The following is a 118,911-nucleotide window of genomic DNA, read 5'->3' as shown; positions in this document are numbered from 1 at the left end:
ATTAGGTTATGTCAACACTATAGTTTCAGTGGCTGTCTACAGTGTGTACATGGAACTGCAAGAATATAAATTAATTAACGCAAGCATCCAAAAAACCTCCTCCGTCGATGAGCATTCCCTCCAAGAGGTCTCGTCTCCCCACAAGTAGGAAACAATATTTATAAATCTACTTGACCTCAGACCCATCTACAACATTTGAAGCAGGGAAAACAGGTTTCACAAGAGTAAACTTTTTCTTCTGCTAGGAGGATTTATCCCAATATTTAATCATCGACTCCGATGCACGATGCATGTCTTTGATAACGGTTTCATGCAAATCTGTGTTTAATGAAAAGGCTGGGCTCAGGGTCCTCACAACGCTAAAAGGAAGAAATTCCCGACCCCCCCTTTTCCTTCTCCTAAATTCAAAAGATTCTTCAAATGGACACTTTGCATAAGTAACAAAAGCATAACTGACAAAAACAATTTAAAACCGCCTTGTCTTGTATTATTCAAAAACAATTATTGACTGTCAATTTTATCCAGATCAACTCCAGGAGTTGGCGTTGATGTCAAAGCAATAATGGATTTTGAAAATGCAGCCTGTGTTGAAAATTAATTTTAACCATGTTTTTCCACACCATTCATTAATCCAAGTAACGACAATCCAATGAGGCACTTCTGCCACACTCGGCTCCACTGGCCACTGCTCCTTTCCTGCGTTTCCAAAGCAGTGAGCAGAGGATAAGGTAAATCATCCAGCCTTGGGGCCCACTTTTTGGGATCAACTCTATCCATTCAGCACAGTTCTCCACCTCCTATGGGTGAAGGTGATAGCTGTCATGAATATTAGCCTCAGGCTATGGGAGATGGGAGCATTGTCTGGGGCTGGTACTGTGGTAAGTTACAGCCACCTCATCTCCTCATCCTATTAAATAAATGGGCTGCATGTACATATATGTTGTCAGTAGGCTGGAATCAAAAGGGCAGAATGGAAATATACTCTGCTGGTGGAGGAGGTGAAATGAAAGGTTGGGAGCTCTTTGACCCTCCATCAGTGTGTTTGCTATTCTTGTGAGCCACTTAGGACTTAGAGCAAAACATTAATTCCATAAAAAGGAGTTTATATCCATGCTTGAGGGATACTGTGGCGTTTCTTGCTAAACCATGATTAGTGTAGCAGTTGAGGGGAAAAAAGCAGTGGAAGTGACAAAGATAAAAACAAAAAAAGGTCACATTTATCAAACAGTGAATCAATAAGAGTAAGAGTAAAATAAAAACATTGCAGGGTTTAAAGTGTAGATAGGGCAAAGTAGCAGTGGTGTGTGTGGACTGTGTGTTTATGTGCTACCATGTGCAAAAACCATACAGTTTGTGCAGGCTCATGTTCATACATGAGTTTGTGATGTCATGTCCATGCATGGCTGCCAGTAGGGTGGGGTGACATGGCTGTTGGCCTACGTTTGTGTAGCTGTGAATTCTTCCTCCGGATCCAGTGACTAACAGCCTGTGGCTAAGACAGACTTTGTGTGCCCAGAAAACGCTAATCTGGATCGCACAGTCGTGAGACCACAGCATCAATGTTCCGTCATCCATTCAATTACTGTTCAGTGACTGAAAACACCAACAGCAGTGATTCAAAGGGTGAACTTGATTTGTAAAGTGCTTTAAAACTGGAATACATTCACCACTGATTTGTTTTGATTCACACGCAGGCCCTTCCTTCTGCATAAATTGATCACATCATATAAAATAATATACAAAGCAAAAAAAAGAAAAACCAATTTTGTTTGGTTTTATGTGACAGCTTCTTATCATATTGACTCAACTGTATTTTGTTAGCATATTTTACTGGAGCACGAGACACAGGTGCTGCCGATGAGCGCAGGTGCTGCCACTTCACTGACAACCCTCAGCCACGCCCACCTCCAGTGCAGGAGACCAAGGAACAAGGTAGGCAGGGCAGAGAATTTATTCAGGTCTATTTTCTGTAACAGGAAAATTGCTTTCACTGGCGTTGGTTTGTTTGTCTGCCTGTCTGTTAGCAACATAACTCAAGAAGTTACAGACTTTCTTGATGAAATCTTCAGGAAATGTTGGTAATGTCACCAGGAACAGATGATTAAATTCTGAGGGTGATCCAGAAGACATTCTGGATTATGGATCACTTTGAATTTTTTGTTAACACATACACACACACCAAGTTATATGTGTTATACAAGTGGCCAGTTAGGTAGAAATCAATCAAATAATCAGGGTCGAGGGAGGAATGGGCCTTTGTTCAACATGTAGATAGGTGTGCCTCATCCAAATACCTCTCGAGATTGCCTGAGGGCAAAGCGAAAATTAAAAAAAGAACTTCCGGTACTTGATGCATAAACACAATGTGTTTGGAAGTGCCCGTGATGGAAAATCTGCCTGTCCATGCGTTATGAAACATGTGATCCTTGCATCAGTGGGTCTCTCACTGTCTCCGTGGTGACGCCTCCAGACCCTGAGCCCGGTATTAGTGAGGTATTACTGTCCTGACCACACCTTTCCCATGGCAACTGGTAAAAATCCAATACACTAAGCTCCATCCAGATGACCATGTGATGTCCTTGGTAACACAATAGAAGCACTACGTAACGCTCAGGCAGCTATGAGCAGAAAATAGCAGCAATGTGTAAATTCTATTCAGAATCAACTTCTGTGGTTCATTTAACAGCCAGTGTTATTGCATTTGCCAATATGCACGGATACATAGTGAAGCACAGAATCAAATCAATAAAATCCACCCACTTTCATGTAATGTAGAGATGAGTTTACATGGTTATTCAAGCTGTTCTTTCAATTATGCACAGCCATCTACTCAGGATTTATTCATGTTTATTTTTAGATAAATTTTAAATCATAACATGATAATCAGATTATACATTGACGTTGACACAATTTTCCTTCTTTTTTTGCTGTCCCAGTCTTAGGGTTATTGTATGTGTGTGATTGTGTGTGTGTGTGTGTGTGTGTGTGTGTGAGAGAGAGAGAGAGAGAGTGTAACAATCTGCTTCCCTGAATGAGCCGTGTGGCAATTCCATAAAGTTTAATTATATGTTGCATTCTCTGTGGAAAATCCGAGATTAAACTAAATTAAATTGTGTTGGGTTGCATAAAATGTTTCTGTGTGGAGGCTATACACATGCTTGCACATAACATAACACACACTCTACACACACAAACATGCTTTTGTACAAAAACAGCTGGGAAGCATGGAGCTGTTGTTCGCAGCGATTCACTAACTGAAAACAGTTCTGCTAGTTGATGTTTTGATCATTATTGTATCAGGCTGTGTGGCTGCTGTTCACCTTGTCTGTTAGTGCTGAAAATGTTCAAGAGCAGTTATTTAATCAGTTTGTACATGCAAGTGTGTGTGTGCGTGTGTACTCACAAGCAGGTGTATGTCATAGACAAACTCTTTAAAATTGTTTTCTCTATGCTCTTCCTAAATCACTAAAGGCTACACTGCAGCATATGGATCACATGTGCAATTTGACAAAGGTACATGAAATATTTTGTTTAAGTTCTGGACAAATAATTAATGCCCAAAACAGCCCACTGTGAATAGTTTTCCTCAATATCAAGGTAAATAAAAACATACAAATCCATAAAAATTCCAAAAGGCACCATTCTTCTTTCTGATTGCTACGTTTTGTGATAAATATTGTATGGTTCTTTTCTTTTTTCAATTTGCATTTGTAGTTGTGCATGAAGTCTATAAATTATGGTTGCATATTTTGAGGGTATTTTGAGACCAAGCTTTGTTTGACAGAAGAACACGTGACTGTTTTGTGGTCGTCGCTGTTACACACGCCGTGACTGCGATGTTTCACCATTTACGATTACTTTTTTGGCTCTTGTATAACATGCGAACCGAAGCACCGCTGGGCTTGTTTATCTGAAGAAGTGAACACATACACATGCACGTGTAGCCCAGCGATGACGTGTAGCTTCATGATTATTATTTTTTTCGTTAGGCATACTATGTCATTTCTGATACAAACTATGCAAAAACAATTTCTGGTACTGCTGAATGTGTCCATGTCCTGAAGCGATGTGATGTAGCAAGGCATGAAAAAGAGACTCATCCTGCCCTTTGCCGAACAATGATTTTAGCGACTCTCAACAGGGGCAAAACGCTGCCCTGCAGGTAACGTTAGCGTGTTGGAATCTGCCATGGTCTGACATTGGTAGCTGACCTCCAACAAGTAGTTAACATTTGACTCATACAAGAGAAGACATCAAATCAATGTGGTCTTTAGCTTGAGGGTGACATATGGTTTGTTAGAATTGGTTTGTTATTGCCCCTGGTGGTCGGTATCTTTTAATACATCTACTCAGTTTTTGTGTCGTCAATTGAAATAAAAACATGTAGGTTGATCCATATTGATGAAATTCATCCAACAAGAGGAGAAGTGCATGTGAACCACAGGTAAGCAAGGGAAGAGGCATCAGGCAGCCTGACCTTCTTACCGACAAGTATGTCAGAATACTTTATTGTTCTCAGTGGGACGTCACATCAAGTACTGTGTACCATCATGTATACATAAACTATTTGATAAACTCCAAAATGTGCATATGTGACATATCCCTTTTTTTGTTTATGAATTTTGTCCCTTTTTGGACTAAATATGGCTCAGTGTGCATTCGTGTATTTCAAGATATCAAAACATTTTATGACCTTAATTTAGAAGTAGGCCAGCAATTATGTTTTGTTGCCATTGCAATAATTGACACATTTTCCATTTACCATTAATCTAATGGAAAGTATTTATAATAGAGATACACATAGATTAGAACAGTGAGTTTTTCCACCACACTGCTTGCTCTGTGTCCTCATTGCTTTTTATTTGCACTGAAACTCCTGTTTCTCCATTTTGAAGGTCTCTTTTTTTTCCAAGTTTCTCCAAATTTTTGCATACTTGGAATAGCATGACAGAACAGTAAATCACATAAGGCATTGTGTTCACGTTGCACGCGTGTAATTCCAGAGATGAGAATCAGTCCTGATGTGTTCCACGTGTTGAGTGTCTGGCCGTGAAAGTTCTCAGCCCGCTGACAGATTATAAATATCTCCTGGCAGGAGAAGGATGGTCATTCCTCTCAAATGAGTCAACAACATGATGCTTCCCAGAGAGCAAAATATGCAGATGTAGCTTGACTCGACGTTTGACTTAGAAATGATCTTAGAACAGACTTTATTTCTTGCTTATAATAATGTGATACATTTTTCAACAAAAAAAAAACTTTTATTTTTATGTCTCTTTTCTAACAAGCATTAACGTGTGGTGACACTCAATAAATGCAGCTTAATAAAACAAAACGTGGTTATTATTCGGATCCTAATTTGCTGTTACAACGCTACGCCTGCACAACTTTTAAATGAGTGATCATAAAGTAATAATAATATAGCTAACACAATGTTATCTATAACTTTTTGACACTAGTCTCCAAACGGCATTCAATAAATCCCCATAAAAATGCTTGGCATTTCAACATTGCTGTTCAGAAACATTCTACACCAAGTTTAGTTTTTTAAGATAAGATCGATGGGGGGGTTACTTTGAACACAAGGCCAAACAGAGAGAAGAAGTTGTGAAATTTAGTGAGCTTTCCGTGGATGTGTGCTTTGTTTGCACGGATAACTGAGTAATGATTGCTGGCTTTAAACAGGAAGCCTCAACAGGCTGTTGCATTTTCTCTTCTCCTGTTTGCGGTCTTTCTCCTGCCTCAACCTCTCTTGCTTTAGATCACTAGATGTTTTGGATATGCCATTAGTTCTTCTTTACATTGTCCTCCATTTATCATCCTCACAGATGCCCTCATTTGTCAACCATTCACCCTGAAACATTTTTGGCTCTTTTAACCTTTGACCTGAGACCTCTGACCTTGTTGACTGAAGTTTTTGAATGTAGAATCTCATGTGAGTATTTTGCTGTTGAGAGGAATGTGATCATAAGATGAAAGGTTTTCCTGTAACTACAGCGAAGAAACTTAAGAAAACTAGAAAACCACACAGAGAGTGCAGACCTCCGCCAAGCAGCTCATTCCCCTCCTAATTGGATTTACATCATCCACATGGTGATCTGGATCATCATTAAAAGGTTCTAAATTGTCCTTGTTCTCTTTATGCACCAACTGTGTTGATGTGTTTTAACTGATTTTTGAATCCAAAAATTGAGTTTTCAATGTAACATTTTTTCCTGACCTCCTTCTAGATCAGATCCAGAAGACATTTTTCATGATAGTACATATCTGACCCCTTAATGATTGTGATTGTTGGTGACTGAATTGAATGCACATTTTACAAGATATTATTTTTTGAAAAAGCCTCCATTATAAGGAAATGGGGGAAATCCTAATTGTTTTGTATCCAGACGGGTATCCGGATCACTCTCAATATTTAATGGGATCTAAGTTAGACCAAGACTCATCTGCAAAAAGAAATTCCATCAAGATCCATCCAGCAGTTTTTCTGTAATCCTGCTAACAAACAGACAAACGCTGTCAAAAACATAACCTCCTTGGCAGAGGTAATGAACACAAGAAAGAAATTGATAAAGTACGTAAAGTATTTGAGCCAAGACAACATAAAATCATGACTGAACTTGTTGATTGAGAGTGACTCAAGTTGAAATATGTGGAAGTTTGAAATGGTTTCTCTCCTTCTGCTCTGTTTATTGCCTACCTGAAGGCGGGGGTTTGTTTTCTTGAAGGGCCTTTGCTGCAGCTGTTTGGCGCGCCCACTGCTTGAAAGCTCAAAGAGCCAAAAGCACAAGTCTGTTGCTTCTGTAAAAACATGTATGAGTCCAACATATTTGCCTGTATCAGATTTTATATTTCATTATATGAATAATGCATGTGAATGAAGAGGTGTGTGAGTGAAAGCATGTGTTTGAGATTTTACCAGTCCTCTCCTCCAACTCTCTGGACATTCCACCCCCACACACAGTAAAGAAAGATACAGATCTGACAGGGGCTGTAAATTTCATGAAACCCAAAACTGGGACTGTGTAAAAAAGCTAAAAACGGTAAGGATGTGAAGGTTTGAATGAAGCTTCTATGTGAATGGCTGAAGGTTTTTACATTGACTTGTTTGAAACAAAGTTTTAAAGAGAGACAGTTGGTAAAGTTTTTAATAGGATTTGAAAGATGTACACACAAAAGCGTATGAAATAATTTGAATGTATGTAGCGCGTTGGTTTGTCTATGCTTTGCTCTTAGATGCCCTTCCTAACAACAAAGAGCTGCACATGGGAGAGTGGAGGATTTGACCTCTACTCAGTGTTTCTCTCTTGTCTTGCTGCTCTCTTCTGCTCTCGTTTTGTGTTTGTAAATTGATTTTTTTTCTCTTTTAAAAAATAAATAAATAACATTATTTAGCAATCAAAGTCTAAGTAATCCATTTTTGTCAAAGTCTCTGAAACTGGCTGTGACAAAATTACGACATTTTATTTGGAAACCAGTTCAGGCTCGGCATTGGACTAACAGTCTTCTTTCTTTCTTTCTTTCTTTCTTTCTGTACTGGCTTCCTGTGGCCAGGTTTATTTCAGTGACTAGTGACTACTGTGCAGCTGAGGTCAGGGAGAAGAGTCTGTCTTTGCTGGCAAGCTGCTTCTATGTGGGATGAGGCTCTGTTGGAATTACAGGGCTAGACTGCCCTTGATTATCCAGAACCATTCTGACTTGACACAGTCTGGGAAAATCCACTTGTCCAGTTGCCCTGGTCATTGGCACCAAAGAAGAATTAAATAATCCAGACAAATACTAAATTTAATCCTAATCTCTTTCGTAGAGTGGAAGATTACAATATATTCATTTAGTGCCAGACAAGAGAGGAATTTAGAAGATAAAATAAGATGGCTTTATTCCCATCAGCTGTTTGAATGTTTTAGGGAGATTTTGTTTTTTGAGTTTACTAAGCATTTAAAAAAGTATAATACTGTAACTATGCCAAGTAAAAACACCCTTGGTTACCATTTCTTTGTTGAGCTATTTGGATATATGCTCCGGATGTATGGCGTTCACTTATCAGAAAGGGCACCCAGTTAAGGCCATAAAGGGAAATAGGCCAGTGGCACCCACTGAGAGCTTAGATAACATATGGCGCATGAACAGTCAATAGCAAGGTGGTGTGTGGGTGTGTTTGTGGCCCAAAGAGGTCCTGCTGTGGATGATGATATATTGGTATTGCCGGTGAATAAGTACGCACTATTGACCCAAGGGGCCTATGGAGCGCCACGGGCTTTCACAGCACTCCACCATCAAAAAGACGAAAAATATTGACACAATCAGTCGATTAACCTTGCTGTAAAAGCATAAATTTAAGGGTTGGGGGGGGGGGGGGGAAACCAGAAATCAGTGTATTAAGTGGATTGCTCTGACATTTGTTCAGCACTGTCTACCCATCTTTACTGCAATAGAATTAAATACTTTGTTCTCAAGAGTTCACTGTCAACAGATACAGTCAAACTTAGTGTATTGATATTTTCTTTCTATAAGACGCACAGGCACGACCAGAGAACGATCCTCAGCAATGACAGAGTCCGTGTTCAAATTCTGTGTTAAATGGAAAACAATTTGTAGCAAGTGGTGTGAAATGTGACTTTTACCAGCAACATTCGTTTGTTTTTTCCATTTTATATGGACATGATTGGTTGCAAAGTCAAACAGGCAGCAGAGCAGAAGGCATTTGCGGCATGTACAATGTGTGCACAAAAAGGATAGGGAGGGAGCAGTGATGCAATGGTTTCTGTATTTCATCTTTTACCTCAGTTACATTCAGATAATATCATCCTTACCAATTACCCCGTGGTAACAAACCACGTGAGGGAAACTTTATTTTGTAATACACAGCTACAATTTTACTTGCACACACACACACATACACACAGTATTTTGCACTCAGTCACCCTTATCAGGGTTCACGGCCCTGCCTCACGTGTTATTCAAGGTCATAGTTGCCTCATCACTTGCTCTCCCTGAGACACTTGGAACACCTGTCCCTGCGCTATAAAGCATGCTAATACATGCACACACACACGATGGCCAACTTCCTGACCTTGCATGGACAGCATGAGCCATTGGAAAAGACCGGCCATAACCCCCTAGGACACAATAAAGCATATGCTGGCCCCTTATAGACCTTAACAGATGCAGCATAATGAAGTCGCCAGTTAGAGCAGACTGTTCAGCAACAAGAATCCAAGTCTCAGTTTCAAAACATGTTTTTATCAAGAACATCCCTTGGAAACAAGATGACGTTCCTTTGCTGTTGGGAGCTGGAGATAATTATGATAAGTGAATTAAACTATTTTCCTTATGTTGTGGTATTGGTGTTGTTGTACAACACGGCGTTTTCTTGCAATCTGCTTAAATGTGACAACACACAGTTGGCTGTGTTTCACACAAGGGATCATAAACACCTGGGCCTATAAACTGATGCGATTACATGTTAATGCAATCTGTATTACTGCATACAAATCCAAAACAACACAACACATTGAGAACACAATGGCTTTTCTCTACATGTGTTATCTGGGCACGTATAGTTGTATTTTTTCCTCTTGCGATCTGTTTGCACACGCACAACACCTACCTGCCAGAAAAACACAGAGCATTTGCCTGCTCTCAAAAACACACAAAACCCCACCCTGCCAAACCTAGCCAAAATCTCTAATCAAATACAAGAGTTTGTGTGTGTGTGTGTGTGTGTGTGTGTGTGTGTGTGTGTGTGTGTGTGTGTGTGTGTGTGTGTCTGTCTGGGAAGAGGGATATAATTGTCTGTCTCTCCCTTGCATCCTCCAAGTGCACTTTTCAAGGTGTAAGGGCTTGGTATCTCCATGGCAACAGCAAAGCAACTATGAGCAGCAGGATAGAGGAGATGGTGGGCAATGAAGATGGAGGCGAGGGGTGGTGAAAGGGGTAATGGGTGTTGTATTGGGGAGGGGGGGGTCCTTCGGTCACATAGAAATGGAGGCTGCATTGACTCAGAACCACTGACATCAACGTAGTCAACCATGGTGTGATATTCTCTAAAGGTGTGTGTGTGTGTGTGTGTGTTCCCACATAGCCCCTTGGCGATCTATGCACTGAGAGGCCAGGTGTGATCTGAATGATTGGTGAAAGATGACCTCTCACTCTCTAGCACACGCAGAGCTAGTCTAGTTTATACAGCAGGAACCTCCGGGTGTCACTGGTCCGTGTTTGGATCTGCGCCCCTCCATGCTGGCCCAGATATGTCTACCTCTGTAGGATGTTCTCGTCTCTCGCCCCTTTTCTGTTTTGACCTTTAACACCCAGTTCTCTCTCTTTTTCAAGCCTCTCTCCTCTCTCTGTCCGTTTTTTCCTTTTATCCAAATCCCATCACAGCCTCTGCAGGTGGAGCTAATTGTCAAGCTTCCACACAACTTTTCAAGTGGACAGTAAAAAACAGTTATGAGGTCATGTTATAATCAAGTGTCAGTGTAAGATGTGGGACAATCTTCCGATGAAAAGTAAAGGAGTGTGGAGGTCAGCAGAGAGGATGCGTTTTCCTTCAACACTGGTTTCATGTCTCATATTAGTTGCGGCCACTTAAATCATGTAATAACATCAGTTTTTCTGAGTTTAATGAAGTGGTTTTATTTGTTTATAGTAGTCAATTGAAATAAGCAAGCCAGTTATTTCCTGCAGCATTGGTGGCAGGGTAAGATGTTGGATTCATTTCTGAGCTGCTCTCCAGAGTTTCCAGTAAAAAAAAGTAATGTCAACTGAAATAAAGAATCCCTACAGTTTCACTTCATGGAAAAACCACTCCTGCTTCAGGCTGAAGCCAAACATCACAGAGTAAAAGACAATCGGTGTTGATGCGAGGTGAACCAATGGGCATACTGTGTGTGACATCAGCAGCAAACGTATGAAAGAACTCTTAATCCTGATAACTTCATTAAAAACATTTCAATAGACGATTCTAATTTAATAGATTGCATTAGAGACCTTTTGTGCTTTTTATATATTTTTTTAAACTTCAAGTTGGGTTCAAGTCAAACATATTAAACTCAAACATTATCTGCCAAATATGAAATTATCCGTTAAAGTTACATTACCCACTACTCACTAACCGTAAAGTAATTTTTTGTGCAGTTTGTTTTTTTTGCAGGGTTTGGAGGAACATGTCGTCTTCAGATGTCTCTTATTTTGAAATAATTTCAACAATGGTTACTAATATTACTTTGTATGTTTTTCTTTTGCTCGTGACTTAAAAAAAAAGAAGAGAAGAGAGAAAATAATATGGGAACAAACCTAAAAAAAAAAGAGGAAAAAGAGTATAACTGAATTGTGTCATGCTAGATTTACCTGCTCATCAGCTCTTACAATTATTAAAGACTTTGCGGGTCAAGGCTCGTAAATGATGTGAGAAATGAGCGCGCTGCAAGTCAGGGCAAGTGAGACTCCTCTTTATTCTTATGTATCTAAATTGGACCCCAGAGTCCTGCAAAACTGAGCGCGCTTCCGACGGTCGGCCACAAGGGGCGCTGCTGCTCAATCCAACCCGGGACGACTGATGGACGGATTCAAAGTTTATTCAAAGGCGTGCGTCGCTCCACGGATCCACGGATGGGATAGTTTAAATCGGAGTTTTGGATACCAAAAACGGGGTGCAAGTTTCAAAAATCACTTTCGGGTGCGCCAAAATCTGAAGGTGTGTCAAAAAAGCGTGCGCGTTAATTCCAGCGCATCTCAGACCGGTCGGTCCGCAGAACGGCCCGGCTGCAATCCTCTCACACGGGGGGGGTGCGTGTGAGCGCGCGCGCTCGTGCTTGTTTAGAGTTGTCACATCACTAAACCAAAGGGGGGGGGGGGGGGGGGCACAGAGAGCGAGGGGAGTTGGGAGAGGGAGAGAGAGAGAGAGAGAGAGAGAGACGCGCTCCGTCTCTGCCGGCGCGCTTGGCAGTCTAGTTGCGGGCTGCTGTGCTGTTGCTGTCGTGGCGTGGCTGGTCGCGCCAGGCGTGGAACTTCCCCACACTGGAGCCCGGAGTCCCGCTCTCTCACCTGCGCAGTTCGGAGCTGCCATGGGTCTCTCGCCTGGATTTCCTGTCCTGATTATTTTGCCGGCCTTTCTGCTGCACACCAGCGGCCTTTACATCGCCAGTAGCGTCGGTACGTAACAGTCCAACGTGGCCAGTGTTGATGTTGCTCCACGAATCTGCTGATCTCAGATCAGATGCGCTGCGAGGGGACTTTTACGCACTCACTGCTCAGCACAGCCCCCCCCCCCCCCCCCCCCCCCCCTTTGCTTGTGCTTTAATTATTGGCATGCTTTTTGCAGCTTTGCAAACAACATCATAGGACGCATTTGCAACTTCTGCGTGCGTGTCCTGCTGCGGCGCGTGTGTGTGTGTGCGTGCAGGTGTCTCCCCGAGTTCCCTCAGCGGAGCGAGCAGAGTGATTTGTTTTCTTCTCCGTGCAGAAGATTGTTACCTGAGGGTGTAACGGGGCATCGGCTGCACCGGGCTACTGTCGGAAAGTAGTCCGATTCTAACATAATCGGTTTCGGCCGCTGTCGTATCTATTGATCGGTCACAGGACGCCGGAGTCGGATGTCAGTTTATTGATCACGCTATTATCAAATCATTCCCTTAACATGGGGGCTGGGAAATATTAAGAGTGTGTAACCAGCAAACGTTCTGAATAATAATAATAATAATAATAATAATAATACCAGGGGATCTGACGATGGCATCGAGAGACCTTTGTGGCCTTGGCTCAGTGTGTGCGTGAGTGTCTCCGGCGCAGGGAGCATCTCGCAGGTTATCTGTTCATCATGTCTTGTCAATATTACATGTTGAACAACAGAGATAATAAAAACTGTGTCTCAATGCAACGCGTGCGTCTTCCACATAGTACGGATAGCCAAGATAATGACGATGAACGGCGATAGTAGAATAAATGATTTCAAAATTCATTCCAATTCACGTTCATGAGAAGCGCTTTGTGATAACGATTTCCTTCGAAAAATATATTTTTCTTTATTAAGACTAAATGACTTATTTATATTTATGTCCGTTTTCGTCGCGGTGATAGAGATATTTTTTCTGGAGCGTAACAAAAAAAAAAAAAGAGTGAGAAATCCGGAATTATCACCTTGATCTTGTGCTGGTTTTCCTGTTTATGGTGGAAGGACGCGGAAGGTGTCAGCAGCGCAGCGCGCACTGCTGAGGCTGCCGTTTCCGAACGCGCTCTGGGGTCGCCCCCGGGTTCATGGGTGGGGCCGTGTGTGTGTGCGCGCGCGTGTGTGTGTGTGCGTGTACGTGTAATAGGTTACTGCATGTATTTATTTTGTTTATTAATTAATGAGGCAGAATAAGAACTGAGGAATTCTGAGGCATGCCTAACATTTTCCCAACTCCTTATTTATCTTCCCATTTATTTTTTCCGTATTATTCACCCTCTTCCTGTGACTCCCCGTTTCTTCTGTGGTCTGTCTCTCATACCGTTCACATGACATGTCTTCACTCTCCTCGATCTCTAATACATATGCTTTCTCATTCTGACTCACAAATTTCACTTTCTCATTTGCTACATCCGCATTGTCTTCTCCCCTCACCCAATAATCCCCCTCTTGAACGGCGCTACTGTATCCTTGTTCCCCAGATTCCCTGCAGGATGTCCTGGGGGAGTATGGACTGGTGAGGCCGATCAGTGTGGATGCAGAGGGCCGCTTCCTGTCGCACACAGTTTCAGCTGGGCACATGGCAGGAGGGCAGCCCCGTAGGCGCCGGAGGAGAGATGTAGGAGTAGGCGATGATGAGTGGGAAGAACCAAAAGCAGGGCCCGTGGCCTCTTGGGAAAGTCTTTACTACAATGTCACCATCTTCGGCCGGGAATTCCACCTGCGCTTGCACCACAATGCAAGGCTGGTCGCCCCCGGAGCCAAGATTGAGTGGCATGACGACAGCGACAGCATTTGGCACTCTGAGCCAGTGCATGATGAATGCTTGTATGTGGGTGACATCACAGACACACCAGGAGCCACTGTGGCCATCAGCAACTGTGACGGCCTGGTAAGTGTATATGACGCGTGCTGATTGTGCTCTGCTGTTATCTTTCTGACTGCTGCGGGGTTCGCTGCACTCGCTGTCAATGTGTGTGTGAGTGCAGAATGACACGAAGGGCCTGACGATGCGTGCCTGATTTCTGTAAGGGGTTTGTGTTAAAAGGCAGATATTAAGATAAAAGTAAGAGCATTTTTGTGCTTCCCCCCCGCCCCGCCCCCTGTGGCTCAGAGGAGGTCATGAGGTCAAAGTAAAGATCTACACTGCTGTTCTTCCTGATGTCCTCTAAGGCCCGTCATGAGACAAGGCGTGAGCTACAAACCGGCAATCTGCAATTTGCAGACAGTCAGAAACTGCAAGTAAAACTATTAACCACTTGCAAATGTTCCAGGTTAAAATCTCCCACCAATAACACCTCGTGATGTGTATACAGACGTTCTCATCTTGTTTCAGATGCGTGTGTTCTTTTTGATTCACACAGCAGCGGACAGCCGTCCCTATAAGAGCAAAGAGTGTTTATTCCTGTTTATTGAGAGCACAGATGAGAAGATGCATTTGAGCATCAGAAAATAAATGATGGCAAGAATTCACACTGGGATACGTATATTCTGAGGCGTTATAAGGCTTGTACGATGATATGATGAGTGAGGAGGCTGTAATTGGGCAGGGGCACAAAGTTACGCTCCTGCAGACACACAAACTTGTAGGTAAAATTTCTGAAAAAAAGCAGGATTTCGCTCACCTATGAAAAATATCTGAGTAAAGCTTAATCCCTGTGTCCTCTGCTCCCTGTAGTTAACTCAAGCTGAAGTGCTTGAGCAATGCAGATGTTTCCCAGACAACTTCTGTCAGTGTAACCTCAGAATAATGCCTTTAGAATGATCTGCATAATTATATAACTAATTAACATAATGCATTAATACAGACGCGTCGGACAAGCAGCTGACACATCAGCAGCATTTGAATTGAAACTGCCACCCGTGACATGTTTTAGTTGCACAGCAGTTGCTTAAACAGCCTGAATTGTAGATGCTTTTAATAGAGCAGATGACAAATAGAGGAACAAGAAAGGAGATGGCAAACAGCTGGTGAATGGCTGTCAATGGCAAGTGAGAAAAGTAAGACATGGAGAGTGTGAAGAATGTGCAGAAGAACTGCTGAGATGAGAGGATGCAGAAAGATGGAGACCGCTGCTGAGGAAGACATCGAAGGGACAAGTGGAAGAAAAGCAGAGGAAAAAGCTTATAGCTACGATTGGAAAAGGTGAAGGATGTTTTACGATGAATGATGAGATTGGAGGGGAGGAGTTCCCTTCATGAGGAACCGTGTTCATTATTCAGCCAATCGCCACTGGAGCTGAGTGGCAGCAACTGGGTCTGTGTGGGGTTGAGGACACGGGGGGGACTGAGCAAACAGATGAGAGAGCAGCCAAGGAGCCAGGATGGTGCAGACCTGGCATGTCCACTAAAGCATCTTTGCTCAGAAAAGGGTTGTGAGTTTGCCCGCCATCATTATGTAATGAAGGCTATTTTCACCATGCGGTCTTGTGAAATGTTTGTGTTTTTTTTGCTGGCCCAGATGTTTGTATAATGCATAAAATGTCATTACTCTGCCAGTTCCAGGCCCCTTGTCGGGACACGTTGGATCTAAATCAAATTTGTTCCAAAAATGCGATTGATGTAAGCGCTGTTATTGGCTCTCCTTATTCTAAAAGTAAGCAAACATCCGTTTTAATAATCACATTAGCGATGTCCACTTACATTTAATTTGGTTATCCAAGCCCCAGAACATCTCTTGTCATTATTAATCACTTCTTACAACCTCCACAAGCATGTCAAGAAATTCAGCCAGGCTCTGTCACACTCTGCTTGAATCGGCTTTGTCAAGGCATGCAGAGCCTCGTAGGCCGGCCCTGCCTTGCTGCTTCCCTGCTGTGTCCACTTCCTCGGTGTTTCACAGACCCGGTTAGAGCCTTTGCCTTGCAACGCCCATTCACAGCCAGAAACCTCTTGCTGGCTTGTGATCCACGGCCTCTATCCATGAGCAAAACCAAAAAATTACAGCACAGAATCTGATCATCAATTAGTGCAGAAGAGAGAAATGAAATGAGGCAAAGGGTAAAGATTTAGGTAGAACATGTCTCTGAATGGACATATGACCTGTTGGAGGGAATTGGATTTCTGTGAACAGAAGCTGTGATCAGCTGGTCGGTTATTTGGATGGTTGAGAGGAGGCAACATATTGTACAGTATGAGAACTGGAAAATGGGCAGTGTGTTTTTATGCCCAGTGTACATGTGCTTTTTGTCCCAGATTGGTCCAGTGTAAAACGAAGGCTGTGGAGGCTGTTCCTGTGTGTGTGTGTGTGAGCGGGAAACTATATGAATCAAGCGAAAGATTAAAAGGTTTCCATTGTACGGTTTTCCAATGTGTTTGTAGAAACATGTGTTTGTGGTTGTGGATGGATACGGCTTCTGTGCGCCTTCGTAGACTCATCACTTAAGAAGAAGGAAAAGGAATGACATCTCAGAGAAATGGAAGTCTTAAGAAACATTGACATTGTGTTAATTTTAATTTGGAACTTGAATTTTTTTTAGGACTTGAGTAGAGCAGTAACAGTAAAATCACAATAACACTTGTGATTTTATTGACACATCAGAACACCGTCTGTTGAAAAAAAAAAGGCTTACTTATTGGCTTATCTGCAAAAAGTGAGTGATTTTTGATCTGTATTTATTATAAAATAGTTTTTTTTGTTGTTTGTTTTTAAATCCAACCATTACCGGTAATTGAACTGTAAACAGCTTTTCAGTATCAAGGTTATGGAAAGAAACGCCTGCTGAATTCAAATATGAAATAATTGTATTTACGTAATACTCCAGGATCCATGACAACAGATGAAACCTAGACAGTGTGGTTTTGAGACGTGCCTGACAGAGTATTTGTGCAGACAGACATGCAGACACGTCTTTGGATGTGCTGGATTGAGTTTGTGCACATGTGGGTGTGCGAGGTCAGGTGCATTCATGTGTGTGTGTCCTGTTGGATCTTATGTGGAATGCTGAAGGACGGCAGAGTTCCAGCATTCCCTCATCCTAGAGGAGACCTAGTTGCATTTAACTTTTTTTTTAAATCACAAAAAACTTCAGCAATAACAATAATTAGCTGAGTTGTGTGTGCGTGTGTGTGTGTGGGGGGGGGGGGGCTGTCACACTCAGTAAGACATGCCTTCCTTCCCTGTTTGGAAATGTATTTGTTTCCACCTTGTCATTTAGTGCCGCTTGTCTTTTTAAGCTTTTCTCTCGCTCTTGTAAGTTTCAATAAAATTCTGTACTGCTGTTTATGTTCTGTTAACATGCAGGCATTAAGATCCTCGTACACCTACCCATGATCGAACAAGGTGAAGCATTTTAATCCTTTAAGCATCCAAAAGCACAGACAGAAAGAGATTCTGTCGAGTGATTCGTATTACAGGAGACCAATTCTTAACTTTGAATGCTCAGCAGGCACCAATGTGACCCAGTAAAAGCTCATAAAATAAAACAGGCTAAAATGAGAAGGACATCGAGTAAAGCATTTTTTTTTTTTTTCCTAAAAAAGTCAAAGCATGATTTAACAGAAAGGAGCAAATACCATTCAAGTCACGCAGTGTCTTCAGTATCATCTTCAATCAGGATTCCAATGTCAAAGTCATGGTAGAAGTCATCTATTAATAATGATTGTTATCTGTTAATGAAGTTATCTGCATGTCGCAAAGTTTGCAACAGATATTGTGCATGTGTCACCCGTCATCTCTGGGCTTTGCCCCTAAAATCTATGTGGCTGCACATCTGGATATGACACAACAAAACATCTTAGCACATCCCCTGATGCAGATTTAACATCTTCTCATATAGACGCTGTGTGTGTGAGAGAATCACGCAGTCCATCTCCGTAACACGTGAACACACCTCGACTATGGTGAGGTGCTCAGAGACACAGCAGTGTAAAGTAAAAAAGTTTTACCGTCTTTACCTTGCAAGCATGACAAAACAAAACAAAAAAATCCTGTGCACACATTTCTCTTATTTCCTCCACATCTCACTTTTCTTGGCCAGCAGCAGTAGCACGAAGCAGGAGATCTCTCCTAATGATGGTGTTAAAAGAGTCGGGAAATGACAGAAAAAGAAAAAGGAAGTGACAGACAGATTTTTGCTCCCCGACACCCACAGATTGAGACCGCTGGTTAAAAAAAGAAAAAAAGAGAAAGCAGCGAGAGACAGTGTTCCTTTAGAGAACCGTCTTAGTCTGTTTTTGGCAGCAGCTCTGCGTCCAGGTTTTGATGAGGTAGGTGAGGGTCCAAAAACATGCAACTTAGGTGAATTGGCCACGCCAAATTGCCTGTATAGCATGAATGGTTGTTTGTCTTTCGCCCGTAGCCAGCTGTGATTGGCTCCAGCAGAACCTTGACCGGCAAAGAGGATGAGCAGCTGTAGAAGATGGATAGATAGATAGAAGGATGTGTATAAAATGATTAACAAGTTAATGCTGTCTCTTTTTCTGACTTCAAGCGGTTGCACTTGCACTAAACAGACACAAATCTGTGTCGCCAATGGGCTTAATCGTGTGAGAATGTGTTGACAGAGGGGCAGGCCAATCACAGTAATTGCCCCAGAACTAGAATAAATGCCAGCGACACAGACACTTGCGCCAGCCATGCTCATGGAATACACTCAGTCATTACCGCCGCATTAGGAGTCAATAGAGCAGGCAGCCCTAGGCTGAGCCAACTCATCCATCCATCCATCCATCCAGCCAGCGAGACAGTAAAGCTCGGTCAGGCGTGGCAGCTCGCTGGGCCCCGACAGTATGTTACTCCACCTCGGGTCACGCGATAAGCAGCTCTCAAATGTAATCAGCTCAAATTGAAACGACGACATTAATTACAGACTGGCGCACCACTGCTATTGACCCGGACCCTGACCAACTGCAGCGAGGGTGAGCGCAGGGGTGATGGTTGATGGAACGCCTGCAGGAGCCGCCCGCTGGATGCAGAAAGACCAGGCGGCTGAGCCTTGGTATGAATGAAGAGAGAGAGAGAGAGAGAGAAACATCTTCTCGGCATGTGATTGCAGGTTCCACCCTGCAGTGGAGCTCCACTCAAACACACAATTACTCAATCTAGAGCTATTATCCGATAGAGAGAGAAACGGAGGGAGAGAGGCAGACGGAGAGCAGGCCCATTTTGAGGAACATTATACAGAGCAAAGGAGAGCTTTTACCAGAGCTGTGATTACTGCCGCTCACTCAGTGCACTTAACCAGCCCCCTTGACTCTCTTCCCTCTCGCTCGCTGTCATTCACAGAGTGCTTGCTCAGAGCAAATGGCTTGTTTGAGTGGTTGAAATAACAGGAATCGTCCAACAAACTAAAGCAGCGGAACCCCAATAATTATAGGGAAACACCTCTGTGATGTCACAGCTCCGGCAGTTTACACTGATACTAAAACTGGCTCCAGCGATCTGAATGCTGCAGCAGTTTGAATGTGGGCTTTCCCTATTGTGTGATGTTGTTGGGATATTCCGGTCCAGATGATGCAGCAGGAATAAAACATGATCCCGAATGACCTTCTCAGCCATCCACGTTGCTGGCATGATACATCTGAACGACTGGACCAGTTGCAGCTGCACGTGATGCAAATGACTCTACCTCCATCGTGAATAATGTTAAGCATATTAATTCACTTTCATTCAAGACTTTGATGCGAACATGCATGCCATGATTATTATGTATCAGCAGATGGTCCAAAAAAAGCCAAAAAAGAGAAAGCCAAAAGAAGACAATTTGAGTAAATCATGTCTTGAATCAGAGTTCAGAGTGAGGCCAGTAAAATATGAAACGTTAACAACAACAACTGAAGAGTCAAAAGAAATAGAATAACTAAAAATAAACATACAATTTATCATGTCTTATTACTGACTATTTCTTCGTGCCTGCCAGACAGTCAATCATTCAGTCCCTCAGGCCACAGGAAACTGATCGATTCCCGCCACATCAGCATTTTTACGGCTAATAGGCCCCAGCAGCCTCTGTGGAATGACAGGACCCCCCCCCCACCCCACCAATGTTGCAGCATCTTAACAGCCCCCTCTGATCGCCCTGCTACGCCAACCAGGCTCTCGTCCTCTGTGGCTACGCTGTTTTTATTTCCAGCTGCTACACAGGTGTGTTTGTTCACATAAAGTTGTCCTCGAATAATTCTCACAAAGAAAATGAAGAGAGAGAGAGTGCGAGAAAGCATAGAGTGAGTGAGGGTAGGTGGAGAAAGAATCATCACTAACACAAAGAGGTGGGAGGGAGAGTGTGATGGAATCTTAATGGCCAGTCAGTAGGAATGGCGGCAGAGAATGGGGAGTGGCTCTCCTTCATTAGCATGGCTTCTCCTTATTATTTCCTCTTCCTGTCAGCTAAGGTCACTCAGACTGATCATGGATATTTTAAGCCAGAGTGAAGAACCAAACCCCTTACATTCTAAAAACATGCATGCATTTTGTGCTATCCTGATCTAATTAGTTCCATGTTCAGTTGTCTTGGTTTTTTTCTTCTTTTCTATTTTTGTCTTCATGCAACAGAGCCGTCCTGTGTGTCTGTCTGTCTGTCTGTCTGTCTGCCTGTGTACAATGACCGTGGTTGAAATGTTTTTTGCTCTGCGTTTGTAGCAAGAATCTGACCTCATCTTACTAAGGCTCTCGCTTTTCGTTTCCAGCAATAGAGGATTAATTACTTTATGCCCCCCCCCCCCAGTTTATTGTGTTCGGGGGCTTTTGCCAGTTCATGCAGACCTTGGGAATAATTAGTGTTCTAACATATGTAATATATTGTATAATAATTTATTGCATTCTAATAACAGACTGTGTGGGGGCTGGACTGAAGCAGCAGAAACAAAGAGACACATCGAGCACTTTGATCACTTTGACTGATCGTCTGCCAGCTGTGTACAAGGAAAGCTGAAGAAACTGCCTTACAATTATATAATCTGTTTACCAAGATGTATCGGAGACTTTCAGATGACCTTGTTATAGCTCTGTGTGAGATTCAGTTACTGTGCAGTTGGGCTTCAAGGCTGGACGAATACTCCCCCATCAACAGTCAGGGTGAAGCTGAGGCAATATGGCAAGTTTGATAATCTATACAATACTAATATTAATCAATCAAATATACTAATGAAGCCACTATTATGTTGAGATTAATATTAGCTTAATTAAGTTGAAATATGTTTCCAATGCATTTTAAAAATAAACAACATGCGACATATAGGTAGACAATTTTAGAGCTGATTATTGGTGACATTGTAAATACTCTGGTGATATTTCCGATATTTATCTGTGTTGAACACTTGCCTGCTTTGTCTTGGGGGATCAACTGTTAGGTCACGAGGGGAACTTGCAGAATAGATGAACCTCAGAATGCGGAGATGGAGACAGAGTGTCAGTTATATGTCTTTAGTCCAAAAAAGGGTCCTGATGAGGGATGGAACGTCCAATCAGAAAACACAAAATCACAGCCAAAAGAAAACTCGAGCACGCCGGGTGGAAATGTCCTAAGGAAAAAACAAAGTATGTACATATATATATGTATATACAGTATGTATGTGTATGTATATGCATATACATATGTAGCCAATAACAGTAGGTGCAATTGATTAAAAAAAAGAAATTGGTCCTGCACCCTTTATCTTAGTAAGGTATCAAATCCATTGCTGAGTTTGGAAGCAAATCTTTCTTTGTACTGATCCTTGTTGAAAATGCACTCTCAAATGAAGTCTTTTCCATTTTTGTGGGGGCATTTCTATCAAAATAAGGTTAATGCACTGGGTCGTCGCCTCATCAGATGGTGGGAGTCGATGAGGGCTTGTGTCATGCTTCGCTTTGACCCTCTTTGTGTTGCAGGAGTTGGTAATGGATTACTGTCTTTCATGGTGTACCTTCAGTTTTATGAGAATGTGAAAATACGTTGTTACTCCCCAACAGCTACATACGTAGACAGCTACCTCCGTGTTGTAGACACATTCAAGTACTTTAAATTTGATAGGTAATATTTAGTAATGGCAATATTACATGATCCATATTGTAAAACATGAGGAGGATGAGATACTGCTCATCCTTATAACTGTTCACGTAACACACACACACACACACACATCTCCTTTCACAGTGTGATTGACTGTCAATTGGAGCAGAAAGTCGAATGATTTCTTTCTTACATTCTAATCCTTGACCGCCTTCTATCACGCCCACTGGCACCAACACACCAGGGAGAAGTGACTCGCTGCCAGGTTGTGCTCTATCTCCACATGTCTAATCCTCTTTCTCCTTCTCTGTTCCATCGCGCCACTTCCACACACTCCGACACACAAAAGACTCTGCCACCACCACGACTACCGCCGTAGTCTGCAGTCTACACCTCCGCCCATGAAGTACTAATTGTGGCCAAAGCAAGGCGGCATGTAGGAAGGCTGCTGCGTTAGAGGCAGAGTTGATGAGGATATAATTCACACAAGACACACTGGAAAGGAAAGACAAAGGGATAGTCCCAACCAAGGAGATGTTCTTCTTTTTTTTTTGCCTTGTGCTATGCTCTTCCCCTCCTTTCTACCCTTCTGCAGCGACTCTGACTCTGATGCGTTGTGACAGGACCCTCTCCTCCGTCCTTTCTGCTGCCGTGTGACAGCATGAAGCCGCCACCTACCTCTGTCTCTTTCCTACACTGTCTCTTGTTTTTCCCTCACTGATTGGGACAAAAAAAAACAAAAAACAGCATCCCGAGACCAACTATGTCCTTTCTGTTCCTCTGTCTGGATGCATGGCGGTTTAGCCCACATAAGATATATAGGATGAAACAAGGCATGAACTATTAAACACATCCTGCTCATTGCATTCGATGATAGTTGCTCCTCCTTTCTTTCGAGACCAGGGTATCCTGTCCTTCTGTAGTTGTGCTGTGTGTGTGTGTGTGTTGGCTTATTTCCACACTGAGACTGAGGCTCTATTTGAAGGAATTGCTCCGTTTAGGTTCACTCACAATGGCCCCGCTGTCTAAACACTGTATAAGGCCAAGTACATTCTCCTTTTATCCAATTTCTTCCCAACACCAACAATATTTATTTATATGGTTGTGTTACTTTGGGGATAAAGGAACTGAATGCCCTCCCAAAGTGATGATGTGAGCCCCAGGGCCAGTTGTCAGAGTTGAAAGGACCCTTCCCAATGTTCACACGCCAATACACACAGACTAACGATAGTAAGGTCCAGCATACCAGTGGGTTTTCAATCAGTGACTGAGCTAGAGTTGATTGTTTGACAGAAGGAATTAGGCATCGATTGTATTGAATTTAGGTTTCCAAAACTAGGTGATTTATAAACGCTGCATTTAAGGATCAAAGGAGACAGAAAATAAAGACATATTTGAATCAAACTTGTTTATTCACCTGCAGAATCACCTGTCTTTGAGCATCCAAAGTAAGTGTTTCATAGTGTCATAGTATGATTCAACCCGATCAGCTGCAGACTGCCATGGGATCCGAGTGTTTCGTGGCATTCTGCATTACTCACATCGACTTACTTGTAATACTGTTACTATAGATTTGTCACTTCTGCTGGCGTCTCGCCATATCGGTGTAGTTGGAAATTAAAGTATGTCAAACTACAGGAGAAGGCAACAAAGCAATTACAGCTGGTTATGAGCAGAGACGTTTGCGTTGTTGAGCCACTTCGGAGTCTTGAGGAGGATTTGCTCGTGGAAGTTTGGAATCTTTGCAACAGTGATAGAATGGAATTTACTCAATCCTAAATTCTGATTTAATTCATAAGTGGACTCACTTTATTTTGGTTTATCTATAAATAATATGTCACAGCATCCTGTCAAAATGGTACTAATACTACTCATACTGACTTATTTAATTGTGAAATGATTTTCCCACTGACAATGCAAGATCGCTGTTGCCAAAAGTGTCCAATCAGTGACATTATCAACTTCATATTTACTCCTCTTTGGTTGCTTGTAAAAAAAAAAAAAAACGATTTGAAGATAAACTGGACCACAATTAAAGTGCCACAATGTCTAATTAGTTCACAATCTGGATCAAATGAACCAGTCTACAAGTGTATAAACACTTTTTAACACCTCTGAAAGTGTTAAATCAGGCGGTAAACAGCTATGTGTGGTGTGCGTCAGTTTGCGCCTGATGGCAGTGGAGAAAAATGTTCAGATTAGGTTGATGCTTGGGAACCAAGTGCCCCGTGCCCCATGATTTGCATATCTCTCCTCCTCTGTTCATCCATCTTTATCTTTCTTTTGCCCTCTCCACATCTTACTCCCGCTCTCTCACTGTAGTGCATAGAGGTCATAGCCCCAGCTGAGCCACAAGCTGTTGCTGCCTTACACTGACTACTCTACCTACTCATATATGACAAGCGAGCCCAGTTTATCGCTGTTTTCAAGCTCTGCAGGGCTAAGATGAACATTGATGGAGATTCATTCTTCAGTGGAAGTAGCTAAAGGATGGGGTGGAATTGAAAACATAACAACTTCTTTTTGTGCTTTGGTGGATATATGACATCTGATGTAGAGTAGTGTTCAGTAGCGTTTAGAACAAAGACTCACAGCGGACCCTCGATGCTCTCATTTTGTTCCATGATAGCTTCTTGAGGACTGTGAGTTTGAGCGAGGTTAGACTGTTGTACACTGAGAGTCAATTCAATTCAATTTTATTTCTATAGCGCCAGATCACAACAGAAAGTCATCTCAAGGCGCTTTACAGGATTAGCAGGGAAAGACAGAACCCAACTTGACCCACAAGAGCGAGCACTCTGGCAACGGAGGCAAGGGAAAACTTGCCTTTAACAGGCAGAAACCTTGGACAGAACCTAAGGCTCATAGTGGACAGCCATCTGTCTGGACCGGCTGGGTTAGCGAGGAAGGAAGAAGGAAGGAAGGAGAGAGAGAGAGTCAAAAACAAGGAGATGGATAGGGAAGTGATAGACAGAGAGGAGGAGCAGACAAAAACAAAATGTATAAAACTATAAATGCTAATACTTGCGATATGGTCAGCGAAGTACATCATAATACTTTTACAAACTTGCTGCTTGAGGCTTTTCACTGATTGAAAACTCACTGTAAATGTTGTACAATATTTATACATGATGGGTAAATGGACAAGTTGAAATGAAAGTGTCAGAATTTCTTTGCAAATGAAACGTCTTTGGATTTTCACCCAGTAATATAGTCTAATAATTATTTGTGGTGTGTCTCTCTTTGCTATTATGCCAACTTAAATGCTGTTGGACATTGCTGCCATCTTTTTGAGGCAGCTGTTTCTGAAGCATATCCTTCAGTGTCTTCAGGAGCAGGGTGGGGGTGAGGTGGGGTGCGGAGCGGGGGTGAGTAATTTGGTTAGGGGAGGTAACTATGAGATATGGGGGAGAGCAAAGCAGTCTTTTTGACACAGCCACTTGCTAGGGCTGTGCTGTGATGTATAATGGCAATTCTAGTGAGCTTGCAAAGAGCAGAACGGGCTGCAATGAACTGCACACACACACACACACACCAAATTGCACACAAATTGAACCTATGGGCTTTTCTTCCACCACATGAACTATGAAGCACCAGGGCTTCTGTGTTCTCAGGATTAAGGTGTCCACTTTATCACCGCAAACGTATTTCATGGCGAAAAATAATATCACCGCTCTGCAAAATTGTGTAGAATTCTTTTTTCCTTAAAGACCTCCAGTCATTCATGCGTCTTTCTGAATATGATAGCTTTAGTGGCTTTTGTCAAATCCCCACCCGGGGGGGGGGGGGGGGGGGAAGGCCAGAATGATGCAGATTTCCTCCGATGCGATTCTTGTCGGCTCTGCTTGCATTCCCCAGTAATTGAGGCCAATCGGGGAGTCTGGTGTTTCCCAGTTCGATGAAGTCTCTGTTTAGCTCAGACAGGGTGTGAATTACAATGTCTCACTGTACAGTATGTCTCTGGTCGGGAGGAAGACAGGTGTGTCAGCGCCTGTTTTAAAAGTGGAAGTTTTAGAATTAAAATCCCGTGAATGAGCCGGCATTAACTGGCACCCGGATGCATGCGGTGCGACACTGACTCCTGTATGCATTCACACGCTCCGCTCAGCCTCGAGCCTCGAATCCCCCGTGTTCTTGTGTATGCGCTTGTATATTTCATTGGCAGGGTATAATTTTAAACTCGTAATAATATTTGCCATATACTTTAGCGTAATTGCAGCATAACAAATCATGGGTGGGATGTTTTTGTCACGCCTCTGCTGTGGTTCAAGGCATTAAGTTTTTTGGGGTTTCCATATGTCTGTTCAGCTGTAAGTCCGTCTGTCCCTTTCTTGTGATCATGGAATTTCTTCATATTTGGCACGTGTATGGTATGGTAATATTATACATGCGTGTCTAATATGATGAAAATAACAAAGCAAAAACATTTTAGATCAAATAGGTCAAAGGTCAGTCTCATTCTAAAATCTTAATGTTCTGTTAATTATTTCAAACCGTAAGCTCAGAACAATAAACAACAACAGTAAAACATATAGTCCTTACCAATGGAAAATTTCAGCCACGTTACAGGTGTGTTTTACACCTTTGTACGATTTCTCGTTTCTGTCAGTGTATGTCATTTTACACTTTTGAGACAGAAATACTCAAAAACACATTCATGACAATAAATTGTGTTCAGAGATATAGAAAAATAGAATTGATTTATGTTTACAAACGGGATGAAATTGCTTCAGGATGAAATTCCCTCATAAATTCAAGGGAAGGTGAGTGTGTGTGTGTGTGTGTGTGTGTGTGTGTGTGTGTGTGTGTGTTTGGTGGTGGTGGTGGTGGGAGGGGGGTTAGAGGGGGAGGGGTTGGAACATCACCTTGAAGTTGCTTTCAAGATGCCTCCATGGAACCATTGGACTCTTGGTAACTGGCATACATTGAAGCTGCTGGCAGTCATTCGCTCTCCTCTCCCTATGGCACGCACACACACACACACACACACAGACACGGCAGAGAGTGAAGCTTGGAGCATGCCTGGGAATATTTTTTCTCAATTTGTCTTGTCAGTGCTGTGAATACACAGGTGCTGGCAGAGGTCCTCCTTCGTCATGGAAACGCCAATATTTAATCTCGGGCTTTTTAACCAATGAATTCAAGCCAGTCTTGTCGGCTAACTAACTCGCTGATTAATGCTTGAGCCCTGGTGTAACTGATGCATCTCGTGTGTATTTGATCAGACACACACATGTTGCATCGGAGCCAGGGAAAGGGACACACATCTGGAGTGATTAGATATATATCTTTTTTTAGGGTTTCTTTTCAGCTTTTCTTTGTTACTAAATATTTAATAAGCATCAGTTTGTTCATAGAAACCTTGAAGATAAGTTGCAATCTATTAGATATTGAAAATTAAAGGTCTATTATTAATTTCTTTCCATTCAATGGTTCCATTATCTGTTAATTGTGAATATCTCTGACCTGAAGATGCTGCTGTCAACAAGCTAACCACACCCTTCATCTACATTTCCACAGGCGGCTGCGACGGTATCCCCTGGCTACCGCTTGTAACCTTGGTGATACCGGCGGAGATATGCTGCAGTCAGTGGGCGTCGCCAGGGCGTGATATGAAAGCATAGCTTGAGCAGTGTGTGTGAGCGTGAGCGTATGCATGTTAATGTGTGCGCACACACACAGGGATCCAGGCTCTGCCACAGCCTTCGTTTTGACATATCCTTTGATGACAGCATTGGAATTTTAAAACACACACACACACACACAAACTTCAGAGAGGGGAAGGGTGGGTTGATGGGAAGCTGTGAGATATGAGCTTCTACGTTGAGGTACTGCATATATATATATATATCTTAATTGTGGAAGGCAGCAGCTCAAAATTGAAGTTTTAGTTGTTTATACTGTTTTAAATGTGGAGTGTTCACGTCTCTCGCTGTGGGCCGGTGGGGCCGCAGCCGCAGGACGTCTGCGTGTGATTTATTGTTGAGTAATTGCGCCTCATCATCAGTATTGCACCACTGAATATCCCCGACCTCTGCATCACGGTTACTGCAGTTCCTTTTGAGAATAAGCTAATCAATAAATAAATTAGCATTTTGAACCACGCAGTACAAAAATAATGCAACTGCACATGCAGCTTTAAATTTTAATTAAATATTCCTACCAGTTCATTACAAAGGTTTTTAAGGCTACTTTCCCAAACAATATGCACACAAGATGAACTTCTTCTTTTTCTTCATTTTGCTTATTTGTGCTCACTCTTCATACTTATTGTACTTATTTAACGTTCACAATCCCTCCCTGTGTTAAGTCAGGCTAATGCACAAAGAGCGTCACACACGTTGAAGGAGCACTCGCCAGCGATGTTCACTCATCTGTTCAACACACACACTGTCTGTCTTCCACCAAAGACCAGAGACAGACTCCCTTGGCCTCGCCTGCCTTCATCAACACATTAGCAATATGCTGCGTCCAGCGCTTTTCAGTACTACAATTTACGGACACCGTGCAGACAAGTCAATAACATATAGTTACCGATGAGAGAGACTAGATGACTGGCCAGTCGGTCTCCTCTCCTCTCCTCTTCTCTCCCTCCCACCCTTTCGTATAAAGAGGTCATTGCTGGCTGCAGTTCCCCTCAGGTCCGTCATAATCAAATATTTTACCTAATGAAGGGATTTAATTACTTGTTGCTCAGCACCGGAGGTGTCAAATTACTCCCACTTCTTTTTCATTGTCCCTGCACTTTATCTCCTTCCTGACATGCCATGTGTGAGCATTTTCTCCTGAGCAGCACGTTGAAGATGTGAGCGCGGGACCTGTGTACAAATGCCTTGTTAGTTGGCCACTTGAGACTGTGATGGCTGCATGGCTTGTTGGTAGTGACACCTGAACTATTCTGCAGCTCTTTAAAGTGTGAGTGTGCCACGAGTGCAGACACACCATGCTTTTATGTTTAAGACTACGATGAGTGTCGCCGTGCGCTGTTGTCTTTTCATGTGAGAAAGCCCAATTAATGTGACTTATTTATATTTTAACATATAGAAGGTGATGTGAGTCCAAATGAGAGAATGAAAATGTTTGCTTTTATACATACACATATGTTGACACATGTGCAATGTGTGTGTGCATGCATGTGTGGTTCTATGAGTTTGTGTTCGCTGGTGTAGGAGTGGTTCTGGGATGGCCCATTCAAGCGTAAAATGAACAGACTCGGAAGGGCTGTGTGAGTGTCCAGACCATTTAGAATTAACTGTGAATTAATAACCAGACAAGATCACAACACTGGGAAAAAAGGGGTGGGCGGCTGAGGGGGCGAGACAAAGAAGAACAACATAGAGAAGACAGAGGTGGAAATTTCTTGTAAAGACATTCACTGTGCACATCAGGGCACGTCAGGAAGTATTACAAAGAGAGGGCATCTATTCTGCCCTCAGCTTGTTGAAAAATATCATACCCCAACATACATCGTCAACTTCTACTGCACTCCTCAAATACACAGAGCACCATTGTGCTGTACGCTACACAATGATAATATATTTGTAATATGGGTATCGCATTAGTGCATTTTGTTTCATATGGTCAACCATCGATAACAGCTTCCGTTCTCAACCTTTGGGAATGCTGTTTATAGGGAGCATTACATTCATCCGCTGGAGGGAATGTGATTGGATGGAGCTCTAGATATATTTGCACGTCCACTTTCCACTGTTGCCCCAATTGTGGTCCCTATTCTCCATTAACTACAGTAGATGCAGCCCCCAAGGCCTGGTCCTGTTCTGTCACCCCCGTCTCTGCCTCCAGACCCAGTGAGGGTTAAGTGAGTGTTAAAGATTTTGAGGGAAATCTGGCAGTTTTCCAAGTTCCAGTTACTTTCCCAGCCCTGTTTAGGAATGATTAAATCATCAGTCTAAATCAAACTAATAAGGGTTGGAAGTTTGATAGACTTGGAGACTGTGTGTGTGCGTGTGTGTGCATGACATAAAAGGATGACATCACTAAACTGCACGCCAGACACACACCTAACCTCCTGACCCTGATGTAACCATAGTAACTGGAGTGGTTAACACTACGTTCATGTTGCATTCATTTCCTGGAAGAAATAGTGTTTTGTACTGGCTTTGAAAGGTTGCTTTCTTCTTCTGCGCGTTCAATTGCTGCTCATGAAAAACATTCAAAATCAACTACGCAACTGTGAAAGTGAAAACCGGTTCGTTTCTGTGTTTCTGTTCTGATCTAATGGTTTAATCTGACAGCAGTTCTGTATAACCTTAAAGTGCTCGAGAATATCAATAGCATTGCCGATACACTTTCCTTGACACACCTTGAAGCGTCTCCTCCACACGGGTCTCGTTGGATTCTAACTGATAGATGTTTTTGAACAGGCCGGTCGCTCTGACATATCTCTTGATACACGCTGTGCTCTTCTCTCCCTGCATTGCCCGCTGAGCGGTTATGGCTTCTATTCACTGGATGGCCTTCAACAAGGTTCCTGGCATAAAGATGATTTGACCTCTGATGTTGGTCTACATGTGTGTGTGTTTGTGTTTGTGCATGCAAAGATGTGACAAAGGGTTTCAAAGAAATTCAGCAAACCAGTGTTCTTGTCTGCACTACTGACCAGACCCCCAAGTTTTTCCTGCAGTAACATGAAGTTGACATCTCACCAAGGAAAAAAACATATATTTTTATGGTATTGATCTTTTTTTTTTTTAATAATGTCCAATCTGTTAAGCACTAAATAGTCCCTTCTTCAAATTCTCTGTGAAACTCCGGGCCTGATTTTATCGCCAGCTTTGCTGTGGATTTTACTTTTCTTTTGTTGAAACTTGCTGATGTTTCTGTCTGTGTCACATTTTCAGGGATATGCGTTTCAGATTTGATTTAATGTTTGCATCATCTCAATACAGTGTTGTAATTAGAAATAAAACATGTATTAATACATGATAAATGATTCACATATCAATACACGACTGAAAATTTAACAGCCCCCTTTAGGCATCCAGGAGGTGAATATTTGATACTAAAAAAGCCATCATTTCCCTCATGGAGAAACCCTCATGTTGCCTTTTTTTCCCACCAACAAAGACAAGAGGACTAAAATCCCTTAAATCCCTGCCAAACACACAGAAAGGACCCCATTGGCAGCTAATTTTCTGTCTCAGTATCCTGCTGTCTCTGCTGCAGTGCCAAGGGTGCCGATAGCCAGTCGGAGGCATTTGAAGTGCAACAAGCTGCTTCTATCCTTGTGCATGTCACAGATGGGGAACCTGAGCATGGCATGGGGAGAGAGAGCGAGAGTGTGTATCTTAGAGAAACTGGTCACGTGTAAGAGAAAAGAATGCACACATGGTTTTGATATTTATCTGTGTGCACTTTGAATTCTGCCACCTTTCCTGAAAATGAATAGACCAAGACGATCATTGATAGATTGACAAAAAGCTTTGGTATTAAAAAAATGCTTCTTTTTTTTAAAATTGGTATTACATGGCTGATTTTTCTCCTTCAGTCCCAGATGTCGTCAGTCAAGCTTTGTTTGCTGATATGACTTGTGACTAGGATTGCTCGTAGCAGCAGACAGACACTTCAGACATGCTGTATCTAGACGCTCACATAATAACCGCACTAATGGAGGCACACATGCACACGCACAGACAGACAGGAAAGATCAGAGATCAGATGAACACAGACGGTTCAGTGCAGACGGTTCCGCTCACATCTCTGTGGACCTCTGGGCCAGAAGGGGAGACATCAGGTAATTAAAAGGAAGAGAGAGAAAGAACAAGAGAGAGAAAGAGGCCAGCAGAGAGAAAGATGAGGGACGACATCATGTAGCTTTGCCTTAAAACCTATCTTGTTATTAGCAGTGCCTTCAGTAGCCACCATGTCACCAGAGCCCTTAAGTTCTGCCACAAAGCTCACCAACCAGGTAACATCCTTTTGTTTTTTTAAAATCAATCTTTCCATTTTGCATTTGAAGTATTGTTGCTCAGTGCACCTCCGTACAGTACAGTACTGCTGTGTGTGTGTGTGTGTGTGTGTGTGTGTGTGTTTGCTAGAGCATGCATTTATTCTGTTCAGTGGTTAAATATTAAGCTGGAACTTCCAGGTATGCCACCTCAAGCAGGAGTGGGAGGAGGTGAAGAAGTTCAATCACCGATGGTTGAAGGTTACAAAAAAAAAGAAACCAGTGGTGCAAAGAGAGAGTGACAGCTTCACAGCCAAAGATGAACTCAAGTGACAAGCTTTTTTTCCTCTTCCTTCAACTCCATCATCTGTCCGGTCTGAGAGTGAGAGGGACACTGAGCTGCGATCCTATAAGGAAAAAAAAATGTCTTCATTATTTATTTGCTTCATGACAGCTGTAAGAGAACCCCCCAACTTTGTAGCTCTGTCTAGCACCCCAAAAACATTCTGAGTTTGGATGATTGACTTTCACACACGTGCACACAGGAAAGAAGTGTGGCGCTCTCATTAAATCGTTACATGGGAACAAACTGCAGCACAGGTCTAACATAAGACAGGGGCCAAAATGAATATGCAAAACCAGAATTCACGCATGTACTTCATTCACGCATGTGCTGTTACCTCAGTGCAGCAAAGAGGCAGCGAGGTGGCCAAGCTGTGTTTGCCTCTCTGCTCCAGACGGGAATGAGTCTTTCGTTCTGTACGTCCGTGCAAATATTTCAGCAGGTCACGCACCTGCGCTAAGCCACAGCTACAGGCTAGCGCTAACATGTCATTGACCATTAGTACCAACACGCTGCTTTGGCGTCTCGGACATTGTAAAGCTGGGATAGGCTCCATGCAGGAACACCCGTGACCCGGAAGGCTGATTTAGTGGACAATGCCGAATGATATCCAGCCTCCTCCAGAACAACTGTTAGTGTGATGAACTGCTTATTCAGCTCCTTAAGTCTAGACTCATTAGAAGCTCTGGATCTCTTCACCTTGTCAGCAGATATTTTGGGAAATCGTCTGTCCTGATGGAGAGACAACCTCTCATCCTGCTAATATATCTGACTGCTCCCAACCGATGCTCAGCCTCTTCCAGAAGAGCCTTACGGCGTCTGCCTGCTTCTTCTCCTCTGGCTAAGGGCTTCATGGAAAGCGCTATCCTGATGCAGATCCCCCCCCCCCCCCCACAGTCTTTTATTCAGGTCCTTCATCCTGTCCAGATGGACTTGGAGGTCAGAGCTGTGGGGAGCCTGTTGCTCGAGGCTGGTCTTAACGTTCCACAGTGTTTCATTGAGGGTTGCCAGCCGTGACGTCTGACTCTTGACTTCCTCAAAGGAGCTTTCCTGTTTGGTCGGAGCTAACAGGGCTTTCAAACTACAGATGCCCTTTGCCATCTGCCCCTCCAGCGGGCTTCTCCTGGTCTCATTTTTATCATCACTGACTACCTGTGTGGAGATTTTCTGTTTGGACTCCTTTCCTCTTTCTCTTCTTCAACCTTGTTGAGGAAAACAACACCTCTACCTGCAGGATCTGTGTGGACTCTCCCAAGTGCACCTTCCAAGAGCCGGACTAAGCTATCTGTCAGCTCCCCACCTCAGTGGTACCTGCATGAGCTTGGAGCTACTTTCTTTCTTGCTGGTAAAACATCAGTGTTTTATCCTCTGTTCTTTGCCGTTAAGCTCTCTATCTGTGGCTTCCGTTTTCAGAGTGAGACGTGTGTCTGTAAGCTCGAAGTGTGTAGCTGCTTTGTTTTGACAAATTTATACCATTTTAGGCACATTCATTGTGCAGGCTCTGCTCTTTCCTTCATTTTTAAATGAAGGAAAAGATCTTGTAGAAACATGCTTATAATCCTCAAAGCGAGGTTTTGAGAGAAGAAAAAAAAAAGTGTTGCGTCATTGCTGTTAAAACATCAAATGACACCCAGCCCTGGACTTTTCTGTTCGTGAAAAGTGCAAATGTAAAAGTTGTAAAGGGTTTAAAAAAAGAGAAATCCAGGAAGACTGAGTCTCTTTGTGTTGGTTTTGGCTGTGGTTGGAGGTCATGATGCATTCAAGGTCTGTTACATAGGATTTAGTTGAACAAAACATACTACAAAATGAGCACACATATTTTTAACATTATATAAGACAACAACACATTGTCTGGATAAATGGAGAGGACAATGGGTTGAGTCTCTTTGTCAGCCTGAGTTCACTGTAGGCACATCTTATTGGTGTTCTCTGTGACTGACGCACGTGTGTGTGTGTGTGTGTGCAGGGGTGTTCACTGCGTGTGTGTGAGTCGGACCAAGTGGAAAGAATGGAGGGAGTTGATGTCTAAAACAGACTTTTTGAAGAATCGTGTGCCATACTCAGTGGAAGAAAGGAGAACGTGGAGAAGATAGAGAGGTGATGGAGACTGAGCGAACGTGTGACTGTCAGTGATGTCCTTTATATTATCTCTTTTTTGTTCGTGAATGGACTTCAGACACTTTCATTTAAAACCAAAGTTCTTGAAAGGGATTTAATTTGTGTCAAAATTCCTTGAATGTTTTGTTCAAATCTTCCATTGTGTCTCTCAAAAATGCTGCTTCTGTAGTTTTTTCAGTGCTGAATATGGCTAGAAATGCAGAAATGCGGAACTTCGCTTTGACTGCAGTCATTTCTGTGCTAGTAGCTGTGACGTTAATGTTAATGCATCTGCTGATTAAAGGTCACCATATTATACCCTTTCTCCACAAGTTGACATGGTAAACCATGGGCATGAGCGGGTGTTTGGCTTTAGTGTGGCCCTGCGACGGAGCTGGCGTCTCATCCACAAGGCGGATAAGCGGCTGTAGACGAGATGATTGAGGTCGTCAAGTCGACACCAAAATGGATGGCTTGGTCAGATGAGGCAGGCTGTGAAAACATCAGGAAGTCCATCCTCCGCAGATGATGCGATGGGCCACTTCCAGACTGTAAACTGAAGGGCTTTTTATTTCCATCCTTTTTAACCTCTTTCCAATGCCGAGTCAGTTCTGACATCCTGGAGCTACACTTCAGATGCTTACTGAAGACACGTCTGTCTGCATCTCTCTGGAATCGCATTTTCATTTTTCCTAAAATCAGCAGGTGACATTCCTTCAGGGAGTGCAGTCAGTGACAGCTTGACAAAGCTCACGGCAAAGGGGGCGGGGCTCGGTGAAGGGTCAATTATTCAGAGGGAAAATTAAATATAGAAGCTGTTCCTTCCCTCCATCCTTCATTGCTCGGTTCTTTCCTTCCTAACGCTTGCCGCACCCATTAGACTTTCCTCCTCCCTGTTACTATGACATTAGCTAGCTGTAGCGGTGTCAAGCTGGACTTGAGGGATGGGACTGAAGAGCTAAGTCTTGCTCTTTTCATTTAATTACTCCTCCCTCTCCTCCTTCTCTCCTTGCCTCATTCCCCTGTTTTTCACACTGCCTCACTCCCCCCTCCCCTTCTCTTTCCCCCCTCATCCTTATTCTTCTTTGTCCTTATGCTTCTTGTTTTCCTTCTTCCTGATTGTTTTGTCCTTTTCTACCTTACTCTACCTGTCTCCATGCATCTTTACTCTCTCTCCTGTGTTTTCTGTCTCTCCCTGTCTCTGTCAAATTGGGTAGGGGGAGACCAGAGGGACGTACCTTCACACCCACCAACCAGGAACATCTTTCATATGAAAAAGCAGGGTGTGGATCATGTGGATTCCTGCAAAACTCCACCCATTGGCCCCTTGCTTTTGCCTTGTTTGGTGTGAAGCTACTGACTGTATGTGCTACAGCTCACTGTGCACGCACGCACACGCACATGCACACACGCTGTGGTTCTGCGGTTTGTCTTTCCATGCGTTGGCCTAGGCTTGACCTTGATTACCACGGTGACGGTGAGGCTCCTCATTAGTGTTGGTCCGGAGGAAATTGTTGGGTAATGAGGGAGCAGCATTGTCCTATAAGGCACACAAACACATGTTCATATATTACGCACACACGCAGATGCCAATGCACCACTTTGCACACCTGCGCTTCTGCAAGATTTCATACAAAGTCCACATGCGCACAAAGATGCACAGACATGCATGCTCTCTCTGTCTTCACCTCTCTCTCTCTCACATACACACACACACACACACACACACGCACTCTCCTTCTGAGTACATCTCAGTATCTTGGCCCCCCACTCAGTTGTCTCGCCTCACCTTCTGTTTAGTGTTTTTTCTCTCCCACACACATTCTGCCTCTACCCCCCCCCCCCCCCCCCCCCCCCTGTCTTCCTCTCGCTGTTCTGCCCAGACCTCGCAGACCTCGCTGCCCACTGCGTTTCTATGGGCCTCGAACATCCCAGTGTCGCCCTCTGGTGGTAGCCCTCGCACGCCAGAATGAAATGCCTTGAAATCCTCATATGGATGACAGCTGGAAAAAATAAAAATCCCAGTAGAGATTTGATCTGTTTATTTTTATTGATTCAGGGTTGTGTCTGTCTCGAAAGTAAAAAATTATATTATAGGATATTTAATGTTTTCAATTTTACAAATCTTACTTTGAAATTTGATTTGCAATAGAGCATATATATGTGTGTATTAATAACGATCAATACCCTTCTCTATACTGCCATCAACAAATGAATGAAAGCACATTGTGTATCTGAAACCAGCTGCTTCAAAAAGAATCAAGAACTGACTGCTGTAAATTTACAGCCGAAAACTTTCTTTTTATACACAAGAGTAATTCTAGTCTTCATGAATACTGCATTTCTCTTTTTGTGTCTATAGACTCTCTCATGCAGATATTTCTACCATTAGAATTACGAGTTTAGGCGGACAACAAAGACTCTGTGGCCTCAGTTCTCTGACAACTTCATCATTTGCAATTCACAATATATTTAACCTGTTTTCCATTCATAACCATCAACGTGTACATAGCCGGCTCATTCGCATGATATATGCAAAGGAAGCGATAACTAAGCAATCTTCAGTTGTTATAATAAATTAATCCTAATAATATAAATAATAAATACAATAAAATTAGTCCTAATAACAATAACAATAAGAAGAGATTTCAGCTCTTAATCGTAGCACACTGATGTAATATCAGTGTATCATGATAGTACACTGATGTTCTATTATGATATCTAGGTTAAAATAAGAGGATAATATAAGACGGAGAATAGAGGTGGGTGCGTCATGAAATCTGTGGATTTAGAATATAATAAATGATACACATATATGCAAAGAAAACATGTTTTAGAGCAGAGAAAGATACGACTCATCACCATCTGAACAAGGATGAGATGAGCTTCAAGGAAAGACTTTTCAGCCACATTGACGATCATAGATGCCTAAAATCAGGCAAAGGTGCTAAAATAAGTGTCTGCTTGGAGCTTTTTAACATCTCAGCTATAGCCAAAGATGAGTTCTCTGTTGTGTGTTTCTAGTCACGCACACACATGCTGTCGACACACACCTCTCAACAACTAGAGGATGATATTGAGTTCAGCGCTCGTGTCAGCTTTCAGAGCACAGCGCCCTGCTCTCAGGCCTGTTATCCAGGATGGGCAGAATCCCACAGAAACGTTGGTTCTAGTTTAAAGAAAGGCTGCTTCTTAATGTTCTACCTCTGCAGCAGTTTGTATCACCTGGAAGGAAAGCTTTTTTGGTGTTAGATTATATAGCAGCAGAGCTGGAAGTGTCTGGGAAACATGGCTCTTAAATGTTGCTCTAAACATTTGTTATTTCATTGGTGGTTTCATTTGTTTTTTTTGTTTCACCCAGCTTTTCTTTCATGGGCAATCTGCAGGAAAACTGTAGTGTAGATGTAATTTGTCCATATCTGCATCGTGGCGGCGAAATTGTGTTTTGTTCACGTTTGAGCTGAATTTGTGATTTGAAACGTTAAATCCGTAACAGTAAAATCATGACAATAATATCCTTTGTTGTAATTTTTTTCTTTCTTCTTCTTCTTCTTCCTTTGTAAAATTATTGCTGAGGTCTCTTGAATTTCAGCGTATTGGGGTATAATTTGTGTGGCAAGAAATGCTACACAAGAGGCTTGTGTATGAACAGGGAAATCAAACAAAGAAGAGATGAGGTGCGAACGCGAGGCTTTTATTAGCTCTTGGTGCCCTATAGGGCACACAGCAACACTAAAAACTATAGGCTGACACATGGATTTGGATTTGGATTTTTAACACAAAGGAATGGAAGGAAGCCTCCAGTCACAGACTTTAACCGTCATATTTTTCATTCATCATTGAGCGAGAGAGGATTGGTTGTTATGAAATCACACCCATAAGTGTATCTGTCTGAGGTGTGAATATGCAAACAAGCTTCATGTGTGTATGTTCATGCTCTTTTCTTTGCCCACATGTGGGGTCAAAAGGCTGGGGAGTCGGAGGCAACTCCCAGTAACAGCAAATATTCAATTGGCTCTTGTTTGCCACCTGACACAATTTGATTGGCTGTCAGCTCCAGCAGCCAGAGCAGTGAGCAGGTATGGGAGGGTGCGCTGCTCTGTTGCTAGGTTACAGGTATGCCCAATAGATGTGGTGATAGGGAGATAGAGTAGAGATAAGGATGGGGATGGGTGTGGCTCTAAGCATGGACGTGTGTGTGTGTGTGTGTGTGTGTGTGTGTGTGTGTTTATAACTGCCAGCATCAGGGCGGGGTTTTTACTTCCACTTTCATGACTGAGGGTCAGGAGGGTGGGAAGAAGAGGGAGACAAAAGGGGAGGGACAACAAGAAAGAGATGCAGAGGGATTGCTTCAAAGTGAGAAGGCAAACAGGCCTATTATGTTTCAGCGCCGAGTCTTGTTCACACAGCAAACATAATTTATCCACATTCCAACATTCCAAACTGACAGCTTGTCCAAACAGCTGGAAGTAGTCTGGATATGGAGGATCTCGATGGAGCCGGAATGTTCTCGCTGTTGCATTTTGTTGTTTTTAAACAAAAAGGATTCTTTGGTTTAGTCCCAGATAACCTCAAAATGTCACGTTCCTCCATTTTCCTCTGATTTGTCCGGTGAACAGATGTAGTTACGCTCTTAACCATCCCAGCGGAGGGTTTGGGATTCATTAAACTGCTGTTGTATTAATCACAGACTTCTCTGGACAACAGTGTTTTGAGAACAGTTGTTCTGCTGCACTTAGATTGCAATCATAGAGCGGTCAGTTGCCACTAATCAGGGTCATTTATCAATGTGGATGACCACACACACACACACACACACGATGATCAATGGCTTGCCTAGGCTTGTAAAGGGGATTGATGGGTGCTTGGCTGGTGCTCTTTGCGTGTGTGTGTGTGTGTGTGTATGTGAGAGACAGCAAGGGCAAAGAGCACGAGGAAGCTACACATATTAACCTCCAGTTGATGTAAATGTGTGTCGGTCCTGTCATTGACTAGTGCTCGTTTGTCAGGACAATAAATCATAAATCATAAACCATTTCCACTGAACAGCTGTTCAACAATTTGATCTGAAAAAGGTCAAGGTTTCAAAAGTAGAGATAAAGAGAACTTATTTAAATAAACGTGGGCGTCAGACCCCCAGGAGCCTGTAACCGTATGTCTTCATGTGCGTCTGGTAGGGTTTCACCTTTAAAGGAACTGCTTTGTGTGAATGCAGGGCTCGTTATTTCAGGCTCCTCCGCTCATTCCACTTGTCTCGTTGCTTTCTGATTTACACAAAGTAAAATTTGGAGTTTCATTGCCGAGACAAACATTCCCTTTGGTGCCTTGCATTGCTCACAGGCTCTGCTTTGAGCTTCTTTTATGGCACTTTGGAATTGTTTGGGATGCTGTGACTGTAACACTACGCTTGTGCCACTCCTGCACCGTCCTCTGGGGCTGGACCAAGATTGATCTAGCGATATATCAGCTTTATGCTACAGAGCTTCTTGCTGTCGACAGAAAACTGCCTCCTTCTATAGAAAGCAATGGGCCCCGTGCTAATACCTGCACCACGCTGTGAAAAGACAACAGCAGAGATGCTGATGCTGATGCTGATTCTGTATGTTGCAAACATTCCTGTCTCCTAGACCAAAGATATTTGACTATTTGGAGTACTGGTAACCTCTGGCTGTTGAGAGAGAGAGAGAAAGAGAGGGTTAGACAAAAAGAGGAGTGAGATGGACAGCATGGAGAAGGAAGAATACCATCCATCTATCGAAGTGCTCCCGTTTGGCACGCACCACTCCTTCATCACAGGGAAGTCACATATTCAAATTCACAAATAGTTGCCGCATCACCTCTAATTTAATTTCATTTTGTGGGGAGGGAAGCTGTGAGATGGACATAAGGAGACCAGGAGGAGACCAGGAGATCAACGTTTGCATCCGCTTGCCTGCCATTCTGTAGAAGGAAGGAACAACTTTGCTTTATTTCAGTGCTGAACTGATTATGTAATCAATCTCCAATTTCTCTCTCCTATATTTTCCTCGCCATCTGTCTGTTGAGCCAAAGTTCCATTTTGTGGTCCCAAAATCAAACATTTTTTTTTGCTTCCACTGCTTTTCTTTTTCTTTTTCTCTTACTTCTACTGTTTTTAATTTCAACCTGTCACCTTCAATTGGTCTCATTTTTAACCTCTCACTCTCTTTCCCCATCGCTTCTCCCCGGCTGCTTGTCACACGTCTCATCGACTTTAACTCCTCTGCCCATTATGGTCTTCATTTCCTATCCTTCTTATTTCCCCTTCCACGATTCATAATCTCTGTTTGGACAGAAAACAGAGGGAGAAGGTGAAAGCCAGAACGGTATACAGAGGCATCCTCCTTTGCAAACTGTCTGCCTGGTTGGCAGCTTCTCAGTCTATCTGCCAGACTGCCAGCGCCTGTAAGTTTCTATCTGTGTCAATGCTTTCACCACCAACAAAAAATGTCCACAGCTCATCCAGTCCAGCCAACCAGGGCTGGCTCGCGATTATTCTTAGCCCGATTCAGTGTCTGTTTAAATAATACGCCTGTGAAACTGTGTGGCGTTTTCTCTTCGCCGTCTCCTTTTTCGGACACCCAAACGTGACGGTCCTGCCGTCACGTTCGCACAGTCAAAGTGCCTCCCACCACTTAGGGAAAGGGAAGACAGTGCAGAATGTCCTAAAGGAGGATGGGAAAATAATGGGATCTTATGAAGAAATTAAAAAGGGGAAGCAAAAGGAGCAACAATGTCAAAGAAAAGAAGAAAGCATTGACCAGAAGAAAAGCATTTGGCTGATATGATGGGATGATAAATGAGGGGAGAGTGCAAAGATGGAGGAACATTGGCAGGAACTCGTCAACTGAAGTCATGACTCTGGGTCCGACGGAAGGCATTTATCTAGATAATGGACTAAAGTTCCCAAGACCCTTCCTGTTTATTCTTTTCTCTTCCTCTCCCAGCATTTTTTACCGCATTTTTTCTTTTCTTTTGGGGGTTGCAGACAGTGTATGGACTGCAGCGCTGAAACCTAGAGTGACCCCTGCCCCTTGTATGTGTTAGAGAGAGCGAGAACATGCTGGGATCAAAAATATAGGTCACAAGTCAACAATTTAGAAATGAGGTGGGGCAAGCAGGGACAGAGGAATAAAGGTTTTATTCAGACTGACCGTTTTTAGGGGCCACTCTATGTAATGAGCGGCGCAGGGTGACGGGATGGAGCTGCTAAGTCCCGTGAGGCTCAAATCACACACCGGTCTAGAGGACAATATGCATGAGTTTTAAGCATGGCAGCTCCTCAGGACCCTGGAATGTTTACATTTCATTTGCTGCATTTTGTCTTTAAGCTTCTCTTTGAATCACTCTGCTTCATCCTGCCTTCATGAATTCCACAGAAACCTACATCTTAGCCCTGTTCATGAGCCAAACTCGGTTTATTTACAGCACGGCAGGGGAGAATAAAGGAATAATTTGCCACTGACGTGATTAAATAAAATGCTATTTGCAGTGTTGTGTTTCCTTAATCTCTCTCTTTCTCTCTGATGCGTGTCTAATTTTTCAAATCAGCCTGCGCTATTGTGCTAACCTGATTCTCTCATGACTCAAAGGGTGAATGAATCGACGGGTTACACAGCATGAGTCACAATCAAAGCTATATTTGTGAGTGGATGTGTGTGATTGTGTCTGTTCTGCCTGTGCATGCATCTGTGTGACCCTGCTACTGGGTTATGAATCAGATCAAACACACACACACACACACACACACACACACACACACACACACACCCTGGTAGTAGACTGAGCTGAAGGGCCTTGACTGGGTCAGACTTTGATCCTCACCACAACATCCGATTTCCAACATTGCTTTTCTGCTACTCCTCTGCCTCGCATGCCCCTCTGGACTCGAGTTACTCCATTCAGATACTGGAGCTCAGAATAGAGCTCAACGTTCCTTCAAAGACAGAGGATCGTCCTGTTGTAACCAGACTGTGTGTGTAGCATCCAAATACGGAACCTGCAGATGGACTGGGGGTCTCCTAGGGGGCGGCTGTGGTTTGTTAAAAAAAACACAACGGCTGCGTGTGAACATGGCCTCAGAATGTTGGCAACATATACAGTATATTGCCGTACATATATAACCATGCCTCAGCAGGAAGTTGTAAAACACAACTCAAAGCCATAATTGCCATTTTGCTGTTGTTAGCTATGCACGGTTATGACGTTTGTTGTTGAAGTGGTTACCATGACGTGGTTGCCGTCGCGTTTTAATGAGACGGTTGGTTAACTTACAGTTTGGTTACAGGAGGGTGGAACTCTAACCATCTAACATTCACTACTGGTTTTTAACATGACAAAATAATATACTGTAATGATAAAAGTCTCATCTGAGACATTGTGGATATGAAAATCCAGGAACAACACAGAATGGTAACTTAGTCATGGGTCTCCATAGGAAATGTAGATCATTCTGAGACGTCAGCACTTCTTCAGCACATTGGAATGGAAAGGATTTTTGTTTCAAGGTGTTGAAAATAACTATTTGAACATGTTGCAACTGTGAACAACAGAAGGATCACGCAAACAGCATCACCGTGAGCACTGTGGATTATTCTTTTTTTCGTTGGATCATTTTAGCATCATTAAGATTTAAAGAGGAAACTGTGAAAATCAAACAAGTATATATTTTTGTCTTTTTTTTTGCCACCACCGTGTTGTTTACTGTAAATAAAAGCGACATGAATTCAGAAAGTTGCACCTGAGATCTGTTTTCCCAGATGTGCAGATACTTCCTGTATGTGAAAATCTTTACAATCAATAATGATCATGATAAGATACAGACAGCATCTGTCCCAGATTTAAATGCCTCATGATGTGAGACCAGACTTAATAAAACATTTTGTCATGAATTTACTCTAATAAGACACGACCGAAGAAAGTGATTGATTCTGAGCTGTTGGTGTTAAACTTAAATTAATTACTGCACAGAAGACGTGGAGGAAAATAACAGTATCAGCTAAACAGCAATTAGACGCAATTAACTCCTGATTGCTCAGCGAAGAAGCACCGAGCCGTTGAACTAACTGGATCTGGCATCACACGGCTCAGATATGATGAAAATGTTTGCTTAGGTTTATTGTTTAAGTCTCAAACAGCAAGGACTGGGTACAATAAATGTCTGACCATCAATTAGGAATATTGGTGTATCATAGATATTGACCTTTTGAAAATTTGTGCATCTTTGATGCTTCATTCTCTTTGCCCCCCCCCCCCCCAAAGGACATGTCCAGTTCCTCAGCTGCCTCACGCCTTCCTCTCTCGCCAACCCCTCTCCCGCGCCATGCCGGCTCTGATCGATCCAACCACGTCTCCCAGTCCCACATGTCATCTCTGACACAGTGCCCCCCCCCCCAACTGCTTGTTATTCTGTAGTGGAAATGCATGCACCATCGCAGACCCATCAGAAGGCTGCCCTGTGGTTGGTGGGGAAATGGAGGGTTGAAAAGAGAGCGAGAGAGGTGGAGGAAGAAAAGGGGGAGGATAAGAGAGGCCAGGTCAGTGGCTTGCATGAGATCCTCCCAGGATCAAAGCATCAAAGAGAGAGGAGAGGACATGCTGAAGGGAAGAAAAGTCTGATTTTATTTCCACTTTTGTTAATATAAATTTCTTTTCAAATCAGCATCTGCGCAGTCAAACTCCTGTATTCCGTTCGTCCCGCTTTCAACTATGTGTACTTGTATTTAATAAAGTGTAGATTTCTAGAGAGGTTCTTTCATAAATGGAAACTGCTTTCATATTTGTAGTAGTCCGACTGTGTTGATGCAGCACTGTTCAATGGATGATGGAGGCATCCTGGATTGCAGGGTCGGGTTCACTTCATTCATGACTTCACTTTACAGGCGGGCCCCCGAGAGAGTCGATGGAATAATGCACATCAGTACACACTATATTATCCGTTTTCTTGTATTCGTGTCAGGTCAAATCAATCATGGTTTAAATGCTGCTCACTGTTTTCCTTAGACACTGTAAAGTTTATTCCCTTCAACCTGCTCACCATCCTGATCCTGTATCTGCGAAGGGAGGAAGCAGACGAGCACCGATTGTATCGATGTTTTCTCTCTTTCTTATTGTGTACTTCTCTCTTTCTTATTGTGAACTTCAAAGCATCTCTGTCCTCTCTATGTCCCCCCCCCCCCATGGCTTCCCTCTACAGCAGTGTGTTTCCTTGGCAATTACCAGTTGTCTTAAGCAGACAGATGGGACAAGCAAGAGTGATGGGCAATTTTCCCAGTGCCGGTTCTTTTCCTCACATGTGCATCTCTTCTTGCACACTTTTTTACTTCTCACATGCCCCCCCACCCCCCCAAATCCCAGCCCTGTGAGTTTGCATTTGTGCCTGATGTGTATTTCTGCTAGTGTGCGTGTGTGAGGTGGAATTGGGGAATTGCCTGACAAAATGCGTTATTCCACGGTAGGAATGGGACAGTTGCATTTCCTGATGTTGTGTTGGTGAATTTAGATTCCAGGTATCATTCTGGGAGGAGTAGCTGCTGTCCTTTCCTCCTCTCTTTCATGCAGATGTAGAGTACCTAAAAGAAACTGTTAAAGCTGTTAGGCCAGGAGAGAATGTGATGGAGTGATGGATGGAGAAAAGAAAGCCAAAACAAGGGAGGAGCAGAAGCAGAAGCAGGGTGGGGTGTGAGTGTACGAGGGGCTGACTCCTCTCCTGCATCCCTTCATGTCAACCATTTGTTTATTCTTCTCTTTCAGGCTGGTATGATCAGGATGGAGCAGGAGGAGTTTTTTATTGAGCCAGTTGAGCGAGGTGATGCTGTGACGGAAGAGGAGGGAAGAGGAGGACGGACGCACATCGTCTATCGTTCCTCGGCTGTGAAGAGAGCGCCCGTCAGCGGCACAGCGGCAGACTTCCGCTCCAGAGGTCAGTCTGTGGCTCCCCTTCCTGCACCTTCATACACCCTTCACTGGGCGCTTCCAGCAAACCCTTCAGTGCTGCATTTAACGCCGCCATCCTCAAAGTGGTGACCCGAAAACTAATGAGCATCATTCGGCTTTTTGATTCTAATTGTATGGAGCTTGATCTGATGCAGTCACCTGGAATAAACTGGCATCGTAAGCTATTCTTCCCCTTAACACAACTGAACTGTCATATCTAGCTGCTCTATGGAAAGACATGAGTGGCAGGGTGAGTACACGTCTGCTGTCAGGAGGACACACTCAGATGCGTCCTCCTGTTCCGGCGGTAGAAAGGAGCTGCATATGGAGACACACACACACACACACACACACACACACATTTGACTGTCCAAGTGTTACTCCCCGTATCTTTTATAGAAATGCATGCTTTAGCCGCCTCAGCAATTAACATCTGGCTCCAGAAGCTTTGGTTGCTAATTCCAGCCTCCATTTTTCCCTCATAGATGGATCATAATACTCCGAGGCAAAGCACATCAGTTCTGGGATTAGAGGAAACAATATAATCAAAAAGGTTTTAACACCCCCAGAGCTGAACATCACAGCACAAGCAACATTTATTTTCATCTTATGAATTCATTGGTTCATATTTTGCCTTCATCTGTATTCTTGTTTTACTCCAAATGTTATTTCTCCACAGTCAAATCAAAAAATTGGCTCCTTCATGGAGTAAAATGAGCAAAGCATTATTTAGTACACCTAATACATGCGGTGCGATTTTGGAAATGGTTTATTTCGTCTTTCTTTCTTTCTTTCTTTCTTACTCTAACATGTCTCATGTCTTCGCTGAAAGCCACACAACACTCTTCGTTCTTCAGCCTCCACCACTTTGTCCTCTGTTCTGAGCAGTTGACTCAATGTCTAATAATATACAGAGTTTCCATAGGAACACCCGGCGAGGACAGACTACATTAGAGTAGTCCTACTGATACCTGGCAGTACATTCACGAATGTATAGGCACACACACACACACACACACAGGCAACATATACACACGCTGAAAACACTTTGCTCTGATCATGCATGCATGGTTTACACAATTCTCCAATTCTCTTGATCATTCATTTGCATTTCTAAAGAATACACATGTACTACACACACACACACACACACACACACACATAAACAACATGTCTCACAGCTCTTGCCTTTGAATCCCTTTAAATTCTTCTTTCTAATGAATAGTGGGGTGCAGATCAATAGTGCAGCAGAGTCCAGCCCACAGTATGTGTGTGCGTGTGTGCGTGCAAGCACACATAATGGTATGGGCATGGGTTGTGTGGTCATCTGGCTTTGAGAGCTGGGATTTTCAAATCTGTGGACACAAGCTGACAGACAGATAGATAGATGGACGGATGGATAGATGGACGGATGGATAGATAGATAGATAGATAGATAGATAGATAGATCCCCTCTGATCTCCTGTTCAGACCAAATCAAATTCCTCGTATTCTCTTTCTCAGACAATAACTCCCCTGTTGTAGATCAGTCAGGAACATTAACAAATGAATTGTAATCAATCAATCATTTATGGAGATCACCTTCACCAAATGTAATTAATTCTCATCCTGTTATTGAATGACTCGTTTCCTCTCTAAAGATGGAGGCAAGGGGGTTATATTTGGCAAGGTAATAGAAGAGCTCAAGAAGAGAGTGAGCTGAAGAATGAGCAAGATTGATCTCTTTCTTGCACCATAAGCTGAGGAGGTGAATCAATGTCCTAAGTGGAGAGAGCAACCTTTATTATTAATGTGGCACTTTCATCAATTAATCAATGCGGTGAAGGGGAACGAAAGTTTGCAATTCATTTTTGCTGGGCGGTCCGAGCTCCATATTTCAGTCTGTCTTGTTCTCCACCCCTCACACATTAATTAAATCTTTTTTTATTTGTGTTTTGATCTGTTTCCGTTCTGCAGTCCCCCCTTACTCTGTCTCTGTACTTCTCTGGGTTTAGTTTTCACCTCCACGTTGTACTGAATCCTGCTGAAGAGGATCAGAAGGCCCTTTGTCTCATTAAATTTCCAATAATTCTCTGCAGTTTGCTGCCTGAACAAAATGCAAAGATCAATTTCAGTAAACCTTTTCTTCAAATTATTAGACGTCTTTCCAGCTTTTAATTCTGTTTGTAACACAATCTGCTCGTGCATGCTATGTTTTGGTAGCATGAAAGCTATTAGCTGTGCTCCCAATTTGCCCACAGTGATATTTTTGTGTTAGGAAAAGCAGCAGTCCTTTGCAGCTGACATATTTCCAGTAATTATTTTCCAATATCAGTGATGCTTTTTAGGCATAAAGGCTTCCCACAACATATGGAGTAAAGCCAGTGAATTAGCTGGTGGACTGATACTGGTCCGAGCACTGAGGCAGCCACAAAGGACCCCATGCATCTGCACAAAGTGACATCGTTACCACCCCCAGCATTGCTTTTCTGTGCTGTTCTTGTCTGTCTCGTCTTACTGTATTGTGCCTTACTGTTGAGGAATGATAAAGCTGCTGCCTTGTCCCACCAACACAATTCTATGTCAATTTCATCCTGAGCTGAGAAGAAGACGAAAAGGTTCATGCAGAGGCCATTGGTGCTTGCAGCTTAATGTCTGCCTCTCACATCCTGAAAATGAAGATGGTCCCATGAGAACCCACCTTCCCCATCCCTCACACTTACTGCCTCCTCTCTACTCTGTCTCTGCTGATGAGACGCAAACATGGTCCAACGGTGCTGCTGTGAAAAAATATATTTTAAACCAATTGCTTTGGACCTGCAATACCACAAGCTGTACATGCTGATGCATTATTCTGAAAGGAAAACAACACTTCATCCAACCTAGATCATATTTTCATTTCAGTCCATTCGTATTCAAACAAGCAGAGGGTGAAGTAATCCATCAGGTTAGCAAAAAAAATGTTCAGGCAGCCATCACCATCTACAAATGTCATAGTTCAAGTTTTCCAGCCCGGTTTTGCAGTCAAATTTGATGTTGCCATTAAATTGTTCCAATCCTTTCCGATTTTCCATTTCATTGTAATAAAAAAAATCACTCAAATGTCTTGAAACAATCCTAATTTAATTTTAAACTGACATAATTTCATCACCTGCCCTAGTTCCCTGAAGCAACACATTCCCCATTCCAAGAGAGTCTTCCCGGTTGGGAAGGGACTTTCTCAGCCCTTGTCCGCATGAAACATCTTTAGGCTGCTTTTGTAGCTCCGCTTAAAGCCAGCAGCTTTAGAAGACACTTCCAACATTTATATCCTGTTCAAACAAAGGCAATTTACCAAGGGTTGTTTGAGACTGAGCATTTTTAGCAAAGAAAAACCGAATGCTAAGCGGCAAATTCCACAAGCGTAAACACCACTGAACCATAGTGTGGATAAATGTGGGCTGTAAAGCTTATGATAGCAGGGCAAAATGTAAGTATAGGTTCTTTAGGAAAATCTTTTATTTGGACAGCCTTTAACTGAAGCTGACACAGAATCCAGTGGCCGAGCTACATTCACTGTCTTTTACCAATAACATTATCGAAATCCATTTTCCAAATGGAAATGTTTTTAAAATGTTGCTGCTTTGTGCGGCCTATCGCTTAAAATTATGACCAAGTGCATCGTCTTTGATTGCAGCTGACCATGAAACATTTGTTGTTGTTTGTTTTGACAATGATTAACAAGAAAACATTTACAGCATGGTCAAAAACTGCGCCGCTTTGCAACTCACCTAACCAGTGAAGAACTCCATTGCGACGCCGGTTGTGTTTCAGTACAATAGAGTAGCGACACCAGCCTCAGAGCCTCATGGTCTGCACTGCATATGGCCCATGTGTTTTCTGTTTGGAGTGGCTGTATGATTATATGGGCGTTTTGTCGGCCAGAAGGGAGCCACTTAGGGTCAGGAGTGTGCATTAAGGAATACATGCACAAGAATATATATATATATATATATATGTATGTAGGTCTAAAAATATTGCATGCACAAACACAAGCACGCACGCACACACACACACATACGCACATGCATACATATGAGCGCTGTCCCAGGTGTGCCTCTGTGAGGAAATTACAGTGTTAGGAGGGGAAGTATTCCAGCATCCAGCTGCTTCCGCTTTCCCTCTCTGCGGCCCCGTGCTCCATCCCTGAAGAGCACGACCGGCTTCTTACCACACTCAGCATTTGTGTGTGTGTGTGTGTGTCCTGCATGTACGTGTGTTTCCTTGTGCAGGTATGCCTTTGTCCATGTGTGCGTTCTCCCTCTGACTCCTCACCTGCTTGTCATCTCCCAGCAGGCCCTCCATTGAGCCGTCAGTCAGTGTGTCACAGCGCTGCCTTTAAACAGAGCAGGATTCTGGGGATAATAACAGGGTGCGGCCGATCTCTGCTCCAATCCGCAACCATCGCTGCTGCAATGACCCACACTGTGTGTGTGTGTGTGTGTTGGTGTCACACTGTCACACTTCTGTCTGCCAGACAAAGAGACAGTGATTGAGAAAAGTAACATTTTTCGGAGTATGTTCGGTATATGTTATGTATGTTATAGCCCTTGATGTTGAAATCCTGCAAAAATAGCAAAGAAATTGTCCGGAAACTTTACTGCAAATGAAGGGGGGGAGGGTAATGATTTTATGCTACGTGGGTTCAGATGATTAGCAAAGTGGTGGTTCCCAATCCCCTCAAGAGAAAATATGATTACTTGAGCAGAAAATACTGCAAGAAGAAACTAAATACCAACATGAGGAAATGTGAGGGTGTTTAGGTCACGTCTGTGGGCGGGTGTGCAGCGAGGAATTTATGTCCAGTCAAAGACATACAAGGCTTTAAACCACACATTCTTTCAGCTATTTAACCTTTAGCATTCTATTAGATAAAACCCTTCTCACCGTATGAGCAGTGCCACAAAGCAGCAGCTATAGCTGTGTGACTACAACGATATGCAACAGACCTCCCAGGAGGCGGCCACTGTTATGTAACCGGCCAACCTGAGGGACAGAAGCTCATGGAAGATAGCATGGCGTGTGACTTCCTTCCTCCCAGTACTGTCATAATGCCACAAGCACACTCCACACACATGCTCACACTCGCACATTCTGTGGCGCTCCAAAGAGAAGTGTGGGGGCCGCCGCCGCCATCATGGAATACGCTTCCTTTATGCGCTTGCTTGAGCGTAAAGATTTGACACATTTTATGCCGTTAAATCTTCTCCATAGCCGTGGTGAGAAAATCCACATATGTTTTCAGTTATTTTCTAATAAATGTGCTGTTGCACATGATCTTCTTTTTTAAGTGACGGGCTTGAGGGCTCCCAGTGCAGCTCCACCCAGCGTCACCCTGAAACATCTGCGTGGTGCATGCACGGCCTTTCAAATGAGACGTAATGGTTATGAGTAAGGACTCACTAAAACGCCATGTGGGTTAATGAAATAATGTGTGAGTGAAGAGGAGGTAATACTATGGCAGGTGATTCAGAGTTCAATGGCGCCCCTCGTGTAAACAAGGCTTTCATTGTTCGGGAAATGCAAATGCATTCACGGCTAGTTTCCTCCTTCGTTTTGTGTTGCTGTTTATGTGAAGTGTGTTCTTTCACTGTGTTATGCACATTGTCTGGGAATATATCCATATTGCTTTGATAAAACTATATGTGGTGACCATTGCACAGGAGCAGCAGAGCCAGTTCTCGTTGCACCGTGTTATATTCAGCCGTCGCTGGATTGACATACAAGTCAGTGCCTGTCATGATCTCATCCCTCGTGCTTTTCATCATCTCAGCGATGTTGGGATTGCAAGTAAAAAATGTGCATTCTTCATCTTGGATGTTTTAATTTTTTTTAACAAAGCTTTTACAGCTGCATTTATACTGAAACAAATGTAAGAGAAACCCTCATGAGCCAGAAACTACATTCATATTTAGTGTATTGTCAATAGATTTATGTCTGGAAAAAAAAAGATTAATGTATTTACATGAAATGTTTGTGTGCATTCACAATAACTGTGTGAAGCCAGCTCAATGTAATTATATGTATAATATTTTAATAGGAAATCCTTTGATCATCAGACGGCGCCTCGTGGCTGCTGCGTGATTAGCACAGTGATATGTTGCGTTTGGAACGTGTTGAGCTGCAGTTTATTTACCGCTTTGCAAGCCGGTGGAGTTTAATTGACTATAAATGTTTTGCTTCTCCATCTACAAAGACTATAATCCTGAACATGAGCGTTGAGGACAGATGCACTAAACTGTGACTAAGACAGCTGCAAGGTTTTTACACGGGGGGTGGGGGGGGGGGGGCGGATTTTGGAACAATTCCTTTTCATTACCTCGGTCGAGGCGGGGGGGGGGGTTATGTAAGTCTGCCTGTTAGCAAGATAACTCAAGAAGTTACCAACGGATCTTGACGATATTTTCAGGAAATGTTGGGAATGTTACCAGGAAAAGTTGGTTGAATTTCGTTGTTGAATATCTCGGTTGATTATTGACTGATGTTCATGGAATTTGACACAGTCATATAAGGTGGTGACTTCTTTCTCACCACCAGATTTCATCCGGATTCAAACCAGAATGAGGTCAGGAAAAAATATAAAATGTCAACATTGAAAACTCCATTTACAGATTCAAAAATCAGTAAAAAAAAATAAAAAATACACATCAACTCCGATTCACTTTTACTGTTCATGGTTGGTGTTTAAATATACCAAGAACAATTTAGAACCTTTTGATGATGATCCAGATCACCATGTGGACGGTGTAAATCTAATTCTCCGAGTGCGTGATATGTCCTGTAACGACTGCAGAGAAGAGAGGATGGAGATGGCGAGGAGAAAATAAGCATTCATCATTCAGCTTGCTGCACTCAATAGTCAAATTCAGATAGGTCATGCTGTGGTTGTCCAGACGCTGCTGATCCCTGACCTTTAATGGTGTTGGCTTGTGTGGAGCAATTACAGTAGCACAGCGGTCGTAAGGGGCAGACTGCAGGCTCTTTCTTTAAGCTATGATAACGTGATGATACTTTTGAATTGCCTCACAGTCGGTGTTCACTCCTTGTTTATCACAGCTGCAGCAGCAGGATCTAGTCACACGTCTGTGGCTGAGAGACCACCGGCTGCAGTCATTTATAGCACTATAATCAATTTCATTAGATTCACTTGTAATCCACATAATTTACTACACCACATTTTTTTTAAAATATTACTAAGATATTAAATATTTAAATCGGCATTGTATTTGAGTTCAAGAATGTGGTCGAATAAGGTTAAAGGTTCAAAATTGGCGGGGTCGTATGGCAAAACTTGAGTCTTGTCTGCTTCATCACGATTATCTTTCCCTGGGATTAACTGCATATTTTGACTTAATTAAACATAAAATATTATCCAAGAAGGCAGTAATTATAAAAAGAAGAATCCAAAGTGGAAAAAAAAAAGAATTTGGTGGAAGGAGGAAACCATCCAAGACCTTGCTATGAGGCAACAGCACTATCCACTGCGCCAGCATACTGGCCCAGTTTAATGACTGTAATATTCATTCAAACATGATATATAGTTAAAGTGTCGACCAAGTAATAAGGTCCAGCATTAAAATGAACCAACCTTCTCATTTGCTGCTGAATCATGATAGTGTTTCCATTTTTAATCTGTCGCTATGCATGATGATGATTTCTTATCCTCCTGAAAAGGAAACGTAATTGTTTACATTCCAGTCGGAAATAAATGGCAACACATTATTATCGTATCATTATTATTAAGTGTTTTATGCAAGTTCCTGTTGAGGAACGGTGGTGAGTAGCGAATGAGTGGGCGAGCAAGTGAGAAAGTTGTGCACGTGTGATGGCTCTGATCTCAGAAGCAGCGCACAGTGGATTAGCATGACGCTGACGTTATGCAAAAAAATGATTGTGCTGATTCACATGATTTATATTGTGGGCATGTCGTCCACGCCACAGCATCGAGGCTAATGACAAATGATCATCTATATGATTCTAAATATCACATTCACTGTTATTAACCTGAAGGGTGCGTACCATTGCGTGGACAGCACTAAACCTCTCACCTTGCCAGCAGTCGAGAACAGCATTTAACATTTTAATATTAACCAGCATGTTTTGGTCACAGAGACCTTTAGCCATGTGCTAAACAGCCCGGCTGCGCAGCGGAGCATGCGTGCTAACAACAGACGGAGTCAATTAAGAATGTCTCCTTGTTGTGTTGCTATAAAGTGTGATTACATTACACAAAACCTTGTAGTGTCAGTGTGGCAATGCTGATAATCTCATAATAACCACATGAAAAGCAACACAAATGTCAGCCTTTAATTTCCACAGTGGTTGACAGTGAGTGTGGAGGCCCTCTGCTTTTATGTAGCTGTAGTGTCATTCGTACTGGGACAATTACCCCCCCCCCCACACACACACACACGCACACGTATACACTGTGTGTCGCCCTGTAACGAAAGGGAAATGCATCGTCCTCCGCAGCAGATGTGCTGACGCCAGAGAGAAGTTTGTTTCCCTGGCGTATTACCCATGTTCCCCTGCTCCTCCTCCCTCTTCAGATCCCCCACCATGGCTCAGAAGTCTTGGAGATTACTGGAAAGATTCACAATCAAGCTGACAAACCTACGTCTGTGTGTGTTTGTTCTACTCCTATATCCTCCGTTTAAATCCTCCTCCCTTTTTATCCTTACTGTTCTTGGTCACTTTTTTGAACGTCCTCGTCTTCCATTTGACCTTAAACTGTTTATTTCATCAAGCTGGACATTAAAGGTTTTTCAGTGGGTGTTATGATTCCCATTAAAGAGCAAAATTGTTTTAAGTATTTTGGGAAACACATTCTTTTTTTTATTGCTGCAAGTTATATTAATAAAAGACAATTAAATGTAATCATATAATATGATGCGATATGTTAAATTAGTCTACCAAAAGAAAAAGAAAAAAGAGGGAGACGGCACACATTACATGTATCTCAGTTGTTTAATTTACACAAAAAGCAACAATTAATTGATGTTGAGGCCGTTATTCATTCAGCTATCTCTTAGCACAGCAGTTGCCAGGCAACTAGAGACTCCAGGAAGACACTGATCCCTATTCGTGTTAGTAAACCTAGGTATTGAAAAAAAAAAATGCTTAAAAGTATTAATAGATAGACAAATAAAATGAACTAATAAAATATTCACATGATTTAACCAATCTGAGACAAATATTAAAACTTTAATGACTTTCCTGTTGCTGACAGGCAACCGAGTCCCGCTGAGAACTACCAACCGTAAACATTAAAGTTTCTCATTTGATTAATTGAAATCTTTAAATCCTCTCTGGTCTCCTGCTTTAGTAATTTTGAGCCAGGTTTGAGATTGCAGCATGTTTGACTGTCTGCAGAATGACTCACTGGCTATAAAGTACGGGCCAAGTTCGGTTCTGGCTAGTCCACGTTTACTCCCACTAGGCCGCTCTGCATTTGAACTCTTGTCTGGCATCAGTATCACTAGAGCATAGTAAATGTTGTTGATTTCTCTTAAAACCCTGTGTAGGTTATATTTCATCAACTTGTTGAATGTTGTTTCTGGGCTGCGAGATGTTATAGTCACCAACAGAAAGGTTTTCACGTTAAGCAGCAACAGCTAGTTTTTAGGGGTAGCTATAGTAACATGGAGTCATCAACCTGTCCACGCTTCTCACTGCCTGAAGGGGGAGACCAAAAATATATGTTTCATGATTATATACATTATATATTATATATATATATTTACCTCCTCCCAGCAGGTTATGTTTTCGCCGCCATTGGTTTGTTTGATCGTTTTTCTGTAAGCAAGATAACTCAAAAGGTCCTGGGTGGATCTTGATTAAATGTTGGGAATCTTACCAGGAACAGTTGATTAAGTTTTGATAACGATCCACAAGAGATCCTGGATTCTAGATAACTTGGAAATGTTCGGTAGCTTTGCATTCAATGGAGCTTCAAAATGTCTTCCTCAATATCTCGGTTGATGATTGGCCGATTTTTATGGAGTTTCATACAGTCGTGTAATGTGGGGATCTCTAGCTCGCCACCGAATTTAATCCGGATTGGATCCGTCATGCGGAGGGTTGCTATGGTGACTGTTGCTGCAGGTTGATTTCTGCCCTGCGCAGCTGCGGAGGCATCGTTGAACTGAACGAGACGCACCTGTTACACATCTCACCTGATCAGCTCCTGCCTCTTTGGACCCGACTCTCAGTTCTCTGCCAGAACATCCTCTCTGTCTGTCAGTATGTTCAGGCTCTCCCGTTCTATGTGTCGTCCTGTAGTATCCCCAAGTTCTGTCTCTAATACCTGAGGAAACAGATCCAGTTGAAATTGGGGGACATTTTCACAACTACGCAATTTTGTTTTTGGACCCTTTTAGTAATATCTCTCTTATTACCTCCACAAAGGAGGTTCTGTTTTTGCTGGCCTTTACCAAGACTGTGGAATTAGTAGTGGACAACAAACGGATTTGTTGTATCTTCAAAAGCTATGGCTCTACATCCAGAAGAATCCGCCATTACTGAAAGTGATGCTTTTTATGAATAACTTTTAAACTAATAATGATATCAATGTGAATCTAATTCTGTGTTCATGGTTAAGGCATCTAAAAATATAGATAAAATAAATGTGTGGCCATTATTTCTGGTGTAAATCACAATATAGGAGGACTGAGGTGCTGGATTCTATTCTAACCTATTCTATTAAAGGTTTGTGTTATGTGTTGCCTTGCCTTGTTTAGTTTTTCTGTGTGTTACATAAGCTTCTGTTTGTTATCTCTGATGATGAAATAGTCAGAACAGGTTGAAGATGTTCCTCTTATTATGGAAATAAACAAGACAGAATGGTGAGAAATAAAAAGAGCGATGAAGAGATGGGAGGCAAACAGCCAGAACCCCTCGTCACTGCAGTTCAAACCTCAGAGGGTGGAATTCATGGCAGGACTATCTGTAACTTAGCTACTGTTAAAGCCATTAGAATGAGAAATACAGGAAACAATCAAAGTCTTCTTGAAATAACAGCTCGGTACGCTGCCATCGGGCTTTTTAGTAAAAAGAAAAATACAAGATTCCAGTCAGACACCAGGAAATACTGCCTTGCTTAAAGCACTAACACTGTTACCACCTCTCCATGGGGGGTGCTTTACTCTAACAACAGATAAACATGGCAATTACTAATATTTACGCAATCTGCTTAAAAAAACAAAAAAGCATTTAAAATCCTACTTATCACATTCAGGGAAATAAAAATAAGCTATAATTCTGATGAGAGCTAAGTTGACATTGTACTCTTTTTAGGCAGCTTTAGTGGGTCTGTGACGGCCATGCCTGTACTCTGTTGACACATCCACACAGTCTTATAAAGAGGACATCCCCCACTGCACCATGTTTTCTGTGTTTGTTATGAACTCTTGCAGGATATTAGTGGGTGTAACCAAATTTACCCAGAGCACCTGAAGAACGCTCAAAGTCGGACTGGTGGTTTCTCCTTTCCTTCCTGTGGCAGTGCTTTGTCTGGGCAGCCGGGACAGAGGATGCTAGTAACCTAGTGGTCGATGGTCAGTGGCGTTCGACATCTCCGGCAGGAAGAGATTTGTGTGCCCCTGCCTGATTGGTCAAGGCTTGAGGGTTCTTAACAAATCTAATTTATAAAAAAAAAATGTAGGGGACTTGTTTTTGTGTTTCTATGTCACTGACAGACAGACTGTCGTGTGTGTGTGTGTGTGTGCGTGTGTTTGTGTGTGTGTGTGTGTGCGCGCAGTATTGTGTCAGGTGTTTAGCACTGAGCTGATGGATAACAGATGACTGGCTGTTAAAGGCCACAGGATCAGCCTTGACTCACACAGAGATGTGCACAACCTCCTAAGAGCTGAAGCTGTCATGTTGTTCTTACGTTGTTCCTTGTCGCACCAATGCCCCCCCCCAGGCTGGCGAATAAAGAGCAGTGTGGTGTCAGGTTAGAGCATCATCCCTGTGTGATCAGAGTCATACATACAGTACCTTAGAGGAGCTGCATTCTTAGATCCTGCCAAATACTGAAACTCTCAGGACAGCAGACAGTGTTTTAATATTATTATTATTATTATTTTTAAACCATCAAATTGCATTGTGGTCTAAAGAGTTGAAGCCTGGGTCAATGGGTGTTTACGTTCCTGGTCATGTGTGGCTAAACGAGATAGAAGTTTAGAGTCCAGTGACCAAGAGTTGTAGCATTTATTCTACATGGTTCCGTTTTACCCAGCAATGGAGAAATGATGTCGTTATAAAGCACATTAGAAGAGGGGTGTGTTACGTAAATGTGTGCTTAATGTTGTCTTTTTAAGACAAAAAATAAATCATCTCTTGAAGCAAAAGGAAACGTCCTGTTTAGCAGCTCCGGTTTTGATCCCTTTGCCTGAAGCAAGGAAAGACACAAACTAATAATTATTCTTGTGTTGCTCTCTGTAAAGATGTAATCTTTTTTTTTATTATTTTCCAGAAGATTTTTGAAGCTCATTGACCTTCTTCTAGCGCCAAATATATATATATATATATATATAAAACATCTAGATACTATAAAGCACATAAATATATATAACTGTTGTATAATTTTGTTTCCCTAAGGACGGTAAACAGATGTTGATGTATTAAACTTTTTCAGGGCCCCTGAAGTATCACTTTTACGTCAGAGAGCAAAACTCACCTTGGAGTCACCTTGTGAAGATGTGGTTAGTAGCACTGCTCTCAAACCTTTCCTAAAAAGAGCAGCCAGTCATCTTTAACCTCTTTGCTGAGCTGGACATTTCAAGAAGGGAAAATAAGAATAACTCTTTATGATTTCACACTGAAGGATTGCATTGTTAACTGATAAGGAATCCAGTGCCGTTACGTGATAGCACAACTTGTGAACTATCTATCTATGAAACAATCGCTATATCAACTAGAGTATATCAACGGCTTTTTAATGAAACCCTTCCTCAGCTTATGCCACTCCTTGTGTTTTCCTTTTCGTCCTCCTGCTGCGCCACCCATTCTGTCCTGGAGTTGTGTGTGTGTGTAGGTGTGTGTGTATGTGTGTGTATGTGTGTGTGTGGATTCATTGGTTCCAAATGTTACCACAGGTTGTGTTATTGTTCTTCATCTGTCCATATAATATCATGTCATGTCACATCAGTGATCATGAGAATTTCTAAATATATATATATACATTCGCCCTGCGATGAACTGGCGGCTTGTCCAGGGTGTACCCTTCCGCTCGCCTGTTGACTGCTGGAATAGGTCCCAGGACGCCCCGCGACCTGGTAAAGGACCAAAGCGGTTCAGAAGATGGATGAATGATGTCCCACTCTGATTCGTATGACATCTTGATGACATCATGATTGCTTATATTTCACAGTAAAGTCTGAGGTCATGAGAATGACAATTTTGCTACCCAAGCCTGAGGCCATTTTCAAATCTGGCTCATCTGAAGCCAACTTTTCCCCATAGTTCAGTTGAGGATATGTGCATTGCTGATCGCACTGGATGCAGCACAGACCGACCTGGCTGAGGACGCTAAAGGAGTCTAATAGTATAATAACAGATGTGTGATTTTTTTGCTTGGCATCTGAAGATGAACCAGCCCCCAAATAATCCGTCTGCTGTTCGTGAAACCCGTTCAGAGAGAACAATCAATCAATCAGTCTGTATAAATCACATTTATGGGAATCAGCTGAGGCATTTTCTCTGATTTATGTCAGTTGCTGTTAAAACTGCTTCATTAACAATTATCAATTTCCTTCTGTCACCACCTGTCAGTCATTATTCATGAAATATGGCCACATTGCAGTTTAATATTAATAAATCTGATAATCAGTTGTTTGTTCATGAGCTCTTTTAGAAATAGAGCAACATAAATATACACAGCAAGAGCGTTAAAGTATGCTGACTGCATATTTCATCAGAACTAACTTCCGGACACGGGTCAGACTGTCCAGTCAGTGAGCAGAAATCCAACCAGACAACACTGTTAAAAGGGCTGTTGCTGCGGTCAGTTTGGCTCTGAAGGTTCTTTAAACTGCTGGGTTTTTTGCATTATACATTCACACAAACATGAGAATAATGTATTTAGTAAACATATTTTTTCAGAATAAGGTTTTTCCTACCTTTCACTCTTCAAATAAACACATCAATGACCAACGATTCATGGACATGTTATAATAACTTATTGTGTGTTTCTTATCACTCTGGTTTTATATAAAAAATATGTTTTACCAGTCATTCCTGGTGCTTGCTCTTTTGTCCTCTTTTCTGTGGTCCCTTATCAGCGAGAGAAAGAGAGAGAGAGAGAGAGAGAGATACTCTCATCCTCCCAGCATCAAGAACCTGAAAACCTCCTTTTCTTTTGTTGGGTGAGGATGAAGAAGACCTTCATGTTGAGTCTATCATTTTAGCTGACAAAAAACTGTTCAACTGTTAAAATACATTTCATCTCTGCAGTTGCCTATGAATAGTTTATATGAAATATTTGCACTCTCGTGTCATTTATTCATCACATCTTTAAAAAAGTGTCCTTAAGTTGTTGGTCAAAAAGAAAATTGTTGTTATTGCTGAATCAATCTGCGATTCATGAAGCCCATGTTGCATGGATTTTAAAGACGTAAACTGAAACTGAATTACAATCCAAAGAAACGCTGATTGTCTTTAGAAGTTCTCTCACTCGCCCTTTAGTTTGTTTTTCTTCTGTTCTTCCTTGTCTCTATTCACTTCAGTGTAATTCATCAGGGAAACTGGAATTTTGCAGGTTTGTTTTCCACATCGGCAATACACACTAGTACAGGCACCAATGTACAAAAAGCAAAAACAGAAAAACAGCAGTGAAAACAGTTACTTTTCCATCAGATTAAGGTATTTGGAGCAAATAATTGCCGCAACTACCTAATAACAACAGCGATTAGAAAAGCTAAATACAGACTAGACTTTGTGCTAAAAATATACAAGAGTACATGACTGTGTATTTATATATTGTTAAATACGGTAATTCTAAAATACAGTAAGAAACTGTAAAGGAAAAATAAAAATGCAGGACTTTACAAGTGAAGCTCCTTCCAGTCCATTTACAGTTTACTTTATGCAGGCAAGGTTTATAGTGCAATTTTAACTTAGCGACTATTTCTTCAAATTATATTTCTATTTACCAAGAAGCACAAATTGTGTTCTGTAATTTGCTGACTCATCATTATTAAAGGACACACAGCATCTGTCTCTCGCCTGCCATTACTATTCTGAGCAGGGGGACACCAAGTTCTCCATTACAACCAAGGAGATGTTGATATCCAATCATGCTTTTTGCTGGCCCCACAGTGTGTATGTGTGTGTGTGGATGTAGGTGTGTGTGCGTGTGTGTCAGTAAACTATCTTAATCCAGCTGTGTCATACTCCTCATGCATGTCTTAACTGAACAAATGCCCTTCTGTGTGGATAGTTCTGTGCATTTGTATGGACCATGCATTTTGTAGCAGTGTGTGTGTGTGTGTGTCTGACTGTGTGTTGCCTATCTATGTATAATTATTTTTCACGTGCTCACACCACATGTCTGCCCTTATTATCCACGCATACCCACTCCACTCTCTTTCTCCCACACAAAAACACCCTGACGTTAACCAACAATGGATTTATCACCGTATATTAACCTTTATTATTCTCGCTGGTAGGCAATTCAATATTATTTAATTTACTGACATTACAGTAATGTAATGTCAGTAATCCTTTTGAACTGACTTCCAGTGTAATAAGCCAGTGACAGGCAGAACAAATACTTGGCTCACATGTTGTGAGTAGGCACACTTCCATATGTGTGTGGACATGCCAACACACAGACACACACATACGTGCACACACAGTGGTATTCATCGAGTAATCAGTGCTGCAGCTATTATTAATGAGAAAGAACCAGGTCATCAATATTTAAGCGGTGTCACTGAGGCCATTGCCATGAGAGAGAGAGAGCTTGTGTCTGTGTGTGTGTGTGTGTGTGGTCTATTTATGTATGTGTGGCCACATATAGAAGAGGGGCAGAGGGACTATAAGGCAATTTCCTCAGGCAGCATAGTGAGACCTGCTCCATTACAATGGGATTGACAGAGATAGAGGCATATTACTCCCTTAAACAGAGACTGGAAGGAAGATAGAAAAGGAGAAATCTGATTTTCCTCCATGTCCTCTGGTTCCCATATTCCCTGTTTTTTCCACGTCTCTTTTCTCTCCTCTCCATCAGTTGTTTTTGTTCTGTGGAGGATGAAGAGGCTCAAATCAGAAATCTCATTGCACCACGCTGGATCAGATGGGCCCGGGAGCTTCCTGTGTTTGTGTGTGTGTCAGCGATATAAATACTGGGCATGCCCTGGTGACAGAACATAGATGAAAATACATCCTTTGTACTTGCTTGCTGTGATTAATAGCATATGAATTAATTAGTCAATGATTTGTTATAATTATATACCATTTTTGGTGAATGGTCAACGTTTGCTTCAAGTGTGTTTTTGTGATTGCACCTTGCTTGGTGTCGGTTGGTGACCTTTGTTGAACGTATTCCTTTAAAGTAATGTCTCTTTATGAAGTTACTGGAGACGCAGTAACACAATAGTGAATATGAGGCTATAAATTACTTCTAAACTTGTGTCTAAGATGGCCGATACATTTTATTGTTAGTTTGACCTAAAGTAAAATTCTCACCATTGCTCAAAGAGGCATAATTTAAAGGTGTAAACTGGAACTTTAGCAAGTTTTTTTGTGGTATTAATAATGGAGGTGCTTCAGCTGCCAGTGAAATAATTAATTCTGTGCCCGCGATCCTTTTGGGAACAAGATTCAGTCGTATAGTTTTATGTCCCATCTAAAGGGAGTGCAGAGGCTCACATGTGTATATCTGTAGTTTTGTATGCCTTATATTCATCCTGTTGTTGTTGAAATGTTGTAGGAGCACAGAGAGTAAATATGACTCATGGATGAGTTTGAAAACTTTCTTAGGATCCCAAGAAAGAGTCTCTTTGGTTGTTTTCTTATTGGCCATCTGCCTGTGTGTGCAGTGATTTAATTACCTGGGAGCTTCATTAGGATAGAGCCAGGGAGGGCATGCTGGTATCTCCCCTATCCTCCCTACCCGAGTATAACGTTACCTTTGTACGGAAGATTCCTCGTTGATTAGCCATATGGCTGAGAGGTGGGGGGGGGGGGGGGGAGTTGTAGCCTCGTCCTTGTGCCATCACAATCGGCACTGAGGAGATATGCGGAAGCTGGATGTGCACAGCTGTGTTGCATATGGGAAAGGGTTTGGTTTCCTCTAGTGCAGGGGTGTCAAACTCATTTTCTCAAAGGGCCACATTAGCATTATGTTTGCCCTCCAAAGGCCAAATGTGAACCGTAACGCAGTAAAAAATTTAACTAAATTCCGTAACATGCTGTTAAATAATAATTTATTTTGCTGTATTTAACTCTTTAGTCGTCACAGTAATTACAATAAAATATTCAGTTTTGATATCACTTTTTAAAAAGGTTGTAACTTAAATATTGTTATAGATAAAGCCATACTATAAATGAGAAAAATCATAAGTATGAACCAAAGTTTGTGATGGGAATAATTTAACACATCTAATAATGTGGAAAAGTTCCATTCAAATGCAATCATCACGCAGGAACAAAGATAATCGATACAAAATCAAAGCAAAACCAAAAAGCCACCACCTTGTCTTGTCATGGACATGCGCAAACCAAAAAAACCAACTGGTGGGCAAGATAAAGAACATTCCCCGACTCAATGCCGCGGAAAACACGTTACTTTCAGGATCAGCACTGGACAGCTCCATATATGCCGACTACCTATGGAGCTGTCCAGTGCTGATCCTGAGCGCCAGATGTAGCCGGCTACCTATGGAGCTGTCCAGGGCTGATCCTGAGCACCATATGTAGCCGGCGTCAACATGTCAGCACGTGCTGGAAAAAGCAAAAAAGTTCAAATGATTTTCAATAGTCACCGCCAGCAGATAATTAATTTCCTGACTGCAGTTGCTGAATTTTTCCGTTTGATCAGTTCACTACTTAAGTTACAAACATTGCATATTCCATTGTATAGTTGTAGAAATATATGGATAGATTATTGCTATTATTATAACATAAATCATTTCAATTGATCAGTTTAAGAAACCACACTACTCAATCGATCAATAATCAAACTTATTCAAGTAAATATTAAATAATAAAGAAAGAAAAATACCATCCAACACAAGTTATGGCATTAACTTTGTTCAAAACTCTTTTGTCATAGTTGAGGGGCAGAACTGGAGTCCAACCAACAAATGTGGGCTGTTAAGAACATGTGTGAGAGATGCAGAATTTTACAAAAACAAATGTCTGCACACAGCTCTCACGGGCCACAAAAACCGCATTGAAAGAATGTGTTACGTGTTAAGACTGCCAATTTAGTAGCACTGATGCACTGTAATTCTTTATTAATTCTCTCCAATCTGGCTAAAGTATTTGCAATTGAAAATGACTCCATCTGTGCATCTGCAGGCCAACTAGGCTGAAATTACTCTTGGTGGAATAGAATGCCAGTTTTCACGTGACAAAACATTTTGTTTTTATTCACCTTACATTATTACCTTTTTTTCAAGGAGACCATGTCTTTGCAGCAGGAGAGATTTTAGTTCAGTTCAGGTTTTCTGGACAGAAAAGGTTCTATAGTGTCACACTTTTAGATCCTAACTCACGTGGATATGAGTCATTATTAGACTTAATATATGCCAATTCATTATATTTTAATTGTATTGTTGTATTGTATTGTTCTTCTTTATCCATCCAGCTTTACGGGTCACGGGTGTTGCTAGAGGTGAGAGGCGGGGTACAGCCCGAATGTGTCGCCAGGGCATCACAGGGCCACACAGAGGCAAACAACCACTCATGAACTAACTCATACACTACGGACAATTTAGAGTAATCAATTCACCTAAACTGCATGTTTTTGGAGGTGGATGGAAACCGGAGAACCCGGAGAAAACCCACGCAGACACGGGGAGAGCATACAGACTCCACACAGATAGGATTCGAACCCGGTGCCTTCTTGCTGTGAGGTGACAGCTCTAACTGCGATGCCACCTTGTTCTTCTTTGAAATTTGATTAATTTGAATTACTTGTTTCCATGATTGCAAAAAAATGTTTGTTAAATATGCATGGCTTGCATGGATCAATTACATGATCACATTCGGAATGGATTTTTTTTTTTATTTTTTTTACCCAAAACATATTTCCTGATTTATGATCCCGGGGATTGTCTGTTTACAGTCACACCACAGACAAACAACTTCAGGTTTTGGTGCCAAAACAACCAAAACAAAGGAAAGCACACTAGTTTAGAAACACAACCTCACCACATGAAGCTTTCCCTGCTGATAAAAGGTTCATGTAGCTGCGTTAGGGATGGTTTATAGCTATGTGGCAGCCTGACTTATGTCTCTATCATTATCGTTTATGATGAGGCGTTATTGGGTAATAAATCCTCATCCTATGGCAGGCATGTCAGACTTGGCTCCACTGGCAAGCCTGAATATTTGCATACATATTGTCTCACACCTCTATAGAGACGTTCTCCTTGCCTCACTCATTGTCCATCAGTAGAGCTTCTAGAGCACATTTAAATGTATCTCGAAATGACAGAATCAGGGACACTTTCCAGTTGGTTGACAGTGTTGTAGACTGAGAGACATGGGTGAGCTTTGTCATGCGTTTACTAATCCTGTTGGAAAGCAGAGGTACAATATGCTTATATTTATACATATACATAAACTTAGAAAGAGGTTGTGACTATGGCACCTCGACTGCCACCTCATCTTGTTTAACACATTTGTCTGGCACCTCTATCTATTTCATTTAACACCAAGGTATATTTTAACACGTTGCTGGTCCTGTCAATATGTTTTATTTTGTGTTATTAAGCTGGCTGTCACTTGTATCTTTAATATAGAAAATGAATATGAAAAGGGAATCACCTAGTCAGATCTCTCTTTCCGCAGTCACATGTTCAATCCCAATGTCCAATTCACCCCCCTTTTTTATCTGCGCATCCTCTCTTTCTGTCCCCTCAGTCCTCAGGTTGACAGATGCTTGGCTGGCTGACTGCCGTAATAACTGTGATGCTGGTTGTCTCTGGTGACTGGCGTTGGCTGCTCTGTTACTTTTTCACAGCCAGGATAGGACAGGACAATTCCTGAGGCTATCAATGGCTGAAGGAAGGGGGAATGAGAACGTCAGCAGGGAGACTGAGAGGAACAGGACAGAGACAAGAATTTCATAATTCATTCATTTATTTATTCATTTATTAATGTATTTGTTTATTTATGTATCAGTTTATTTATTTCTTAATACATACGTTTGTTACATCTCAATCAAGACTATTGAATATGGTGTTCATCTCACAGAGGTCTAACAAACCATTCTTCAACCCACCGTAGCCCAGTGATGGGAATGGTAGAAAGCAGAGGAGAAAAATAGTAGGTAAACGAGAGGAAGAGGAGAACGTGGATTAGAGGCCCTCGCATCCTAGGGCATGTTCACTCGTGGCAAAACTGGTTTAATGAGAAGGAACTCTGGCAGGATTAACTTAAACTGGACTAAAAAAGATTTTCTGATGCTCGCATGTTTTGGTTTTCTGGGCCACAGCCTTTTCCGTTTGGGTGTCAACACTGTTTTCAGCCACAGCAGGCAGCTGTTGTCAGGAAAAAAGGTTTGATCGACCTCCTGCCCACTTTCTGCCAGCACCAAGCAGCACACAAAGAGGACACACTGCCTTGGAATATTTAGCCGGCTAAAGAAGCAAAGTTACATTCTTTGAATGAATACTAATGTGTCTCTCTGTATGGTATGCTGTTTTGGGGAATACTTTGTCATTGTTGTGTGTTTACTGCTTGTTGCACTGCCCCCAAGTGGTCAATCTGAGAATTTGAGTCACTGAACTCAAATTATTTTTAAGTTATTGCAACTTATTTCATGAAAGCTGTTGCAGAAAACTGTACCAAATCCTCCCTAAGACCTAGTAAAGAAATTTACATTTCCTGCAGTACATATTTGCTGAGGTCCTTGAACTCTTTCTGAGCATTTGTGTGAGAAACAGGGATGATGGGAACAGTATAAGAAGAGGATGAGGTTACAGAAGAAGGTGATGGGCAGGGAGATGATGCTGGTTTTTGGGGGAGAGGTGGCAGGGGGGCCACAAACCTTTCAAGCTGAAGGCTGTGTTCTGAGATTTACAGGTACTCCGGGAGCAAGACCTTGCACTTTGCTGTCAGCCTCTCTCTCTCTTTATCTTCCTCTTGATGCACCCGATGTTTTCCCAATACGACTGATCTATAGAGATACAAGTGGACAGGCAGCAGAGTTGGTATTAAGAGATGAAGATATAAAAAAATGTATCTTACGTTTGTATGCTGTAGTCTACTTCCTGTTCTTCCTTGTTTATCTTCACCGCTCTGTCACGGCTAGAGATTCTTTTCCACTTTGTTTTATGGTAGACTTTTGTAAATGTCTGGCATCCTAAGGTAGATAGAGACAGACACACTAAAGGACAGGCATGACAGGTGCTAAGACAGGCCACTTTCAATCAGTGTAGAATGTAGATGATTTAATTCAGCGCTTTGCGTTATGAATGTGTAGGTCACTTTCCATGCATTGTTAGCTTTATGAAGAAAAGGCTCAGTTTGACTAATGCAAAGTTCTGCTGTACAGCAGGACACAGGGGGAATAGCATAGCACCTCCCCAACAGCCAACAGCCCTGTGTGTTTCTGACAGACAGACAGTTATGTAAGAGGGCCGAGCTAAAGGTTGCCTTGTCTCATGAAACGCCAGAAATCCATCCAGACATACCAAGCAGTGGCGAGGATAGGTGGCCCTTTCGCCTGCTGATTAAAAAGGCTGGCTCAATATTAAAAATGGTCTCCAACTCCACTACAGTGAAATGGATGCAATTTAAAGCCTAAATATTCTCGATATTTGGCCACTCAAAAATCTCATTAGAAGAATAGAAATCCCAGTTAAACATAAGCAGTATTACCCTAAAGCTGCTCAATAAATCGGCAAGTCCTTGACGTTTGAATAAATATAATGCTCTTCAGGGAGTTGTACATTTAAAATTAGATTTCTAAATACTAAATAATTAATGGTGATACGATTATTGGGAAGCGTAGTTCACTATGTGCTCCACACTCCATAGCCGTTACGGCTGCCAAACTTACAGCTGGTTCAAGCACATTGCGTGGGATGGTTAGCATGGCGTGTTGCTACTTTCCCAGATGCTAACAGCGGTGTTAATGGTCCTATGACCTCTCGGTCATAGGACGACCCGCCCAGCCACCGTCGCCAGGTTTAAGTTTTACATTATGAATCTACAATTTCAAAATATTGTCAAGTTGATTGCATGTGTGTTCATTGGTTTGCAGAAATTGCTATTCATGAGGATCTGTGTGGAAGTGGAAGCCAATTTGCAGGCTTGGAAGCAAATATGGGAACTTGAGTGTAGCCTTGCACTTAAAACACAAACTCAGTGATTTGATACTCCAAATGCTTGAAAGTCGACCTATTATTAAGGTAATATTTGAGGAGCATCAGCTGAATATCATTCCCGCTCTTCCCATTATTATGTCTAAGGTGTACCTAGCCCATGCCTGCGAGCTGCAGCGATAGTAACATGCACCTGATGCATGCTGAGACATTTGATTTTAATAAGTTCACACAAGACCCAAGCAAAAGAATGTCCAAGTAAATGTTGATATAAAGAAGGTTGATGCACCAAATCAAACTTTATCAACCTCATGAAAACAGGTTTGTTGTGTGACAGTGAACTTAGGCGCAGAGGGACAGCTAATATGGGTATAATAGCAGCAGCTATGTCGTTAGATTGCTGCTTGCACTGTAGCTAATAGGGTTAACTGGATGACGTTGGCATTGACCATAGTTTAAATACATATTTGTCTGTTGTCGTAATACTTTCCATAGATAGCTATGATTTCTGTCTTGCTCTTCTGCCTTCTCTTTCTTTCACTTTCATCAGCAGGATCTGCCAGTTTGCCTGTAGGACACGCTCTCTTCTGATTTATTTTTCCGAGTGGTTGATTTTGTGTGATTCTGTCAAGCGCTCCTCTTGGCTGTCGGTCTCTAAAGACCCGGCATTTCCCATACTCTATTCATCACTGGAATTTGGCCCAATCCCAGTTCCTCCTCAGAAATGCTCATTTGTGCCTACACTAAGGAGATATTCCTATGAACGTCATGGTTGTTTCTAAAGTTAAAGTATCATTCATGTACTTCCTTTACTGGAAACTGTTGCCAGCTTTCATTTACATTGCATCTGTTTGCAAAGTCTTGTGGGATATTCTGCCGCTATCTACGCCACCTTTGACATATATAACAATCTATGACGAGAGAATGCTAATAAATTCTTGCAGCATACTAAATAGACCGAATGGTATGCAGCAGATTATAGCACGCTCAATGCAAACAGAAGAGAATTGGGGTTTGACATGGAATTTACACAAAACGCGTTTTTGAGTATCTGTGAATGGAGGTCTTTGAAACATATAAATTTACACGTATTTGAAGATCCACCTTGCGGAGACCAGACTGAACATATAGTAAGGTCAAAGCAAGTTGTTTTACATTGAAGCCCCTGAGTGTCGAGCAGAAGGCCACGCCACAGCTGACTACCCAACAGTCAACTTAACCCAAAGGCCGCTGTTCGGCAGCAAGATGTTGCTTGACCTGAATAATCGGCTCCATTCTTTCTCTCTTTTCTGACTTACAGTCTCTCCGTACTCTCCACGCCCACTGCCCACCCCTCTTCCTCACCTCCTATTTAGTGGGCAAGCATACATTCTTGACATTTTGCAAAGGTTGAACAACAAAGCACCTTTGTCTCCTAATAAGGCTGTACTCAATTCCCCACCTGAATGAGAAAACGGAGGGAGAGCGAGCTCTGTGTGGGAGGAAGCAGAGTGTCTATAGGGATACTGAAAGGAATGTGACAAAGGGATTAAATATAAGCAGGGAGCAATATATAAAGTTTCAATAGTGGGGACATAAATGGTTAGTAGGTACATTTGTGTTTGCATGCAGGCAGGAAAGAGGGAAAGATCATTATGATCTTATGATACGTTCCCCTGTATGCAAATCAAGTATGAAAACAGTTTGGTTTCAGAGGCTAATCTAAGTCTTTATATTAAGCTGTGAGAAACAGAGCAGCACATCCGGATGCTGCACCCACAGTCTCACACAGAGACTCAGATACATCTACAAGAGCGCGATATTCTCTGTCATGCAATAGCTTGAAGCGGAACTCACAAGACCCAAGGTCCTTCTGGTCTCTTCTCATCTCTCTCTCTCTCTCATCCATCACACCCCGCAGCTCTACCTCTCACCTCCCTCAATCTCTCTTGCACTTTATTCCTCCACAGTGTTCTTTGTAGAGAGAGAAAAAAACTTCCTCCAAAACAGCTGAGGTGAAAGAAAAATATATTTCTTGCACTTTGCAAGAAAGTACAGATCTAAGAAGGAGTTCAATGGAGAAGTCAAAGCAGACGGAGCTCGCCACCTGGTCAAGCCCTGACCAGCTTTTTTTAGTTTACCTCATGCTTCCTAGTCTGTCGGTGTCACTTTGAGTTATGTCTGCCTCGTTCCTTGCACTTACCCTACAGCTCTGGCCTCATATTATGCAACACTCCCTCCCCTCATTGTCTCAATTGGAGGTTTCTAGGCACTGTAAGACACAGACTTAAAAGTGAGAACATTTTTTTGCGTGCTTTGTCTCAACATTACTCAAGCAAAGGGTAAAAATATTTGGACGCATCTTAAAAAACAGATGTTTTGTCATTAGGTTTGTTGACGGTATCTTTAATGAGGGAAGCAAGGGTTGTTATTAATGTCTTAAATTCAGCTTCTCTTACTAACCAAGCAAAGGGATGTTTCGTGTGTGTGTGTGTGTGTGTGTGTGTGTGTGTGTGCAAACACGCTCCATCTTTGGAAACTGATATAGACGAATACCCAACCACACATGCTGGAGCAGATACGGGATCATATTCAGACTTCCATTCTGCTTGCGACTCAGGAGCCAATATTAGCCAAGCGGTCGTTGTATTACCCAGGAGCCCGTTGCCTTGGAAACATTGCAAAAGAGGGAGTGGGAAAGTGGGATGCCCCTTGCTGATTGGGAGACAAAGTGGCAGATCTCTCTTTTTCTCCCCTTATCTTCCCCTGCATCTCTCTCTCTCACATCCCTCTGCTCGACACGTTCTCAACCGTGTGTGTCAAAAATACTGACGCTCCAACTTTTCAACCAATGCCACATGTTGAATCAACTCACCGCCAAACACCTAAAAAAAACAAAGCTCCACCATGGAAAAAAAAATGCATTCCAGTTATTCAAGCCTAGATCCAAGTTTATATAGAATTATAGCTCCTGCTGAAGCAGGGATTTATCACCCAATTGGAAATGTTTGTCATGCAGCACACACACTTACACCTCTAGGAGTTGTGGGTCATTCATCTTTGGCTGTCGGAAGCCTTGACCAGAGTGGGGGATTATTGCGGTGGACACGTTCAACTTGTCATGACTTCCACAGCTTCCATGAGAGCAAGGCAGCAGTATGTCTACCAACCAGGAGAAGGGGGGGGGGGGGAGATAATGAGGGAAGACAGGGATTGATGGAAGACCCACCTTGACTATGGAGACAAGATAAATTATCTCCTGTATCCTCATTGATGACACAATTGGTTTAAACTTCTGTCATTCAAATAAGTGAGTAGGTTACAGCCTTTCCAATAGAAATGCCAACAATTTAGTTTATTTGCTCATTTCTGTATTATTTGTTTTAGTATGTAGTAGACAAGAAAAAAGGTGGGCAGCCTCTGTGTGAGGGAACTGACTCCATCCATGTGTTGTGCAAACACCATCTGCTGCTTTAACTCATCCTTAATTCCCATCAATAGTTTCTTTGAAAGCGAACGGAACACAGACACCATCAAAATACTCAATTAACTACACACATGCATATGAACATGAACGTATGGAACATATTTAAAAACATGAAATGCTGATGTCAGCTTCCTCCATCATTGGTGCATTTCACCGAAGATATCTATGTCTATAGACATAGAAGTTAGGAAGAAGTAGAGTTGCATCTGTTACAATTTTCTGCTGAAAACTAAAGAACTTTCTATATTTCAGCAAATAAATAAAATGCTTAGAATGTCCTTTTGTTGGGATGCAACACTCCTCCTCATGTGGAATTAGAAAAAAGAAAAAAAACAGAGAGGCAAAGATGAGAAGAGCAGATCTGTAAAATGCAAACACTTGCAGATCTAGTCAGTAAATACATAACAATATGACCTATAAATGTCAGGACACAGTTAATTGTGCTGGATAAACTTCCTTTCTAAACTTCCTTTGAGAACTGTTTCTTTGTCATAACAAAAGGAGATTATCAAGATGCACAGAGAATGCCTGAATCAACTGCAAAATGCTGGCTGGCCTGGTGCCGCTCGGACGTCTGAGCTGGTGATGGTTTTTCACCGATTGCATGTTCTTGTGTGTGTTGTCTCTCCAGGAGCTGATCTCGGCGGGCTGATGGACCTGGAGTCTCTATACCGTGGCGTGGAGCAGAGCATAAACCACACGCGAGCTGGCCGGACGCGCCGGCAGAGCCTGGACAGGGCGTACAACATCGAGGTGCTGCTGGGCGTTGATGACTCGGTGGTCCAGTTTCACGGGAAGGAAGGTGTCCAAAAGTACCTGCTCACACTCATGAACATAGTAAGTGTTGATGGTTGTCTCCGGGTTCTCGAGCTCCCTCCAACCTCCGTAAACATGCAGCTTAGGTGAATTGGTCACACCAAATTGTTTGTAGTTGTGAGCATGTGTTTTCCTGGTTTCCTGTAGCCAAGCGAGCTGGCGTCTCATCCGGGGTGTATCCCGCTTCTCACCCGTAGCCAGCCGGGATAGGCTCCAGCAGACCCATGAAACGGATAAGCAGCTGTAGACGAGATGATTACAATCATGAAAATGGATGGATGGAGGTTTTCTGAAATGGTATCACATACATTTACCCATGTACTTATAATGGAGGCATTTTCAAAAAATCATATCCTGTAAAATATGCATTCATTTCACTCTCCAAACATCCCAATCATAAAGGGGTCTGATATGCACTATCATACAAAATGTCTTCTGGATCTGATCCAGAATGAGGTCAGGAAAAGAATCTTACATTTTAACATTAAAACTCCATTAGTGAGGGTTGCTATGGTGACTGTTGCTGCAGGTTGATTTCTGCCCTGCGCAGCTGCGGAGGCATCGTTGAACTGAACGAGACACACCTGTTACACATCTCACCTGATCAGCTCCTGCCTCTTTGGACCTGACTCTCTGGACAGTTCTCTGCCAGAACATCCTCTCTGTCTGTCAGTATGTTCAGGCTCTCCAGTTCTGTGTGTCGTCCTGTAGTATCCCCAAGTTCTGTCTCTAATACCTGAGGAAACAGATCCAGTTGAAATCGGGGGACATTTTCACAGCAAAACTATTTTGTTTTTGCACCGTTTTAATCATACCTCAAAGGAGGTTCTGTTTTTGCTGCCTTTACCATGACACTGTGGAGTTAGTAGTGGACAAACGGATTTGTTGTATCTTCAAAAGCTACGGATCTAGATCAGGAAGAATCCGCCATTACTTGAAAGTGTGCTTTTTATGAATAACTTCTAAAACAATGATATCAATGTGAATCTAATTGTGTTTTAATGGTTAAGGATTGTAAAAATATAGATAAAATAAATGTAGGGCCATTATTTGGTGTAAATCACAATATAGGGGGGGATTGAGGTGCTGGACGGAGGTCTACGCTCTCCGAGTGCTTTCTAGATATTATTATTATTAAAGGTTGTGGGTGGTATCATAGCATATTTTTCTTTTACATTTAAATGAGCATTTTATACTCATTGCAGTGTGTTCTCTGTTATAAATACTGTTTTCCTGTTAGTTCAGCATCTCTTTCTTTTTTCCTTCTTTTTTTTCCGTTATCTTGAATACGGGATGATCGTCATCATCATCTTGATCGGAACTGTCTCGTCTTAGGCCGCTTATCCAAATCCAGTCACTGACCATGAGTGAGAGGTGGGGTACACGCAGGACAAGTCACCAGTTCATCGCAGGGCTACAGAAAAAGACAAATATTCACTCTCACACTCATACACTCCATGGACCATCAGGCTAACTGCATGTTTAGGAGGAAGCCGGAGAACCTGAAGAGAACCCACACAGACACAGGGAGAACGTACCGGTACAAACTCTGCACAAAACGCCCCAGGTTTAATCAAACTTAGAACTTTCTTGTTGTGAGGCAACAGCGCTGCCCACTGTGCCACCAGGGTGGCCAAAGATGTCACTGCTGCTAAAGAGCAAACATTAACTCGGCATATAAATGAGTTTTCTACAAAAGTTTAGTTGTGGCTGCGCCCACAGGAGCATCGAGGAATCAACTAAATGAAAACGATGAAGGACCTCAAATGGACCAATGAGACAGAAGAATCTGAGAATGCCCTCTCAGGATGGATATATTCCAATGCTACAAAACGAATGTGATTTTTACCTGCATCGCGCTCAAATTCCAAAATTATGAAAGATTACGATTTGTTTATTCTGGGTTGAACCTTTCTAATTTATGCAGCCAACCGTATCTACATCGTCCTGTTGGAAGACATCGTCTGTCACGTGATGAAACATCATCATGTTTATCCATCACACCAGATAGATACACCAAGTATTGAGCATCTTGTTTTTAAAAAGTAATTAAAAAAGGAGATAAAACTGTTCAATTTCAGGTGAAGTGGAGGTAAGTCACAGAGGGGCTGAGGATGAGAACCCCCCCCCCCCACCCCCACACACACACACACACACACATCCAGGGTATCAAGATTCAATTCCTTTTTGCATGTTCTCATCCAGCAATCAGCCACGGGTAATCCTTTCTATATCCGAATATGATGAGATTCCATTTGTTTGACTGTGTGTGTGTGGGGGGGGGGGTGGGGGGGGGGGGTATATGACTTCTGAAGGGGTTCAACATATCATTTCATCAGGCTTTGTGTAAAGTCATCAGTCATGGGTGTGTGAGACGAAGAGAGAAAAAAGAGAGCGAAGCAGCAGGCAGTACACTCCTGGCTACAACAACACTTAGTGAAGTACTCAAAGCTCCTAGTTGTTTTTGCTTGTGTGTGTGTGTGTTGGTGTCACATTGAACACAATGTACTTTAATCTTTGCAAATGAACCCTGTGGTGAGGGTGCTGTATTAAATGCTGCTAGTGTGTGTGTGTGTGTGTGGGTGTGCGTGCACCAGCTCCTCTTTGCGTTTGCCTGTATTGAGACCCGTTGCCGGAGGGACCAGCCCCTGACTGTTAAGCAGGTGCTGGCGTACAGCAACGAAACCCGCCACACCTCTTTGTCTCAGCTCGGCGCTGGAGAAATCACAAGAGCCGCAGTGCTCTCTGCCTCGCCTTTTTAGATAGGTGGCAGTACAGAGGAAGGAGATTCGCAGCACCCCTCTAATCTGTAGGGAAGCGATGGAGAGACAGAGGGAGAAGAAGTATTTTAAACAGGGCCTTCGGAATAAATTACCGACAGCCAGATAAACAGAAATAAATAAATAATGGCCGCCTCCCACGCGTGGCATCTTGGTGACTTTCTTCTTGAAAGTTTGCTTTGCTCACATCAGGATGGGTGTGCTCTCTCCCTCTCTCTCTGTCTTCCTCTCTCAGTTTATGTTATTTCTTTTGCTTCCTGTCTTTTCCGCACTCCCCCAGACTCTCAGCAGCACCGAGCTGCTTTATGCTGCGCTCTTTAACACAGTTACTCCTCCCTGACTGGGGTAGTAATAGAGCACATCCTCAGCAGTGTTAGGGAAACACTTTGAAAGTAGGATATGAGTAATGACGAGTTTATGAGAAGGCAGACACGAAGAATTTTGTAGGGGAGAGATTTGCTAATTTGTATTGCTACAGCAGCCCTCTACAGGAAGTCATACATGCTGTGCATGCGTATAAATTCAATATAAATCAGCAGGAAATGGCTGCGTCTTCATCTTCTGCCTCTTACCGGTGGTGTTGTTTACATGAAATGTTTGTTTGTGTGTGTTTTTGGGAGGTTTTTGCCGATATGATGAGCATTTCAAACAAGCTCTCAGACCACTCGGTTGTCGTTGAGGTTTGTTTTACCTGTTCATTGTGAGCACCTCTTCCCACTTCGGCTGGTTTCGGTTTTCCTGTATCTGTGTTTCTATCTGTCTGTTTGAACGTCTACCAAAGTGATTTAAATAAGGGTCAAGTTGTGTGTGTTGGAGGACGGGGGTGGTACTGCTGTCTGCAGGACATCAAAGCTCTCCCTCAGAAAACCACTAAATCCTGTCTGCAAAGTCTGCCTCCCACTCCTTTCCCATGTGTTTACCTCCCATCCCTGCTTGCATTTTTTTTCAGGATTGTAAATATCTAAGTACGGATAAAACCTCCAGGTTTAATTATTCTGTAAAAGTGTCAAGATATATCAATGGGTGCATGCAAATATATGCAAATCCACTGAAACATCATGCACATTGTAAAAGAACAATTACTTATTAACTATGGAGGGCATAGGGGGTACATGTAGAAGCCCATTCATCATTCCTGAAAATGACTCTTCCTGTGTTCTGATAATGAAACAGACATGTGGCCCAAACCAGCTAGAACCTTTTACTTCCTCGTCGTTTCACGACAGAAAACATTCAGAACATTTCATTTGAGACCATTTTTATGACTGAAGAGAGGAGACATTTGAATTCCAAGTTTAACAATTGGAGCATTTTTTTAATAACTGACACGATTAAAGAACTCATTCAAAAATGGTGTCGTAATTATGAAGCATTTTCAACAGTACCGGTAATATTAACAGTGATAAATCTAATTTCAATGGAAAGTATGGACTTATTGATATATGATATCAGTAACAGAAGTGGGTGGTGCATGTATGTACAGTCAATTCTACAAAGTAACTGCTATTTCAGTTGTTGTTTGACACAACTGAGATGATATACACACAAATAAATTATAGTGCACAGAAGAGAAGATTTCATTCATAAAAACTGGATAAAACAAATTATTATAATTACTTAAAATGTGAAACCCAGCAGCTTTTTTATTGATATTTCCATGAAAACAGCAACTCAAATGGAGTTATCTGTTCATACTAATACATTTTGGAAGTACTTAACTGATGCAGGGTATCCAAAAGTGGAAACTCAAGTTGTTTTTGCATGAGTTTGATTAAGACAAAAAAGAAAAGCACAAATCAGAAAAACCAGTCGGAGTGACTGTGGAATGACCAGTGCATTTGTTTAGTCCTAAGAGAGGCAGATAAAGTGCGTCAGACGGGCCGTGTGCTCGAGTACGCTCCTGAAAACAAGAATGATGGTGCAAAAATGTTGCTGTGTGCCAAAATGCCAAGTGGAGGCTATCCTGAGCTAAGATTCCTGCGTCGATCACCGTGCTGACAGATTTAGTGGCCGGCGGTGATCTGTCTGCCTACCTGTCGGTCTCACATATTAATGGAGACCTTTAGAAAGGTGCTGCAGTGTGTTAAGCACCACTCTCCATGAATATGAATATTCATCGTCAATGACAGAGGCGTGTGTGTTTAATGTTAATGATCCGTGTGCCTTGTCTTCAGTGTGTGATCAGCATCATTCTTTGTGAGCGCTGTCTGGAGGTGGTGACGATTGTGCAGACACGTCTTTACCAAAACTCCCGCAGGCAAAGAAAAGTCATGTTAATAAGCAGAAAGATTGAGGGGAAGCAGAGCTCGTCCGGGTAATAATAGGCATCGAGGTAGCTGCAGGTGTCACAGATATGCAAGGCGCGCTGTCAGAGCTCAAAATGCACTTTTTAAATGTTCCATGTATGCTGACAAGAAAATGTGGACAAGCTGTCCAAAGGCTTATCTAATGCCTGTAGCACTCCGGCCAGATTGTATTTGATGACTCAGTTTTGTCTCATCAGCAGCTGTGAGTAATGTTTTTAATGCAAATTTTAACATTGTTTTTAGACTAATTTAAATCTCAGTCGGCTTTGACTTTACGCCGTTACGAGCGTCTGCCTGCTACGCGTCCCTCGCTATAGCAAACCCAAAGAAATAAAATATGTCGATAAAACATGATGAAAAGCCCTCCTAATGTAGAGTTGTGTTGCAGTGGTCTAATGGGGACCCTTAAAATGAAGAGAGTGCCACTGGATTTCCTGATATTCTGATCAATCTCAGAATATTCTGAACATTTTGCTGATGAAATCTGTGCATGCGACACATTTGCCATATAATAAATTAAACTTTTAATGATAATTTTAAATGTGGTGGATTTCAGCTCACAACTGGCTTAGGAGGTTTTAGTGACAGTGATCTATATTGTTGTGCAGTATTTTGCTGTCAATGGCTTTAGCTGTAGTTTTTGTAATTCAATAAGCATGTTTGAGACTTAAGGCTTCTTCTAAAGAACCAATGCTGTGGTTCCCTTAAGCAAGGCACGTGGTTCGCAGATCAGTGGAAAGCTTCCAGGGTTAAATAAGTACACAAACAACTATGTGAATATATTTATGGATTTCCAAAACAAAACAAAACATAAATACAAAAAATAACAGCATTGTGTTCAGGGAAACTTTCCCTGAACACAATGAACGTCCTCTCCATTCATCTGAAAGTGAAATATTTCAATAATATGCATAATTTACACACAAAGAATTAACCCTTAAGTTAGGTGACACCATGGTTGCATTATTTCACTGACAGTAATGACCTCTCGTCCTGCATTAGTCACTGCATATGCCCATACAGTTATTGTGTGTGTCTGTGTGTCTGTGTGTGTCATTAATGTGGAGGTTGATCTGTCGGTGTCACCTGGAAGTCAACCACCCTTATTTGGCTTAACAGTTGTCAAGGAAACAGGCTGCAGTGTGAACTGACCCACCCAATAGACATCTCAAACAAATAAACACACACACACACACACACACATGATGACACCAGACACACTGAGTCCCTGTATCACTGCTCACATATACTTTATCCTGCCAAGCTAATGAGGGCGTCTCGAGGAAACTGTCGCCCAAATGTTACCGAAGGAGAGACAGAGACAGAAATACCAGCAGGTAGACAGACAGACAGACAGACAAGAAGAAAACTGCAGACACACGCGGTGATTCTCAAATTCGCAAACAAGGTTAACCAGAGAATGGTTGTTGCGAGGCACCTCTGCACCTTTTTTCACAAGAAACATACGAAAACATTGAACGGAAGGGAGCTGAAGGAGAAAGTGTCCCTTTCATGTCCACCACCAAGAAGCTCTTTCATGTCCCTCGTTCAAAAACTAAAACCACATCGCCAAAGAAAACTGCATCTGTTTTTACATTTCTGCCCCTGAACTTTTATATTGTGTATAAAACAGTATATTCAAGTACATTCTCGGGTACAATTTGGAGTTACGTTCCACTTCATGCGGCATTCAGTGGGAATTCCAAAACATTTCAAAGGGACATGCCTCACATTTTGCCCCTGTGCATTAATCTAACAGTTTGGTTTGGATACCTACTGTGTAACTGATGATGCCTTTATGGTTGCACTTGAGTAATATTGTGAATACAGTTCTTGTATGTGTAATTACTGTAATTATCCAGACTGTTATTATCCGGATCTTCTCTCACTTTGCCCGTGTGCTCCATCCTCCTCTCTCCTCAACTTCTGGGCTCCCTCCCTCTCTCTGCATCCTCAACGCTATCTCTGTCTTGCTGCGTGTTTTTGTTTTCCATCTCTGCAAGTGTGTGTGTGTGTGTGTGTGTGTGTGTTGCTCCACAGCGTGTCCATCAGCCATCTCATTACAGCTGTCTGTTTTTACATCCCTTTGCCTCATTAGGCGCTGCATACATCCACTGAGGACAGCAGGCCTCAACTCCTGCGCCAATTTACCCCTCCATCATTCTCCCTCTCTTTGTCTGTCTCTCCCTTTCTCCCACTCTCTTTCACTGTGTGTGTGTGTGTGTGTGTGTGTGTGTTACCAGTATAATGCTCTCTGCATCTCCCTGGTCACACATTACCTTGAATCCTTGCATTAGGCTCTTCCTTTCTTAGCATCATTCTTTCTTTATCATCACTCTCCTCTGGTGCTCATGGGAAACAGAGTTCCTTCAGCTTGATTTGCCCTCTTATACTGTCTGATAGCGCTTCATAGTTTGTACTGTATTTTCAGCTTGTCCTGTGAGGGGTCGCCACAGCAAATCAACGTTCTTCATCTCCACTTCACCCTGTCCTTTGCATCGTCCTCCCCAACACCAACCACTCTCATGTCCTCCCTCACTACGTCCATGTATCTTCTCCTGGGTCGACCCCCAGCCCTGTTCCCTGGCAGTTCCATCCTCAGCATCCTTCTACCGATATAGTCCCCGTCTCTCCTCTGGACATGTCCAACCCATCGAAGTCTGTCCTCTCTGACCTTCTCTCCAAAACGTCTAACCTTCACTGTCCCTCTTATTGTCTCATTTCTAATCCTATCCAACCTGGTCACTCCCAAGGAGAACCTCAGCATCTTCATCTCCGCCACTTCTAGCTCCGCCTCCTGTCTTTTCCTCAGAGCCGCTGTCTCTAAGCCGTTCATCATGGCTGGCCTCACCACTGTCTTGTAGACCTTTCCTTTCATCCTCTCCTATCAAAGAGCACACCTGATACTTTCCTCCACCCTTTCCAGCCTGCCTGCACACAATTATTCTCTTCCTTTCTAGTTTCTCCATCACTCTGAACTTTTGACCCGAGGTACCTGAAGTCTTCTACCTTCTTTACGTCTATTCCTTGTAACTTTGATCCCTGATCTTCTCATTTACACACATGTACTCTGTTTTACTCCTGCTCACCTTCATTCCTCTCTTTTCTATAGCAGACCTCCACTTCTCCTCTGCCTGTTCCCTGCTCTCACTGCAGATCACAATGTCCTCTGAAAATTGGTATTTAAGTCATAAATTAGGAGTTCACATCAGTAAGGCCATGCAATCAACTGGTGACGTATCCAGGGTGTACCGAGCCTTCGCCCGTGCTCAGCATAATCCCATGACCCGGATTCGTATAAGCGGCTGAAGACAAGATGATTACTGATTGTCTCATCTTCAAGATGAATGAATTATAAGTCTTTTGAAACAGTTTCTAACGTTCTCCTCGTGCAGCAGTCCCGCTGCCCCATTGGTCTACATTTTTACATGACACCAGGTAGAGCCTATTGCTTATTGCTTTACCTCTTGAGTTATAGACATTTATTTTTCATGTCCACTCAGAATATGGGCCTCTCCTGGATATATCTTCATATTCACAATTTAGTCATGGGAGGGATGTGAATGTTCTCGTCTTTCTTTAGACAGAAATAAAATGTTGACTTGTTTCTTTAAATTATTGCCATTTTTTTACCTGCAGAGTAGACAGATGATTATTTAAAAAAAAAGTATTGACTCATGACGGAGCTATAAATCCTTATTAAAAGCCTCATTATTGACTAAGCCCTGTGTTACCTCTTGTCTCTGTTGTTCTAGGTGAATGAAATCTACCATGACCAGTCTTTGGGAGCGAAGATCAATGTGGTGCTGGTGCGGATTATCATGCTTTGCCACGGCAAGGTAAAACCCGACAAGACAAAGATTCTCCTGAAAGGCAGACTGACACAATTGTTTTAAGTCCTGCAGTCAAAAAAACAACAACCAAGCCACACACACACATGCACTTTCATAAACAAACACTTGGACATGTTCACGCCACACATCAGCACGCACTGATGCCCGGAGCCTGTTATTTCACTGCACTGAGCAAAAGAGGAACTAAAAGCTTGCAGCATCCCAGGGGAGTGTTTCCAAGTCGCACGCCTTCACAGTTCAGCGCCGAAGCACACAGAAACTGCCCATTATGCAATCAGACTTAATCCCTGGAGGCTGCAGCACAGAATCATGGGAAGTCCAAGCCAAGATGAAGAATCAATGATAGCCCTCAATCATTCATAATCAGAGAGACCTATCGATCGGGGTTACACCCTTTCATTTTCACCTGTGACTCTATCTGCCTGTGTGTGCTGAAGTGAAGAAAGGGTGGAAGGGAGCGAGCAAAGAGATAAAGCAAGACAGGGTAGGAAGTACCCAACAAATGATATTATTGTTGGGTAGATGCTCTGTGATCTACTTATTCTGCTGCAGCCTTATCGCTTCCCCTCCTTTCTACATGCCTACAAGCCCTGGAAACACGCACACACACACACACACACATCCTCGTGCATTGGTCATTCTGGACCATCCCCGATGCAGCTTTGGCCAAAGCTCCGGCTGTCCATCATCCCCAATTACCGTGGCAACCGAGCTGCACCCAGACAGCCTGTAGATTGGCTCTGTGACCCTGAACACGGACGCACACACACTTCACACACTTCAATACAAAGTGTATGTTTATTAAAAATTCATTCTTAAAGATTATCAGGACGGACACACACACATACACACAAACACACAAGCCATGCAATGAAGCACACACACACACATCCATGGTGCAGTAAAGTGAAATGAAGAAAGTGAGGTGACAAGAGTGCATTTACAGCAGAAGGATGAGAGAGCTGGGGGAAGGGTCTGATAAAGAGAGGTAAAAATGACCGACAGGAATGACTGGCATCTTACATTTTGGGTGTCCTTATTATGAATTTAGTAAGTAAATATAAATAATATTCTGTAATTGGACATATTAACGCCAAGATAAAAAACAACAACTGTGTTGTCACTTTCTTGTTTATCATTGAAACTACCAGGATTAGAGGATCCAAAGAGTTGGTGGATCCCTTGGAGGGTGTGTGTGTGTGTGTGTGTGTGTGTGTGTGTGTACCCACGTATGTACACTTTCGCAGTTTGGAAAATGCATTTGCATTATCTGACATCGTGACACTTCCCCCTACAGTTTTGAATAAAATGACTGAAGCAAGATGCAGGTTTCGTTTCCTTTACAATCCATCTTCTCTCTTCCTCCCTGTCATTCACTGTGTCTCTCCCTCTTCAAGTCAAAGAGTCTAATTGAACTGGGGAACCCGTCTCAGAGTCTGGAGAATGTGTGTCGCTGGGCCTTTCTGCAACAGAAGCAGGACACTGGGGACACTGAGTATCACGATCACGCCATCTTCCTCACAAGACAAGAATTTGGCCCCACAGGCATGCAGGGTAATTAAAGACATGCACCTATACTGAACCATTTCTATTTGTATAGTACGTGCTTCTAAATGGCAGATAACCCTCTTCATTCCTTCGCCTCATACAGCTGCATAGTGCACTGTGGGTTTGGTGGTTTTCTGTGCAGCAGAGTGCAAGCTAACAGGCAGGCCCAAGGGAGAAGCCTAAAGGCAGTGGCCTAGCAATCCAAAAGCCCTTCAGCTGCCCTTGGGCTCAGCCTTCAGCAGCAAGAAATCAATAGAGCAGGACCAGCCACAGTCCCACAATCAAAAGCAGTCTGGGAAAAACACAGGGACAATAGAGATCTGGGTTTAGAAATGCATGTATCTTTGTGCATGTGTTTATGACCTAGAGTGCTGTCTCTGCCTGTGTGCGGAAGTTGCATGCATAATGCATAATCTTTGTATCAAGGAGTTTCACATTTTAAGTCTCACAGATTCCTTGACGAGCAGAAAGTCACGTACTTCGTGCAGATGTGTATTCATTCAAATACGAATGTTCTTGCATTGAAACTTTTCAGAGGTTTCTCTGCGCTCTAGGACTGTCAGTGCATCCCACCGTTATCAATACCTACTTATTGCGTTTCTCTTTCTGGTGACCTAGGCTATGCCCCAGTGACCGGCATGTGCCATCCGGTAAGGAGCTGTACTTTAAACCATGAGGATGGCTTCTCCTCAGCCTTTGTGGTAGCGCATGAGACCGGACACGTGTAAGTTCCTCTGTTGTTCTGATGTTTTTAAGGCTGCAGCCACGGAATATCAAGAAGACAGTCCTGAGATTGTGTTGATGATTACAGTTTGATTCTCGTGGTCACCTCTGAGAATAACTGATGAAAGGATTGCTGCTGCTTCTTCTCCTCCCATGTATTCCCAATCTGGTTTATACCCTTTGCTTATGCATCCCTGCTGAGTCTCCCCCTCTCTCTCCTTCTCTTTGCACAGGCTGGGAATGGAGCACGATGGTCAGGGGAACCGCTGCGGTGACGAGGTGCACATGGGCAGCATCATGGCGCCGCTGGTGCAAGCGGCCTTCCACCGCTTTCACTGGTCCAGATGTAGCATGCAAGAGCTTGGACGTTACCTCAAGTGAGGCACACACACACACACACATATATATCAAAATGTTATTGTTTTCTTTTCTAGGATTAAACTGATTAATTAATAAAATAATTTGTTGATTCAGCAAAAAAAAATAAAAGATTTATTGGTTTTGGAAATTCTTAACCCTTAACCCTAGGAGAGCATTGAAGTTATTCTGGTTGTAGATAGAGACTTTATGATATTTATTTGACCAAATAACAATCATCATGTCAGTTAAAAATTCCAATATTTGATACTTGCTCTCTGTTTTTGCTTGAACATGACGAAATGACAGAAACATTTTATTATTAAATCAGAGAATGTAGTTTTCATTACGTCTCTTGTCTTCTAACTCAGCTCCTATGACTGTCTCCGTGACGACCCCTTTGACCATAACTGGCCGTCACTGCCTCACCTTCCTGGTTTGCACTACTCAATGGATGAACAGTGCCGCTTTGACTTTGGTGCGGGCTACACGACGTGCACTGCGGTAAGAGACTCATAATTTGTTGATCAATGTACCAACATAGCTTGAGATGAAAGATTTTACCTGCACTAAATGAATGAAGGTTACTTTATTGACAATGCAAACATTCAAGCTTTTGCAGTCTCAATAGATGAGCTGCACTTACTTTTTGACTTTGTTCAATTAATTAAAAAGCTTTATGACTGTCACTGTAGAGCATTTATACAGGATGTCCAGACATTGAGCTCTGAGCTACATTTTTTTTTTTAATGATCACACATACACAAAGATTCACAGTCTCCCGATGCCCTCTGTGCCATCTCCTGTCCACTGGTGGGATTGGCATCTTGTTTAGAAGCAGGTACTGCTTTTCATAGATATTTCTCTTACTTTAATTACTCTTAAGCAGCTCCAGTCATTTTACTCCCCCCCCCCCCCCCTCCCCACACCCGTCACTGTGACTGTGACACCACTGTTGCAGACTATAAGGAAGCTGTTGCCTTTTGACCAGCAGGGTTTTGCAGGCGCTTTGCACACTTTGCTAGATTATCCTCTATTCTCTTGTCAAACCCATTCCCCTCAGCTACAAAAGGCGGGCCAGTCAGGAACACAGGTAAGGTAACCCCATCTCCGAGAAGACATGATGTGGTGCCATCATTGTTTCTTTTTTCTTTTTCAGATTTAATTTTTCTATTTGTCCTCTGAAAATGTAATTGTTTTTAATGTTGGCTCTTTTTCTTTACTGTACTTTGTTTCACTGTTTCCCCCCCCCCCCCCCCCACCTCATCATATTTTGGACATGGTCTGCAGGATTCTAAAATGCTCATTTTGAGAGAAAGTGTAAAATTCCCTGAACACACTTAAGACTCAACTGGTTCGGTGACTACAGCGCAGTTCCACAGCTGAACCATATCATAGCCCGACCTCCTTCCCTGCAATCTGTGTAACATCACAGCAGCGCTGGCAGGAAGAGCCTCGTTATATTGGCAAACTCGGGACTATAAATGAATGGAAAAGTCTGGAGAGACGTCTTTCCCTTCCAAGAGAAAACAGCTGAGCCAGAACAGGGGCTGTTTTTCCATGTTTCACTTTTAGGATCCTCCAGTCTGATGTCATTGGTGATTACCTACCACAGTCTAGCCATTGATTGTGACTCATCCTCTGACCTGCAAAGGTCTCCTGGGGTCATGGTTTCTAGTAAATAGGAGGGAGGAGGGCACAGCCCCTCAGACACTGGACTCGAGGTCAGTTTGGTGGTATCCTCATCAGTGGTTCTGGCACATTAGAGAATTTGGTCCTTGGTCTGTGTCTAGGGACGTTTCAGAGGTCAGCGATACCTCAACGTTTGGCCTTTTGCCCTCTGACCTCCCTTGCGCCCCAATTAAAACACAAGCTGTCTCATTCTGAGAGCCTTGTCGCTCTCTCATCCTTTGGTTTGCATGAATGGCTGTGTGTTTCTTACTGGAGTGTAGAGTACAGTGCCGTGACACAGTACTGGGTCAGTTTGGTGTGATGCTGTGTGGTTGTTGTGGTGATTTTTCTCTATTTTCATTTCCTGTTTTATCTTTGCTCCGGCAGTGTCAGGGCTGGACTGGTACAAAAAAGAAGCCAAGGCATTTTGGGCCAAGGCAGCCCACCTCTACAGGATGGACCTCGGCCACCAGTACTCCACCCTTGTGGCCCATTGACTTGCATTTGCTTACTCTTGACTGGTATCCATAGTTGGCTATAGAAGACCAACCAGACTTAGAGAGAGCGAGAGAGAGAGAGATATTACAATTTATTGTTCGTGTGTATATCTATATATATTATAACAGAGGAATAATGTCCTTACAACAAAGCTGTGTGGACGGTAGCTTTGTTGGGTTGACACAGACTGACATACAGAATACTGTAAGAATGAACTAAACTATAAAAATCAATGAAATCAGTTTGGAATTGGTCCCGACTTGTTTTAGCCTTCCGGAAAAATGCCAGATTGCCAGTCCAGCCCTGCTGACCTTTTCTATTGAAGGTCTGTCTATTACCCAGTGTGTGCATTGTATAGAAAGAGCCTCTCTCTGTTCCCTGCAGTATCGCACATTTGACCCCTGTAAGCAGCTGTGGTGTAGCCATCCAGAAAATCCCTTCTTCTGCAAGACCAAGAAAGGGCCGCCAATTGATGGCACCATGTGTGGGAGTGGGAAGGTACACGATTACAGAAAAACGAGCTGCTATTATGTGGAAAATATTGTTAAAAATGGGTTGCAATGATTAGTATGTGTATTAACATTTGCAAAGTGTTCCGGATTCCATTCATTCCATCATCATGTGCTTCATTGTGTGATGAATCATACCTTATTGTCTCTGTGAGATACATTCGGAGGGCGCTTCTTTCATGACACAATCACTTGTTACTTGTGGAATGTTCCAAAATGGTGTTTATTGAGTCTTTTATTGACCCTGTTCAAACTTTATAATAGGCAGGTGTTCAATATTTTTTTATGTAGTATTATTTATAATTGTGTATATGTTTTTTTTTTGCAGGATGCCATTTTGCTCTTCTTGCATTGAAAAATGATTTGATGATGCCCCTATTCAAACATCATGCGTGTATTTTATCCATTGCAGCATTGCTTTAAAGGCCACTGCATCTGGTTGACCCCTGACATCATGAAGCAGGATGGAAACTGGGGCTCGTGGAGTGTGTTTGGCCAGTGCTCACGCACCTGTGGTGGAGGAGTACAGTTTCGCACACGAGACTGTGACCGTCCGAGGTAGGAGACTGTGCGTCTTCTCATTGTTTATATATCATAGGGGTGTGTAAATCATGTGAAATGAATTATGCCAGACTCGGCTGTGGCTCCGATCTTTTTTGGATCAAGCACACCACAATGTGAGATCTTCAACTATTGCATGCATGCTCTGCTCCGCAAACCTTGCAGACCAGCCAATGGAGGCCGTACCTGCTTGGGGACAACCTATCAGTTCCAGATGTGCAACACCAATGAGTGTGAGGATATCTACAGTGACATGCGAGAGGAGCAATGCCATGCCTGGGACCCTCGCTTTGAACTTCACAGCAACAAGCACCACTGGCTGCCTTATGAACACCCAGACCGTGAGTGCACACCCACAGATGGAAAGATGGTAAAGTAGTCCGGGCAAAGAAAGAGGTTGTCAGAACAAATATACCAGCCTGAGAGGGAAAAACCTCAGCGATGATATTCAGTGGAAGATGTAAATACAAATGAAAGCCAGGAGGAGGAAGCAAACACATCATTTTGGATGCGGTTTGGTTTTTTTTTTATATAGTTTGCATTCTGTTATGGTCATTAACGTTTTCTATCCTACTGAGGACAGCTATTAGCGACGACTACACCCTTCCACAAAAACATGCCGTCTCTTTAAAGACTTTTTAATAACGCTTCTTCTTTGAGCTGGGGTCTTCTCTTGCTCCGCCCACCTGCTGATGTCATTTGAACCTCAATAACCCTTCCTCCAGCCTTTCCTCTATCCATCAGCCGGCTCTCATAAGCAAAACTATTAGGTTTGAGCGAATGTAAAAATAATTCATTCCACATTGATAAAAAGTAACATTTCATCCCACTTGGTGTCAAAGGTTGCTCAGCAGCTGGTCCCGTTGAGCTGATGAATGGCAGGGTAGCGGCACTATAAGGACAACAAAGATGTGTCTCTATTTCATGTTACACACATTTGATTGAACTTTACTTTTCATCATATTTAACATCAGAATAAGAAAGAAAATAACACTGCAGTTGAGTGCAGCCTGAGACGGCGGCGTGAAATGTGCCATCTCAGGACTCCACTGAGTCCTGGAATACATGGGGACTTTAAATTTGAAATACAGGCTGTTGTAACAGTTTATACCAGTAACTCAAATGAGTCGTCAGATTCAGCCTTAATACTGGAGTACTTTTTATGTGTTTCATCCCATCAGACAGCGTAACCTGATTTAGATTGGACTGATTAAATTTGCACGTCGCATTTGAAATGTTGGAAGCCGAACCAACCCTGAAAAAACAAGCCAGTTCGAGCAGGGATCCCGTCCTGGATTATGCGAAACCTCTTCACAGTGTTACATTTTAAAATGCATGTTCGTGTGTTTGTCAGACCCACCGCCTTTCTAAGTGTGTGTGTGGGGGGGGGTTGTCGCTGCCATCTTGATAGGTATTAAATCATCACCGGACTAGAGGACAGCCCCAGATAAAAAAGTGCTGAGCTGTCTCCATATCTAAACAGCGGTCACAGCCCCCCCCCCCCCCCCCCCGCTAAGACACAGCTTGTTAAATTGTTTTTTCCCTGCTATTCTCATTTCTTTGTCCTCCATTTATAATTTAGGCTTTTTCAGTCTTTAACTGAGGACATATGAGTTTGCGAGCACAGATCCCTGCGTTCATGAGAGAGAGCGGGGGGATGAAGGGGAGGGAGAGAAAGAGTGAGATAAAAAAGTGAAAAGGAATGTGAAATTGAATTCCTTTCATGGACTGTCATTTCCTGAGTTCCAGAGAGTGTCAGGACAGAAAAGAAAAGACTGTTTCTGCTTCAAGTGTGAAATTTCTGTTTGCCTGCAACAGTTTTGCTTTTTTTTTTTACCTTTGAATCTTTTCTCGACTCAAAAGATAGACCCACTGCTGCTACAGCAGTAAAAGTACTCATCACTTGCATATTAGAACATCTTTAGCTCAGTGTAGTTTAAGCCAATTACCATCTACTTTGGAACAGGAAGTGCCTTAGCAGCCACCATCACAATAGGGCTCAGATTGTTTTTTACATGAACATTTAACCCTTGACGGGCTGTTGGCTTATATTTAACCATTCATTATGCAAGTTAATGTCTTCTTAATCATCTCCATGCCGTTAAAAATGTATATTTCCAAAACGTATTCATAGAAATTATGAATTTTGTCTTATTTTTCATGGTGTAATTGAAGTTTTAATGGCGTATTCATCAATAAATACTTGGATTGAGTGTCAAATATAGACGTGCTTTTTTGGGAAGTAAATATAAAACTATGGATAATAAAATGTATAGACTCTCCTTCTGAATATCCATTAATGTATAATTACACAGTCCCTCAATATCACAGCACACTTTAGACATCATATAAGAGAATACATTCAGAACACTGAGAAGAGCAAAATGAAATTGTTTCTCTGCGTTCGCAGCCTGAGAAAAAAGGCTCCACATCTCATCATTCTACAATATCACATCCACAACGTGATTATGAGTGTCAAGTCACCGCCTGACAATGTCTCTGGATTGCGTTCAGTTGTAGTAAACGTGATAAAGTAGTGTTCATTCTCACTGGGGTGAGCTGCCAGGTTTGTTCTCCGGAGGCTCATGTAGTTGTAGTATGATTCACACACACACACATACAATGAGACAGTGTTACACCGACTCTTGGAAAACGTATTCAGAAACTAAAAATATATGCATTTGTTGAAAGGATGAACTCATCATCATGCTATTTTTTGAGGAATTGGGTCATTTGTTTTGAGTCTGTGTTTTTGTGTTTGTCTCACAGCTAATAAACGCTGCCACTTGCATTGCAAGTCCAAGGAGACACGAGATGTTGTCTTCATGCAGAGAACTGTCCTGGATGGTACTCGCTGCTCGTACAAAGACCCCAACAGTGTGTGTGTGCGCGGGGAGTGTGAGGTAACTGACGTCGCACATGTGTGTGTGTGTGAGTTACACTCTTTACGTGTTTGAAACTCCATGTCCTCATAAAACAGAAAGTGGGCTGTGACGGCGTGGTTGGCTCCTCGCAGCAGGAGGACAAGTGTGGAGTGTGTGGAGGGGACAACTCCAGCTGCAAAACATTCAAGGACACCATCACACGGACAGCCAAGAAACAAGGTGCAGTTACACAACGCTTCTCTGCACCTGGGACAAACTTGCCTTGGTTCTATCAGCGAAATGGTCAATTTCCTCTTGAGGCTGCCCTTGTCCCATATTTTTGTTATTTTAAGATAAAGGCTGCCCTCTAGTGGAGGATGTATTTCAAAACTCAAACCTCTGAGAGCTGAGCTCGCACGTTCCTTTGAGTCAAGCACACCTCAACCCATTATACAGTATATTGTGTGTGTATATATACTACGCTATATATATTCCTCACATCACAACAGATCTCTATTCCATCCACAAAAACTTGCACGATTGTAAAGGTTTTAACGAGACAGTCGGATGCCTGACTTAAATGATTACATGCTTTGCACCGGATTAGTTGATGGTCTTTGTTAAAAAAAATTGTCAAATGAGTTTCTGAGGATGCTGGAGTCACAAAAGAGGTGTGTGTTTCATTTCAGGTTTCCTCAGAGTTCTTGAAATCCCTCGAGGAGCAAGACACCTACTAATCCAAGAGCTGAAAGCAACCTCACACACTTTAGGTTTTTGACCTTTTGTATTTTTTTTCATTGTTTACATATTGTATTGAATACATGTGTGCAGTTTAAGTGTGGTTAATGTCTATTTCCCACCCATCAACAGCTGTAAAAAACGTGGCTTCAGGACTGTTCTTCTTAAACTGGGAAAATGAATACCCAGAATCCGGCTCGGTCATAGAGAAGGGCGTGGAGTGGGAATATGAGAATGACCATAACAAGGAGACGCTTCAGACGGCTGGTCCTCTCAGACATGGCATTTTGATCATGGTAATCAACTGTAGTACTGAATGTGGTTCTTCACAAGAATATTTTAAGACTCATATTATCCAAACTCAAAATGTTTTTTGTCTGAAATCATGTTACTTATCAAGTTTGCACTAAAATGTCTCCATGTCTTGAATAGTGATCTTTATGTTTGTAGATGAAACTCCACGGAGATGAGGACGTGACCTTGTCTTATAAGTACATGATGAACATGGACAGTGACTCCGCCATTCAGAACAACATGCTTGTGGAGGACAGTGCCTATGAGTGGGCTCCAAAGAGGTGGTCCTATTGCTCCAAGCCTTGTGGAGGAGGTATTTTAGGACAAGAAAAACACTTTTGTATGCTTTCAATTTTGCTTTGCATTTGCATGTGTTAAATTTTCTTTGCATCCTTGATTCCTGTAGGGAAGAAGTACCTGCGATATGGCTGCAGGAGAAAAGTTGACAGTAAAATGGTCCACAAGAGCTTCTGTAATAAATCCAACATGAAACCAAGAGGAGACATTAGAGACTGCAACCAGAAGCCCTGCCCTCCACCTATGTATGAGCCTATCCACATTTAAGGCAGCAACTCTAAAAAATACTGGCACAGCTTAAGGAGTTTTCTCCTTTCGTTTACCATTTTTCCTCCACTTTTGTCGTGCATGTCGGCATTTTGACATGTTCCACGTCCTCAGGATCCATGTCTCTCTCTCTCTCCTGATGATTTCCAGTTGGGTGACAGGGGAGTGGCAGAACTGCAGCAAGTCATGTGGAAAGACAGGGATGCAGATCCGTACGTTCAGCTGTGTTCAGCCATCAGACGACAACACCACGCGGTCCATCCATAATAAACACTGCAACGACAACCGGCCAGAGACCCGCAGACCCTGCAACCGAGACCCCTGCCCCACCCAGTGGAGAGTCGGACCATGGTCACAGGTATGGAGGCTGGCTGAATGGGATTCAAGTTGGTTGGCCCATTTGGATGTAGGCAGGAATTTATGTATGCTGAAACCAAACAGGTAATATTTTTGTAAGATAACCACACACAAAAAAAACAAAGAAAATTTAGAACTGTGTATTTGACAGATTTGAACATTTTTAAAACAGTCATGCTCAAAGTAAAACATAGGCATCAATTAATTGCCAAATGTAACTGCATCCCCAGTGCTCAGTGACATGCGGTAATGGGACCCAGCAGAGACAGGCTTTTTGCCAAGCCAGAGACAACACCATCGGCCTGTGTCTGGACAGCAAGCCCGACACCATCAGAGTCTGTCGCCTGGATCCGTGTCCCAGTGAGTATCAATCCCCTTCAAACGGGTTTTAACACTATCTCCCCACTCAGATCTCAGTGAATACGCATAAATCACTCGAATGAAAGGCCCTGACATCAGTATAGAAAAATGTGGGGAACATTTATTACAATATGAGTGTTTTGTGCACACCTTTGCGGCTCGGGTTGTCTTCCATGTTCCTTCCTACCTTAATGACTCATCCTGCTCTGCTCTGTTCTCTGCAGAAGGCTCATCAGACCTCAACAAGAACGGCAACATCCTGATCCAGTGGTTGTCTCGTCCCAACCCCAACTTCCCGAAGATCTCTTTACGTAAAACCTCCCTCTATAGTTCCCAGCCTGGTCTCCACAGTGGCAGCCGCAGCTTCATGTCTGTCCTCTGCTGGGCCCTGCCCATCTCTGTCCTCCTGTCTCTGCAGGGCCGGCCTCGCCTGGCACCCTAACCCACCCCTCTCCCGTGCCTGTGCCCACGCTTGTGAGCGAGCGGCAAAGCTTTTGCTTCTCTTTTATGTGGGGGGGGTGCTGCCTCTCTCTCCTCTCTCTCTCTCTCTCTCTCTGTGTCTGAGACAGCTCTGACTTGAGGGGAGGTATCTGGCTCCTGTGTGTGCTGGTTGGTTCTCTCTCTCTCTCTCTCTCTCTCTCCTTTGTGGAGCATCGTGTTGTGACCGCTGGCCAGTCGAAAATTCAAAAGATCAAAATATTTGATGTGAAAGGATTTCGAAGTGGCAAAGTGGTGGCAGGTTTTCATTGACACCTGCTCAGAGGCGTCAAAGAGCCATTTGCGTGCAGGCGGGCGGGGGGGGGGGTTCCTCTACACATGGCGGACATGTTTGCGTGAGCTAACTGTGTTGTCGACGGTTGTTATTCCCGGGATGCAGCTGCGCTTTTTTCGTTTTGTAAGCACACTGTCATTGTGGGGAGAAGCAGATGTGAAAATAAATAGAAAGGGTATAAAAATATCTATATAGTAAACATTATATTTAAAAAAAAACATGAAAGCTTTATTGTGAATATGATCTCGTCACAATGAGGACATCTTTGCTACAGTGCTCATCTGACATCCTGGTTCCATTTGGGCATGAGATAGGTGTCCATTCTCAGTTTGACAGGGACACACAGGGACAGGAAGTGACATCAGTAAAACGTTTGATTTGCTTTTGGAGGGGGACCCATGAGGTGAAAATTGTGAAATAAAGGCTAATAAAAAAAACAGGGTAGTCTAACCACTTAAGGTTGCTTCCCATTTCACCTCATTATCAGCCATCCTCCTGACTGTTATACTAAAGTTCAATAAATGCAGCTTATTTGTGCTTGCAGACTTTAAACAAATACATCTATTACTATATTTGTATTTATATATACCTATAAATCTAAATCTATATGAGTAACAATAATATTAATAATGTTTTACCATAAATAAGCTGTAGCTTATTTGCCTAAAACCTTTGGACTGCTATTGATCGCTCAGATCCTTGACTGTTAAGTGTATTTTTTTATTGATTTTACATGAATACAGATGAATATTTAATAAAAGTGTTTGGGGGGTTAGACCTATATTATGCAGGACTTGGTCAGTTAGTTGCCTCTTCATTCTCTCAGATGGATCAGTGGTTTACTGTTGCTCCTCGTTTTTCTTTAAAGACAGGATCACCTTTTGTCATGCACATTTGCTTCCCGCCACCTGGACACATGCATATACTGTATGTGTGTGTGTGTAAGCGTGTCTGTGTGTACGTGTACAGGCATGCGATTGTGTGTCTTGTTTGTCAGCAGGGTGATTGAATGAGATGTGCAAGTCCATACCAGACCATCAAAGTGTGTTTGCGCATGATTACCGGTACACTTCGTGTGCGAGGCTGTGTGTGAGTTTGTGTGTTTTGTGTGTCTGTGTGAAAGGGAGCTTTATCATTCGGGCTTTAACATCATCGCGGTCAGATACAGAAATACCTCATAAACTTTGATTTGAAAGTGTCCGACGAGCTCATTTTATTTTGATGAACATTAACCACATAAACAATGCCTTATCTTGGATTGAATGTAATGGCATTTATCTGTGAAAGAGATGGCTTTACTCATTCAAAGTTTCACTCGGCATAGAGGCAGCTTCAAACCAACTCGACAAACTCTCACCCGCCAACCATCAAAACCTACCGAGGTTATGTTGGGCCAATGTCTGACTACTGGGAAGGGTTTACAAAGGGCCAAAGGGTATCGACACACATGGCATCTTGGAGAAAAGGAAAAGAAAAAAAAAACACTTCAGACTTCTCATTGTATTGTGATCACATATTTCTGTTGTGACTATGTAGCGAGCTATCCAAGGTTACCTTCTGCTGGAGTTGGACTGTATGAGACCAAGCCAGACCTGGCAGTGCGACTGTATATAACATTGGTGTTGACTGTATTTAATAATGTTCATGACTGTTATCTTCTTCTATAATATTCTATACTATGGGTAACTGTTTTGTGGCTTCACTGGCCTGCTGTGTGGGGCTGGCTAATGTCTGGCTAATGTCGAAGAAACATTCAGATGGACTACGTGCACTGCGTCTATATGCACTTTGATTTATCAGGGAAATTTTATTAGTGTTTTGTAAATGTTTCATATGACACTTAATGTGCCATTCCAGTTTTTACATCATCATGGAAATTGTGTGTTTATTTAAACAACCAATATAATTTAAGTACTTCATGTTATTTTTTTTCAATCAATAAATAAAAAGATTGACTAGTTGATCTCCAAGTAATGAAGTGTTTTACCAAAGTGACTGTGAACTTGTAACTTTCGATACAGTTGAATTATTTTTCCTAAAGAAATAATAATATATCTAAATATTGGGCAGAGGAGGCGTCAAACTCATTGTTTCGGTTACTGTCATTCTCAAATCAAAGTTGTATCAATAAAAAACGTTTCAAAAGTGTGTTCTTTTCGCTCACCAGGAATGTTTGCTGCTTCGATTGTTTCGCTGAGGGAAAAGTCGAACATTTCCAGGCGAACATGAGTATATTTACTGGCATGATGCAAAAGCGTTACTCAGTAGAGGATTCAAAGTTAACAGCTGGGGGGGGTACACTATAACAAGGAATGTCATTGCAAAGCAGCCTGAACAAAACAGTCAAATCACATGCCAGATGTTTTAGATGAAAGAAAAAGTCCTAAAACACAGTTCTATTTACAACACAAGATTAGCTAAGCTTTATTCCATTTCTATTTCTCTAATCTAATCATAACTGCCTTTGATGTTTGAGGTTTTCCTCTCTTTTTTTCTTCCTAATTCTCTGCAAATGATCTTTATTTATTGCTGTGATCTGCAGATTGTGGAACCAAGACACACACACACACAGAAACATGCACTCCATGTGAAGAAGCAAATACAGACTGATGCCAAAGTATCATTGACACATTCCTTTGCATACAACGATATACTGTACCAAAAGTGCTGCAATTACAACAGACACCTCTCTTCATTTTCCTCTTGCTGGCTGCACCCAGTCTCAGCTCTGTGGTTTTTTTTTTCTTCACAGGCCAACGTTGTATTGGGGATCGCTCATCGTTCTGTCGGATGGAGGTGCTGAAGCGCTACTGCTCTCTGCCGGATTACCGGCGTATGTGCTGCAAGTCCTGTAGCAATGTCACCGTCGCAGAGTTCCAACCCATCTCCACCTCTTTGTCCACCCCCATCACCACCATCAAGCCCGGTGTTGCAGCTCATCCGCCAACAAGTCATCTCGGCTTTGTCACCACGATACAGTCTACAACAAATGTCATCACATCCATTTCAGATTCCACCACCAATCTCTGGACCAACACTCATCCTTCTGTCCTCATCACTGCTGTTCCTCATTTCACCCCTTCCCCACTAAGTGCTACACAATTTATAACCACTCCTGCCCTCTCCACACCCTTTTCCATGCCAACGACTACCGTCCGGAAAACCTCTCATCCCCTATCTCTGCCTGGCCCAAACATAGACAAGAGTGTAGATTCACAATTACAGAGCACTATAACAGTGCCTGGTATGAAAACTACCACACGTCTTCCACCAACAGTCAGTCCAACTATGATGAAACCAACAGTAGGGTTTACAAAAGCAGACACACTGCAGAAGCCCAAGCCCAAAAAGAATATTCCACCAAAGAAAAAGCCTGAAAAGAGGATTCCCATAAAGATCAATCCAAAAAAGAAAACGAACAGTGCTCCAAATGCAAATGATCCTGGGAACAACAATCGTAACGATGATGATTCAGAAAAAACATCTCCTAAAAAGACTACTCTGCCAAACACTACTCCCAAAAACACTACTCCCAAAAACACTACCCCAAAAAAAATTACTCCGCCAAACAAAAAGACTACTCAAAAAAAGACTGCTCCGCCAAGATCTACTCCCAAAAAGACCACTTCAGCAAATGTTATTCCGGAAAACTCTACTCCTACAAGGATACCTCGTTTACAGACTAGTCTTAAAAAGATTCCACTGAAAGCTGCACCTAAGAAAAAACCCAAATCCACACCCAAGAAGGAGGCTTCGGCAAAGGCCAATCCCAAAAAGAAAACTCAAACATTTACAAAAGCTACAAAGCAATCTCAAACCAAGACAAATCCCCAAAAAACGAAATCAGGACCTAAAACGGCAACTACCTCTCAGATTAAGGTTAATCAGAAAAAGACTAATCCCAAAAATAAAACACTTAAACACTTGAAAACAAGATCTTTTTTTACTACAGCTCCCACTCCACATACAAGTCAGGAACACCTGAGAACGCAGTTTTGTTCCACTTTTGCTTCGAGTACTAGTCTCTATGTGACAGCTTCAGACGTACCTGTCTCTGAGTCCAGAATCAATGTCACACACATCATCAGCAATGCAGCAACCTCTGATGAAAAAACACAATGGTATGATTTAGCTGCGACGACCAGCACTTTTGACGATCTTCTGAAATCACCTGAGACCATTCATTTTGAAGATGGCGACATGAATACAGTGACCACATCCTACACTGATGTCACAATGTCCAGCAGCGGTGATGTCACAGTGAGCAGTGGGACCATTCTTAGTGGTGATGTCATTGCAATACCCTACAGGAATGTGGGAAGTAATAGTGGCGCCATTGTGCTGAACGATGGCCTCACCATGGTGATCCCAACCATCAACAGTGAGGATAAAACAGACCTGGACCTGCCTGAGTATATCCCTGTGAGTATCCCCATTCCCATGACAGAAAAACCAACCATCACCACATCTACTGCGAGACCTCAAGCAAAGCCAGGGGAGAACAGAGAGAACAACTCCATTGATGTCATATATAGCAGGATCCTCGGTGTGGACAATGGCGCGTCCCCCAATAATTGGATCTCAAAGCGCCGAGTCAACTTCAGAGAGAGAACCAGGAATAAACGCATTCAGGAGCTTCTAGAGGAGAAGAGGAACTTTCTCCTCCGGATGAAGAGAGGCCACGAGGCACAATGATTTCAGTCTTCTCGTTTCTCTTATAGAGATGAATGTTTTTCCTTGCAGACTTTTGTAAGCCCTGTTTGAACTGCTCGAAACTACCGTCATGCTCTCTATCAGCTCTTTCTGCAAACCCGTATCATAATCCTGACAATCAGGACTGCTGCACAGCGAGAACATCATTGACAACTGTTTGAACAGTTGGTCTGAATAATGAAAAGCCCAGCACAGAAATGGCTGCTGCAGATTTGATGCAAATTATCGCACCTGTGTAAAACGCAGGAATGAAAAACAGAAGGCTTTAAAAGTGTGCATTCAGTTTGACCAGCACTCTACAAAGCCTACAAACGTCCCAATGCCCAAATCATACCAGATGTCTTAAATTAAATTGTAATTTAATATAATTAATTGTATCATAGGAAGCATTGAATATACTGCCCAGGGCGGCTAACAGGGTGGCACCCTAAATATTATACACACACCACCAAGTTTATGGAAACAATATAAACACAATACTTTTTAGTTTTACTTTGAAAGTACACACTTTGATACTTGTCTTTACAAAGCAACCACCTGTCTGACCGCAGGGTGTCTCCTCTCTCATAAAGGCTGTGGAGGAGGGTATGATGCTGAGGAGAAAACAATGATTGCCTTTTAGCTTTTATTTTTTCTTCAAGTATGGTGTTTTGTTTTTCCCTCAGTGTTGCCCGAAGCAACATCCCACATACATTCATGTACAATACTAAATAAAATATATACTGGTACAGATGGAAAAAACCCTAAAATATAATAACAATAAATAAGCTTGTTTGCATTAACACTATCCAAAGAGAAGCTTTAAGGCCAAGGGTTTTTTTGTAAGTTTATTATGGGTACCTCTCAACTTGCAGCAGCTGCAGTAATACCAGGATCTTATCTGTACAATAGCTGTACATATGAAAATGAACTTAATGATTAATATTTATTAAAGTTTAAGTGCTTGTGGTATTTTGCAATCTGACAGCGTTGTGTGATTTATATGGCAGAAGTGATTTTCATGCTGGCTATCTGCCTTTTAGGCCACAGTATTTGAGTCACAGCTTCTGTGTGCCTCACTATTCCATCAATGTTAGACTAGTTGTTGTTATTTGAAGACATGTTTATGTCGCAGTCAGGAAAAATCAAATATACACAGCATTGCCAAGGCCCAACGCTCTAAATTCTTTATCAAATTAAACCTTAATCTAAATTCTAGTGAGCCCTGCGTGCAATCAAGTATGCTGTTCTCAGTGTCCATTTGAAGTGAGGTGGGTAAAATACATATTTGCCAGTTCCATTTTTCAAGTAGTTTGTGTGTCTTTGATTAAAAAAAAACAAGAAAAGAAGAAGAAATCCTCAATCTAGCCCTTAATCCAGATTTGAGACAACATTTAAGTGGTTCTTGTGACAGGATCAACTGTGGACCAACTTTGAATATTTTTTTCATGTAATCCTGCACAATCGCAAAATTCTAACTTCTTACCTTAACTAAAAAATAAAAATAAAAACTTTTGGACTGATTCCATTTGACCGCTTTGGTTTCACGGCCCTGGCATTTTACAGTGTGGTGACATTGTGAGACTTAGCCATGAAATATTTCTGTTGCAGGTTCTTGACAACCTGGTGAATCTGGGGCTAACAGAGCTCGGAGCTGCTTTGACATTTAAATACTAACGGATTCAAATCCTGGACAATTTAAATGCGATTTATCTATTAATCAATTTTTGCAAAATGTAATGTTATTCCCTGCTTCTAACTCCAAACCCAGTGCATTGCTGTTTGATGTGCAGTAGCACATCACCCACGCAATGTTTTTGGTGTAGCTCAAATCTTATTTAACAAAGACTTCAGTCAATGGTGCCCAAACACATACCGGTACTAGTTGCCTGCGTAATAAAGAAGAGCCTATAGAGGATAAAACTGGTTTAAAGTCTTACGGTAAGTTTCTATAATGCTTTCGCATGTTTTTTCGCACAGCCGAGGTCAAACGCGTTTGCAGCAGCAATACAATCTTGTCACTTAACATCAAAGGTGGAATTCTCAAAATTCTGAAAGGGTTAGTCTGACAGCCATTTTTAGAAAGAGCATGTCCTCAAAAATGAACCAAGAACAAAAGTCCATTTCTTTCCCTTCCTCTATTTTTTGTTTCTCTTGCCTTCTCTTCACCACATTTTCTAATTTTATTTCTCCTTCTGTTCCCGTCGTTGGCAGCCTCTGTTTTTCTCTCTGCATCAATACAGTCAGTCAATGACAGTGCTTGGTCTGAAGACATGGATGGTGCATCTATTTTTAGAACTAGGGAAGGAGGGCAAAGCAAAAGTAAGCTAGAGAGAGAGAGAGAGAGAGAGAGAGGGATGTGAGAAGATAAATCTGCATTCTACTGCTGCCTCTGGTCAGAGACAGTTGAAACACATTTAAGGAGAAGCAGCATCACTCGCTGGAGACTCAATATCAGAAATTAAAAACACATTGTTCTTCAGAAGCCTGAAGCCATTTCACTGCCATTTGAGACTGCAAAAGCAAAAGCCAAACAAGAACAGACCAACTGGACTCAACAGAGACAAAGGTGAGTGGGAAAGAAAATGATGCTGGAAATAATCTTACACAATATCTGAAAATGCATGTTAAAAAAAACACACAGGGTGCTGATTCTGTGCTTCAGCCCAGATCTGCCACTGTGGATCCATTTTTAGCTTCTGTATACCAAAGGTGTGGTCTAAATATAGCCCCGGTTACACCTTGGAAGAAACCGGGAGAGGCTGGCTTTTTTTGGTTTGCCTGTCACTATTTTTGACACGGAGGTCAGGACAAAAATATACAGCGGGCTTCACTCAGGGTTGTGACAATAAGGGGTTACATACTGATGAGAAATAAACTGCCACATTCTATGGCACTACAAGATTTAGGTGGCTTTTAAGATAGCCGTCTGCTTCCGTTGCCGTTTGGTGCTCCTTCTGGGCTGTATACGCTCTGACTCCAATGGAAGCTGATGGAGTCTGAGATGGAAAACAGGGATAAACTGAAGTGTGAATCAGATTTAATGGCTACAATGAGATACAGAAATAAACTGTTGTGTTTCAGATACTACAGGTTACAACAGTTAATGTCACCTGTGTCCACATTTAACGGCAACATTGTGTTGTGGGTAAAAGATGATGTGTTTGTAGTCTGAGTCAGGGTGCTTCATCATCAGCCATTGGATACACAATAGAGTGTAACGCCCCTCATTAAAATAAGCATTAAGTAAATCTAATCTGTAATATATGGAATTATTGTAAGATAAAAGATGTTAAAACTGATTAAAACAAATCTGGCATACACTTCAGTAATCAATATTCCAATATGAGTGCTTCACTTATGGTCCACCTTCATTACCAGTCACATACACCTTGCTGAATGTGACTGGCTCTAACCACAACCCTCCTTCCCCTTTGTCAGAGTCATGCGGCCACGGTCCAGATTATTGTCTAAGAGAAGACTTCTGCTGCCAACAATCAGAGAGGGTGCAGAAGAGCCAATGAGGGACCTGAACGAGGGCAGCTCGCTCCACATCGCAGGCCATGGCCCGGCCGTCTCGTCCGAGGACTACCTCCTGTCTATCTGTCACCTGGCCCACCCCACCTTCCAGACCAGGGATGTTTCCACCGTCAACAACCGCGCACGGCAGTTGGACGCGGTGCACCAGAGATTGAGGTTACCTCGTCTTAGTGGAACTCCATCACGCACATTTAAATTCACCCCAACGGGAGGTTTCCTGGGAGACGGGAAAGACATACATGGCAAGCTCACTTTTGGCAACTCTGACCCCCTGGAGTGTCTTTATGGACACCAGGACAACCTCACAGGAGGTGTCAAAAAGTCATTGGTCCAAGGAAGGTTTATGGAGCCACATGGCAGCCAATGGGAAGGCCAGGCTCGCCCCGAAGCTCACAGCATCCCTAATGAATCAAGTCCCAATCTCCCACGCCGACGTAAGAGCAGCTTCACCGAGTTATACACCAGCACTAGCACAAACACAAACATCTCCTCACAGCACAGCATCACCACACTGGAGGCCAGGAGGGGGGGCTCAGCAGATGGAGGAGCAGAGGAGGGGAGACGGAATGCGACCGCCAAGCAATCCTTCATCTCACAGTGGATTTCTGACTGCAAGTCAACGTGGAGGGAGGCGCGTGTGCGAGCCTGCATGCTGCCGGCCATTGCTGAAATATGAAACATCGCAGTACTGTATATGAGACATTGAGGTGTAGGTGTGTATTATGTATAAGGAATATTATTAAATAGGAATTTAAAAAGCTTAGAGGCAAATTAATATTGCCACAACTGTCCATCTTATCCATCATGTAATAACACTGTAATTATGTAGTCCCAATGCTCAATGTATGCTAATGAAATAAAAGAAAACTGAAAAATCTATCAAATATGTTTGTTTGTTTTTTACCTTCCAATGTTTTGTGAAATTAATATGAATGAATTAAAAATCTTTTGATACCCTCAACCATACTGTCTGGTTTTACGTCATGCCTTTGTCTGTGTTCAACCACGTTTAAATCCTTTGAAAATGAATTCCACCCTCAGCTCTGCTGGTGCCACGCACTGGAGTTTCTATGGCAACTGTCGTGGGATCCTGTACTGGTAAACACCAGTGTGGAGAACTCATGTAAGACTGCAGGTCATCTGTTGTTGAAGTGGTGTTATTGTGTTGATTATTCACAGTGAAACATCTCAGTATTACATAGAGCAGAAGGTTTAGAGTTTAGACATGAAATAAGTTACCATTTCCAATGCAATAAAAAGCAGGGAAATAAGAATAATAAAACCTTGTAAGAAACAAATTGTCTTATTAGTGATTCTTACATTAATCATGCTTTTATTGAGAGTTATTATATCAGAGATCGTGGTAAAGGTGTGAGTTTATCCCAATTCTCATAAAAATATATATATATTATGAATGTGTGTGTGTGTCTTTCCAGAGGCCATTATTTAGTGGGTTGAAACAAGGAAGGGAAACCAGCACCACAATGATGTTTCCAGTGCAAGAAACCCCCCCTTATAAGGAAACATTCATTTGGGGGGGCGGAAAGTCTCGAAGACTCATTTTGTCATATCGACTCTCGGAGTTTTCGTTTTCACACTTACCTCAGAGCACCCAGTGGCGCCTCAGTCATGTGAAAGTTGTGCAAGAAATAATCAGCCATTCTGTTTAGGATGAAATAAATCAGGCATAATCCTTCAGAGCCGTTTCAGAGGTTTCACAAACACACTCGGTCATTATGCATATTTCCATCATTCACATATTGAATGTAAACAACTTTAAAACTGGGTAATATGAGACCCGTGGTGTGAATAAACCTTACTTGGGAACAACACAAGGGAACAGCATTATGAATTACGTCTAATACTTTAAGCTGTTTTAACCCACCAACTCAACATGTATGGGGATACACTGTACACACATATACATCTATCTATCTATCTATCTATCGATTAAATGTTGTGTATTTGCTTCCATTTTACCTAAATTACATTTCACGTGGAAATGTATGTTTTTAATATATTATACTCATTTGATTTCTATGCCTATGGTTACTAAATTAAAAAAAACAAAAATAATTGGATTAGACCAGTGGTTCACAACTTTATTAACCCTGCCCACATGACAAGGCTTTTTCTGTGCTTAAATGCTGTTGCTGTCAGAGTCACAGCATTACGTTCTGGTTTATTGAATTTCATCAGACGTCTCACCCTTATGGAAATCGTTTAAACTGAAATGAGAGGCGCAACAGCGGGCCGAAGAGGAAGAGACTGCTGACGCTCTTCCTGTCGCTTCGTTCTTTGTGGTGAAGAGCACAACTTCACAAATGAAAACATTCTATTATTAATGATAGTTTTGGTCGGTAAGCACAGAACAACATCCACTTACACAGTCAGTAATATAAAATAAAAATAAAAGACAAGCATATTTTCCCCTCATCCACAAAATGTGTCAATGTGTGTGAATCAATGGATCACGCTTTACTTTATGTTTTTTTTACTGAGAGTGAGTCGTACTTCAAACTCCACAATAATTGAAAGTTGAAACCCATAAAATATTAACTTCAGGGAAATATAAAATATTCAGGCTGGCTGAGTGCAGTCTGTCTGTCAGAATGAAAATAGAAGCAGCCGTAGCAGTCGAGCGCCTCTGTGACTACGAAATTCCCCGGTAGGTCAAGCAGAGCCTGGAAAATGACGCAGCGTTCTACAAAGGCATGTCTCGCCTCGTGACCGGATTTCATTACTGTTGTGAAAGTTACTGCTGTTTGACCACCTGACCGATGTAGTTTGGTCAGTGTGCAGAAATAACAGAAAGTCTCTTTCGCTGCTCTCCATCGACAGGGAAGGCCCTGATGTGTTCTTAAATTAGCTCAGTCTGCCGTGGCAGAACTTTGAGAATGACTTGAGTTTTAAGGGTAAAGAAACTGGTTTGAAGAACATCAAGTGAAAGTACAGTTTCATTATACGAGCCAAATGTCAGGTTCAGCCGTGAAAAAGCAGTATGAAGCCACTCTGGGACGTGGGATGACTTTAAAACGCTTGGATGTCGCTGTACTTAAAGGCCTGGTTCATCCACATGAGAAGACTCGTCGCTTTCATCCACTGCCTCTAGTGGATTTCATCAATACATGTCATTCACTTTGTTATTTTAGCATGTGTTTTCACAATGAAATAAGAGTTGCAGTCCTTAAATGCTACACATACAAACATACAAAATACTGCATATGCAAACATTTAAATTACAAATAAATATTCACAAAACATTTATCAAAAAATGCAGTTACCGTACTTCTAAGTTAAATTAAATAACATTAATATTAAGGTCCACATAGTGACATCCCTTCAGTTCTATTGCTAATATTGTCTTTTTCCCCACCACAGACATTATGACAGTGTACTTACCATGCAACTACAAAGGAAGCAGTGGAAATCATGACTGCATGTCGACCACGACTACAGCGGAAAGAATTATTTTTTTCATACTTGGGCTTTGTGTTGCAGCTCTTGAAGGTGTTAACCACTGATGCAAAGAAGACCAATGCAGACTTCTGTGCAGAAAAATTCACCAGCCCACACCTTCTATGTATATCTTTCTAGCTTTCTATCTCTCTATGTGTCTGTCTGTCATTTTCCTGTTAAAATGTTAAAAATGTCTACATATTAAATTTTTATTCTACAACTTTGTGTCTGTTTTATTGTCTGATGTTCTGTTTGTTCTTGTCCTGGTCTTGGTGCCTTTTAATTCCCCCTCGGGGATTAATAAAGTGTTTAAACTTTATTTTATTACATTTTCTTTTTATTTAATTGAAACTCATTCAGTTCAGTTGTGATTTGCACATTTGTTTCATCTGTTGGGAATAAATAGCTATTATATGGATACAATGATCAAATATGTCAATGCAAACGATGCTTACGCAAAAATGACGCAATGACGGCTCCAGCAGATCTGTGGATCCAGAATGCTGTAGTTAGTCTCATAGGACTCATGTAAAAACCAACAAACAATAATTTAATATTAGAGACTTTCACCCCAGCTAAATTTGTAGCTAAAACTGTGCTAATTCAGTTTGGTGGTGAGCAAGCCAGAAGCCCGTGTGGAAAGACGAGCTCAGACAGCTTTGTTGAGGTAGACAATGGTCGAGAGAAAACATCAAAATCATCCAAAGCTTGGTCTCAGAAGACGTTTTGGGACATTCTGAAGTGGTGCTCAGGTGCCTGACTTAAGTCCTTGAACCTAAGGGGTCTCGATGAAACACTAGGGATGGGTGTTCATTAAGGTGTGGATTTTTGAAACTGCAGCAGTCAGTAAAAAATAACGTTTTGTGCTATATATGGGGAAACATGAAATATCTGTTTCATTGAGCTGTTTGAAATGTTTTTGTTTGATGTGGTTATTGTAAAACTAATGCTAAACAGCTTGTTTCACAAATAGATCTAATACGCAGTGGGTTTCATAATTTTTCTTCCATCTGTATTTATTTGTTTGGCTTTTTTGGGGATGTTTTGCATTAAATGTGTTGCTGCATCATATAAATGGTATATTTAAATTTAGTGTCGATAATAAAAGCATGATTTATTTATTTATTCATTAATTTATTTATTTTCTAAGAAGGGGAGCTGTGGAAGACGTGGGTGCTTTTTTTGTTGTGGTTTTCCAGTTTCACTTTCCAGTCTCAAAACTTTCCCTTGATCACAGGAAGAACGATGAATGCGTCTGTCGAGGGTATTTAAGATTGCCCCCAGCCTCTGCTCATCACGGCTCTCGTCTCTCTAGCTACTCATTTCTAGCATCTTCCCAGCAAGAAACAACAATTCTCCGAGCACTTGTGTCTTCTTGCTGAACACAGAAACCAACAATGTCCAGCATAATGAAAGTGCTTTTTGCCTTGGCTGCCATGATCTGCATCGCTAAAGCGCAACGTAAGCTTTTTATATTTTTCAGCATTTAAATTGTTGTAGTTTAAATAATTAAAACAATACTTTTCAATGTATTTTTGCAGCTGTCAGCAGAAATCTGTGCAAATAAATGTGCCTTTTCTTCCCTCCTCTTCCTCTCCAGATCGTGAATCGGGTTCACAGTGTCTCTGTCAGAGATTCTCAAAGTCACTTCGAAGAGGGTCTGAGATACAAGACATCCAGATCTACAGAGCAACCCTCTTCTGTAACAAAGTGGAGATTCTGTAAGTACATTATAATCTTACATATACATCTTTAATCAGAAAAATGCAAGGCATCATCCGTACAAAATACAAATCATTATTTTTTCTTTTTTTTTGGTAATATAAGTTTTTATGTACACTACCCCTGGTGGCATTAACAGTAGAAGAAAGATTGATGTCAGGCTTCAGCTATTACAAAACATCTGTCTGGATCAATAAGGCTGTTTTATCGGCTATATTTGTGCCAAAGAACGTTCTTTTCTTCTGAACTCGTCTTCTGCTGTCCGTCTCAACAGCGTCACCACGAAAGGCGGTGGTCGCTACTGCCTGATACCCACATCGAATCTAGTGAAAAGGCTTCTGTCCAAAATCATGTGAGTACAGATATCATTAATTATTCACTGATACTGCATGTTTGATTGAAATGTCCTCGCTGTAGTAATATGGCTCACATTTGTGCTTTATTTTTTCAGAAAACAGAAAACCTCTACAGTCAGACCAACTGAGTTCATTCCCAGCATAACCAGCACCAACGCAGTCTCACTCATCTGACTCGGATAAACCTCCGGCAGCCCAAACAAAAGCACCTTCAACAAACGGACAAATGAATGAACATTTTTGTCTATTTATCTTCTTTTTATACAAATATGTGCGTACAATGTGTTTCTGTTTCACTTGTTCCTTTGGTTTGTTTTTGAAAATCGATGTATGTGTCTGATAAAAAGAATTTCATTTTTTTTTTTATAATAAAAAAAATGTGATATTGAGAAAAGTACCTTGTTGATGGTGTTATTGGTTTATGTCGTGGACATCTCGTGGGTTCTGGTGTGGTGGCAGCATGAGGAATGACAGTCAGTCAGATGAACTGATCGATGGATGACTGCTCTTTGCTGGGGAGTTCCAGATATTAAACCCAGTAGGAGTTGTTAAGGTTGTTATGCCATAATCATGACCTTCACCACTCCCACTAATATTAACTATCTGGAACTCCCCAGCATTTCTTCAGAACTGAAGAACCCTCTTGGATGTGAGGCAAAATCTCGACAAGCCTTTCCTACAAGTCGGAGTAGTCTTTATTCAACACAGAGATTTAATGAATCCTCTATTAATACAAGATACTAACAAAAAACCAAAGGTCATAGAGTTTTTTCTTTTCTTTTTTTTAAGATTTGGTTTCTCTTCCTTGTTTCAGGGCTGGACAAGTCTTGTCAGGTCCAAAGAGAGAAGTTATATAACTCGTGGCTGTGTCCAGCAGGGTCAGCTGTAGATTTACAACAGGGATTTTCAACTGATTAAACAGATATCTTAAAATGTCTTCTGGATCAGATCCAGAAGACATTTTCCATGATAGTGGATATCAGAATCCTTTATGAATTATTATGCATATTTGACAAGATATGATTTTTTTTTAATCCTCCATTATAAGTACGGTAAATGAAAAAATCCTGATTTTCTTTTGTATCCAGATGGATATCCATCCAGCAGTTTTTAAGTAATCCTTCTGCAATGTGTGATGAAGACGATGATACATGTTCAGTCACAGGACAGATCTTCAGTGGTGCCTTGTGGACTTACTAAAATAGAAAAACGAGTATGCACAATAAGTTTTAACATGATAATGCCCTAGCAGAGGAGGAATGAACCTTTACACAGCAATTATTTATTTTTCATGCTGTTCTTTTTTTCACATGCTCAGTTTCATGTCCTTGTTATCAAAGTCCAGACTATTGAGTTATCACCTCCTGCCCTCCGCTGATCACACCCAGTAGTACAGCAACACACTTTAGTAAGTGGTAACGCTGACAGGGAGGCCATGTCTTTGCCACTTTGGTTTGTCTGTCTTGCAGGATTACACAACAATTGATTCGATTGATATGGATATGGGTTGTAATGAAATTGGTGGGATGGTTTGGCATGTGAAAATAACTTCTTCTTTGAAATTGCAAATTTGGACTGGACTTTTTTTTTAAGCAATTACACATTAAACGCTGTAAAAGAGTGGCATATCCCAAAATGTAACTGTTGAATTTTGGATGCGTCTTGATCAAGAGGCTGATTTTTGATTTTATTTTTATTTATCCTTAAACACAACCTTTGGACATTCTCTTTTTTAAATTTATTCAAAGGACACTGTTGCGCCCATGCCAAGTTGTCTCATGTCTGTAATGCTTGCACAATTTTCCTTTTACATGTGGTTTGGAAGTGTACTTTAAACTTGTTTTGCTCGTGTTCCTCAGGCAGAATGATTCTGTCACTGCTGTCAAAACGGATGGACAGACAGACAGACAGACAGACATGACAGTATCACTTCCATGTTTCAGAACAGACTCCGCATCAGGCGGACACCAAGTTCCTGCTCAACTCTGACAGGGGCGGGTCTGATCTAATGAATCTCATAGGCCATATGTGTCAAACTCAAGGCCCGGGGGCCAATGTGGCCCGCCACGTCATTTTTTGTGGCCCACAAGAGCTTTGTGCAGACATTGTTTTTGTAAAATGCTGAAAAGTAAAAGTGAATCAGAGTTGATGTGTATTTGTAACTGATTTTTAATCTGTAAATGGGGTTTTAATGTTAAAATTAAATATTTGTTGCTGACTCCATTCTGGATCCGACCCAGATGATATTCAGTGGTGAGATAGAGCCCCCCCCCCCCCCCCCCCCCCCCCCCCCAGCCTACATGACTGTGTTAAATTCCCTAAATATCAGTCAATAATCAATGGAGATATTGAAGAACAAATTACAGACAGACGCCGGCGATTACATAACCTCGGCGGATATTTTTACAGCAGTAAAGTATCGATATATTTTTAGAACTATGCAATTGCATATGTAATATTTATAATTTAATTAAGTATGTAGTAGTAAAAACAGTTATTTAGCAGCACATTACATGTAGTTACATTTACACGATGTTACAATTACAACTGGCCCTGTGAGGGCAACCATAATGCTGATGTGGCCCTCGGAGAAAATGAGTTTGACACCCCTGTCATAGGCTGTTATCCTCCACACACGCACACACACACGCACGCGCGCACACACAGAGTGTTTTAATCAAATTCTAAGATTTAATTCTCAGTGACAGCACCACTTGTATAAAAATAGAATATTACCCGACCAATTTAATTTACAAATATGACATTTGAATTCCGGCCTGCCCTGTTGCACACATTTCGTGCTTTCAGAATGTCGCGCTGTTCCACCTGTTCCACAACAAGAGCTGCAGGATTTGGTCACGCTCCGTGCGCGGGGACGGGCAGGTGCGTTTATATATCACCGTGGACGTCTCGCCGCTCGGAATGCTGTTTACACGTCCAAAAGTCACGGATAATCCAACCGGTGAAAGTAAACAGATCGGCCGCGCAGTGCGCCACTGCGTCTGAGCGCGTCAGGATAAAGCAGGGACGGACAGGCTGAGGTAAGCAAAACCACCCGCAAAAGAGACCCGCAAAACGACCCGCAAAACGACCCGCAACTCCCAAATCAAGCGACCGTGCAGACTCCCCGTGACATGAAATAGATCTTTTTATTTTTATTTGTTAATTTGTCTTCTTGTCTGTGTTTTTCCTACTTTCTTTCACCCACCCGCCCGTGGCGTGACTTGTTCAAGTTCCTGATTTTGCAAGTGACTGTGTTTGGTCCACAGCGCGGACACGAACAGCAGATCAGATATCAGCTGTTTGGAATTTACACCGGAATACAAAATACCAATGACCCGAATGTGCTAAATCCGACAAAGAACGGCGTTTAGCAGGCTGGAGTGGACGACCACACCGCGTCTCTCGTTTCAACCGGGTGGGAGTGGGAGCCCAACAGACCGTGGACGCGCCTCGCCTCCCAGTTCGGCTGTTTTTCTCTGGCTTGCGCTGACGCGGCTGGACTGAGGCCGGTTCTGGATGAGTGCGCTGCCTGCAACCAGACGCGCTGGTTCTATTTGGAGCGTATCAGGCACGGGACGCAGAGTCCTGAGAACAGTGGACACAGACGTCAGATGTGTGTTCCATGTTGTTGCATTTACACGCGTTTCCTCCACAGGAGGAAGCGTTAGTATATGATCCGTCTGATGGCTCAGTAACACGTTGTGTGATGAACTGTCCAGATTTGGAGCCCAAGTCAAGACAGAGATTTACCTCCGTGCCATCCTCGCACCGCTCCGAGTCAACCGCTCTGCTTCCCCGTCGAAATGGCCTCAGGACAGGGAGGGATTCCACCAGGTAAGATGAGATAAGATATTCCTTTATGATGACGATATCCCCACAAGGGAAAGATTCCAAATTACAGCAGCATCAATAAAGCAGGTAAAAGTAGAATAACGAGTCAAAGTGGTTTAAAAAGATCTTCTTCTTAAGCGCTGTGTCCGTAACTGGGTCGTGCTGGAGTGTATCCCATGCAGCAGTCTAAGGGCGAGAGGCGGGGTACACCCTGGGCAAGCCGCCAGTTCATCAGTCAAAAACATTTGTTTGTTTTTTATTGCAATATTTACCTCTGCCGAGGCGGATCGGCTCCAGAATGACGTTAGAAAAAAAGATTACATTTTAACATTGAAAAGCCCGTTAACGGATTCAAAAATCTGTTAAAAGAAACACATCAACTCTGATTCACTTTTACTTTTAGTGGTTGGTGTTTAAAGATACCAAGAACAATTTTAGAACCTTTTGATGGACATTTTTGCTGGCTTTGGAGAGGATGTGAGATTTACGTGCTTCTGACACCCCTTCCTCTCTTACATCCTTCAGCGCTTGAATCTAACCCATCATCCGGACTCATTGGTTCCTTATCGACTCCAATGGAAATCGCACGGCGCAATATCAGCTATGATGACCTCATGGATGCCCGCATGAATTCACCTCCGGCTGATTTTTCCGTCAATGTGTTGTGGAAAGAGCCTGTCATCCCGAAGCACAAGTTCAGGCACACTGCAGAGGTGCGTTCCTGTTTGTTCCTAGTGATCCACGTTGTTTTTGATGTGGCACCCTGTACAAAATGTTTCTAATCCTAACAGTGTAAACTTCTGTTAACAGGAAAGCGAGAGCGGTGGGAAGATGCTCTCTTTTGAGGCACCGGCTCTGAGCAAACCTCCAGTGTCAGCTGTGAAATCCAAAGCCACCTCCTTAATGAACTCACTCATGATGAGTAAGTTGACACAAAACAACTGGAAATCATTTGGGGGAATATTTATTTACATTCTGAATGATGTCTAGAGCGACTGGTCAGACTTTGTTCCTTCCCGACCTGTAACAGATGTAACATCTTAGTGACGTTGGAACGCAATACTTAACATATTAAGCACTAACTCACTGTGACCCCACTGTTGACTGTACGCCCATCTTCACTTAGAGAAGTCCAACGAGAATCTTCAGAGGTTTGAGCAGCAGGCAGGTCTGACAGACACCAGGTATTCTCCTCACAAAGGACTCTCCGTTGAGGAGACTCGCTTTCAACAGCTTGGGGATGGCACCCTGCCAGTGAGTATGAACAATGGTGAAACGTTTGTCTCTTAGAAATTACAGAACAAAATACTTGGCAAGCATGGTGGTGCAGTGGATAGCGCTGTCATCTCACAGGCCTGAGGCTTTTCTGTATGGGGTTTGTAAGTTCCGGCTTCCTCCCACCTCCAGAAACATGCAACTTAGGTGAATTGATCACGCTAAATAAGACTCTGGTTATGACTGTGTGAGTGAACAGGTGTTTGTGTGGCCCTGAGATAAACTGGCGACTTGCCCAGGGTGTCTACACCTCCTGCCCAATGTCAGTTGGGATAGGCTCCAGCATAAACCCGTAACCCAGATTTGGAGCAGCGGCCGAAGATAATAAATGAATGAAGAGCAAATATTTCAACCATATGTGGGACATACTGTATGTCAGAGAGTACCACAAGTATATTTGTTACCTCTGCCAAGGAGGTTATGTTTTTGTCTGTTTGTCAGTCGGTTTGTTTGTTAGCAGGAATGCGGAAAAACTGCTGGACGGATCTTGATGAAAAAACACTCTGAAGATGGGTGTTGGTCTAACATAGATGGATAAAAGAACAAAACATACACATTTAAATAAAAGATAAACATCAATAAACGTAAAATAAAGGTAAAAAATACACGTAAACTACAATTCACTTTTACTTTTCATTGTTGGTGTATAAAGATACCAAGAACAATTTTAGAACCTTTTGATGATGATCCAGATCACCATGTGGACGGTGTAAATCTAATTATGAGGGGAATGAGCTGCTTGGCGGAGGTTTGAGCTCTCTGAGTGCTTTTCTAGTTTCACATACTGCACTGCACAACAATCTTGTAATGTAATAATGGTGCCAAGATAGGGCTATAAATTATAGATTGTTTTAGATCCTTTCGATATGAGTTGATTAAAAAAACGTTTTTACCTTTCCAACTATACCAATATTATTATGGTGAGCTTGTTGGAATGAACGCAGACACTGATTCGACGTTCAAACGCAGTTCCTCTGCTCACCAGCAGGTGGCACTTTTATTCAGCAGCGCGCACACACAGACACGGACCAATCGACGTCCTCCTCACCGCAGCGGCGTGTGTACATACCGTACTACATCCGGGCTAGCGTCGCCTGTGTTTTCGAGAAATAGCCATCCCTTGTCATAAGAATCGATTATAGACAAAGATAGTGACCCAACTGGACTGGAAAAGTCAAAGGAATCCGGTTATAAAAAGGTATGTTTGGGAATTAATTCATTTAACTATCAGCCATTTGTAGATTCCAGATGGGGTGAAAGATGTTAGCAAAACAACGCTGTAGCACAGCTAGCAAAGCAGGAATTCGAGGAAACCTGTGTGTGAACAAACGATACCTTCCCGTTAACGTCGTTGTGTCATCGCATATCAACTATCTTTACTTAACGCGGCGGAAAAAATCACGACCGCGTTCTGAACAAACGGGCAGTCGGTCATTTAAAGTGGATAAGTGGCTCTTAGCTTAGAACTTGTGTGGCCCAGCAGCCAGTGTGGCAGGGCTATTAGCCATTAAGTTTGCTAACTCACGTTTACCGTGACAAGTTTCATTTAACGGCAGTATAGCTTAACAAGAATAGAATGCGCAGATTTCCATTCATTAAAAAAAAGTCAGCTTTAGTGGGACTTTTGTTTAGCCTGATTAGGCCACTGTTGCTGCCCTTTTAACCTGGTCCAAGGGGGGTTGGTGAGCGAAGCGACGTACATTCAGTTAGTGACGCAGGGAATATTCCCTCCCGGTTGCGTCAGGTAGTAAAACATTAAATTATTGTATAGAGAATATATTTTCCGCATCTAAAGAAAGAAAAAACTGCCCGTCTTAACAAAATAAAGGTGATGACATCACTGGAACAGTGGGGATTGTGTCTGATTGTAAATAGGCACAGCCCAAATCAGTGGTTAATATGATAGAGCACAGGGTTGGCCAACAGCGTGGGGGCGGGTTTGTCCTTGAACCAAGTGAGCCCTTGTCCCACACAATGTCAACTCCCCCGGCTTCACTGTTATTGCCTCAGCCAAGGAGGTTGTTTTTGCTGGCGTACATCTAGCTCTGTGTCTGTCTGTCTGTCTGTCTGTCTGTCAGCGACATAACTCAAAAAGTTACAGATGGATCCTGATGACGTTTTCAGGAAATGTTAGAATGTTACCTGGAACAGGTGAGTACATTTTGGCGATGATCCTGGATCGCTTTGAAATGTTTGTTAACATTGCAGCAAAGGGCGCTTAAAAATGTGTCCCTCAAAATCTCGGTTGATTATTGACCGATGGTTATGGAATTTGATGCAATCGTGTAGGGTGGGGACCTCTGTCTCCCCGCCAAATTTCATCCCGATTACGGATATTCGTTAGATTTTAAAAAGAAAATGGGGTACACTTGCGTTTTGGCCTACTGTGGTTTTAGTATTGGCGATAGATATTTCTCACAAGCATTGTCTTATAGTTCCACATTAAACGGACTGCATAAATCAAAATCCATAGAACTTGGTTCATTTAGTCACTTGAGAGGACAGAGGATGGGTTAGGTTGAAACTATTCTTTCATTACTTCTGCTTTATTTCGTTCTGTGCAGAAGCTGAGGATCCCAAGCGGGGACTTCAGGGAGGACCGGCTTATAACATCAGCACAATCCACCCCGAGTGGAACCCCATCCGTTACTCCCTCCGTCACTCCTAGCGTCACGCCCTGTGGCACACCCCAGTCATCACCAGCTCTTACTCGCAGGTGGGCGTCATAATGCTGAATGTTAAACTTGTATTGTTATTTAATTTTGAGACCTATATGCAAAAGACACATTCAACTTGGTGGAATGGGAACTACTAGTCATTGCATACTTCATTTCCCAGTTTGGCCCATATTTCTTGCCATATCCTTTTATGATTATGTTCAAGCTTTGCTCTTGTCCTGGGGGGGTATACAGGGCCTGGTTCCCGCTGAGTCCTTCACCTTTTCTTGCCATACCTGAGCTCAGCAATCGCAACCCCAGCACAGGTATGGGAGGAAATGAGGGAGGAGGAGAGAAATGGAACTTTTTTGGAACTCGATCCGGTGTGCAGAAGTCCCCCACTGACCCAGGCTCTGACACCAGCACAGGTTAGAGAATTACACCAAGTACTGCATCTACATCTTAACTCTACTGCATTATCAATTCAAAGTATATTGTAAAGAATTTAAACTGATCGTATTGAATTCTGTTCCATGACAAACTGTCCCGATCAGGTTCTCCCCCCGAGCCGATACTCCTAAAATACATAAACAAAAATAAAGAAGAGTGAAAAACGGATCCAGGATGTCCCTGATTTTTTATTTTAATCATCTTATTTTGACATTTAACTCTTAAACAGAGCACTTCTGTGGCGTAGCTTGAACATTCAAGTAATAAATAAAATAAATTTTCACTTTGGACTTGGACTAGTCACTAGTGTAACCGGAAATGTTAAATACAAATATTTAAGATAAAATGAACAGCACCTAAATCGCAAGGTTTTTGTCATCCGCTTCAAAATACTTCCACAGCGCAGACATCCTCACGCGACTAGCTTCAAGCTGCTTCCGTGTTTTGCCCCGGTTGACGACATTCAACCGATAGTGTCAAATTAAGTGATGTCATGCCGCAGCTGCACGCGCTGCCGTTTCTGTCTGGAGTGGAGAGGGCTCACTCTGTGCCACAGTGTAACTCCAGGTCTGAGAATAATAAAAAAGCAGGTAAAACATCATTGATCATTAATAATCATTACAGTTTTATTTACATCTTAGCCTCTAAAGATTTCTGTAAATGGGATTGTGCGGATTGTTATGCCGCACAGACCAAACATGTCCAACTTCCTCTGACCCCCTGTCTGTAGTTTAGAGATTCGATGTTTTACATATGAAAACACACTCAGAAATGATGTTCTCCTGGAGCTCACCTCACAGCAGCAAGGTGAAGGAAAAAAAAGTAAAAATAATATTTAATGGGTGTTTCAAAGTCTGAAATCGTGACATAAATCAGCTCTGTATAGAACTAGATTTGAATGAATGACATCTACCATTTTCTCTTCTCACCTGCAGGCTTCTCGCTGCAATCCTACTTGGGTATGCAGAAGTCTTCTACCATGGATGGCACCAACACCCAGGTCAATTTCAAAACGGAGGACCCTTCCATCTTCAACATCCCCAGGATTGAAACCCTTGGCGCTGAGGCCAAGAGGGCACCCCCAAAGCCACACAAGCTTAAAGCTCGGGACATGAACATTTTAACACCTTCCAGCTTCTGAAGCACAATAGCTGTTTATTTATTGTTTCGGTTCGTCAAATTGCTCGATTGTTTTCCTGCCTTCCTGTGTCCTCCATGGAAATTCGCTGACGTTGGAAGTAATGAGCCGTCATTACTTCCAACGTCAGCACTGGTATTAGCTCACTGCTGGAATTCATGACGCTCTGACTCGACCAGGTGGATGTGCATAGATGTTTTGGCATTTTCTGTTAATCCTCATCATTCTCTTCATATAGATTCAAACCTATTGTTGCAAATAAAATATTATAGAAAATAATTTAAGTTGCAATGCCGAAGGACTGCAGTGTTTTATGTTAATTATATTCTGCCATGAAGGGAGTGCACGTGGCATGAGACTGAAGGTGTTAGAATTATTTTTTGGGGGGTGAATTGCAGTTCCCTTGATAGTTTATCCAGTCATTTCAATTCTTCGTGTTCATTTGCCTCATTTGTAATTATTTTCTTTTTATAAAAAATCTCAGATCTATAGTTGTGTAGTGATTTCCCTGACGGCATGCCATGTGGTATGACTGCCTGAACTTGTATTCGCTTTCTTACAAACTCAGCTTTCATTTTGTGTGCAGGTGCACCATATTTGACCAGAAGTGCTTTCGCTTTTTGTCATATTTCATATCAGGCTTTTCAAGATTAATTTCTTTTAAATAATTTTTCATTTAAATGAGTTTGTTGGCTTAAATTTCGTCACACTTTTCAATATGTATAAAAATACAAAGTCTTGGTGTAATCATGTAATGGTTTTCATAGAACAAAATACATGCTGTTCTATTTGCAAAAGTTGATGTTTTTGACTAATCAAGCAATTGCACAAGGGAGATCGTCTCCCGCTTACATCTGTAAATAAATCTAATACTAACAAAAAATAATTGTTTTCTGGATTCTTCTTCATGTTGGCATCATATCTGAGAATTCTTTTCACATAGTCAGACTATTCTTCCTCTGCCAGATGCAGAGGCTCAACATGGACTCCGAGACACACTGTCATTTCTACAGGTGCACAGTAGAATATCCTGAATATCCTTTTGTAACTGCATGCATTTCTAGACTGGTAAATTTAGTTTTTAATTTTCATTAATTAATTAATCTATGTATTTGTAGTTAAGGCTTGATTATTAGACTTAACTGCTATTGAAGAGACCTCTATCAAAACAGCCATTAATTTCCCATATTTTGTGCCATTCATGACAAAAAAAAATGTATATTTAATTTGCGTTCCATCAATTTGTTTTTAATGTTACTAAACTGAATTTTTCACTGGCATGAAGATAAAACTTAAGGACTGGGTTATTGATGGGACTAATTTTGTGTAATTTAGCGATCAGTTGCAGTCCTTGGCCAGAAGGTGGCATAATAGAGTCAGTATAAAGTCAAGTTGCGCTCAAAATCTTAAGTTTTCAATTTGTAGACAATTTGTATGGAAATCGAATGTTTATCGGAGATTAGAATAAAATATGGGTTTGATTGTGTTAAAAATATGAAATTATCACGATGTATAGTTACCAAAATTAAAAGTGTGATGGGTCATCAAAAAATGCAATCTTCAACACAGATATGAAAGGTAAAATTGAATTGGTAATTAGGCTATTTACTTCCCATTAATCAGTCATGTCCTGTCGTCAAAGTGATTGATGCCATTGTAGCAGCATCTGAATGTTATAAACCTTATAAACAACACAGTCCACTCTTTCTATCTCTAAGCAAACATCCAGCTCATTAAGAACCGAGGCAGCAGGTAGGCACAGTACAGGGCAGAGTCCCTCGCGCACAGACCCAGCCTTGAACTGTGTGGATTTACAGCTCAGCATTTATTGTCCTGTGTGTGAGAGTCAACAGCAGTGTGTCCGCATGTGCAGGATTTATTGCGGGACTTGCCTGTTTATTTTACCGCTTCCAGAAATATACCAGGATGCACATACAGATGATTCATATTGTACACTCAGCTTTTGTTCCAGGTATCCATTAATGTTTATAAATATTTGGGTTTAAAGCAGCACTTTCTTTCTAATCAACAACAAATCCAGTACTGACATTCATTTTACAGAAATGAGCTGGAGCTCCTCAGAAGTGCACTTTGTTGGGCCATTGAGAGTCTGCATCTGGTTTTTAGGTGGTGCAGCAGCATTTAATAAAAGTATAAAGGTAGTTGGGAAGCACGGTAGCCTCACAGCAAGAAGGTCACAGGTTCAAATCCTATTTGGGGCCCTTCTGTGAGGAGCTTGCATGTTCTCCCCGTGTCTGCGTGGGTTCTCTCTGGGTTCTCCTGCTTCCTCCCGCCACCATATACATACAACTTAGGTGAATTGGTGACACAAGGAACTAAAGACCAAAGCAACAATGCGCCCATTGTTGTGAAGCAAAGGCAAAGAAATGGGTGGAGGAGTCTGAAGGAAAGAAATGGAGAAATAGAAAAGGGTGGAGCAGCCATGACGTAATACAGATGTCTCTCTCTCTCTCTCTCTCTCCCTTTCTATGGGATCAACATGATGTGCTTACGTAGCCCCCCCCCCCCCCCTTAAAGGGCCCCCACCCCCACCCACTGCTCTGATCCCATGCAAATGAGTTGGCTCACTTACAGAACGCACCATAACAGACACCAGAAACTCATGCGCAATGAGGCATGGCAACCTCACTTGCTCATTGTGGAAAACAAGTCTAGCCAAACTCCTTCCCTAGCAACCTCAGCGTGGCGACATTCCATCCATAGCCTATATTTCCACACGCCTATGACTTAGCTCAGACTTCCCAGCAGTCTGACTGAGCTATCGTGGCGTCAACACAGAAATACAATGCAATGCGAGTGCTTGCTTTGAAGAGT

At 42.2% G+C, this 118,911-nt stretch overlaps 4 protein-coding genes across 4 annotated transcripts; all 4 read left to right on the top strand.

The window, feature by feature from the left end:
- The first annotated feature begins 12,065 nt into the window (after window positions 1-12,065).
- LOC137895294 (A disintegrin and metalloproteinase with thrombospondin motifs 2-like) lies at window positions 12,066-97,648 on the top strand. The gene is made up of 22 exons (XM_068740775.1): window positions 12,066-12,153; window positions 13,648-14,057; window positions 45,213-45,381; window positions 72,013-72,218; window positions 81,039-81,122; window positions 82,535-82,691; window positions 83,304-83,409; window positions 83,642-83,785; window positions 84,137-84,269; window positions 86,319-86,432; window positions 86,856-87,001; window positions 87,170-87,345; window positions 89,774-89,907; window positions 89,985-90,108; window positions 90,558-90,638; window positions 90,739-90,902; window positions 91,057-91,213; window positions 91,307-91,442; window positions 91,615-91,822; window positions 92,052-92,181; window positions 92,406-92,492; window positions 95,706-97,648. The coding sequence occupies exons 1-22, from the start codon at window positions 12,066-12,068 to the stop codon at window positions 97,646-97,648; spliced, it is 5,097 nt and encodes a 1,698-aa protein (XP_068596876.1).
- A 3,442-nt stretch (window positions 97,649-101,090) lies between these two features.
- si:dkeyp-72g9.4 (uncharacterized) lies at window positions 101,091-101,913 on the top strand. Its single transcript, XM_068740774.1, has one exon. The coding sequence runs from the start codon at window positions 101,091-101,093 to the stop codon at window positions 101,859-101,861; it is 771 nt and encodes a 256-aa protein (XP_068596875.1). The 3' UTR covers window positions 101,862-101,913.
- A 4,072-nt stretch (window positions 101,914-105,985) lies between these two features.
- Window positions 105,986-106,946, top strand: LOC137895363 (C-X-C motif chemokine 11-6-like). The gene is made up of 4 exons (XM_068740848.1): window positions 105,986-106,105; window positions 106,245-106,365; window positions 106,641-106,718; window positions 106,818-106,946. Exons 1-4 carry the CDS (start codon window positions 106,042-106,044, stop codon window positions 106,894-106,896), a joined length of 342 nt encoding a protein of 113 aa, XP_068596949.1. The 5' UTR covers window positions 105,986-106,041; the 3' UTR covers window positions 106,897-106,946.
- A 3,406-nt stretch (window positions 106,947-110,352) lies between these two features.
- On the top strand, window positions 110,353-116,951 carry LOC137894882 (putative monooxygenase p33MONOX). The gene is made up of 7 exons (XM_068740358.1): window positions 110,353-110,559; window positions 111,082-111,269; window positions 111,367-111,478; window positions 111,683-111,810; window positions 114,396-114,547; window positions 114,744-114,916; window positions 115,874-116,951. The coding sequence occupies exons 1-7, from the start codon at window positions 110,529-110,531 to the stop codon at window positions 116,077-116,079; spliced, it is 990 nt and encodes a 329-aa protein (XP_068596459.1). The 5' UTR covers window positions 110,353-110,528; the 3' UTR covers window positions 116,080-116,951.
- The last annotated feature ends 1,960 nt before the right edge of the window (window positions 116,952-118,911 follow it).

Source organism: Brachionichthys hirsutus, chromosome 6 (genome assembly GCF_040956055.1).
Source record: "Brachionichthys hirsutus isolate HB-005 chromosome 6, CSIRO-AGI_Bhir_v1, whole genome shotgun sequence".
Taxonomy (NCBI): domain Eukaryota; kingdom Metazoa; phylum Chordata; class Actinopteri; order Lophiiformes; family Brachionichthyidae; genus Brachionichthys; species Brachionichthys hirsutus.
This window is presented reverse-complemented; position numbering and strand designations above follow the sequence as displayed.

Excerpts from the sequence above, each read along its gene's own strand:
- LOC137895294 (XM_068740775.1), top strand. The coding sequence starts at position 12,066 with ATGGGTCTCTCGCCTGGATTTCCTGTCCTGATTATTTTGCCGGCCTTT. Across the intron at positions 82,692-83,303 it reads TGGCCCCACAGGCATGCAGG|GCTATGCCCCAGTGACCGGC; the intron begins GTAATTAAAGAC and ends CTGGTGACCTAG. Across the intron at positions 90,903-91,056 it reads GACATGGCATTTTGATCATG|ATGAAACTCCACGGAGATGA; the intron begins GTAATCAACTGT and ends TTATGTTTGTAG.
- si:dkeyp-72g9.4 (XM_068740774.1), top strand. The coding sequence starts at position 101,091 with ATGCGGCCACGGTCCAGATTATTGTCTAAGAGAAGACTTCTGCTGCCA.
- LOC137895363 (XM_068740848.1), top strand. The coding sequence starts at position 106,042 with ATGTCCAGCATAATGAAAGTGCTTTTTGCCTTGGCTGCCATGATCTGC. Across the intron at positions 106,106-106,244 it reads CTGCATCGCTAAAGCGCAAC|ATCGTGAATCGGGTTCACAG; the intron begins GTAAGCTTTTTA and ends CTTCCTCTCCAG. Across the intron at positions 106,366-106,640 it reads TGTAACAAAGTGGAGATTCT|CGTCACCACGAAAGGCGGTG; the intron begins GTAAGTACATTA and ends CCGTCTCAACAG.
- LOC137894882 (XM_068740358.1), top strand. The coding sequence starts at position 110,529 with ATGGCCTCAGGACAGGGAGGGATTCCACCAG. Across the intron at positions 111,270-111,366 it reads AGTTCAGGCACACTGCAGAG|GAAAGCGAGAGCGGTGGGAA; the intron begins GTGCGTTCCTGT and ends TTCTGTTAACAG. Across the intron at positions 111,811-114,395 it reads TTGGGGATGGCACCCTGCCA|AAGCTGAGGATCCCAAGCGG; the intron begins GTGAGTATGAAC and ends CGTTCTGTGCAG.